Genomic DNA, 144,179 nt, shown 5'->3' on the forward strand with positions numbered 1-144,179 from the left:
CGATACTGGTATCGGCAGAGGTGCCGATACTGCATTAAAACAGTGGTATTGGTATCGGTGACTACCCACAGGTAACATGCCGATACCATTAATTCCAACGCTAATATAGGATTTTGGATGCAGCATCTTGTGTCTTGCTGGTGCACGACATTCACTGGTATGTGACATGTTCACTGCATGCCGATGTAAGATATCCTATTGGCCCTTGAATGCTCTGAATCAATGACAGGATAGCTTTTTCATGTTGAGGAAAAAAAGATTAAGGATCGGTATGGTATCGGTATAGTCCGATACTGCAAAGCTGGGTATCGGTATCGGGAGCCAAAAAAACGGTATCAGAACAACACTATTAAGTATTATTAAGTGCTTTCTCTGTTTTAATTCAGACCAACTTATTAAAATAAGTTATCGATTGATTATCATGTGTTCATGGAACAAACTCATTTTTTTTATGCATAGAAAGCCCTTGATTTTAATCTGTACCGACGAACGGCATGAATCATTTTTTAGTCAATTTTCCTCCAAGTCAAGCACGGCGTGTCCGCCTTGATTTTTATGCAAATGATCAATGCCACTACGATCGGCCAGGAGCTGGCTAGATTCTATCCCATAACGGCACACAATGGCGCATACGTACAAGAAAGGAAACTTCGCCCATGCGCACAGTTAGATTGTACTTTTCGCTAGACTTGCGCTGGGAATGAAAACCACACAACGGTACCAGTGATGTCAAAGGGGATACTGTTAATGTCTTTAAGATTGAGGAAATTGAAATAGATATTACAGCATGGAATTGCATTACACACATCTCTGTACTGTCTGTTGCTCAGCAAAATAATTGCCAAAAAAAAATAAAAAATGGGTGGACACCAAAGCGTAAACTGCATCCAATCTTTTCGTATGTCTATTTTTGAGATATGACCCAAAATTAGCATCTAGGAAAGGTTGCCAATGTTGACGCAGAAAAATATCTGGCTTGGTCTCTAATTCAAATGAATCACATGCTCGATATGTTGGTACATACATCAAAACACGGCAAACTCAACAACAAGTGAACAGTTGTAATAAAAGAAGAATAGAATTTACCATGATAAGTGAACCATGTGTATCTATCCTCCCTCCCTCCACATCACTACATTTGACGCACATCATTAGAGATATGGGTGAGTAAGTACACATATTTTTTTACACTATACTATTGTTTGCATTATTTACCCGACAGACATATATACAAATACATTACATTTATCTTTCTCAAGTTAGAAATGTTACAATGTTACTAAAACATTGCATGTACAGCTACTGGTAATATATTTTTATGACAAAGATATGTATTTGAGTGGTTAGCACGTCCGCCTCCCAGTTCTGAGGACTCCGGTTCGAGTCCAGGCTCCGGCCTTCCTGGGTGGAGTTTGCATGTTCTTCCCGTGCCTGCGTGGGTCTTCTCCGGGTACTCCGGTCTCCTCCCACATTCCAAAGACATGCATGGCAGGTTAATTGGGCGCTCCGAATTGTCCCTAGGTGTGCTTGTGAGTGTGGATGGTTGTTTATCTATGTGCCCTGCAATTAGCTGGCAACCAGTTCAGGGTTTGCCCCGCCTACTGCCCAAAGCTAGCTAAGATAGGGTCCAGCAACTCCGGCGACCCTTGTGAAGAGTAAGCGGTCAAGAAAATGGATGGATGGATGAATGGATGGATGGATGGATGGATGGATGGATGGATGGATGGATGGATGGATGGATGGATAGATATGTATTTGTGTTTTGGATGTCTCGAGCTTGTGAAAATAACATGCTAGGTGTGCGTGCTTAGAAACATAGGCAACGTATGTCGTGTACAGTTTTGGTATGATTGAAAATCAATTAGTGATTCCCAGCCAGCGTCCCCTGGCACAGTAATGTACTGTGAGAGATCATCAATGGTGGCGTGGGAAATTTTCTTCTCTTCCATTTGATGGCAGGGAGTACAATAAACCTGTTGCCTTTCATATAACAGAATAAGTCATGGCTTCCTGTGATTATATTAGCTTTGCGTTTAATAAAACAGCCCCTGATTTTACACTGAGGGAGTCTTTTTTTTTTTTTTTTTTGTAAACTATGACGAGATCATCATTTTTTTTTTCAGTGTTGGACTGGTGTGAGATTTTTCTAATATAAAATGGGTGCCATGGCTCACTTAAGGTGGTGTAAAGGTGTAAAATCAGTAAACAAATATATAGCCTCAGTTTACAATAACGGGTGATTAAACACTGGACTTTCTCAAAAGAACATGAGACAATTTCAGCTCATTCAGAACACTGCAGCTCGAGTTCTGACAAAAAACAAAGAGATCAGAACATATTACTCCAGTACTTAAGGATTTACACTGGCTCCCAGTCAGCTGTAGAATCGATTTTAAAGTTCTGCTACTCGTCTATAAATCACTAAATGGTTTTTATTATGGTTTTATTATGGTTTCCAGCAGGGCTCTGAGATCTACAGACTTGGGCCAACTAGTGGAACCCAGAGTTCGAAGCAAACATGGTGAAGCTGCATTTTAGCTATTATGCTGCACACTGATGGAATAGGCTACCAACAGAAGTGAAGTCAGCACCGAGTGTAAATGCTTTTAAATCCAGGTTAAAAACTTTGCTCATACCTTTAATTAGGGACTTTTAAACAGCTTTAATTAAGTTGTTTTTTTTCCTCCTTTTTAATTTTTATTTTTATTATTATTTTAAACTTCCTTATTCTACATGTTTTAAAGTTTGTTGAATAACGTTTTAAGATTGTTATTGTATGTTCTTTTTAGTAAATTTTGTAACCTATTTTGATTTATTTTTCTTCCTCTGAATGTTAACTACTGTTTGTTGTAAAGCACATTGAGTTGCCTTGTGTATGAAATGTGCTCTACAAATAAACTTGCCTTGCCTTGCCTAAACACATCATATTTTCTGACAAATCCCCAAATCAAATTAACACACATTTAACAAACTAAAACTTACTTCTTTCATCAACCGAGATTTCAAAAGTCATACTACAATACACAATGTCCACAGTAAAAAATGAAAACAATCCCAACTGCTTAAATAATGATTTAAAAAAACAAAAAATTGTAATATAGTGCACCTAATATCGTACCTGATTATGACTTATCCCAAAGACAAGTTTATGTGTTTTTTAATGTGACAGTAAAAACACTTTTTTTGTATGAACTACATAAGTACTCCTAATCTCACGAGGGTTATATCAAATTATATGTCCAAATCATCAGTATTCTAGACTAGGGATGTAACGATATCCAAATATCACGATACGATATTATCACGATGTGACGCTCACGATACGATAATTACCACAATATTGTGGGGAGGTTGGCGATATTTACAAAATATCACAATGTTGTAAAAAAATGAGCTCATACTAAAAAAAAGCACAACATTGTGCTTTTGTACATAACAGCAATACATATAAACTACCTCCGGTTTCTAATAACACTTAATATTGAGGCACTTACTCACCTAATGCAAGCACACATTCAGTTCCACCATTGACTCGCTTCACAAGCATACTGCGATCCCCTTCATGTGACAATTAGTGATTTTAAACATAGAAGGGCTAAAACATCTCTAATGAAAATTAAACTGCACTAAAAAATATAGCCGCCAGATGGTGCTAGAACTGCACAAATGGAAATCAACCTGACTTTTTTTTTTTTTTTAACAGATGTGTGGCTTTCAAATAGTGATAGACCGATATGGTTTTTTCAAGGCCGATACCGATACAGATTATTTGTAGTCAAGTCGGCCGATAACCGATATTTCAAGCCGATATTCATTTGCAGTAAAATGGGGAGGGGGGGGAATTCTTTCAAACTATATATAATTTCTCACTGAGTAACAAATTCGTGTGAATGTAGCTCATTTGGGGTTTTTGTTAGGGTTCGTAAAAACGTTTCAAAAAGATTTTTGCGGTGAAAAATTGTGTGAATATGTTCCAAATGTGTTTACGACAAATAAAAACTGACTGCGAACATCTTACAAATCCTGATGAAAACTCCAAATTCGCTACGTTCGCAAGTATCCCCTGCTCAGTGAGCTTTATCGGCCTTCAGATTCAAAACATGGCCGATGCCGATATTTGTCAAAATGCCAAATATCGGCGCCGATAATCGGCCGGGGCCGATTATCGGTCTATCCCTACTTTCAAATATCGTGAACATGACGGTGACGATATTGTAGCAGTTTTAATATCACAATATCACGATATTGCCATTATTGTTACATTCCTATTCAGTATGATTTGAATGTTTTGAATGTGGTCTTCATTAATTTTGCTGTGTGACTGTCTGATGTCTTGCTATAAAACTGTGTATTCACTGCATGTACACGTTCATGTTGAGAATTACTGTATAATTGGTCCAGCTGATAGCAATGATGCCTGCAGCATCTGCATTCAACTCTCTGACCTTTAACTGACTTCCATTTGCACGACAACTGCCTTAGGGTGTTCAGTCTTCACGCCATTATATGATACAATCCAATAAAACATATTCTCTATACAAGTAAACGATTGGCACATTGTTAACATGGGAGGGAAAACGATGACATATTTTATCATGCACTACATAAATAAATTTGTTAGTTAGTTGCAGTAGGGCTGCTCGATTATAGAAAAAATAATAATCACAATTATTTTGGTAATAATTGAAATCATGATTACTATTTTTGGTACTAAACAAGAAACTGTTTAAACATTTAAAAATATGACAAATAAAAATATTTGAAGCGATATAATTATGTAAGTTCCTTTTGGACCAGAGAAGATTTATTCAATTTGTTATTTTAATTCAGCGATTCCATGTCCATTCTTTGGATACTTTGAATTTTAAAAAAGCATCTGGGAAAGAACAATTGGGAGCTTCAATATCCTCAGGACTGTTAATACATTAAAAAATAAAATAAAATAAAAAATCTGACCATGCTGATTTTTGTGAAATGTAGCAGTTCAAAATGAAATTAAAAAGATTATTAACGTTCACTGAATCCAATGTTTGGCACATAGACTCCCATTATAATTGCTAATTTTTGATGCACTGTAAACGGCATGTGTTATAATGCATTTCCCGTGATTTCCGCTTCAATACGTTCAGTTGTAGGTCAATAGACTGGGGAAATCAAAAATTTGGGTTTGAATGTGTTTTCACCCATTAACCACTGAGTTATTTTAAAATTTAAAAAAAGGTTAAAATATTGCAAATATATAAATTTAAACAACTCAAAATTAGTATTAATAATAATATTTTTGTTTACGATTATGCCGACTTTGTAATTATGGAGTGTAATAATTGAAATTGTAATTGAATTTTGATTAATTGCACAGCCCTAAGTTGTAGTTTGCTCGCAGGTAGATGCCAGCCTGCTTTGTTCCTGGTGAAGGATTATCTTGGCATGACAATAATAACAGACAAGGCTGGAATTTTAGGTCCATTGGGATGTCATCGCCTATTGCCATCTGGCTTGTTGATCCATGTATAAAAGACTTCCCATACATCAAAAATTCAAAATAAAATAGGAATATTAAAAAAAAAAATCCCATCAACAGTACAGTACATATACTCCCTGCATATAATTAAATCAGATCACAAACTAAACTTCTGCGATTGGCTGGCAACCAGTCCAGGGTGTCCCCCGCCTACTGCCCAGAGCCAGCTGAGATAGGCGCCAGCACCCCCGCGACCCTTGTGAGGAATAAGCGGTCAAGAAAATGGATCTTTCATTGTCAGTACAGATGGAATGACATTTTAATTAAAAAATATATTTTAAGCGCATCTGAAAAAAGCTCAGCTGAGAAAACTGCACACATTCATCATGAGCACAGACACATTTTAACTTACATATAGTGTAGTACATTTAGTCTAAAGCCATTGTGCAAATTGTCAACAACAATACTTGAGCAACAGCAGCAAACAGATGAAATAGATTAAAGCTTACCAAAGAATAATCACATTCTTATTGACTCTGCCCTGAAATCCTTTATAATAATTTTACGCACATACGCACACACACACTTGGACATAAGCATTTTCAATTGTACAACTCTAGCCGACGGCCCATGGGAGCAAAGTACATGAAAGCCCTTTGGTCTAGTTCTATTTCCCTTCGACACGAAGAACAAACTATTTGTGTGCTAACGCATAAGAGTTATCGAGGCAGATTCTGTCTCAAAGGCAAAACTCTTTTAACATCCTTAGTGTCCAAATATAATGCTACACTATAATATTAAACAACACTGGGGTGGCAAAAAAAAAAAAAAAAAAAATCACTTTTTTGATTACTTGAAGGATTTACAATACAGTGCAAAATGTGTGAGCCTGTGAGAGATGACTTCAGTTCAGAATAATTTGACTAGATGCTGAGTAAAGCATCTGTCATGATGCCCAAATCAATCTATTATCTCATTTCCTGTTTATATATTCTAACTGTCCAATAAATTGTGTCCAAAAGGAAACACAATGCAGGAGAATGTCACTATAATGCTTGTAATGCTATTTATAAGCATGCTAATGCTTCACAAATATAATAATCTTCAGAGAACATTTAAATGTATTCCACTGGTCCTGCAAGTATAGAAAATTTGGGCTAAAAAAAAATAATCTAATTAACAAGTAAATAAATCATGAAACATATCCACAAACCATAAAATAAAGCATAAAATAATACATTACACATATTAAGTTTTATTTTTAGTATATAAAATTGATTTTATTTGTAAACATTAGCTTTTTTGAAGCAATAAATACATCACGAAATAACTTTTTCTTCACTTACAGCTAATTTATGTTTTTAAGTTATCCATACCCAAAAACTAGTATACCGTAGTTCAATTTAATACAAAATTAATAGTACAAATTACTCATAAAAACATAGAAAGTTACGCCAACTTCAAAAAGTTAAGTTAGTAGTAGTCGTTTTTTTTTTTAATAAAACTTTCAGTATTGTGTACTTAATAATAGGGATGTAACGATATCACGATATGATATTACCACGAAATGAAGATCACGATACGATAATTATCATGATATTGTGGGGAGGTTGACGATATATAAAAAAAAGGTCACGATATTGTAAAAGAAAATGAGCTCATACTAAAAAAAGCACAATATTGGGCTTTTGTACATAACAGCAATGCATATAAACGATCTTCAATCTCTAATAACACAATATTGAGGCACTTACTCTCTAATGCAAGCCCACATTGAGTTCCTCCACGTATTGACTCGTTTCACAAGCATATTACAATCCTCTTCATCTGACAATTAGTCTATTTTCAACAGAGAAGGGCCAAACATCCCTAATGAAAATTAAATTGCACTACAAAACTAGTCACCAGAGGGTTCTAGAACTGCACAAATGGAAATCAACCTGACTTTTTTTCTTATAAGATGTGTAGCTTTTAAATATCGTGAACATGACGACGACGATATTGTGGCAGTTTTAATATCACAATATCACCATATTGCCGGTATCGTTACATCCCTACTTAATATATTTGATTATTTTGAATTTTCGAGTTTACAGTCAGAGCAGAAGATGGCCTCTGAGCAAGAATTGAAGATAACACATTTTGGGAAATTATGAGTAATATCTTAAACCAAAAAAAAAGTATGGTCTATAATGAGCAATAAAGTCTTCAGATTCTTCAGATCTTTATAATCAATGACGTACAGGTTGCGATACCAAATACCAGGTGTGTTTTTGATTAACAGTTATCATAGAAGTAACATGACAAGAATGTAATATATAAATCTAATATAACATTTATTTGCCAAAACGATATCGGTGTTTCATCAGTTAATGAAAATAAAAAGCCTTTCTATTTATTATTATTATTATTATTATTATTATTATTATTATTATTATTATTATCCATCCACCCATCCATTTTCTTGACCGCTTATTCCTCACAAGGGTCGCGGGGGGTGCTGGCGCCTATCTCAGCTGGCTCTGGGCAGTAGGCGAGGGACACCCTGGACTGGTTGCCAGCCAATCGCAGCATTATTATTATTATTATTATTATTATTATTATTATTATTATTATTATTATTATTATTATTATTATTATTATTGCACCACAGTGGATTAGTGGTTAGCACGTACCACGCTTACTGCCCCAAGTCAGCTGGGATAGGCTCCAGCACCCCCCGTGACCCTTTTGAGGAATAAGCGGTTCAGAAAATGAATGGATGGATAGATATTATTATTATTATTATTATTATTATTATTATTATTATTATTATTATTATTATTATTATTATTATTATTCATCCATCCATCCATTTACTCGACCGCTTATTCCGCACAAGGGTCGCGGGGGTGCTGGAGCCTATCTCAGTTGGCTTTGGGCAGTAGGCAACCCTGGAATGGTTGCCAGCCAATCGCTATTATTATTATTATTATTATTATTATTATTATTATTATTATTATTATTATTATTAATAATAATAATAATAATAATAATAATATCATTGTGTAACATCCAAATGCATGCATAATAGATAAATTATTTAAAAAACACGACAATATATTTATTTAAAAAACACTACAGTATATTTGACTGCCAAACGTTATAAAAAAAACAAAAAACAAAAAAACAGTGCCAGCCGATTTAGAGCATTTTAACTTATCTTTCAAGTCAAAAATAATATTGTTTGCCTTTACTACATATACAATGTGGCTACTAAATGAAAGATCACATTCCATTCATCGGAATTTTACTAATCATTATTAATCGTCGTTGGCAGTCAAAGAGTTTTAAGAAGGTTAGTCATCAGTGACTTGTAATGCAAACCTAGAGAGCAGAGCCTTAGGGGGACAGTGCGGTTAAAATGACTGCACCTGATTCATTTCAGGGTCTTATTTAATTAACAGATTAACAAGCATTATGCACTACAGTTCAAATGCATGCGAGCATAATTAGAGATAGATCTATTTTTAAACATACACATTTCACAGTTGTGAAGTGTGCAATGGACATTGCACTCATCTCAGATGTCAGTGAGAATATTGACAAACTGACAGATGGATGCATCTCTGCATTACATGCATGACTGGAGATAATGATGCATATTGTGAAAATATGTGACACTCTATGTCTTGCAGGGATTTGGTGTCAACAAATTGTTCCGTGGGATAAGTATAGGGGTCTGCGAGTAAAAAATGTCATTATTTCTAAGTCAATGGAACGGGAACCTTGTCAAGCAGACTTCTACAATTAAGGACTCAATAAGATTTTACAGTACTTTGAAAGCTGTCTTTGAGAATAAGGCCAAGAGGGCTCTTAAAAAAATCAGATGTAGTGCCTGTCAAAGGAGTCCATTATGAGTGGGCCCACAGTCTTCAACAGCACTATATATCATGGCCATGAAAAATGGTTAAGTGACCATTTTATAGCGAGCCTGGAATACACAACTGGAGCCTGTTGTAAGGAGAGACCATTTAATTTGGAAGTAAAAAAAAAAAAGTGCTTCTCAAAAATTATTGCAAAACTTCAAAATATAGATTAGATGCCATCTTTAACACTGGAGTTAACCTTTAATTTCTTTGGAGGTTGTTCTGTTCTTTTTTGTTCCAATTTACATTATCCATCTCTTCAATTTGTCACCAATTTCCACCTGTTTTTAAATAACACAGGCCTGAGTTTATTTAAAATAAATTATGTTGAACAATAATTTAAAAGCAGTAGCGGCATGGTGGATGAGTGGTTAGCCTGTCCACCTCCCAGTTCTGAGGTCTTCGGTTCAAGTCCAGGCTCCTTCCTTCCTGGGTGGAGTTTGCATGTTTTCCCGTGGGTCTTCTCTGGGTGGGTGTTCTGGTCTCCTCCCACATTCCAAAAACATATATGGCAAGTTAATTGGGTGCTCCAAATTGTCCCTAGGTGTGCTTGTGAGTGTGGATGGTTGTTCGTCTCTGTGTGCCCTGCCATTGGCTGGCAACCAGTCCAGGGTGTCCCCCTCCTACTGCCCAGAGCCAGCTGAGATAGGTGCCAGCACCCCCTGCGACCCTTGTGAGTAATAAGCGGTCAAGAAAATGGATGGATGGATAATTTTGTGTTTGTGTTTTTGTTGGCTTGGTTTTAGTTAGATTGTTGTTGTCATGTTCCAGTCAGCATTGATGGTGTGCCACCACAAGCAACTTGCACTTGGCCCAGATACTCCAATGAAGTGGTCCTTTAGTGGCCCACATCTGGAATCCACATTGTGGGCCACATAAGGCCATAGCTTGCCCGACTGTGGCCCTACGCTGGGCCAGACAACTGGTGCCGGATATCAGCCTTAATTCAACTTTAACTAAGACACTTCATTCATGTGCCATATTTGACCCACATTAAAAAAAAATAAAAATCATTTCAGTATTATTCAAATGGGGACAAATCAGGGTTCAGTGCCTTGCTCAAGGACACTTCAACATGGTCACCAAGGGTGAGGATTGAACCAACAACCTTGCAGATGGTTGACAACCATTCTGCCACTGAGTCATCCCAGTCCAAATAAAATCTGTCACTAGTTTCAACATTCGGATGGACACCACACTGATCAATACTCCCGTTTTTAATTGTTTATTTTATTTATTTTTATTTTTTCTGCAAGCAATGAAAAGGTGAAAGAAATGACAGCAAAATTCAATTTTGAACAATGGGTGTGAGAATATGTGCTCTTAAATACTGTAGTTAGTATATTGCTACTGTATTGCATGAATGTTTGTTACATAACAGTAATCCTTTTGGTTCTTTGATGCTTTGATTCTTTTATGTCTTCTTCCACACTGGCAGACAAGGCTTTGGAGTTATTCCTCCATAAATATAATATATATATTATCTTAATTATCTTATTTGTTGATCCTAAAGATACTGGAAATACTCTGCCAACACAGTGATTCAAAAGGTTTGATGAATGCTGTTCACATATTTTTGAATGAATCGCATTAGCTAGCTACCCTGCGTGGTTAGACGTGGTCTGAGCAGGTGTTAGGTTTAGATCGACTTTCTTCCACCAAAAGTCACTTCGCCAGGCACATCTTCAAGATACTCCTTGTGCTGCGCTGGCCCGTCCAGCTCGAGGAGACCGCAGTCTTCCAAATTAGCAAACGTGCAGCAAGCCTGGTGTTGTTAAAAATGAGTTGAAGTTAAATCCACCAGCATTTGTGCCACCATGCAGGTGCACAGTCTGTGAAAATAGTCCAAGATTTCAAGGAAGCACTTTCAAGTCAAAGCAAAAAAAGATGTATATATAAATAACTACAAAATAATAAAGTACTGAATATTAATAAAATGTATTGTGTTTGTGTAACTTGGCTGCACTGTTTTGCTTGCATTTACATTCCATTTTATTTTGGTCTCTTTGGATAGATAGCAGACACTCTTCTGCGTCAGGGGTTACGCGGGTTGGAAATCTCAGTCAAGATGTTCCAGTCACTCTTTTTTTTTCCACTGGGCTCTGCTCACCCCCGGTGCAACTGCAATGCACAAGGCCACAGTAGTAAAACAAAACAAAAGTCTCCCACTTCGTATCAACTATGAATTCTTGGCAACTTAACTGATGCTTTCGGTAGCTATGGAAACCTACTAGAATGCCTCTCTAGCCCCCACCCCTGTCTCTCGTGCTTGCTCCATCCCCACCTCTCTCTCTCTCTCTCTCTCTCTCTCTCTCTCTCTCTCTCTCTCTCTCTCTCTCTCTCTCTCTCTCTCTCTCTCTTTCTTCCCCAATCCCGCCCACCTTCCCTCCCTCCCTCCCTCTTTCACTCAGTCCCATGCCAAATCTGTTTAGGCTACTTTGCGCATGTACTGCCGGTCAAAGCGATCATAGCATCGACTCCCAAGATGGCGAAAGCACGTCTGGCTTGGCTCCTGACTCTCCTCTCAACTCACTGTAAGTACAAAAATCAATACAGCATACTCACATTTGTTCCTTTTAGTCACCGGAAAGCATGTCACTTAAGAACAGCTACTTCTGACCCTGTTTGGTCGTGATTTGAGTTCAGTGGTAGACATGAAAGGGATCCCGTCTTAGAAGGTTCGTTCAACAATATAAACTCATACCAGACGGACGAACCTCTTTGATCTCTTTTAGAGGCTGTATGACTTTGTGTCTTAACGAAATATGACAAAAATGGTCATTTTGGTACAATTTACTAACAGAATACGAAGTAAGCATGTCGAGTGGTTTTAAGCTGCTTTGACCAGTTCATTAAAACCATCGTTTCCTCGCAGACTACCGTTTCGTCGTATTATGCATTTATGTATGCCCGTGTTTGCATTGCGTGCGCACCCCATCGCGTTTTGCTGACTTTTCCGAAAAGTTTCCGTCTTTTAAGTTCAAAGGACGCTTCAGTACTTGTGAATTAAACATGATTCGTGGACGTGCCGTTAACTATTTAGCGTGGCTGTGGGGCCGCCGCGATGTTCGAAGTAGTGATGCGAGATAACGGTTTTTCCTGCCGGCTGAATAAAGCAGGCAGTCCGCGGGAGGAGTCAGGCCATGCAGCGTCCTCTGCACCCTCCTTTCACCGCACTCGTATGTGAACTCTTTGAAAGTGCAACCCCAACCGAACGGCCGAACAGAATCGGCTCTGTTAATCGCCGTTTTCTCAGCATACAGCTGGAAGTGATGAACACACACCTGTGGAGGGGAGCGCTGAGTTTAAACAGAACGGTTCGCACCATAACAAATGAGGAGTCTCATCGACCTGTTTCGAAAGATTACTGGAAACTAATATTCTCAGTAGCCTCGTGGGTTTTAATGACTCATCGTTAAATGAGCCACTTGTCGTGGTACGTGTTCACTGCTGTGCTTCCTTTTGGCAATCAGGGTTGTTTATGTGACCTTTTTTCTTCGAGCCTGATTTTAGTGGTGGCCAAGCACGCAAATCAGCAACAGGTTCGTGTATTATTATTTTTTTATATATAGGCTATATACAATTACCAAATGAAGTAATTTGTGTAGAGTAGTTAAGTGCCCCCAATAAGGACAATGCCAAAAATTGTATTTTTAAATATTTGATTAAACACTGATTTGCACTTAGTTTTCCTTCCTGGTGGATAGGCCTACATAGCAGTAAAAACTACCATGATTTGGCATGAATTGCGTTTCTCTGCCTTAACCTTTGGACACAAGTTTGGAGGAACAGTGGACCAAAATAGCAATCAAAAGTTCACGTGTATAAATGGTTTAATCTTAATCACAGTGCAGCCTTTTTTAAAAAAAAATATATATTTTGTGGCTGCACACATGAGAGAGATAAAGGGATAAAAGACATGAAATAGATGAAAGACATGAAATGGTTGAAAGAGTAGATTTCTTGTTGCTGTGTAAAGTTTTGTGTGCAGAGGAAAAGAGACTCGCAAAATAAGTTAGTAATTCACAATTGAATTTATAGTATACTGTATAACATGAGGCTATGGGGTGTTAGTCAGTACTTTTGATAGCGTTTCCCCCAAGTAAATCTGTGACAAGGCATGGCAAGAGCACAATTGACATTTTCAGAGGGAGCAGTGAGCTGGTGAAGATTTAAGAATTTCTTTTGTCTTGCTTGGACAGGGGCTTAGCCATGTGGTCAACTGGCTCAGAGCCAGCATTGCCTGTGTCTTTAGAAACAGCATTAATCTGGCTAAATTGAAGCTAGCTAAAGGCTGTGTTGTGAAATACTAATAGCCACTGATAGGCCATGATAATACCACTAATTGAAATGCATTTATTTTTGGAGTCACACTGCTTCAAATGTTGCTTTCACATGGTTGCATTTTTCTTCAGGTCACCCAATCTGTTATATTAGTGTGTTATGAGATGTGCCTTTTATTTGTAAGTTGCATTTGCAATCTATGGACTGCTATCCTCTTAATGGTCACATAGCCACTATATTCCAAGTGAATGCTAAAGCCAATGTGACTGAACATAGCTACAAATATCATTCTCGTCATCTGTCAATGGAGCCGAAGACACAGGCCATTGTTATTTTAAGTGCACATGCTTACAGCAGACTTTCCAATCTGACCTAATGGAATGCATTGACATTTTACATTGTTCGCTTCATCTGAGCAGTTTCATTTTTTTCTTCTCTTATTCCAAAGAAAAGCATCTACTCTCACTATCCTTGCCAAGAGTGGAGCAAAATATGTGAGATCCTGGAAGATGCTCAAAGTGGATTAGTATTGATCAAATACAAACTTTGACTCTTGTCTATAGCATGGGTGTCAAACATAAGGCCCGCGGGCTGGATCAGGCCCACAAATGGGTTTAATCCGGCCCGCGAGATGATTTTGTAAAGAAAAAAAAAAAAAAATTGTAATGTCGGACTAATTAATCAGCCGGCCACAGTCAAACATATAAATTTGTAATTTCACAAGCAGCTCTCAGATGAGCAATGCAAGTTGTACGGGGAATCTTTGTCCTGGATGTCATTATACCACACACAATTAAACTACGGTTTATTTATTTTTTATTTTTTGTAATCATACACCGACATAAATCAATTACTGGTAACATTATATTATACATGATAAGGATTAACATCCTTATAACAACATTAACTGCGCCACGCAATGCATTCTGGGAACAATATATATGCAAAACCGGTCGATTTAACACGTCCGGAACGTATACCGTAAGTAAGTATTGCCGCGTTCCATTTGCATTCGTGTTATTTTTCAGAACAATATATATGATTACAGTTGAGCTCCGTAATTTACGGCAGGTCCACATAATTTTGCATTTAATTGACAACAATTGACAACAAAAGTTTTATAGCGTTATTTTCCCGATGCGGCCCACTTTATAATATATTTTTCTCCATGCGGCCCCTAAACTAACATGAGTTTGACACCCCTGGTCGATAGGAAACACCTAAGTTTTCCTATTATTTTAATAATTTGACTCAAGCGGTTGTGACTAGCATGGTGGAGCATAATTACACTTAGATAAGCATTTAATTATATTCTATCTATGACTATCTGTATTTCCACTCATGGATAACAATTAAGTCCTATTGGAGCCATCTCTTTATCTGAGTGATAAGATAAGTTAGGGAGCTGTCCATTAGATGGTTGTTTGTATGTACTCCACTGATAAGCCATTTCATCACTCGACAGAGATTTAGACCCTCTGAAACCTACACATAACTGTGGTCCTCTTCGGATGCCACTACTCAAGCACACTCTTAAAACGTTTGTCTGAAATAATGCCTTAAAACATTTGTCTAAAATAATATCAAAGGTCGATGCTTCGCTCATTGTTTGGCATGTGTAGTGCAGCCGTTTGGCGAGACAGGAGTCAATATCCCCTAAGCTAACTGCTGATAGTCGCTCCCTTAGGAGCAGTATGTTGTCAGATGTTTCCTGACGCACCCAAAGCTTGTGAGCAAATGTTTGGAGGACACACTGAATGGCACGTAATGCCCGCTATGGGCAAGTCACATACAGTCTGACATTTCACTGTAAAGAGAGTAATGGACAAGCAGTATCAGGCAGCAGACAAACAGAAGTCCCTTGATGCTCTCTGCATTTGTTTGTTACAAGTCAGGAGTTATTCATATCAGAAACCGCTGAGTGAGAGTCGGCTCTGGCATATTGACATTTTGCTCTCGGCTCAGATGTCACAGCGAGAAAGGAATGATTTTTGGGGACTTATCATTTCAGAGTACTGCTCACTCAAATTTTTACAAAGTTGCTGATTGATGATTTGTGACTGGTCATATACCTTACAGGCTGTCATAAATATTGTTCTATAGACTATTGTGGCCCTGACACAGTATAAAGTCAATGCCGCACATGGCTGCTTACTCTGGAATTGCCTGAAACAGCTGAGCAGGAGTGGGTGGAGGTGTTTCAAGCAGTGGCATGGTCAGGCGTCACCAGAAATATCTACAGCGTCCCTCCCAAACCTGAGTGTCCATGCAAGCAAATGTAACATTCCAAATAGATAAAACATGGAGCCTGAAAACCTCCTCTATTATGTGTAACAATCTTAGCCACCTGTTTGCCTGAAAGATAAAAGGCAGCCCTGTTGATGAGTTTGCTTATATATAAAGGAGGGATAGCTGTGAAGAAAGCTCAGGCATGTTGCCAGATGAAGGCATTTGGAAAACATGTTCGGTGTGATCATGAACCATCCTGAGGCACAAATCAATGTTAACTTGACATAGACAAGGATCCGCCGTGTCCTGCTTTTATTACAATACTGAATTCACTGTAACATATAGCAGATGTTTATGTTGAAAAGCACCGCTTGTACAAAGTTATACAAAAAGTATTCATTTTAGTCTTTGTTGAGCTGTACGATGACCTCTTAGGAGACAATTGCCCTCCTGGCAAGCTTGCCTGTCATTTTTCCTTTCACCGTCGGTATTTATCTCTCTATGCTGATTCCATTTGTTTTGGGGTTTTTGTCTTTTTTGTCTTTCATAGAACCAATCAAAGCATTTGCAAATGGAGTTGGCAATGTAGCCACTCACCATACAGTTGTGCTTGAAAGTTTACATAAACTTATGAGCACACTATATCCTCCTGTCTACCAGGAAAAAAATAAAATGTCCAGTCATGTTTATTTTGATATTCCCCAGTCTTTGTGAAGTAATTGGAATACTGCAAAATAAATGTTTGGAGAAAAAAAAGTTTTTAATTTTACTCTATGATGTATCCACTAGAGAGGACATTTTTTAAAACTTAAATGCTAGGCTCAAATACAGTTAAAATAATTCAAACTATACTTTGTGTTCTTAAGAGTCTGATAAAAAAAAAAAAACATGCCAACAACATTAAAAGCCTAAATTTGTTCAATAAAAAGTGTTATGCAGTACATTTACTTTTCCTCTTCCCTAAAAAGTGCTTGCACTGAGGGAAGCCATTTTTCTTTTATGATGCAACCAAAGGTAGCAAAGCCCCACCCCTACACATTTGGTATCATTGGAAAGCTCTGAATGTCCTCTATAGAGCACAAAATTAGTTAATTCAATCGTATGCACTGGGTGGGAGATATTCAGGTTTAAAAAGGTCCACTACAGAGGACAAATTTGAATTGCTGGTAGTCAGGAGGATATGTGCCCCAACAAATTAATGCTAGAATCATCATCTGGATGCTAGAAGAAACTAAATACAGCAAGATATTTCAGTGCATGAGAAAAAGCCTTAATGCCCATAAAATACAAAATACTATTGCTGTGGCATTATAGAAGTTGACATGTGGAGATGTGCATGTGAATTTTGGTGACGATTCATAGCGTTATTGTGTCATTATTAAGCAATGTTTTGCTTTTGTACACAGTTTACACATTTTACAGTTGTGCTCAATAGTTTACCTACCCCAAGGGTAGGTAACCTTTCAAGTACAACTGTAGTGTTAACTCAAAGCAATGGGATTTTATTTCTACAAAACTGTGAAATGTGTTTGTTACATTTCCAGTCTCAGTGTGCTCTCATGTCAGTTGTTTTTATAGTTAAGGAGGGACGTTGCTGTGGATTGTTAATGTAATCTGACATATTTAGATTAGTCATTCATGCTCACATATTCACCTTGGCCTAAACGCGGTCATGTTCCAAAAATGGCACAAGCCGGTACCTGTTTCAAATTTCAAGAAGACCAGCATGTCAAAAAAGCCATAACACAATGACCATGTTTACATGGAGTCATGTAATCTGATTAGAATGAATCCAAATGGCCAAACGGAATGAAAATGCTCCATATAAAGTCCTCAATCAGAATGAAATTGCTGAATCCAAATGGAATTTCAATCGGATTGACAGAGGTTCCTTTTGCCAATCTGAACAAGCATCATGTGAACAGTTTAATCGGGTATGCGCATGCTCTATTTTGATGTAAATGCATACTTGTGATGTCATCCTTTCCGTCCATTGAAATGGCAGCATCTTGTTTTGGGAACTTGTTCTTTTTTTAATCAAGATATTGTTTCAAGTCTTAAAACTATCACAGCTACTGTGCTAAATGACAAATTGCTCATCTTAATAAATCGGGATCGATTTCCGCCGGTCTCATGGCTGCCGTGGGACTGATCAGATTAATGGACCGGAACATGTAACGGAAGATCGGAATGGATCACATCACATGTAAACAGGTGACCACAGTTCTTTAATCGGAATGATTTCAATCAGAACGCCAAAAAAAGTCTCTCTCCATGTAAACGTGGCCATTTTAATGACAAATTTTAAAGATATCAGTGGTTATGACCAAAAAAAAGAACGTTTCCTGTTTAGAATAAGAATTTCGAATGATCGCTCCTGCCCAGTAAGCACACTGGCACTATAGCGATTTTGTTTCAACACAACATATGCTGTAATTGTTCAATATTTCTGCAATTGGATCATCATGGCTGTGTCCTAATCTCCACCCACACTATATTGTAGTACAATATATAGTGCCCGCATTCTGTTTGGCGATTCGGACAGCCAGCTCACTACTTAGTGCTCATCGCATATCACATGACCACCTTACGTGTCATTATGCACCGGCGAATAAATCTCTGACTGTTTATTGTCAATGATGTTTTAAAATTGTAGTTTATTTTCTTTGTTGCGCACATTTTCTGAAACAAATTATGTATGTACGTAGAATGTATCGCTTTGATTCTCATGCTTGCTCTCACACCGTTTTATTTCATCCTCGCAATCCATCTATATTAAAGGGTTGAGTGACCATCGATGGCTCACTACTTTTTCATTGAGTGCATTGTGGGTAATTTTGAGTGAACTACTTTTTTTTTTTTTTTTTTTTTTTTTTTACATTGGGGGACCCCTACAAAATGACATGACCCCTAAATAGTGCCCTATATGGGGAGCAATGCGCAGATTCGGACATAGACCATGACAATAGGCAGGCAACTACAGCACACAAATTACTTTGTTTGATGATATTTATCGGGGGTCACATGTTCCCTTCACGGGAGAAGCACAGTATTCCTGCTTGTGTGTTTGCTGGATACTTGACAGTACATCAATCGGTCAAATGAGACCACCACTGATCAAACATTGGGAAGCTGCCGGTTAGTAAACCAATTAGCACTTTCATTAAGACAAGACTGAGGCAATGAACTATAGGGAGCTTAGCCAGTGTTGCCCTGAAAGACTTTCACACTAGCAGCCATAAACAGATAATGGCACTGGAGTCATCTTTTGTTTACCAGGCTGTAGGGGCAATTATTGCCTAAAAATAGCTGCAAGGTAGACCTCTGACAAGCTCAGGTGTTTGTCACAAGTTTATTCCAAACCAATGGGTGCACCTGGAAATGGGGTCTTTGATAATACTTCTGGAAAATGACTTCTCTCAAACAACATCCATCCATTCATTTTCTATGTTGCTAATTGTCATTACGGTCGTGTGTGTGCGTATGGGGGTGGGTGCGTGTGTGTGTTCTTGTACATATTACATTGTGAGGAGCAAAATACGTCTTTATCCAACAGAGTGGGGACATTTTGTGAAGCGAGGACATTTTGGCCGGTCCTCACTTCTCAAGACCTCTTTTTAACGGTCAAGACTTGGTTTTAGAGTTTAGGTTTGAATTGGGTTATGGTTGGGGTTAGGGTAAGAGTTAGGGTTAGGCAATCAGTTGTGATGGGTAAGGTTAGGGTAAGGGTCTAAGAAATGCATTATTTCAATGGATGTCCTCACAAAGATATATGTACAAGATGCGTGTGTGTGTGTGTGTGTGTGTGTGTGTGTGTGTGTGTGTGTGTGTGTGTGTGTGTGTTCTTGTACATAATACATAGTGAGGACCAAAATACGTCTTTATCCAACAGAATGAGGACATTTTTGTGAAGTGAGGACATTTTGGCCGGTCCTCACTTTGCAAGACCTCTTTTTGAAGGTCAAGACTTGGTTTTAGAGTTTAGGTTTGAATTGGGTTATGGTTGGGGTTAGGGTAAGGGTTAGGTTTAGGCAATCATTTTTGATGGTTGCGGTTAGGGTAAGGCTCTAGGAAATGCATTATGTCAATGGATGTCCTCACAAAGATATATGTACAAGGATGCGTGTGTGTGTGTGTGTGTGTGTGTGTGTGTGTGTGTGTGTGTGTGTGTGTGTGTGTGTGTGTGTGTGTGTGTGTGTGTGTGTTGGAGGCTACCAACTTCGGGATAGAGGAGGGGGTAGATCCTGCCTGGTCTGGTCTAGTATAGACTAGGGGTGGGCAATCTTGCAAAAATTGAATATCACAATTTTTTAATTATAAGATCACAATTTCGATTTTATCATGATTTTTTTTAAATTAATATGAAATAAAAATTAAATTAGAGTATTGAATAAATACTAGGGTATTAAAGGGATAGTTCGGCTTTTTTGACATGAATCTCTATTTCATCCTCACCTCCAGTGTGTTCGATCAGCACTGACTTACCCTTGACAGTGTTCTGTGACACGAGTTCTGGTCCGGTGTTGGACGAGAGGAAAATAGTCCAGCAAGCTGGCTGGGGTCACGGAAATAAAGGGTTTTTCTTCCAAAACAATTTGTGTTCAAAAGAGTGATACATTTGCATCATTAAACTCCTTTTCTGAAAAACAAGTCAGAAGCCATTACCACCAGGCACTACTTTTCTGTTCGTTAGTATCACTGCGCGGCGCCCCGCATGCAGCTGATAGACGCGCACTAATCTACAAGTTGTTTGTCTTTTCGACGGCGGAAGGCACAACTTTCAGCTGTCTGCTGTGCGTCTATCAACTGTCTGATCAGACGATTCCACAGAAATGACAGATCGTGAGCCCCACGTTTCGTTTAACGATCTAATATCGTAATATCGCCCACCCCTAGTATAGACAAACATAAACAACCATTTTCACTTAGATCTTCCTGTAAACAAATTCAAACATGTTAATGACAAATCCAGAATTCAGAAGAAAAACAACACAGATATTAATGACCCTGCAAACTTATTAAAAATGTTGATGACAAAAACTAACACTGATGGCCAGATGTCATTTGTCTTTTATGGCCTTTGATCATAACAATCAGACATCGAGTGCATGCTGTGACAACCGTATTAATTTCGATGGATCATGTAGAATATATCGCTTCTTTGCAACATCATCAAGCTACATTTTTCATAATAGTAATAAGAGAGAGATCCTGAGGGGTCGAAATTATATGTTCAAAGCATCATTGCTGACTTCATTGCACAAATGAATGACTAAGTACATCCACACTTGGCAATGACGGTGTAGTTCAGTGCTTGGGGTAAAGCATGATGCACAAATCTTTGTGCCCATTTAAATGAGTTATTAGCGATGTGTTTGCGTGCATGTGTTGTGTGTGTCCAAGAGTATAATAAGGCCACACTTAGCACTACTTTGTAACACTAACTCAAGTCCACGTTGCGAGCAGAATAGGTCACAAGTATTGAAACCTCAGTGTACAGCTGAGTAATAATTATGCCAATAATTACAATTTGGTTCTTGTGGCAGTACGTAACGAGTTGGACATTATCTCCAACGTGATGAGAAACCAGATGCCAGCTTCTATTTATGGTAAAAGATGCACTGTAGAGCACATGATCGCATATGATCGAAGCGTTGAGCAACGGACGATAGCTTGCTATAAACAAGTGATTCTCATACTGCTTGACACAGGACAGTAACTAGGGAGGTGTGTGACCTGTTTTTTTTGGGGGGGGGTTTTTGTTTTTATGTAGCAGGACAAACTCTAGTTTTGACCCTGACTCATTTTGGTGTGTGAGTCACAATAACAAATCACTCACACCAGGAAATCTGTGCCATGTTTGAGTACGCTTGAATCCTAAAGTCTGGTGCATTTTGCGAGTAGTTCACTCTACAAGGGAATGTTGTTGATTTTCTTTCACATTACATCGTGTTCCCCAATTCAGCGTTTTTGTTACAAATCTCCAATTCATGATTCATGTTTCAAGTGGGATTAAATTAAAGTGAAATATAAAATCAACAGTTACTATAAATTTGCAGATTCAAGAATGACCATCGCCCCCTGCCCTCGCAGAGCGTATTTGGCTTTTGATGATGTATAGGTTGGATGTGTACGGATGAACGTTCATACTGCTGATGCATTGGATGTGTGTATTATCCACATACGAAAGAGGCCCAGGTCAGATTTGACAAAATCTTCACACTGCAAGAAAAACCTGATAATTGTCGCATATTGGAAAAAAAAAAAAAAAAAAGAAAAGCGGAATTGAGCTACAGTGAGAACATATCTTCTGTAATGATAAGTTTGGACAGGGGTTGGACTGAATTTGGTTGTTGATTTCCATGATGTGAATTGCTTAATAGTGAAGCCAACTGCTCTGAGACAGAATTGTATCTTTCCCTTGTACTATTGTTACTTTGGTCAAATGATTAAAATATTCAAGAAAATTAGACCATTTAGCCCCTCAAGCTGTTGTTGTTGTTATCTTTTTTATTTTTTTCTATTTTATTTTTTTTAAACCATTTCAATCTTCTGGAAAGACAAAACACTGTATTCATAGACTTGTTAAATAGAACAGGAATAAATACAGATGAAATAGTTGATAGCTTGCAGCATTAATGGACTTTCTTGATTCTGTTCGAAAACATCACCTGTATATGAATGGCCTGTGCCTTTTAGGCAGTGATGGGGCTCATGCACAAGTAGAAGCTCAGATGTACTTCACACACACACTCACACACAGGGCTGTTGCCACGTGTGTATGTGAGCGCATACTTTGGGGTAAGTAAGTGCCTCAAATAGTTGTGAGGATGCCAGGCATAGGCCATGCGTTAGTAGCATGGTGGCTGGCCTCTGTCTGAGCTCCAATAGAATGTGGGGCTTTGCATGTGGGCCTGCTCTCTTTCTGTGTCAGAAACCAAAAGTGAAATAGAAGCTATTTGGGTGGGTTTCACCAGCCTATGTTTATCAGTTTATCATGTGTCATCACTGTAATTAATAACTCTTGAGTTGTCCAGATTTCAGCTCTATATAGAACTTAACTGGAAGAACAGAAAGAAGGAACTGAGCACTAAATAGTGAACATTCTACATCTGTGTGAAGGGATTTCATGACTTTTATTGCATTTTTTATGTTTGTTGTAAAGGTTGTAATTGTGGTTATTACAAAACAATTCCAAACATTAACCTTCATTTCCTGAAATCTTCAGCAATTGTCCAAATGACCAACGTTATCACGTATGCCATTTCCTCTGTCTTCATCAGACTTCAACATGAATTCCACGGTCATTAGCAAAGCGTAAACATATGACCTTAAAAAGCTGGTCTAGAGCAGGGAGATGCTTCCTCTGAGAGCCATAATTATCACAGCACATTAGTATCATGGACCTCCCAAGACTTAAAATATTCATTACGTGCCATACAGCTTCAAATATAATTAGTCACTGTACACTCGTGATGTTTTGAAAAGTTTTAGTTTACAAGTTTTGCACTTTGTTACTATCAGAAGTTTAAGTCACTACTTATCTAGCCTTATGTTTTGTTAACTTGAACAAATCATAGATAAAATAAATAAAAAAAAGAATTCTTTATCGCTCACTTTCACTCCCTTCACTGCACTGGTAATGTGTGCCAAATCGAGTTTCCATGTAAACTGAAAATTATATGATTGATCAAAAGTGCTGAAAAACTGCTCTTGGATCACTGTTCTTCATGTTTGCCTTTTTTTTATGAGATGTTGTCAGCTTTACAAAGAGTACAGAGATGAGTGATATTTAGTTGAGAAAATTCCTAAATAATAAAGGATCCTACAGCAGAAAAAAAGTAACTTATTGAGTAAATAAACAGGAGAAATCACAAGAATAAGGCAATTTAGCAGAAAGGTTAACTTTTTGAGGCATGTACAACAACTGAGATTGCGTGTGTGCTTTTTGTGGAAAATGAATCACAGAGAAAAACAACCTGCTGCCTACACCTACATTCTCTGCTCCCCACATCAAAGTTAAACCCTGTGTTTCACAGTTACTGTTTTTCTTGCGCATGCTGGTTTGACACGGAAGAATTGGATGGTTTTATTAGCTTTCAACCTGACTTTTATTGAATCTGTATTTGTGCTGCTGATGGATGTGTCGAAAAAGCCTCCATACGGCCATTATAATGAATACCCATCCACCCTCCTTCAGCAACCCAACAGTCCCTCCACAAGGTTTACTCGTACAGAACTGAGCAACTAGTTTTAGCTCTTATTATCAACATAGCGATAGATCATTTGTGTCAACATCTTTGGCCAACTTCTTTCGGTTGAGCGTGTCTGTGGTAATGTTCCGCTGTAAGAGGAGAATCCATGATTTTCTCGGATCTAAACTGAATGTCCAAGTCCCAACTGAGTCAGTGATGCTTCGAAGGAACGTGAGCTCATGTTTGTGCATTTTAGTGTTAGTCATGGCTTATGAGGGCTGGGCGTGTTGAGCACACTCTCAAAGAATTCTATGCAGTCAGAATATTCCTTGCAGGCCCATCCCACTGGCTTGTGACGCATTGCTAACAGATGGGATTCTACACACTGTCATGAAGGTGCTCGACAACTAACCACTTATTTTTCTAAACAGACTTTTTGTTTCTACTGTAATTTAAAGTGGAAGTCTACCTCAAAATATTCTTGACAATAGAATGGCGTATGTGCCCCAACTAGTCTAAACATGGCATTCTGATAAGATTATTGTTTCTGGAATATGAGTTAAGCAGCAAAATTCACCCATTTTTATCCAACTCAGAGGGCGGCCATTTTGCCACTTGCAATCAACTTTTGAAAATGACATCACAGTTGCTCATCGCTAGGGTTGCCAACTTTCTCATCCCGAAATAAGGGACAGGTGCACGGCACGGTGCCATGGTGGTGTGAGCATGATGTATGAAATCAGTGTATATTCTGATTAGATTCGAAATGCACAAAGGTTGTACATTCATTCCCTTTAATCCTTACTGCAGGCCATCATTATGTAACCTCATACAAAACCTCAAAGAAACCACAATTTGCCTCTTTACCTAAAAAAAAAAAATTATAATAATAAAAAACCAGGTGCAAAAAAAAAGAAATGCAAAAGAGGAGCGTCACTCACCAAATTTACTTTTTCCATGGATACTTGTAACAGCAGTATTTTCTTTCTTACAGGTTTATCCATTCTCTCTTCCTAACCGACCGGACAACACTACTTATCATTATTATTATTACTATTATTACTATTATTATTATTATTATTATTATTATTATTATATATATATATATATATATATATATATATATATATATATATATATATATATTTTATTTATTTTTTTTTTAGCAGCTAGCCACTTGCTCAGTAAAAGCCGCTACAACAAATGCACGTGACGATGCCTGATGCCTGTGATTGGCTGCCGTTTTAGCTAATCTAGGACCTGTAGAGTGTGGTTTGCTGTGTTAAGCGCTGATTGCGAAACTTGCCAGCAAGCTAAATTCTCGCAGTGTTTGTTCATAAATAGTATGAGAATACATCTTGTATTGCTCCCGCTGATACGTTCGAAGCTGACGTATTAACGTATTAAGATTGGCGTTTAGAGTGTAGGCGACATGAAGCTGTGATGAAACCAGGAAGTGCCCCTCTCTCTCTCTCGTTGCCTCTCTTTCGTTGTCTCGCTCTCGCTCTCTCTCTCTCTCTCTCTCTCTCTCTCTCTCTCTCTCTCTCTCTCTCTCTCTCTCTCTCTCTCTCTCTCTCTCTCTCTCTCTCGTTGCCTCTCTTACCTTGCAAGATCTACACATAATGTCACACTCAGCGACTCATTTGATTGGCTACGAGCAACTTCCTTGTCACTTGTCAACCTACAGGAGCAGTTGTGGTCCAAAAATGGCAAAGATGCCGTTTGCTGCATTTAATGTAAGAATTGAGAATTATTTTACGGGACTTTTGAGGTTCCGTACGGGACGTAACAATTTAGCCCAAATATGGGGTATCCCGGCTAATACGGACAGTTGGCAACCCTACTCATGGCTGAAGTTATGACCAGTCATAAACTTGCTTCAGAAAACAGGTGAGCTGTGATTGGTCATTACTTGACCCCTCAGCTATTGTGGTGTCATTTTCAGTCAACAGCAACTGGCAAAATGGCCACCTCCAAGCACAATATTAACCAGAATGCCATGTTTAGAGTAGTGTGTCTGCATAGAAAATCCTAATGTAAAGACAAATTTTGGGTTGACTTGCCCTTGAAAGGGACATAATGTTTAATTATTGTGAGACATGCCCAATTTTAAAAGAAACAAAGTAGGATACATGGTCAGTGTTAAGCAACAAACTTCTAAACATTCTAATTCTACATGGAAGCACAGACGGTACACTAATTTGACTCAAATAAAGACAGCAGTTGACTAAGGTTGACTAAGGTTGCCTCTATTCTAGCATGACCATGGCGTTCAAGTGTTCATTGTTTACTAGAGGTGCACCGATCGATGGGCCCCGAATTCCTTGGTTTTAGAAGATCGAGTGATCGGCCGATCACATAAAAATAAACCGATCTTTTCCACCAATCTCATCTCCCTCCTCAGAGGTCTGAAAAAGTCAGCCACTGTCCTCTTCTGCTGAGATGACTAATATGATTTCATTTTTATTTGAGAGAACTACTTCATGTGCAGTTAAAACAACCCGTTTGTATTATTTCGACGATATTGTTCAATGTTTTCCTTTAAAACAAGACTGGAACACTGAAGGCATATGCTGCGTGTAATGGAAAAAAATCGGTATCGGCAAAAATCGGTATCGGCAGGTCAGACTTTTTAAAAGATCGGGGATCGGTGATCGGCCGGAAAATTGTGATCGGTGCACCCCTATTGTTTACCACACCAATTTGTTTGCACAGTGTACCTTTTTCTGTGGAACTGTACGCATGGTAGCATAGTTGACAATACAACTGACTGATTGGCAGGATGTGGCACTTTGGCAGCCCAATACCTACAATACGTCTGTTATTTCCAAGGGAAACCCATTGAGTTCCACTCTGAGCAGGTGATGGAAGCACGGCTCCAGAAGGGGTGCTTCTGGGGGGGTTGGTGTGATGGTTTCCCTCCCCAGCTGTTGTTGAAGTTGCATTCCCTATTCCACAACTCAGCAAGCCTTCACAAACTATTTACTATTTAAGTCTTTGTATGCACATTTGTTGTCTCAGGGGGCCTTGTTTTGAAATGAGTAACATTCCTGATTTAGTCTGAGTTGTGTCTTTCAACACTGAATTTGGCATCGTCTTCCCCAACAGTTGCTGCTTTTATCAGGATGTTTTGCTGAAAAGGCCTTGCATCATTTATATTCATGATTTGTTAAAGTTGAAGCTTTAAATGATCACCAGAGCATGAGTGCATGTCAAAGCTCACATCACCTGTGACCACTCAGCCCACGGAGTCGCTCGTTTTTTTTAGTCTCACATTCTCCACTCGACTGCTTTGCAAGGATAAATGAAACGTTCTGTTTTCCACAGCACTGGGAATGAAGTGGTTTACGGTTTAAAACTTATAAAACATTTCAAATGCGTAATGTTAACATTTTAAAATAATGTTAATGTTCATAATGATTATCACTATATTATATTATATATTTTATAATTCCCACAAAGTCAGCAAGTATAAACTGAACCTCACATACAGTAATGGATATAGATAGCCATAAAGTAATCATTTTGTTAATGGACATAGAGTATAGTCCCCGATAGAAAACCAGCCAGTTGCCCAGGTAGAGGTGGGACGGGAAGGATTCAAGTTCAGGGTTCAGGGTTCAGGACTTACACAGCGGTCTAATATATCTTATAAGTACTTTGTAATAAGCGGTTTGGAAAATGGATGGATTTTTCCTATTACTTTGCATTCAATTGTTAATAACTAGGAGAACAAAAACAGGATTGTGTGTGCATTTTGAATGGAGTCTGCTTAAACAGTATACAAGTAACAAACAGTAGTGATGACTGTTAAATATTTTACATTGATTTTTAAAAGTGTGACAATAAGGCAATTAATGTTAACGTTAATTCACATTGTTGATTTGTGTGCTCGTTGGGATTTGGTGTCACGTGTTACATTATTGTTGAAACGAATGCATTTAGTTTAAACGAGATGACGTGAGATAACTGCACATGCACGCAAATTAAATCAATGAACTACTGAATCTGATGGGAGCCGAATGCACAACTAATGAAAACAGAATTAAAAGTCAGCAGACTTGTGTGAATAGTTGTGTGCTTGACAAAAGCACCCTTTCAGTTCAGTCCTCAACGGGCATTCTTAACCCATGCAGGCAGGAAGTGAGGCAGATTAAGCATTTTGGACCTGCTAAATCAACATGTCTCTGTTGTGTGCTTTTGTGTGGTATTGTTCAGTTGTTAGTTGAGCATTAGCTCATCGTGGCTGTCTACACTCACTGGCCATGCAAGCAGAGTGGCTCTGCTCCCGGCAACGTCGATGTCAACTTGCCATTCAAGTAGGCCATTTTAAGGTTTAAAAAAACAAAACAAAAACACACAAAAAAAAACTACTTGACTAAGCAACCCACATTACTATCCATATTAGCCTGTTAGCTGCATTGTTTTTGGCAGACATTTGTGATGCTGGACTGAAATTCTTGGTTAATTCACAGTGCCAATGCTGATTCTAAGCTTTGGCTCATTGAGCTATTTTCAGCAGTAAAAAGTTAATATTTTGTTGAGAGTTAATTTATTTTTCATGTGCAATTACTACCTTTAAAAGCACATTTTTCCATTTGCTGTCGACTGAAGATTAGGGGTGGGAACCTCTGGCTACCTCATGCTACGATGCAATATGCAATACAAGGCTCATGATCACGATTATCTCACGATATGACGATACCACGATTATCAATATATTGCTCAGGTAATAAATCCACGATAATCTATGATAAAACTAATCATAAAATAATAATAATAAATAGTAATAATAATAATAATAATAATGAATTATAATGAAATAAATAAGTAATCAATAAATAATCAAATACAAATAAGAAATAAAAAGACTAAGCTCATGAGTCTTCTTCACCTGAAGACTTCCGTCCATTTCCCCGCCACTCTTAAGAGGCGCTCCCTCTAGTGGTCCACCAAGTAATTGCTAAATAAGTAATGAACAATGGAGCCCTTATAGTGGCTGTATATTAAGTACAAATATCACGATACTTGCGTAGATGTATCGATAATATATCGGGAGACAAAGTATCACGATTTATTGCGATACCGATATATTGTCACACTCCTACTGAAGATGACATCACCTTTGCTGAGGAAATAGGTAACGACCAATCACGGCTCACCTTTTTTCTGGGTTTGGTCAGCAAAATGAGCCATGATTGGTCATAACCTGTTTCTTCAGCATATGTGATGTCATCTTCAGTCGACAGTAGGGGTGTTCCATATCATATCGTAGATATTTTTTTGGGTGATAAAAATTTGGAATATCGCGAAATTGACGTAATGCGTAACATTATACGTCTTCATGTCAATTTGGACGCTGCTGCATAAAAAACAATGTAGGAGCGTGTGAGGCTGCAAGAGCTGGAGCCAGTTCTGTCACGTCTTCGGCAAAGTGGGAGTGAGCTTCGCTGTGTGGAGACTGTTTTGCTACAAGAGGTAATGCTAAAAAAAAAAAAAAAACGTTTGCAAATTGTGCACTAAAACTGTCGCCGTAAAGTTAAGAGCATGCGGAGGCTAAAGACACTTGAGGAGGACAGAGAAGCAAGCTCGTGTTGTTGGGGGCGAACAAAAGTTCATTAATTACTAGAGCTCTTTCGACGCACGCCTTATGGGAAGAAAAAAAAAACAGACGGTGGTTGGTTAATACTGAAGCGGTCGATAAACAATCCGCGGTGACCGGTAATTTGCCATCTAGCTCATGTGAGTTTGTGATGCTAACCGGCCGTTAAGCTAACGTACTCTCAACGGGACGGTGTGTGCCTTGCTGTCAACATGCAAATTTGTGTTTTTCATACCCGCTAGTAATGTCAACAAGCAATCACGGCATTTTCTTGCTCCTCTGATTAAACAATCAGAGACATTCACAGCAAAATAACGCTTGAGGAGGGTTGCCGACGGTTGCGGCAAAAATAACCACTGCCTAAACAATCGCAGAGGGAAAACATTTTTTTACAATACACTTGCCTGTGATGTACAAAGCATGACGCCACAAACTGGCTTCTACTGTAACATTGGTGAGCCCCCCCCCCCCCCCACCGGGTGGGATGAAGATCAAAACCTCCAAATCTGAGACCATGGTCCTCAGTCGGAAAAGGGTGGCGTGTCCTCTCCTGGTTGGGGATGAGATCCTGCCCCAAGTGGAGGAGTTCAAGTATCTTGGGGTATCATGGAGTGACGGCAGGATGGAGCGGGCGATCGACAGGCGGATCAGTGCAGCGTCTGCAGTGATGCGGACTCTGTAACGGTCCGTCGTGCTGAAGAAAGAGCTGAGCCAAAAGGCGAAGCTCTCGATTTACCGGTCGACCTACGTTCCTGCCCTCACCTATGGTCACGAGCTGTGAGCTGTGATACAAGCAGCCGACATGAGTTTCCTCTGCAGGGTGTCTGGGCTCTCCCTTAGAGATAGGGTGAAAAGCTCGGTCATCCAGGAGGAACTCCGAGTCGAGCCGCTGCTTCTACGCGTTGAGAGGAGCCAGCTGAAGTGGCTCGGGCGTCTGGTTCGAATGCCTCCTGGACGCCTCCCTGGAGAGGTGTTCCGGCGGGAGGGCCCGGGGACGACCCTGGACACGCTGGAGAGACTATGTCTCTTGGCTGGCCTGGGAACGCCTTGGGATCCCGCCGGTGGAGCTGGTTGAAGTGGCTGGGGAGAGGGAAGTCTGGGTTTCCCTCCTAAAGCTGCTGCCCCCACGAACCGACCTCAGATAAGCGGTAGAAGATGGATGGATGAATAATAATAGTTATCACCTTAATTTTATACAAAATATTATCTCCTTGCTGTTGAAAATGCCTCCAATGAGTCAAGTATCCCTTTCACAACATTCTATGACAGAAATGTCATCTATACAAATATCATTGAAATTTTAGAGTGATGCAATGTTACCCATAATCCCATGCTGCAGCCATACAAATTTATTTTCATCATGCTGGAAAAAGGCCTGCGTGGAAATTGCATTCCTAATTAGGATTAAGAAAGGGGTCGGGCAGCCCGGACTAGAATGTGAAGCATTTGTAATGAGCGCGAGTGATGCCATCTGTGCAGTGTGGTGAGGAGCTAATTCTGGCACCAAGTGTGGTGTGATTGAGCACAAATTTTCATGATAGCAGCCCTGAACCAAACATGCTATTTGACATATTTATACTAAAGCAGAAAAACTGTTGCAGTGAGTTGAATTATCCAACAACCAACCCCGCCCACGGGTATAAGATCTTCTTTAAGCTGATGCCACAGAGCTCCCCAATTCATTCGGACATCCAGCATGTGTGGCATGTCAGATTGTTCGCATAACTGAACTGCTGCGCCAGGGGAGGCCTGCTCACATGGTTGGCCTTGTGCCCGAATCTGTTTTGACAAGGCTTTCTCTGTCTCCTTCAAGTGTCAGACCTGGGCTCAAAATGAGCCGCCAATTATTTCATCATTAGATTGTCAGAAACGCTGTGAACGCCTTAAACTTTGTACTTCCTACGGATCCCAATTAGCAGGCTGCGGGGGCTCACTCTGGTGCTGATAGTCTATATATAGACCTGACCTGCTCTCATAAGAGTTCTTTAGTTATCAGCAATAACTGGCCTTGCACAGACTTGGACTGACAGAGAAGAAAATTGTGTCATCAGTTATGGCTTTATGTCACCTTTCACGTTAAATAAATAATAATAAGGACAGTATTAAGTCACAAGGACAATTTTAAGTGAGTGCAATACTTAAGTTGAATACGTTTAAAAATAACATGACACATAATGTTTTCTGAACAGGGTCATGCAGTGCCTTTTTCTCAACATGTATTTTAAATAGTCATAGCCCATTCAGCCACAATAACCAGAAGCCAGTGCTGTTCTGTTTAATTAAGCATGTATTCACTCCTACAGTCTGAAACTGTGTCACAAAACAAAGGTCTACATTGGTTCACTCGGCTGCTGAGACCATGTGAAGCAGTAGTGTGACAACACGACTATTCTTACACACCATCCAGGATCTGATAAGCTCTGCACCAGGACTCTTCACATGACTTGAGGAATGAGTCATTTTGGCATTCAAAAAAAAGTCTGTGAAAATCGATTATTCCAAAATTCTTTACTTACATTGTAAAACAATTTCGCAAAAGTGTTTTATTTGCACCAATGGAAGCTTTGTCTTAGATGGGTGCACACGCTTTCATTTTGTCAGATTTTTATTATTTTTTTTAAAGGGAACACAGCTCAAGATGTCAAAACTCTGTTGTCTTTAAATGTGCTTTCTTCTTTATGATGCTGTTTACTTGATCAGGGAAGTCAAATAAAAAAATATATGTTCTATGCAGCCCTACTAGTCTAAACACAGTATCCTAATTAATATTGCATTTGTGGAATATGAATTAAGCAACAAAATTGTATCCATCTCAGGGGACAGCAATTTTGCCACTTGCTGTCGACCGAAAATGACATCACAGTACCGAAAGGCTCAGCTTGCTAATGTCACATGACCAAACCCAGAAAACAGGGGAGCCAGGATTGGTCGTTTACTGAATCTTGACCACTGTGATGTCATTTTCAGTCATCAACAAATGGCAGAGAGCTGAGATGGATAAAAAAAAAAAAAAAAAAAAGGTGGATTTTGCTGCTTAATTCAAATTCCACAAATGGAATATTAATCAGAATGACTTGTTTAGACTAATGGGGAAGTACGTAACAATATTACATATTTGACTTGACTTTGCCTTTAAACCGAGTAAGCATTCATTAAAAATAATAATAATAATAATAAATAGTGTATAACACTACTAGTACTTGACTATGGGGGCACCATATTTAATTCATTTATGTGTGTGAAGTCACGAGACTGTCAGAACAGCCCATTTTGTTTACTAACAAAACCATCACAGCAGACAAATACAAGTACTCAGCAATGACAAGCTATACATTGGTTAGTTCCACTTATCTAGTCACTTTACGTGTGTGAGTGTTGTTTATACTTTTTTTTTTTTTTTTTTTTTTACAAGCCACAGTAATGATGACATCACTTCACTCATTTCGGTCAAAAATTGATGAAAATTGATTTTCTCCTAAAATAGTAAATCTAAAGGCTGGGAGGCTAACTGACAGCGAGTCCACCTTCTGGACTTTGCAAGTCAGTACAAATCCTAGAGTTTGTCAGTCTTTGTGTAAAATCACGTGTGTGTATGCTTCACTAGTCCGTGTTGTTTGTGAATTGCGTTTGCAACACAGTAAAAATGTGATATTTGCGAGCTATTTACGAGGTTGTTTCATTTTGCATTGGATGTATGGCATGCACTCGAGACCCAACAATTTATATACAATTACCGGGTAAGTGGCATTTTTATCATTGTGCCTTGTCAGCCTTAATTTATATATAGCTTATTGCCCTGACCATATGTACATCTTATCCTTAAGTTACAACAATTTTTGGTTCTCTCGTTAAAATCTCACTTTTCCTCATAACTAGTACCCTTTTAGTAACATTGCAAAAACAAACTAAACCTAAAATCCCCATGAAAGAGCAACACGTCCCCAGAGGTTTTGAGGTTGAATTAAAAAAAAACTGAAATTTCAGGGGTGTTTGACTTTGGATGTTTCTGAGTATAGACCCTTCTAGTGTGACGTCACGCTTAAGTGCGCCCCTTGCGGTGGAGGGCAGGGCGTCAATACGAGTGAATTAGAAAACAATCAGTGTGACCTAGAAAATAGGTCAAACAGTTGATAAATCAGGAACCAACGCAATGGTGAACTTGTGCGCGGCTGACGGATGCTCTAATGGCTCAAAGAGAGATGAGATCATTCTTTCGGCTGCCGGCAGCGATTCTAAACCAGGCGGAAGACAGTGAGGAGTGAAAGACGAGCACGGTGGCTAGCGTGAAACTACGACGTAACTGCTTTGCACCCACAAAAAGTACGAGGATATGCTCAGATCATTTTATATCAGGTAGTTTTTCTCTTTTTCATATACAGTTGGTCATAACATTAGCCTCTGATTGTAAATTCGAGGCAGACGTGATGAATATGCCATGTTAGCTTTAGTGAAACAATCATTCATACTTTTGCATAAGTATTCAAGTCATTTTGAACAAAAAGTTACTGATTTAACATGATTATCACAATTAACACTAACTCGAGCCTGATTTCTGCTGAGGAATGTGTTGTAAACGTGTGTTCTGTTTTTTAGCAGCTAGCTAGCTAAGATAGCTCAAAGACTTCGATATACAGCAAGACGAGTATATCCGGACACAAACGATTTCATGAATGACAATTTACACCATGAAAGTAGTGATCGACATACTGTTTCAACCAAAAACAACATACGTTAGGCTTCCACTTCCACTTTGCCCTCCAACAAACTCCATTTTTTTGTAAGCTAGCAGCTCCAAACTATGGAAGCCCAAAAGTGTCAAAATTCAATAAATAAAAAGGCCTTTTTGAAATAACGATCCTTTTGATAAATAACAGACAATTATGTAATGTGGACATTAAATTTTAAAATGAGGTGTTAGTATTATTATGAAAAGTGTTATGCTATTCTTTAATGTGTAACAAATATTTTATTTTGATTAAATATTTCATGATTATTTTAACAACGTCATACTTTTTAAAAATAATGACATTTAATTTATTTTCAAAGTTTTAGAAGATAAGAAAACGTTGTTTTACAAAGTCAGTTTTTATTTCATAATGTCCTTTTCCACAATTGTCTTCTTTTACATAATGGCGTTTTACAGCCGAATGAGTTGGCCTGTCAATCAAAGTCAGTGGGTGGGACCACCTGTGTGAGCCGAGATCGCCGTGACGCCTACCCCGTAGCCTGACGCAGAAGTTTAACAAGGCCTTTACGTTATGATCCGATTCTAAACGATTTGCTACTTCTTGGAGTACTTCTGAAAGTGACTTATCTTCCGTATCCATGCTTTAGCAAGCCTGTGACCGCCGTGGCTCCTCATCAGGCGCTAAACTCTCCACGCGTGAATCGATACTGCAAGTGCTGCTGCTCATGTCTGTATAAGCGACTCAGCCAATCACGTAACTGGCTCCGCCTCATGTCATTTGATTGACAGGCCAACTCATTCGGCTGTAAAACGTCATCATGTAAAAGAAGACCATTGTGGAAAAGGACATTATGAAATAAAAACTGATTTTGTAAAACAACGTTTTCTTATCTTATAAAACCTTGAAAATAAATTAAATGCCATTATTTTTTAAAAAGTATGATGTTGTTAAAATAATCATTATGAAATATTTAACCAAAATAAAATATTTTTTGCATATTAAAGAATAGCATAACACTTTTCATAATAATACTAGCACCTCATTTTAAAATTTAATGGCCATTTTTACATAATTGCCTGTGATTTATCAAAAGAATAGTTATTTCAAAAAGGCCTTTTTATTTATTGAATTTTGACACTTTTGGGCTTCCATACCAAACGACTGGTTTCAATGAGTTGCAGTAATGTAGTGTCCTACTCTGGATGTTTTTTTGTGACACTTGACGTATTTCCCACCTAACGAAAAGGCTTGGAAATGAAGCTCTCTATATTCATTTGCTATGGGATGTTTGCCCTCCGGGAGGCGCAGCGGGAGCCAAGCAGTGACGTCAGCTGGAAGGGTCTATAGATAGTACACATTTCTTTATGAGCCCAATGTTGATGATATGAGGGGAAAGGCACTTTGTGAAAGGTGGAAGAATAGGCGAAGTTGCCTTCATTTACCACCCCTGTGAACTTGTTGTAGTTGTTGGAAGTCAAAGCTGGAGCAGGCCACATGCAGACTCTAACACTGACTCAATGTGACAGGTTCCAAGGCATTCAGTGACACCATCGCCTCCCCCCAACTCCCCTCATTGGCTTTGGCGGAGTATTTGACCCTGCCGCGATCAGAGGGCTGACCAGCAGTAAGGCAAACGCCCTGGCCTGGCCTAAATCGGCTCCCAGATAAGGGCCTCCAGTAGTATAATGTAAATGTGGCATAAATGAATACACAAAAAGGCCTTGTGGCAGAAAACTGCACCTTGCTAGTCGACACCTGGATAACAGGAAAGAAATTTGAATTACCTGCTGGTACTAGCCTCCATCTGCTACTAAGACTTGTCTGGTTCAGTTGCGAGTCACTTCTGAGTCAGTTAGTATGAATATGTATTTAGACATTGGGAAATAAATTAATGGGTTATGTTGCAACCTCTTTCGAGTATTTAGTCATGTGTCTTTAATGCTAATTGAAACCGATTTTTAAAGGTAGGAATTGATTGATTGATTGATTGATTGATTGATTGATTGATTGATTGATTGAAATTCAATCAAAATTAAATTCAATGGTGGCCGCTTTATGTACAGCGAACTGCGGCTTGAATCATGTTGGGCCTATTGCCCAATGGGATTGTTGCGCATGTAGCTAGCTTCCTGTGTTTGACTCCCCTAATAGAATAGAATAGAATGGAATACCTTTAGATATCCTAAAAGACGTTACCCAAGCAGTAGTGAGCCATACGCATAAAGGTCTGGAAGCTAATGGAGACCATCTTCTTAAGCTCCTCTTGTAATTGTAGAGGTCATCTCATCACAATCACCACAACAATAATGATCAGGTTAGAAGTGCTTGGTTGATTGTCATCGCCTTGTTAAACTTTACATCATCCACCCATGAAGGTCTGTTTGTGAAAATCTACTTTGTGCGCTTTGATCTTTTGCAGGACACCTCTAAAGCTGATTTTAGAGGGAATGAGAGGAGTTGCTTTCATTGGCTCGAAAGCTAATCAACTATGTTCACGCCCACAACAGCGCAAACATTTGTTTCTAATTGCACTGGTGCGAAAATACTAAAAGAAAACTCCACCCATGCTCACAATTAGACTGCACTTAACGAAAATCGAGCCCGTTTTGTTTTCAGGGGAGGAGTACTTCAAAGTATAGTATTTAAAGTATGCCACACAACATTCTATTCATTCTCAGGATTGGTTTATAGTCTGTGGTCACACGTTCTATCATCCAAGAAGGTGTGAGCTGGTTGAAGACATACTTATGTTGGGAAGGGGACCACAGCTGTGACAAAACAACCTCGAGGCAATACTCACTGGGGTCATTCCCTTTACAAACTCAGCCCTTAAACCTTCCAATTGCTCTTGGTGTGTCACAAGGTTACTTTTTGCATGGAAGAAGAGTGTGTTCACACTCACTTTCTCCCACGAATACTTGGAACAGGTGGGATCCTGTCATCTCACAAGTGGGCGGAACGTTTTGTGTGGGAGCCTGTACAGCACGTGTTTTGCATTCTGTTTTAAAAAAAACAACAACAAAAACAGCCATGGTGCTTATCATGGTTGAAATGGAACACATTTTCAACAGAGATATACATGTACGATTTTATATGGAGAAACAAAGCTTGATGGTAAAATAATTGGATTTTGGTGTCTTTTCTGTATTAGGCTCAAGACAACAACATGATCACTCGCACTAACTGTTGAAGTGCTGACAGCGATGTGACTGTCTTGTTTATATGCTGCCTCCAAACAGTTTTGTCCTACCCTCATTTCTGCTTTGGTCATACATTTCGCTTGAGGCCTGCATTCACCTTTTGTGCTCCATAAACTGAGCAGTCATGAACGCAGTGCCGAAAAAGTGTAGCATGATTTTTGGAAAATAGAAACATTCACTTGAAAGGTGGCGCATGTAATTTGAGCAAAATTGTCTAAGTGGATTGATAGTTGGAATGAACGTTACCCCATTAAAGCCCCAACAACCACTTGAAGTTGTGACAGCTTAGTCACAATGTCTCATTAATCTCAGAATCACATAATTAAATTCTGATATTTTCCATAAATCAGTGATTTTGTTTTTATTTTCTTCATAGTGTGTGCCTTCATTAAGAGTTCTACGTGTGTACCTACCACACATTACTGAATTTATAATTAACTTTTTGTGATGGGCAGTTATCCATGTTACCTCTAAAAGAAATATTTATACCTTGTGTATTACGATTGAAGTTTGTGTTGGTGCATCATAATTAAGAGTTATGTCTACTTTTTACTCACTCGGTTGAGGTAAACAAATTCCTAACCATCAAGCCTATGGTATATTTTTGCATTAAAGCCGCATAAAGGAGTTTGACACTTTTTTTTTTACACACAACTGGACTAAAGCTTAAATGCAGCCTCCATGATGCTCGTGCATGAACCGCGCAGGCCTGTACGAGCACGAGCAAACAGAAACTCCTCTAGCAAGAGGCCACTATTTGCACTCTAGCAAAGGTGACTTCGACTGATAGAATGATAGAAAGATAATAAGACAATGCTAGAAAGACCAATTCTGAATAAATTGCTTGCACGGATAATCTAATTTTATACTGTGATATAGTGCAGTTGCTTGCAGGGAATTTATTATTATCTAATAATATTTTAGGCCATGATTCTACGTATAGTTGAAATACACAATAAAGCTCAAATTCATGGTTCTCATAATACTTCAAGCAACTAAAAATGAAGTCTTCACCTTTTCAAATGTATTCTTAAACGCATTGGAAATGTGTGTCTGTTCTATTCATATAAATTGTCGACTGGAAAGACGCTGAAGTTGCGAACAATACTTACTGTAGTCTATGTATCAGCCATACACAGATCATGTCATCAAGATCACATTTAACATGCTCAATAGCAATATTAGCATTTGATGTCCACCTTTATTTGTCATCATTATTGTTTACATCTTTACTTTGTTATCATATCTTACCTTCTCAGTAGAAGTAGAAAGGAAGCCAACTTTGGTAATACCCAGAAATGTTCTCAGTATCTTCCACTGCTCAAAAGTCGCGCCGATGTTTACACAAGTCCTCTGTCTGCGCCTATCAAACGCTATTTTGGCTTCTAATTGAAACTACCTGGAGACGGGGGCGCGCATTGTCATATCCTTTGAAGAAATTAGCAGAAAATTTGAGTTTTCGCCCCAAATACTTCTATTTAGGAGAGACTTGTAGGCTTATTGACGCAGTTGTTGGAGACATGTTAGAGCTTGCTCTACACATCAGGACATTGCTTCTGTATATATGTGTAAAAATCTGTACAAAAATCAATATATTCAACAAAATAATTAGGGTTGGGTATTGATTCTAATTTCCTCATTCGATTCAATTTCGATTCACGAGAGTTCAGCTTGATTCGATTTTGTTTTCCGATTCAATTTGATTTACTTAAATTCAATCAATATTGATTAATTATGGACCATCAATTCTTCTTAAATATCAAGGACATGATAAAAAACTCCACAGACATTAAATTCCAAATAAAATTTTGGGGAGGCAGTAACTGTTTAAATGATTTAGTATATTAATGGAAGTAACACCATGTTATAATCAGGTGTGCCACAAACATTGACATCAGCAAGGACGAGATGAAAATATTTTCATAATTCTAATTCAATAACTGTAAATATGAAATAAAAAGATTCTGAATGAAAGTGCAATAAGTCAGGTCTTTCATAAATTTAAGAGAATACTTTTAAATTCATGTGAACCATACATTTCAAGAAAAAGTTACAAAAACATTTGGCCTTTTAAAATGGTATTTTCTTATAGATATATGGGAAAAGATATATCGATTTATGGTTTAATGTACCATATTTTCATGACTACAAGGCTCACCGCATTATGAGGCGCACCTTCAATGAATTACATATTTTAAATATTCTAAAGACAATAAAAATACTGCAGACTAAACGTAAATTATAACAATGAAGACTCACTAGGAATGTAATGGGTTCAAAAATAAAACGTTCGTCTTTAAAAACCTGTAGAATTAAAATAGTTTCTTTATAATGCATCAAGAATGTAAGATTGTTTTTCAATGATGTATCGTGTTTTTACGAACGCGCACTATAACGCAGGCATATAAAGGTATTTTGTTCTAGTGGGGTTGCCATAGTTAGCGATCCAAGATGGCGGGATCTTCGTGCAGGTCACCGATGGCGTCTTGGCAGTGAGACCTGTTGCGGCTCAATATTGATCCATATATAAGGTGCACTGGATTATAAGGCACATGGTCAGCTTTTGAAAAAAATTGAAGACTTTTTAGGTGCGCCTCATAGTCGTGAAAATACGGTATTGATATAGGGCTCAAAAACGAAAATCGATTCAGTATTGATTATTCGATTTATTTATTTTTTATTTTTTTTAAATCCAGCCCTAACAATAAAACATTATTAAGTAGGTACGGTTGTGAGGGTCAGTTGGAGTTTGGAATTGGTTTGCGATCGTCCAGTTGTGCATCCTCAGCCATGTCGTTTTATTATAGGCTACGCTGCTGGCGCAGGTGGATATAGATATTGTACTGGATGATATTTGTACATGAATAGCTTTCAGCCCAATTATCATTTTCCACAATACACTCAATGATCTCCCACAACACACTAATGTGCTGCAGCATAGTGGTTGCTTGTGTAATTAATCCGGTACTTTTATTCTGGGACTACCACTGTTTTGCTCACTAGTGAACACTAACAAGAAAAAGTGTAGAATGGAAAGAAATTAAAACCATTTTATTATGTTGAATAGACTAGGCCAAAATGTGTCCTTGACCTGAGGTTTGCATCCCTGTTTGCCTGTTTAGCTGCGTTTAAATTGGGAGTGCAGCATTGAATAATTATGGGGTATACAGGACATGCACCTGGCCTGCAACGTGGTGCTGAATGCACATGCTCCTTTTACCTCTCATGCGAAAAGGTGGTAAAACCTCTGCTGGCCTTTAAGTTCAAACAAGGTCAGACATTTTTAGACACATGCAGTATGTCATGTTGTCATTTTTATAAACTGTTACAAAATATATCAGTTGGAGGACACAGCCTCGGAGATGTGAGTGCGTCTTCTGGCAGGGTGATCGGGGAAGAGCAGCAGCATTCATTCCACTGATTTTTGTCAGACTAGTAGAGAAAATTAATCTTCTGTGTACATTTATTGAACTGACTGTACTCAGCTGGATGAATAATATAGTGGATTAAAACATAAAATCCCAAACTGCTCCATATTTGGTCATAACAAGTTCTCATTTCATTGTAGCTGAGCAGTGCTCGCTTAGAAAACAGCAACTGGTTGATATTAGTGGAAGTGTGTGTATACTTTGATGTTGGTGCTTTTGAAAGGGCGTGGGAATAGTCTTTGCATGCACGAGGCAGAGATGCTTCACAGGGAATATCACTAGGTTGCTTAATTGAACCTTTCTATTTATGATACCGACCTCACCTCTCTGGATTCAACACGTAACTCTACAGCGAATGAAAGCATTTTTCCCAAGGGGAACAACAGAACAAGGAGGGATTTATTATACAGTGCATGAATCAAGAAAACCCCAGCTCATTGTACTATTCAGTGCTGTAAAACTTGAAGGAGGGGGAGTTTAGAAAGGAATTAGACAAGATTACAGAGAAAGCCCTGTGCCCATGGTGGGGTCGGCAAGGAGGATTAAAGAATAACTTTGATACACATTTGTTGACTGCCAGATCTCACTCAGCAGAGAAAACAAAGTGATCCCAAATATAGGGCAGTGAAGATCCACGTTGCTACCAGGCTCATGGTAAATGGCACTTCATTTATATCGCTCTTTTCCACCTTACAAGGCCCTCAAAGCGCTTTACATTTTTAACTACCCATTCACCTACTGATGACGCAGCACCAGGAGCAACTGGGGGTTCAGTATCTTGCTCAAGGATACTTCATAATGTACATCATCTGCAAACCGGATGGTACCTGATCACGTTTGGCTCTAGTCAGTTCAAAAAGTAACATTTCAAAACCCAGAAAATGGAAATATGGAGTTAGGATCTTTTAAAATGTGTTACACTGTTGTGGGGAAACGTGTCTCTGGTAATTTTGTGCATTCATCCAGAAGAAGGTAAAACATTGATGTTGGATTAGAGCGCCTGACTCACAAGCCACTTTTCCGGTCTGTCCAAAAAGGTGTTTGATGGGGTTGTAGTCCAGATTGTGTTGTGTACTGAGTGGCGAGGCAAGTTCCTTCACACGTAACATATCCACCCCCATGTATTATTGTGAATTCAACTGCAATTAGGGGCTGAGCAATTAATCGAAATTCAATTACAATTTTAATTATTACACTCCACAATTACAAAATCGGCATAATCATAAACAAAAATAAAAGATTATTAATAATAATTTTGAGTTGTTTCAATTTATATTTTTGCACATTTTTTATTTTAAAATAACTAATTTAATAAATCTTGTTTGGTCCAAAAACAAGTTGGATAAATTGTTTTTCTAAGAAATTTTTCTTATTTTTTTTTATTTTTTTTATTTTTTTTTACACATTTAAACATTTTCTTGTTTTGTACCAAAAAACAAATAATTGTCCTGATCGTGATTTCAATTATTACCAAGTGAATTATGATTTTCTTCATAATCGAGCAGCCCTACCAGAAATTAAATACAAACACTTATTAATCATTTTCCAGTATTGGATTAGGCATTGTGTACAAAGAATAAAGATCAAATATCTTTGGCATCTTATTCCCTGAATTTTAGTTTAAACTAATGAAGTGTCGGAATTCGATCGTACGGTGTGGGACGCCATGTATGTACCTGGTCACGTGATCGTGATGACGTATCCCGTGCATAACCGGAAGCCGTCTTCCGTTTGTAAGAGACTGGAACATTGTACCATTCTTTTTGTGTGTATGGTGCTCATCGCAAATGCAGCAGATGCTTGTTTATGAGCTAGCTTATAAGCAAACTTAGCTTGTAGCAAACGTGTGACGTCATGCATGTTGAGATCGTGTCTCTGATCAACTGCTGAAAGGAGACTGATTCTGTCTCATCTAAAAACTGCTTCAAACATCAAAGCGTATGTAAGGATGGAAGAATGTTGATTTGTTGTGATTTTATTATATTGGTGTTAATGTTTTATGTTATATTATATTCTGTTTGTTTTTTGTGTTTCTGTAAAGCGCTCTGGAACAGCTCAGGTAGTTTGAAAGCGCTATATAAATAAAATTGAGTTGAGTTGAGTTGAGAATTTAAATGGGAATTTGCTGACGTAATGAGCGAGAAAAAGACGTCTTGGATCCCAAATACTGTTGAAGAGTAAAGTCCTCAACACGTCTGGTTTCATTTCATTCCATGTGGGGGTGGGGGTGGCCGCTCCTAATGTCATCTAAAGTGTGCTTAGCACACGACATGTAGCTTAGCCGAGCAGAGTACCCGGATGTTTACCGTCCATTTGGACTCGCAGACGGCCGGATCTGTCAGTTTTATCCGGTTTTCGGTTGGAAACAAATCTTTCGCGTGTCCTCCATGGCTGTTCTGCTTTTGAAGAAGTGCTTCTTTGTTGTAAGGTGAAATTCCACCTTTGATGTCCGCCGTGGGATGTGATAATTCCTCATGACTTCTTTGTTTCATTATTCAATGTGTATTTTACGTATGCGATACGTCACGATGATCATGTGTCCGAAATGCCCGATACAGTACTTAATGCAAAAATATTCATAAAAAGTGCTATAAAATCATAATTGCTCAACATAAATTGCCATTTTTTTCAGGGAAGAATTGAAATGAACCATTTCACAGCTGGTTAGGTGGTTAGTTTTTCACAAGTCTTGTGTTCGTTTAAGAATTGTCTTATGTGTTCAATCACAGGAGCCAGAGTCTAAATGTAGTTCTATCCCTTGATCTGATTGGATACTTAATGTCTGCAGTGATTCAATGAGCAGAACCAGCAAATTGTTTACCATGTTGCCATTTTATGGCATCACTGTTGCTGAATAGCTTATGTCTGCTTGTTACTGCCACCTACTTGACTAGAGGAGTAGCGCTGTTAGTAGTGGCTCAGGCCGATGCGAAAATGTTGAAAACAAAGGATTTTCCACCTCCAGGTTAGAAAGATCCTTTCCCAAACTGCTTCTTCAGTGTTTCAATTGACCTAAATTTCTCTGGTAAGCCAACAACTCAGTAGGATGTAGGCGGGGTACTGTGTTGGGCCTTATTGACCTATCTTTGGCACTGTTAGTATGGAAAAAGCGGGTGTTACATTTCCTTGCAAGGAGACAAGACAGGATGAGTCTGGCATGGTCAGCGGAGTGTGTGTCACACACTCTTAAAAAGATGGAAAATACCTTTCCCATTAAAAAAAAAAGTCAGAACTTCTTCAGCCTTCATCAAGTTTCTTGGGACTCATTGTAATTCAGCAATTGTCTTTCGTGGATCTGTCAACACTCCTTAGTTTTGGAATAAACAACCATAAATATTGACACCGTCTTGGTCTAGAAATCGAAAAGACTCACTAGCTGGGTTTACATTAGTGTTGTTCCGATACCGATACTGCATTAAAACAGTGGTATCGGTATCGGTGACTACTCACAAGTAACATGCCGATACCATTAATTCCAACGCTAATATAGGATTTTGGATGCAGCATCTTGTGTCTTGCTGGTGCGCGACATTCACTGGTATGTGACATGTTCACTGCATGCCGATCTAAAATATCCTATTGGCCCTTGAATGCTCTGAACCAATAGCAGGACAGCTTTTTCATGTTGAGGGAAAAAAAAACTTAAGTATCGGTATGGTATCGGTATCGGCCGATACTACAAAGCTGGGTATCGGTATCGGGGGCCAAAAAATGGTATCGGAACAACACTAGTTTACATGGAGACTTTTTAGTCATTCTGATTGAAATCATTCCGAATGAAGATCTCTGGTCACCTGTTTACAATTGACATGATCCATTCCAATCTGCTGTTTATACGCTCGCCTGTTTAATCGGAGCAAGATGATGTATCAAGATGGAGTTCTTTGTCAATGTAGCACAGTAGTTGTGATAGTGTTAACACTTTTATTGAAGCAACATCTTGATAAAAACAAGTTTCAAGTATTTAAAAACAAGTTCTCTCCTCGCAGACAGGCACTAGGGAGGCGCCTCCATTTTAGTGGGTGAAAACGAAAAACGTCATGACGCATTTATGTCAAGACAGAGCATGCGCATGCCGGACGCAGCCTCGCCATTACGAATGAAGTGTATAGCCTACATGACACTTGTTCGGGTTGACAAAAGGAATATACTAGGGATGTCACGATACCAGAAATTTAGTAGTCGATGCCGATACCACTGAAATTCCACGATTCTCGATGCCATTTCGATACCACGGTAAAAATAGAAAATAAGCAATAAATTCTGTACTTCAACATACACTCCTTTATTAGAAGTGAACAAACAATGATCCTGTGTGCTTAAACAGAACAATTGGCATGTAGCTTTAAAGCATTAAATTAAAATACTGTGCATTAATGTATTAAACAATAGAGTGAACAATAAAATAAAAATACTGTGCATGTACTAGCTAAGTACAGTAATAGCACAAATAATGTATAGAGCTTACAACAATCAACTCTGCCATAGTATTCAGAAGCCATTTGAAATGAGAGAGAGTCCTTATATGACATAAGGGGTACAAGTGTATAGAAAAAAATAAAAAATAAAATAACTAAGTAAATAAAAATAAAAATAAGAAATATTAAGCAAAGGTGTGTTTCTGTAAGAGGTGTTAATTTGTGGACTCATTTTGGTTATGACTTGAAAAGATGCAAGTCAATTGTTGAGTTTAAAAAAATGTTTAAAAGTAAAGTTCAAGAGCATTATTGTAATGAAAGTGTAATGAAAATTGCATATGTGAGTATGAGGATGTATTATTGTGTATACCTAAGAAATTCATGTACATACGCTACTGACTAATGTACGTATGTTCAAGTGTAATTGTCTACACGAGCAGGATTACACATTCTTTTATTGTAATTTATTACTTTACTGTATTTAATAATGAAATAAGTTAAAAATACAAAGAATAAGGAGAAGGACTAGATACATTTTTAACTTCTTCCTACTCCTTTGGACATGTAAACCATCACAAATAATTGCTATGAGTTTCTTCTTTAAATTATTATTTGCTACTTGTTTATGTTTATGTTATGTTTATATGTTCAATAAATAAACAAACAAACAATCAATAAGTACTAAACACTAAAATACTGTAAAATGAAAAATGCATCACAGAGCATGTAGCATTAAAAAAATTAAAATCTCATACTGTGCTTATTTACCAACCAGTTGCAGCACGTAGCCTCACACACACACACAAACAAACAAAATAACGAATAACGTTTGATATATTATTTGAGGGTTGTTTAATTAATGTTACTTTAGGTGATTCAGTAAATTAGCTGCCTGGCAACTTTACCTAACTTTATTATGCGGGACAGACGAGGCTGAACATAACGCTAACGTTACTTCGCAAAGCAGCTCATTGAGTGTGGGGTCATCATACTAACGTTATTAGTTTAGATATGGACAACAATGATAAAACGGGAATTCAAATGCACTTGCCTTGAATTCTTTGTACAAGTCTGGATGTCCATGTTTCGCTAAGTTTGATGTGTTCCCCTTTCGTCTGGAAACGGTTTCGGCATCTCAATCTCTGCGCATTAACCTCAAATCCAAAGTACTTCTATGCGCGACTTTGGTGTTTTTTCTTCTCAACTAATTGAGGGGCCGCTGCAGTTGAAGACGCTGCAGATGTGCGGGCTCCTGTCATGTTGCACGCATGTTACTTTACTTCCTTGTTATTGTAGCAGCGGGAGGGTACTCACGTGACGTCATTAGACGTCACGTGGGTTGCCAGATAAGCGCCCATATCCACCCAGTTTACATGACGTAAGCTTGTGTGAATGAGTGCGTGTGGGATTAAAATAATAATAATAATAATAATAATAAAATAAATAAATAAACACCCCCAAAACAACACAAAAGACGCGGCCAGATATGCCGCGATATCAAACGGTACTTCGGGTATTGTAGAAAAGGCAGTACCGTCACATTTTCAGAATCTTGGCATCGACTTGGCACCGAAGTATCGGTTCTTGTGACAAGCCTAGAATATACCACCCCTGTGATTCCGAATTAAATTCCATTCGGATTCAGCCTTTTCATTCCGATTGAGATGGTTATATGGAGCATTTTCATTCTGTTTGACTGTTCGGATTGATTCTAATACCTACTGATGATTGAATCTCATAATTCTTTGTAAAAATGGAATGCCTTCTGGGAAGAGCAGCACAGAGTGATAACCATAGTTAGAATAGTAGTGGCTGGTAGTATAGTAGAGAAGATACAGTAGTCTGAAACGTGTGTGTCAACATCCTAGAGATGATACAGAAGTCTGAAACGACATCATCATCTGAAGACAGCTCAAACGTTAAGGTTAAGAGTTTATAGACTGCGCTGCAGTAAATCAAGACTGTAAACGTAATGAGGGCTGCAAATCATTAGAGCAGTAGCCCAGTATGAGCTAATTTTACCTTAAAAACCTTTATAGTCATTGGGATGGGATATGGCTTGTAATAAAGGGAGACACAAATCATGGTGCAATTATTATTGCAGCTGTTAATTTTGTTTATGCTTTATTACTGCATGTAGTTTTTTGTCTGCTTCCTATTGTGCTGGAAATCTGATACATTATTTGTAATGAATAGAACAATCATTTTTGAACCAGTTTCCAACAACACTGGTCGAGCACACAAGTGCCAGGAATTATATCGTGATATGTTTTAGTCTGTGAGCTATAATCGTAGTCTTATACCTTGAAACAGACTGAAATAGTTGGCTAAAGTCACATTCATTACTGGTACGTATATTTTTCTCGTCATATATAAGTTCAGTGACCTATCCTTTTGTGCATGGCTTTCATGTGTTTTTTCCTGGACAGCTGTTTCCATGGCAGAGCTCTCAAGCTTTTTATCTCCGCGTCAAGCACACTTAGGCACCTAATCTGTACTAATACCCGCCGAATTAGTGATGAGGACATAGGGTAAACTGCCCACACTTTTTCAGGCAAAAGAGGAAACCAAAATTCTATATTTAATAGAAAGTTTTTAGACTGTCACGTGGAATAATTTAGTGTCATCTTTGGTTTCTATTTCAGCAGGCATATTCTGATATTTTGGACTCTTAAGCATGCCTGGCCTAGTTATTTGGTATAGAGTTACACAGTACATGGAGTTCATTTGATATTCAATCTTAGAGTCATGTTAGAGTCAAAGTTAGAGTCATGCATCGCATGCACAGGCTTTTGTCAAAATCCTAAACAGGCATATTTTGGCAAAAAAATAAAATAAAAGGCATTTTCAAAAATAAAAACCTATTGCAGAGCACGGTATATTTTGTGTCAAGAAATGCAAACAAATTGGGTTTCTGTGATTATTTAACTGCACCAGTCAGAGATATTCAATGGAGTAAATTTAAAAACATAGCCGCCCGACCCCCCCCAGTTGTTTCTAGGGCTTGGTATCGATTCTACTTCCCTCAATCAATTCGATAATCGATTCTCAAGAGTTCAGTTCAATTCAATTTCGATTTTTCCCAATGTGTTTCACTTCAATCCGACTTTGATTAATTAAGAAACATCAATTGTTCTCGCATATCAACGACATGATAAAAACTCTAAAAATTCCAAATAAAATTTTGCTGAGGCTGTAACTGGTATAATGATTTACTTTTTAACAAAGATGAGATGAAAGTATTTTCATAATTCTAACTAAATGAAAATATAAATTAAAAAGATTCAAAGTGCAGTAAGTCTGGTCTTTCCTAAATGTAAAGAAAATACTTTTAAATTCATGTGAACAGTTAAATTTCAAGAAAACTGTAAGATACAAAAAAAAATTGACTTTCAAATTCTTTTTTCTTATGAATATATGGGGGGGAAACAATATCAAAGTACCGTATTTTCTGCACTATAAGGCGCACCTCATTATAAGGCGCACCTTCAATGTATGACATATTTTCAAACCTTTTCCATATATAAGGTGCACCGCATTATAAGGCGCACCTTCAATGAATGACATTTTAAAACTTTTTCCATATATAAGGCGCTACAGTAGAGGCTGGGGTTACGTTATGCATCCATTAGATGGTGCTGCGCTAAAGGGAATGTCAACAAAACAGTCAGATAGGTCAGTCAAACTTTATTAATAGATTACAAACCAGCTTTCTGACAACTCCATTCACTCCCAAAATGAATAAACAGCTGCTTTATTATTTTCTCTGAGGTAAAGTATTAGTATTAGCTAGCGATCCAAGATGGCGGGATCTTCTGCGCATGCGCGTCACTGATCGTGCATGGTCACCGATAGTGTCTTGACAGCGAGACCAGTTGCGGCTCACTATTGATCCATATATAAGGCACACTGGATTATAAGGCGCATGGTCAGCTATTGAAAAAATTGAAGGCTTTTAGGTGCGCCTTATAGTGCGGAAAATACGGTAATCAATTCATGGTTTAATAAATCAATATCAGGCTCGAAAAAGAAAATCAATTCAATGTTGATTATTATTATTATTACCCAGCCCTAATTGTTTCACATTCACACAACTGTTTTGGGTCACCAGTTTTCATTTTTACATTACCTTTTCCAAAGCATTAATTTAATATGGAAACATTACAATAAATAATATAATCAAGGCCTGCTGGTTGTAAACCAGTTGATGCTTCACTCAGGCTTTTCTTATGAGCTTTTTGAAAGTTACTCCAAAATAGTTCCAAATGGAAGTTTGACCTATTTTGTAATGTCGCTATCGTCTTTACTAAACAAGCTGTCGTCTTTTCATGATCTCCAAAAAGACAGTGGGCTAATCAGCTTAGATTGTCTGCTTTAGCTGGTGACCCTAGAGCCCAGACACTTGTGCATATCCATGTGTCCAGGTCACGTTATCCTATCCTCTTTTTGTTTCAGACTACATACATGGCGTCACTGCTGATTTTATGTCTTACCTTAAAAAGACCGTTGAGTGGGCTGAACATAGGCGCATGTAATAGTCTGTATGTTTTAAAAAATAAAAAATAAATGACAGCCCTAAAAAAGGGATTTTTTTTTTGTAACAGCTTTCAGCACATGTTGCGACGCCCACAAATTGGGTGGAGACTGCTCGATTGACACACCAGCCTGATAGATAGCAGCAGCATTGCTAGCGTTTCCTAGCTTACTTCCTGGCTTGCTTTGTCAGCTTCCCAAACAAAATTTTGAGCATTTATGCATGGATCAATGCACGTAGCGTCGTGCCAAAAGAAGTTTGAGAACATTTTGGACCTCTCGAGTGAAATTGACTCTCACAAACTTGGGAAGGACCTAGCAAGATGAGTGTAATTTTAGCGTGCAATTTAATGATTCTGACTTGGAAGACGAAGGGAAGGGATCGGCTCACTTTAAACAGACAGCCCCATCCTCCACACCAATATCTTCTTTCCTGCTTAAACTGCAGCTCTTCCTTAAACATCCAAGCGGGTCATGGGCTCTACTGTCAGACACCTTCTCACTCTTTCCACTGGCATCATTGACTATGTTTATGACTTTATATGCAGTCAATATTCGGGTTAAGGGCAAAATTACAGTTTGTGAAACATTTGGGATAATTCGTTTACAGTCATGAGTGGACAGATTTTACTCCCGATACATGGTCCATTGGTCATTGTGCACATTTGGAAAACCCAACTGAAACTACATTGGGGTTTTTCCGTGTGTTCACATGTGCTTTCAAAACCTGAATATTGCCAATATTCGGGGTTTAAACGGGTTATCGACTGCATCTGCATGTAAATGTACTCATTGTCTCCGTACGATGGTTCCGGACGTCCCCGCCACGCTAGGGTTGATGGGGCTCCAGTGTGGAGGACCAAAACTGCCAAATTTCAAAATAAATAAATGACTAAATAAATAAATAAATGACTAAAAGTGAAAATAAAAATGAATATAAAAAAAATATAATTCGAAGAGTATAGCCAAAAAAAACAAATATAAATGGAAATAAATCTGTTTTTATTTTCACTTTTAGTAATTTATTTATTTATTTAGTCATTTATTTATTTATTTATTTAGGGATTTATCTATTTATTTAGTCATTTATATATCTATTTAGTCATTTATTTATTTATTTATTTAGTTAGTCATTTATTTATTTAGTCATTTATTTAGTTATTTATTTAAATTTGGCAGTTTTGGGCCGTACTGCCAAGTCGAAATGTTATTCAAATGAGGGGGCGGTCCTAAGCGTGTCTTGGTTGGACTCCGCCGTTGCAAACTGCCTGTCATTGGTCGAGTGTGCAGCTCGGCGAACAAGGAAGTCTCGCTGGCTCGCAATGGAGAGCTCCAGCAATGGACGACTATCTTGTCCACTGTCTGCTGTCACTTGTTGTCTAGCAACTCAAGTTGCAAGTTGAGGTGACAGTGGACACGCTTAGGACCGCCCCCTCGTTTGAATAGCATTTCGACTTGGCAGTACGGCCCAAAACTACCAAAATTCAAAATAAATAAATGACTAAATAAATAAATAAATACAGAAATAAATAAATAAATGACTAAATAAATGACTAAATAAGTAAATAAATAAATAAATAGATAAATAAATGAAAATGACTAAATAAATAAATCAATGACTAAATAAATAAATGACTAAAAGTGAAAATAAAAACTGATTTATTTCCATTTAGATTTATTTTTTCGAATAATATTTTTTTATATTCATTTTTATTTTCACTTTTAGTCATTTATTTAGTAATTTATTTATTTTGAATTTTGGCAGTTTTGGTCCTCCATACTCCAGCAGAGAACTGTCAACACTGACTGTGCAGGTGTAAAAATGATTCATGTCACCTAGTGTCTTAAAACCATGACCAATCATCACCAAAATTCATATCCAAATCCTTACTTCTGCCCACTTCAACTTGGGAAAATATTGATAGGGCCAATATTTTGGAATTTATGGACATTAATTGTGAGCTCCTCTGAAGAAAACTATCAAAGTAAGCCATGGAGAAGCTTATTCTTGTGATATTTTCAGAAGTTTAAGTGGGCATAAGTAGACATAAATTTTGGTGCAGACTGATCGCTGTTTTTGGACGTGCACATGCAATGTCATTGAATAGACAAATTGTGTCCGGTTCCTCTACAGACTCTCTCCAAGACATGGAAATAGGGAGGGGGTGTGGCTATGTTGTAGACTAGAAAATTGAATTTTGAAATTGTCTAGTTTATTTACAGATTTCTCCCAAGCAAAATGATAATATTGAAAATGGAAGCTAGTTTCATTATCCTGATCACAAAATACAGTTTTTTGAGTGAAAAATGGGCCATCCTGGCAAGGTCGTCCCTTTCACACAGTTTTTAAGTTCAATCTACAGTCCCATAGATTTGCAGTTTTGACCTTGACCTTGACCTTGACCTTGGGATCTGAGCGCATTCAGACAGTCATCCTTGAAAGCGTGATCATAAGCTTTGAGTGTGTTCCTTGATTCCCATTATGGTGGAAGGGATTTTGCATGAATTTGCATGCGGACTAATGGTTGTCAGAATGATTCAGTTGGCGCTCCCTACTCGGGCCAGTGTTTTTTGAACCATCAGGCCCGCACAGGCAATAGCATCAGGCCTACAGAGAGAGGGGGGGAGAAAAGGGCTCGGCAGCCAGTTGAACTACTGGCATGGTGAGCTTGCCCTGAAAGAGCACATGCCTCCGTGCACAATTATCCACTGTATGGAAACAACTCCCCCACCCTCAACACACACAGACAATAGTTTGACCAACACAACTATAAATGGAAGATGAAAAAACAAAAGTAGGCCAAACAGTGCCAGAATGTAAAATCATGTCACTGATATGGGATTGACATTTATCTCCTCCAACCGAGTTTACGGTATTTCAGAAGCGCATATGCTCAAGTATCCCCAAGGAAAGTCTTAAAATGAACACAGCACATCGGCGCATGTCAGCTGGTATTGTGCAAATTAGCGTGAGATCATCACTATCACGAAGATTAATGCAGCGGAAATTCTTATTTTGCATTCCCTCGTCTCTTTGTTTTGCAGGCTACTTCAGCGTGCTGGCAGTCGTATTGAGGACAGACAACAATTCACCGTGGACGGATGAGTTTGACAGTAAGTACCATGACAAAAATAAATTGTCTTGTATTCACTGCTTGTCGTGACATCACGTCTTCTTGTCTACTCCGTAGGAATTGAATTATCATGTTTGATCGACTCAATTTCCACAAACAATCCTAGAATTGAGTGGAAGAAGATTAAAGACGAGGGACCAATCTATGTGTACTTTAACCAGAAAGTTTCAGGTAAATTAATTATACCCAAACAAAACTAGATGACTGTGTCTCTTAATGAGTTTGTCTCGATGTTCTTTGTGCAGGTGACTTGGAGAATCGAGCAGTGATAAGAGAACCAGCCACGTTGGTGATAACCAACGCGACTCGAATGGACACGGCAAAGTATCGCTGTGAGGTCACAGCTGCAGACGACCAGAGGTCCTTTGACGAGATTGTGATTGACCTTGTTGTTCGAGGTACAGCAATCTAAATCAGTGGTTTACAACATTTTTGGACTTGTGCACCCCCAAGCCTGAGTTACCCCCCTCACTCATGCGTGTTGATGATTCTGCAAAAGATGAACGTAACAAAACAGATTAAGTGAAAATAATTTTATTTTGCGTCTTCAATTTGAAAATTTCAGTATTAGGAATTACGTGTTCTGGTTTTGTTTCGTTTTGTTTTGTTTAACTAAAATGAAACCTAAAAATATGTTGCTGTGAAAATAAATACGTACCCTAAAATCCCGTTTCTAACGACCCGTGCATAATACAGTTTACAAAATGACACGTCAAAAGCACAACTTTGCTGGTGCCCTTTAGAGCACATCAGAGTGACTAATAATAATAATAATAATAATAATAATAATGAATAAAGATACAAAACATACCAATAACACATAAATGCTTAAAACCTATGCTTTTATCCCATACCTGTGATTGTGGTTTTTCAAAGTATTGTTCTATTCTTGCACTGTATGCTCTTTTAGTAATTTTAGGAAGGAATTTTTAAATGTTTTCTTTACTTTGCTTTTAAATCTCTAATGCTGTTTGTAACTGCTTTAAAATATTGGACTTTTAATTACAGTATGTGGCATATTGAGTTATGTTGTGTATGAAATGCGCTGTAAACCAGTGATTGCATTTTATTTATTTATTTATTTATTTATTTTTTACAGCCCCTGGGTAAACATCTAAACAATGCAAAAAATGGCCATTTCTTATTAAGCCCCCTATATAATACCCATGATAATGGGATTTTTATTTTTTGTTATTCACTGGATTTTACAGTAATACAAATAAAAAATAGGAATCAAAGTAAAAGATATATACCGGTAGATGCAATGTATAAGACCTTTTGAGGAAGTCCCCTTTAAATATTTAAACTTTACATATCAGGAACAAAACCCTTTCCAAGAATAATCTGTAAACATACGATAGAAGTTGTACGTTGTTTTCATCAGTCATCTAAATATTAATGAGACACTTGAGCTGACATATTTTGATTTGGCACTGATGTGCCACACGTTATTGAGCTTGGAAATAAATGATTAAATGCTTCCACGTACCCCTGTTTGGGAAACACTGCTCTAAATGACCTGTCCTTTTTTATTGTTCTATTATGTGTAGACTCCGAATTATATAAATGACAGCACAAGATTATTCAGAATTTTGGCTAATAATAACATGATTATTTTGCCCTTAAAAGAGAGACCTTGCCCGTTGAGTTCACACTTTGGATGCGGTAAGATGACACCGTGTTGTAGGTCGCACCAAGCCTTTGGCATACATGTGAGGATGTGTTGTGACCAGACTAGACCTACCCAGCTGCAAAGGCATGTTCCGGGCTATAAGGGGAAACCTCTGAAACTGCATCTGCTCGGAATCGCAGTGCTAAAGAAAGCAAGCGCCACATGTTTTGGTAGCATTTTTTGGCATCGCTCAAAAATCATGTTCCCATACGAACGAACCATGAACGATCAGCATGCGCCTAGGTTGTATCACTTTAAGCATTCTAGTTGGGAATAAGGCAAAGCAGCATCACACTGCGTCAACTTTTCGAAAGAGACTTCTCATTAAGGTGGGAACCTCAGGGTACCTCACGATACGATATGTATTACAAGGCTCACGATAATGATTACCTCACAATATGGTGACACCGCGATTATCGATTTATTGGTCAGGTAATAAATCCACGATAATCTACGATAAAACTGCCGCACCTTCAATGAATGACATATTTTAAAACTTTTTCCATATATAAGGCACACCTTCAATGAATGACATACAGTATTTGAAAACTTTTTCCATATATATAAGGCGCTACAGTAGAGGCTGGGGTTACGTTATGCATCCATTAGATGGTGCTGTGCTAAAGGGAATGTCAACAAAACAGTCAAATAGGTCAGTCAAACTTTATTAATAGATTACAAACCAGTTTAAGGTCTTTAGGTGGATCTTCTACGCATGCGCGTCACCGATCGTGCAGGGTCACCGATAGCGTCTTGACACTCGCAACTATGGTAAAATACCATATATCATGAAGATACCATGGTACCACCTAAAGACAATAAAAATACTGCAGACTAAACGTAAATTATAACAATGAAGACTCACTAGGAATGTAATGGGGTCAAAAGTAAAATGTTCGTCTTTAAAACCTGTAAGATTAAAATAGTTTCTTTATAATGCATCAAGAATGTAAGATTTTTCTTCAGTGATGTATTGTGTTTTTACGAACGCGCATTATCAAAAGGTAAAGGTATTTTGTTCTAGTGGGGTTGCCGTAGTTAGCGATCCAAGATGGCGGGATCTTCTGCGCATGCGCGTCACCGATCGTGCAGGGTCACCGATAGCGTCTTGACAGCGAGACCTGTTGTGACTCAATATTGATCCATATATAAGGCGGACCGGTTTACAAGGCGCATGGTCAGCTTTTGAAAAAAATTGAAGGCTCTTAGGGTGCGCCTTATAGTACAGAAAATACGGTACTCAAGAGAAAATAGTTTCTTTTAGTACCATCACTGAAACACAATATTAAAACTGGTCTTTTTTTTTTCTTTTTTTTTCTTTTTTTTACAGTGAGTACTTTTTGTGTATTTTATTTTTTTTTAAACAACTACAAATGTCTTCTTAAAGGCCGAAATACACCAATACAATGTCGGCCAAATGTGACCGACACCTCCCCCCTGTGGCGTTGGCCCAGACGTCGGCACGTCGCATAAAACAATGACGGAAATGCACACTGCACTGACCCCGACTATTATATACCTTCATTGCATGCGGGAGAACTAATTCCCCTCCATACCATCGGCAGCAGTAGTCATTATTCCTAAAGGCAACCGGAAACCTCTTTATGGGGGCGGGATATGAAAACCGAAACAATGCATACCAGTTACTTCTTCTCTCGTGATGACCTCCCACGTAAATGAAACCCTCCGGCTTTTTGCACAGTATCGTATATAATAGTAAATCCTACCTGCCATATCCAGTCGCACCCCTATGCCATGCCATAGTTTGGCTTTCATACCTTTGTCAGCAAACCTTTTAACGGTAATACCATACGATGCCGGTCTTTCTGGAACTAAAGAGACTAAGTCATCTTCCCGATCTTCTGTCCAGACAGACATTGTACGTTCAAATGTTCGAGCATGGTTGGGAGAAAACGTTGCCACCGCTCCTGGCTGACATTCCGTCCGACCGCTTCCGCGTTCACATGCTTCCACGGTGGAAGCGGTGGCGCCGTGGTAAACACGGTGGCCAGTTGGTGAAGCTAAAACGGGTGCTGAAACAAGCTTCGCCCCCGGTTCGTTCCCGAAGGCATGAATGTACTCCGTTGTGGCATATCCTGAACCCTGTCGATTCTTGGCTGCTACCGATCGTCGTCTTACCAGAAAAGCTTTGGCCATGCTGCTATCCGTGCTTTGGACGCGATACCGACCTCCAGCTTCTGAAGGAGCTTCCTGGAGACCGCCGGACGGAAGAGCCATGCACCCCACAAGGAACCCGCTATTAAATGGGCGGTCATTGACAAACAAAACGTTTATTTTGAGGGCGTTTTTCCATTCCAACAACTTGGATTTCCTCTGCCTCACAGAGATCTGGACTGTCGCCGGTGAGTCCACCGCTATGATTGAATTAGGCTACTACTGCTTGGCTTTACTTACTTGGACGCGCCGAAGGAGGAACGGCGACTATTTTTAAAAACTAATTTAAACGTAAACGATGTCTATTTAGTATTTACTACGTCGATCAACAGCTTTGAAGCCACCTTCTGTCTCTGTGCTGTGCTTTGTCATTTACAGACTTCCAAAATACAATAAGGACTTTTTAAATGACTTTGCAAATCTTCTTGCCAATATATGATCATATTCTCTTCATGGGGGACTTTAATATTCATGTGTTGTCCTGAAAAAACAAAGTTGAGGTTTTTTTTTAATTGAATAAACTCAACTCCACTCAAGTTTATCACATTCCTACTTCTCATGTTATTGGATGCTGCAGTATTGTCACAATATTCCTTTGTTTGTTTGTTTGTTTTTTGACACTACAGTAAAGCCGGTTGTTCCAAAATGCATCGTCCCCAAATCGGTACCTTTTGGCAAGTCAGCTGAGTTGACTTGTGCGGAGGAAGAGGGCTTCCCCAAGTCTCAGTACCAGTGGTTTAAGAACAAGGAGGAAATTCCTGATGACCCCAAGAGCAGCGCAAAGTTCTTCAACTCGTCATATGCGCTCAACTCGGAAACAGGAATTCTGGTTAGTATGTGTGTGCATGTGTTTGGACAAGGACACGCATGAGCGAGGCGGGTGGGGCAGGCACGGCGGCCTGACACCCAGGGGTGGGCCGGATATTTTTGGATAGACAGTTGATGGTGCAGGAGGGCTCGAGCCACAAGGGGAATCTGCTGCCCTCGCTTGCACATTCCTCAATGGACTCGCTTTGGAGGACGCTGCTCAGTCCACAAACTCTCCACCACCCGAGGCCCTCTTGCCAGCCTCCATGCTAGCCTCTTGGATGTAAAATATTACACTGTACTGCACTCTTGTCCTTTGTGTGAAACTCCAGAACAAGTGTTAACATGGGACAGCATTTTAAAGTGCCAGTTGTAAACTAATGAGGTTTGGATGATCTTTCTTCTACACCTGCGCTTATCACCGTCCCTTATCAGCTATTTATATCTTTATTTGTTTAGGTCTTCTCGTGGGAAAGTAATACACACTAACGGATGGATAACGAGGAACTAGTTAATTGTATGGTGGTTTGGATTGCATTATTTGGAAGAAATGACTTGGTGTTTTTATATTGTAATTTCAAAAATTAACAAAATAACACGCATGCACTTCTTTAGGAAAAAACATACTATAAAAACGTTCACACATTGCACATATGCAGCGAAAAAGGATGTATATTGTTACAAAATAATAGAATAACAAATCCATCCATCCATCCATCCATTTTCTTGACCTCTTATTCCTCACAAGGGTCGCGGGGGTGCTGGAGCCTATCTCAGCTGGCTTTGGGCAAGTAGGCGGGGAACACCCTGAAATGGTTGCCAGCCAATCGCAGGGTACACAGAGACCAACAACCATCCACGCTCACAAGGACACCTCGGGACAGTTCGGAGCGCCCAATTAACCTGTCATGCATGTCTTTGGAATGTGGGAGGAGACCGGAGTACCTGGAGAAGACCCACGCGGGCACGGGGAGAACATACAAACTCCACCAAGGAAGGCCGGAGCCTGGACTCTAACCTGAGTCCTCAGTACTGGGAGGCAGACGTCCTAACCACTCCATCCACCCACCGTGCTGCCCCAGAATAACATAAAATAATCATTTAAAACATATAATGTAACATAATTGACATATACGACATACAATCATTTAAAACATACTTTAAAAAACATTCACATGTCGTCGCTATGTGAAAAACATGTCAGTTATTTTTATTTATTTATTTATTTATTTATTTTTTACATTTTTATGTTTTTGGGACGTCTGCATGTCAGTTTTTATTTATTTATTTATTTAATAATTTATTTGTACATTTTTATGTTTCTGGGATAAAACTGAATGCAGACATCCCAAAAACATACAAATCTAAAAAATAAAAAAAATTGACATAAAATGTTTTTCACATGAAGCAACCATATATTACATACTGTCTGTGTAGCTTTTAATGCTGCATCATCAGGTCAAAGGTCAATTCCTTTGTTTTTGTTTTATACTAAAGGCATTTGCGTTTTACGTCAATAGATGAATATGAAACAAAAGTTCAGAATTCAGATTTCATTTCATGTTATTTAGATCTAGCTATTATACAACTCAAGACAGAGTACTTTTTGTTTGAACCCACTCATGTTTTAAGTAGGGATGTCACGATAAGGACAATATCGTGATATTAAAACTGCCACAATATCGTCGTCATGGTCACAATATTTAAAAAGTCAGGTTGATTTCCATTTGTGCAATTCTAGCACCCTCTAGTGGCTAGTTTATTCGTGCAATTTATTTTTCATTAGTGATGTTTTGGCCTTCTATGTTTAAAAAAAATTACGCTAATTGTGAGATGAAGGGGAACCTAATTTGCTTGTGAAGCAATCAGCGTGTGCTTGCATTATCAAGTGACTCAGTATTGTTATTAGAAATTGTAGGTGGTTTATGTGCATTGCTGTTATGTACAAAAGCACAATATTGTGCTTTTTTTTTTTTTTTTTTTTTTTTTTAGTATGAGCTCTCTTATTTACAATATTGTGATCTTTATTAAATATCGCCAACGCCCCCCACAATATCGTGATAATTATCGTGTCGTGACCTTCATATTGTGATATCGTATCATGATGTTTGGATATCATTGCATAGGCCTACCTAGTTTTAAGTGAGCAAAAGTATTGGAACAGATCTTTACTTGCAATAACTGCATCAAGCCTGCGAACCATTGTCCATTTTTTTATTCCTAGTGGTTTCTCCCTTCAGGAGGTAAAATGCAGGCTCTGTCGTGTCAAGGTGATTGACAGTGATTGACTTGGTCCACTTATGCTGGGTCTTAAACTGGCCAAGTAAATCACCAGACCTAAACCCAATAGAGCATGTATTTCAGCTCCTGCAGAGGAGACTGAAGGCAGAAAATGTCCAGGGGAAGAAAACAAGTGACAGAGGCTGCAATAAAGGCCTGGAAAAGCATTTCCAATGAGAAGAATGCAACACAGTCAATGCGTCGCAGGCTTGATGCATTAATTGCAAGTCAGGGTATTGCCACCAAATATTACATTATTATTAAATTAACTTAATAATGTCTGTTGCAATTCTTTTGCTCACATGAGAATTGGGTTGGTTCAGACAAAAAGTTGGCTGCCCTGAATTGTTTAACACATCTAGATGTCCATCCATCCGTCCGTCCATCCATCCATCCATCCATCCATCCATCCATCTTCTGAACCCCTTACTCCTCACAAGGTGTACACTTTCATAGGCTGCACAGACAGTAGTGAGTGTAAATCTTTGACATCATAATCACACCCACTGTTTGGAGTCAAACAGAAAGTCACAGTTGAGTTAAATTTGTTTTCAATAAATATGTTTCTCTCAATGTCTTGGGCTAAAATCCTGGTTATGTGCCGAGTATTGACATCTGAGCGCTACCGAAGATTGGCATCATTCAGTCTGACAAGCGAAATGGCTTTACACTAGACAACACTGACTGACTGGATCTTTTGTTCTTTCCCCAATGCAGAAGTTTATCTCTGTCATAAAGGAGGACGCTGGCGAGTACTACTGCCGAGCAAAAAACGATGCAGGATATGCTGAGTGTGCACCTCAGAAGATGGAAGTCTGTAAGTGCTGCATCAACACAATTTAAATTGAGATCCCAAGAGTTCATCGGGGTTCATAGATCTACTGTATCTGTACAGTATATAATACACTACACTGTCTTCCTGAACCGTATGTCATGGTTGCATTACCATGTTTGATCTCCACAGATGATATTGACGTCGTGGGGATCATACTGGGAGTGGTGGTGGTGGTGCTCGTACTTATTTGTATTTCGGCCGGGATCTGCTGCGCATATAAGCGAGGTTACTTCGCAAGTCAAAAGCAGACAGGGAACAAGTAAGACGTCGGCCCATCCTCCCACACAGATGATCAAAGGCTACACGTTGTACACGTATTGACTTCCGTGTGACCTGTGTGTTGTAGCTACAAAGTTCCAGCGAAAGGAGATGGGGTGGACTATGTCAGGACGGAGGATGAGGTACGTATATTCCACTAAAATTGAAAATAGTCAACTAAATACTGGAAAATATTATCATCAATATAATTACTATACAATAGTTTTTTGTTTTTTTTTGTTTTTTTGGTTTTGGGGGGGGGGGGGGGGGGGGGTTGTGATAAGCTCTTGAGTGTACATTGTAAATGGACAAACATTTGTGAAAAGGCAGCATTTGTAGCTTAGTGCGTCTGCCTCCCAGTTCTTCAATTCATTGGGGGTTGTCTGATATAATTACTTTGGCATCATCTGGTGAGTACTTACGTTGAACTGATGGGAGGAGCTTCATCTAGTGAGGCCACAGCTTTGTTGAAGAGAAAGCGTACTTTACCATGTCTTGTGGCATCTTTGGGTTAGTTTACTTACGGCTTTCCACTATTCGGCCCTTATTCTCAGTAAACAATAGGGGCTCGCTGGACTGATATACGAAAACAATCGTTCCTAAGGAAGCGCATTGAATAATTAATTAAGCGTATAACAGTATAACAGTGATTAAAGTATCTGCTCGGCCCAATTTTCAACCACGTCTTTTGAAGTGAAACAACGCAAATTATTGAGCGATGTTTAACACAAGATGACTACATAAGCTTAGCTCAAAGGTTCTTTTTTGGACATGTTGATCTGATCTTCTTTTGATCAGATCTTCAAAGAACCTCTAAGGATTTATTTCACAAAAAACAAATCCTGTATATCGTCCTCCAAATTCGTGTTATTGACTGTTTGCCAAAGCAATAATTTGATGGATCACTGCTTTTGTCAAACGCCCCTTTTTCAATTCTAATTATCAATTGACCGTTTCAGATCAACATCAAAAGTCAGGCTCTGACTTTAATGCAGTAGAACTTGTGTACAGTATGATCAGGTATTTAACTCATTCACTCGCAGCCATTTTGACTGAAGCAACACCCTTCACGTCCGGCTGTTTTACTGGATTTTGATTGATTTTGTAAGGCGCACAGAATGAACATGGAGCCTACCAAAAGAAAGATTAGTCAGGAAGAAAGTATTTGTAGTATTTGTATCTGTATCTATTTCCATTTTGCAGCAATTAGCATTAGACTATAACTAAGTTTCATCATTATTCATATTCCTGTTGAAAACATAGGCAAAAAGAGCTTGTTGCAACATTGCCCTGGCTGATCTCTTATACCAGCTGGCCGTTTTTTGTTGTTTTTTTTGTAATGAAAATTTAAAGAGTTGAAATGCTGTCTTTGATGCTCTTGTAGGGAGACTTTCGACATAAGTCGTCATTTGTGATCTGAAGGTGACGCCAGGATGACAGTGGGGAAAGTGCCAAGTGAAAAAAGTGACATGTGCGGCTGCAATCCTCGCAGTCTCATCACGGAGCTGCCACAGTTCATGCTCTGAGCTCTCGGCATGACTGAAATCAACGTTTTCAAGTTTGCCAAAGGTGACAAGGACAACAGTTTGCAAAAATCTTCTCATATTCAGTACAAAGGGACTGTTTTCTTGAATTGCTGTACTAAACTGTGGACATGAAAGTTGTTTCCTGGTTCAAAATCAAATCCTCTTGGATGAAATATTTGACAACACATCCCACCAAATTCAGTCCAGCATGACACATTTCTACATGACGCTTCAAACCGTTTGTCATTTGTATTACGTTTATTTTCTACTGTTGAAATTTGTCTGACTATTTTTGATGGGATATATTTAAATGCCTATAGATAAAGGTTTACTTTTTTAAATATTTGTAAAATACTAACTTTGTTTTTTTTATTGTAATTATTATTTGGCTGTGGATTTAAATACGTTACTTTAACCACTTTGCATCAACCTTTAAGCATTTATGCGAAAGAACAATGAATCAAATCTGACGTGTGTCAGCATATCAACATGTGGTTCATGATCAGCGGTCTTGCGTAATGAACTCTCCGCTGGGATCGCCCAGGTTCTGTTTTCAAGAAACAAAAAGCCTCCGTTTTGTTTGTAGTCTTAGAATGAGGTTTTGAAGAGTGCCAGTCAAATGCTGTGAAACACTGTCAACAATCAGTGCTGCGGTTTTTTGGGGTTTTTTTTTTTCAAGTGTCCTTCTCAGCTTGCTGTTTATCTTGTATATATTGAATTTACTGTCCTCTTGCTGTCATACATGATGTGCGTTCAGTATTACATTATCCGAATACGAGTTTGACAGGATGTGTGAGTTAGCCTTCCAGACCCCTCACCCCTTATCAAAAAAAAAAAAAAACATGCTGGAATATTTTACTAAAATGACAAGCTGTACCATGTTTGTCAACTTAATTGTATAAATTCCGATTTCAAGTCACAAATTTGGGTTGATTTAGCATATATTCTTCTCGAAATTCTAAATTGCTCAACTTTAACAACATTTAACATAGCAGGTTGAGTTGTAATTTACTGAAGGTATATCACTATCAAGTAGATTATTCTCATGTCAATTGGCTTTCTATTTTTGCCCAAGTCATATTTATTTGCAAATAACACTGGGGAGGTATCGTAGATGTTGTATTCATTCCTCTCAGGGATCTGGAAGGTTAACATATTTACTGATTGTTTATAGGTACTTTGTGTTGTTTAATTCCTTTCACGATAATGGAAAAAAAGGTCCTATTAGAAGGCAATATGAAACTCTTTCCATTTATATGACTGATAAAAGGTAACATTAAACCATTACATTCATAGCATGTTGGCAGCAAAATGTTCCACCGTGTCTCCACCACACTGCTGAGCCTTGACTGTTCTTTAACAGCTGAGCAATTGACTTTCTTCATTCAGTCATTTTTCTTGTTTTACTTTGAAGCATTAAACTCCTTATTTGCTTTTATGATCACTTTGTCCATGAATGTGTGAGAAATGTTCACCAAATATCAATCATGGTAGAGAAGATCTGCCCAAGTGTTTGCACATGGAATTTGTTCATGCCGCTTCATTTAAATATGAAGACAGTCAACTTGCTAACCAAAATGAGTTTACCGCAAACTCATTTGAGATCACTAATGGATCCAAACTGAGGTAAAGGAGTCACGCAGGCTCCCCCTACATTTATACAAATTTCATTCCTCCCAAGTGCCTTCTGCCATTTAAATAGACCCGTTTCTCTCGCCCACTTGTTATTCTGCCTGAGGTTTCATGTTGCTTCATTCAATTATCCACAAGCATGGCGTTTGAGAGGAATGATGTCATCACAAATTTCTGCTTTACATATCTGCAAATTTGTATATATTTGTTTTCCTTTAGATTACCCTAGACTAGCATAAATATAAATATTACTGTAGTGCCTAAATATAGTGGAAAATATTTTTGGTAAGGACACACTATTAGGCAAAAGGATACTACTGGCTTGTATTGGCTGTGGTTTGTAGAAACTATTGCCGCAATGTTGCAAATGAAGCTTTTTAATTTCACAAACCACAAGTCGTCTTGTATCATGTATGACAATTACATGTCGTTTCACATAGGAGGCAACAGTGTTCAAGGTTCTATCATCACGCTGTTAACTGTTTTTTCTTTTTCTATATTCAAGGGCAATCTAAACTGAGCTGTCAAGCAACACTGCGCTTATTTTTTTTGTTTGTTTTTCACTATGCCATGGGGAAAAAAATGCTGTCATCTCACTCATGTTTTTGAGGGCTTGCTGGGGGGATTTATCTGTTCTAGAACCACTCTATTTGTGATTAATAAAACTCACTTCTAAAATTAGTAGCGATTCCTGTATTTTTTGTTCTGTGCATGTGTCCGTATTACAAACTTTATTTTGTATGGGCATGCACATACTTTGCTAGTGAAAGAAAGTTGATCGATATATTTTGATGCATCCAAAATAAATATTGTGATTGTGACCTACTTGATCTCAACAGGGAGATTTAGAGGTATATATTTGTGTTAATTCTTTAGACGTTGTGTACACGGCTGGCATGCAAGATTTAGGTTCTGAATAGACAGCACTTTTTCTTTTCTTTTTTAGCAGCACATGCAATGATCAGGACAGAATGGCGTGAGTGGGAAAGCAAGTCAAGAGGGAAAACTAAGGAGAAAATCATACTTGACACAAGGATGAAACCTATTTACAAAATATTCCAGCATGGCATGATGAACTGACACATTGACAAGATGTGTCTTACTACAGGCATCTCATCATAAATGATAACATCCTCGGCCAATCGGCCATATCTGAACAGCTAGAGGGCTCTTTCTTACAACTTGGGAATGACTTGTGGAATTTCACCACATGACAAGGACATGCTGCAAGGGCATCTAATAAGATACTTTACCGTAATGATGAAACGACACAAACTGTTTTTTTAACCATTTAATTCTTTTAAAAACAAATGAAGGGGGTAGAAATAATCTAAACTTAAAATATTCTTAATATACGGGGTGAACACACGGAGCTTGTCTATATGTGTGTTGGTGGAGTGGGGGTGTAATTACGTAAACGAAAATCCGTCGACACGGCGGTAACTGACCACCAATTCTGCCGAGACCAAGTTGCATCTCCGTTTTCATTACAATATACTGCGACATCCATATTGTCACACATTGCCTGTTTAAGTTGGACCTCTACAGGCGCTAGTCTGCAATTACACACTCAAACCTTTAGTTCCAGTATTAAATCCATTGAACATCTCACTTTAATATTTAAGCTATGCGGAATTGGCTTAATGTGGCCCTCAATGAAAATTACATTAAAAAAAATAAAAATAAAAATAATTTTTTTTTAAGTGTTCAGACCTTGAACACATAGTAATATCTTATGATCTATTTTATCACGATAAATTAATTAAGATATTAATAAATTGAATATATACAAAATCATCGTTTATATGTAACGTCCTATTAGGAGGTGGCTGTCCCAACCTCTAACTCCCAAATTTCAAATGTTGAAAATAAAAATTAGATTATTTTTAGCAAATTTTCTGAATATTGTATTTTAATAGCTCTTTTTGATTGTTTTAAATGTATGTTGAAATATTTAGATTGATTTTGGAGATTTAAAAAAACAATTAGAAGTTTTTATGTTTAAAAAAAAAAAAAAACTTTCCCAACTTTTCATGTCACTACCTAAACAGAAAGAGTATTTGTCTGTAGGCAGGGCTTGGTTTTAGCCACACCCCTAGAAATTTCATCAAGAAGAGACACTGCTTTCCTGTTCATTCATGGCTACATGCCCACCAAAGTCTGAAAATCAGCATGTGGTTTTAAGTACCATCACTATACCAAACACCTAATTTCAGCAATTAAACGAATATTTCTTATTTGAATGCTTAGTGTTGTGCTTTCTATCTCTGTACATATGTTTAAAACTGTGTTTGGTAGTCAGATTGCATCTAGCATTGTTGAGCAGTGATAACAACTATCATAAAACATCACTACCGAAACAGTCACTACCAAAACATTTGGAAAGGTTTCAGTTGTGACAATATAATGTTCATTTTTTAATAAAGTAAGCCTTTTGTAATACAATATATGTCATGCATAATCTTTATGATTTTAATTACATTCCATTTCATATTTTATATGAATTTAAATGGAGAAACATCCAAACTGAGAGGCTTAAGCAAAGAGTTAAGCATGACCAAGTGAAATACCAGAATCATAAGAATCATATTTAAAATTGAATAAAGAGAAAGAAATAAAAGATGGAAGGAAGTAGGAAAGATTAAATGTATCAATTACATATCCAGTAGAGAGCAAAGGAAAGTCAGAAGAGCATGGAGGAAAAGACTGCATGATCAACGGATGTCTCTGAAAAAATAAAGATGGCGGTGTTTTGCGGGGCTTCCTCGCCAACGAGCACGCTCAAGTGAAGGTGATCAGACACCAGGGCCTCGGTCTTCAGCAATGTCAGAAGTTGAAGACCTGTCCAAAATGTCCTCCAAGAAAGAAGATTCAGAAGTAATTAATGAAGCATAATATCCAACACCCATATTTTTCATCACACAACTTTGCAATAGTTCAGGAAAAATACATGTCCTATAGGTATAAGGCAAAACATGCATACAGAAATGCTATCATGCTCAGAAAATTCTGTCTTGTTACTATGACCCAAAAAAAAAAAAAACATTTAGCATTCCCACAAACAGTTCAACAAGACAACAAACAACCCTGATGCAAAGTTCACCAATTAGAAGAAAGGTAACAAAAAGGCTGTTGTCGCAGTAAAAATGTTCCTAGGCCGAGATGATAACAGTCAGCATCAGCAGGAACAAATGAGACAATGACAATATTTTAAAAAACAACCAAAAGAGGTTTTCTGACACAATGCGAAATGCATTTTTTATATTTTCGCAATGCAAATGCTTCCTTTACAAAGGGAAAACAAATGTTGTCAAAGTCTTTGCCTGCGACTTTGCATACAAAAGAGGCAGATTGTAAAAGTAGATGTTTTAATAGTCAACATTTCATCATATTTTGAAATCAAAATAAACCTCACATATCAAATTACAACGAACCATTTCACCGAGTAACACCGCCATTTTGACTTGTGACGTAGACTCGACGTTGGCGCGGAGCGAGTGGCAACGCAAGATGGCCGCCGGTTACTTCTTGAAAAGGCGAGTAGGCGGTGTCATTGCTGTTGACGCATGCGCAGTTACTCAGTTGAAACTACGGCTGGTCAACTCTGGGAAGCTGCTTGCACCACACAAATAAACGATTATCTTTCTTTCTTTCTTTAAGTCAAGCAGGCTCGTTTTTCCCCCAGTTCCATTTACGGGAGAAAAATAAAACCTGCCCAGCAGCGATGAACTTTTTTGGTTTTGGTCAAAGTGCCGACATCGATATAGTTCTCAATGATGCCGAAACGAGGAAGAAAGCTGAACATAAAAGCGAGGACGGAAGGAAGGACAAATATTTCCTCTTCTACGACGGGGAAACAGTGTCGGGGAAGGTCAACGTCACCCTCAAATATCCTGGCAAGAAGCTGGAACACAACGGAATCAAGATCGAGTTTGTTGGCCAGATAGGTAAGCGACAGGCGGGGGCCTGCACCGTCTGCACGACACTCAGCCCGGTTGAGAAGTAGCAGTATATGTAGAAGTCTCACAGTCGATGGCGAATAGTCGCTTGCTATCACTCACAATGTAAAAGTGCATGAATTTACAGCATAATTTATTAAACCCTGGATTAAAATACCGGCACGTTCTTTCGCACTAGTTTTCAAAATTGTGCACAACACAAGTGTTGGGTCTCGTGACAGATCGCACTAGCTCACGTCAGCTGACAGCAGCCATTGGCTAGCCGTCAACGCGAGAGCATGACGCAGTACTGAGAATATTCTTATTCACACTATAACTATTTATTTTTTTAGGCTTTCATTTACATATACTAGCGGCCGTTAATAACGAGCTATATTTAGCCTGTTACATTCACTTAAGTAACTTCACTCTATCAAGTGTATCAAGTGTGTCAAGAGTAGTTTTAATTCAACATAGATTTAAAAGAGAAAAAAAAAAAAGAAAAGAAAAAAAATTCAACATAGATTTTACTTCTGCTTAATAGTATTTTTTATTATTATTATTATTAAGAAGAACCACTACATTTACTTTGTTACACTGAGCTACACAGCTCTCATTTGTATTTTGATCTGCAGGTATTTATTATTGCAATTTGCATGATCAACTTTGGTGACTTTCACCAATTCAGCGTACACACAGGAACAGCCTTTGTTAATGAGTCATCCACAAGTCGTTGAAGAAATAACTTGAATCTGTCACAAGCAATAACAAGTAAAAATGTATTAAAAATAACCAGTAAAAATCACTTTGATTTTGATTTTTGGGTTGTGGTTCAACAGAATTATTTAAAAGATAAACTCGTGAAACAGGCCTGAAGAAAAGCGATGGTCCCCTTATAATGATTTCTTGCTCGACCTGAGGCAATCACTGTAATCAAACGAGTTTTGTAATTTTCAATGAAACATCTGCACTTCTCAGAAGTTTTGGCCAAATCTTGTTGTTGTTGTTTTTCCCCCCTGTGGGAGACGGTCAAAATGGTATTGCATAAGGTTGCTGAAAAAACTACCATGTGCCCTCATGTAGTACGCCTAATAATGAAGCTTCATGAGGCACTTGTGATATTTTGTTTGTACTCCAGTCTCCTGTAGATGGTGCTCTTGGATTAAAAATACAAGCTACTAGTAGTAGTCATTGTGATGGAAAATGAATAAATTTCCACTGCATCTTTAAACAAAGAGTGCCAACTAGAGGAGTCAAAACAAATCACAAGTGCTTCATGAAGCTTGATTTGTCCATCACTACCTTTTATAGTATTCAGGATTTTTTATTTATTTATTTATTTATTTTGGTTAAAGGCCCAGTCTGCCGTTCACTCAGGAAAAGGCGCTTTTTAAATACAGGATTTAAACAAACAAACTACTTCTCAATTTACACCTATGGGCTTCTCTTAATGTCTGGTGGTGATTTTTTTTTTTCCTAAACCCCCACCCCCCAGCCTGTATTTTGCCATTTTGTGTTTGTTATGTAAACAGCTGGGCCCGGTTGTTCAATTCTTGGTTATTTTAACCACTGTTTAACCACTAACCGCCTGTTAAATTCTTAACCCGCCGTTAACTAACCAGCCGCTAAATATGCGTTGTTCAAAACATGGTTAGTCACGCCGTTTGTTACACCGTCAAAGTTAACCGTGTCGTTTACGTCACTGGTTAGCACCGACATATTCGACAATTCCTCTCTTTGTTTACTTCCAGGTCGGCGAAAGCAATGAATAATGACCCCTGGCACTCGCCAAAAAAATAAAGAAGCCGGAAGTTTTCTGCTGACAAAAAAAAACGTTAGTTTCTTCGTCAGCAAAAAAAACTTCCGTTTAACGGTTAAACAATCAATGTTTGAAGTAATTTAGGAGTTTTTGTGACATTTTTAATTCATCATGATTTATTTTTGTTTTCTCTCTGTCCATTTTTAGAACTTGTCTTAAAAAACACATTTTTATTCTTTCTCTTTTGACTCAGCATGAGACTTGGAATTTTATTACTGCTAAGAGGTAACGTGTGCTTAACCCTTCATCAGAATAATCACCAATGTCAAAGTCAAGCCCTCGATAGACTCTTTTTTTTCTTGTGCTCAGTGGGCATCATGAAGGCAGCATTAGCCACGAAACAGTTAACCACATTGTTAAAAAGTTAGTGGCGGTCCTCAGGTGTGTTAACTTTAACAGAAAGTTAACAGCTGGTTAAAGTTAACAGAGTTTTGAACAACAAGATGACAGTGCCGTTAAAGTTATCGGTCGGTTAAATCTACTTAACCAATGTTTAAAAGCTATCACTGAGTTTTGAACAACCGGGCCCTGGACGTTTATGTGGAAAGACGGTGTTTATACCCCTCCAGCCAATCGCAGAGCGGGGGGTGGCGTGTCGCAAACGGGGCCGGGCAAATTTGTCGGCTGTGTGATGTCACTCCCGCGGCAATTTGTCAGCACGCACGGATTTTTTATTTTTTTTTCACTCACTCACTCACTTACTCACTCACTCACTCACTCACAGCAGCTTACATGTGTGAATGAGTGAGTGGAAAAAAAAAATCTTCCGTGCAACTTGTCTTCTCACATCAGGTTAGACTTCAGCAGGGAGCAGTTGTCAGAAGTGAATGACAAGTATGCACAAACTCTTGTAGAAGGTTTGAAGATGTTCCACTAGTCTGCAGCTGTCTGATGGTATTAATTAATCTCTTCCAGAGCTCTACTACGACAGGGGAAACCACCACGAGTTTGTGTCTCTGGTGAAAGACTTGGCGCGGCCAGGGGACCTCATGCAGTCGCAGACGTTTGACTTTGAGTTCACGCATGTGGAAAAACCATATGAGGCTTACACTGGCCAGAACGTCAAATTACGGTGAGCTCCACTTGAGTTCTTTGGCTGTTGTGTGGCAAATATTTTTCAATACTGGGCCAACCGCAAATACATTCTCACTGTCTTTTTCTACTTTTGCCTTTAATAATTTACACTAGAGAACTACAACATTAGTTGCACCTTCACAGTCTTAATACAGGCGTTCTAGGTTGGTCTTACAATGGGGTCCACATTTTGCCAGTCATTAAGGCTGGATTTCTGCTCTGCTCATTTCCAATTATTGATGAATAACTACAGTATGGTGTACATCTTATTTCAAAAACTGACGGGGTAAATACTGAATTGATAATCACATCACAGTATATAAACAATTTCACTCGCATTGAGCACAAACTGAGGAAAACTCATGACAAAGCTGTGGAACGAGCTGCCTGTGTCTGTTAGGCAAGCCCCCACTGCAGGCTTTTAAATCATGCCTTCATTTGTACTCTTTGGCTTTTAAAACTCAGCAGTGACTGCCACATTTTGAACCATATGCTAAACCTAAGAGGAAGGAAGTAGGGGTGCACCGATCACACTTTTTTGGCCGATCACCGATCTTTAAAACTGTCTGACCTGCCGATCTCGATTTTTGCCGATCCCGATTTTTTTTTTTTTTTTTCCTCAAAACCAAAGCATACACCTTAAATGTTCCTTTTTTTTTATTGGAAAACACTGAGCAATACCTGTCAAACAAGGTAAAACATGTTTAAAACACATTTAGTAGTTCTCTCAAATATAATTGAAATAAAAAATAATAAAATAAAACTTGTGGAATAGGTTATAGCAAAGACCAGTTTTGAGAGCTTTAAAAAAAAAGTGCACGGCAGTATCAGTAAAGCTTCCTTCCTGAGTATTTTTTCCTTGTAGTGCAAAACGGATAAATGTCTAAATGCAGATGTGTCACAATCTAGATGTAAAATATCTTGCACCAACTTATAGGATCAAAACCTCCTAAAGTAAAACATTCTACAAAAAACAAAAAAAAAGTGCAGTATGCACAACATTTTCAAAGTCAACAAGTTGTCACAACAACACAACTCCAGTCACTTCTGCATTAATGGAAAGTTTTTCTTGATGAACAAAAGCATCTCTGCTTTATCACCAGACAAACGACTTCTTTTTTCATCGACGACATGACCAGCTAAGCTAAACAGGCGCTCGCTTTCAATGCTTGTGCATGGGGCAGAAAGATAGGCTCGGGCAAGTGCCGCAAGTTCAGGGAAACGATTTTCATTGAGCTTCCAGAAGGCCAATGGATCCTGGCTTCTGTCAATGGGGACCTCAGAAAGGTAGTTCTGTACCTGCATGGCAGAAGGGCTGGCTAATTGCTGCTCCTTTTCAATGTTCTCCTTCAAGATTTCATTGTGTACTGAGAGCAGTAGACTACACCTCTTAGCTGGAGGCACTTCTATGTCAGGAGGTTCCGGTTGGGTAGATGTTTCAGTAGTGGGTCTCTCATCTTCGGGTCTGCATCTGGTCTCCTCCTCTGCAAGTTTGGCCAAAAGGAGCTCTCTCACTTCATCCTTCACCTCTGCTGAGAAGTAGCGATTCTTGTACCTTATTTTGTATAAAGAAAGATAGATCAATCATTGCGCTTTGTATACATTGTTCCTTTTATGGTGACCATGTAAATAGGCAAATACAGTTCAGAAAAACAATTTTAATTTTAAAATTGTTTTGTAAATAAAATAGTGTAACTAATTATTAAGGCTAAAAAATTCAATATTCAGAAATAGTTACTTGCCTTGGATCAAGAATGGTGGCTAGGCTGTACAGGGGCTCATGCTCAATGTTGCTGAATCTTCTCACAACAGCCTCCAGTAGTGTTGTTTTGGCTGTCGCCACACCACGGTCTGTGTCTGCTCGTCTCTCCAAAAGACGTTTGAGTGCAGTGATAGCTGGGATAACATCTGCTGCTGTAGCTCTTGATGAACTGATCTCCTTTGTAAGTTCTTCAAATGGTGCAAGGATGGTCAGCACATTTTCCATTAGCTCCCACTGGTGTGTAGTGAGTGTAGCTGGTAACTCGTACTCGGCAGCATACACGCTAATTGCACGTCTCTGCTCCATCAGCGACTGCAACATGTAGACCGTGCTATTCCATCTAGTGGTAACGTCTTGTTGTAGACGCTTCCTCGGCTGACCTAACTGCGTCTGTATGTCGTACAGTCGAGAATAGGCAATCGATGAATGTTTAAAATGTCCGACGATTTTCTTCCCGTTGCTACAATATCTGCGATGCTGCGCTGCGCCAGTTGTCCCTCGTTGACAACGAGTTGCAGCGTGTGTGAGAGGCAAGGCAAACTCTTCAAGTTTGAATCATCCAGTGCTTTTGGCCATATTACGAGCATTGTCCCGAAGAATAACATGAACTCTTGCATGCTCGATTCCCCATTGAGCTAACATTGCCTTAAATTCTGCCGCTAAGTTATCAGCAGTGTGAGACCCCGACATTTCTTTGCAGTGTAGAAGCACTTTATGGCGTTCAAATTTTTTGTCTATCCACTGCGTAGTAAGACTCAACATCGACATTAAACTTACATCAGAAGTCCAGATATCTGTTGTAAAGCTGAGTGTCTTTGCATCGGCTCTAAGCAGGCTGTGAGTATGGCTCCAAACTTTTTTAAACAACTCCGGTAATGCAACTTCTGAAAAGTATTTTCGACTTGGAAAATCATATCGCGGGCTCAAGTGCTACATCAGGTTTCTGAAGCCTCGGTCCTCCACGACCGAAAAAGGCTGGTCATCTAATGCCATGAACTCCATTATTTTTCTCGTGGTCGCTTTGCTCCTTTCGCTGCTCATAAGCGCCAACAGCGGTCCATGGTCTGGCTCCTTGCTCGCGCTAGCTTTAGCTAAGTTAGCCTTAGCTTGGTTGCTAACTTCAAACGCCGCATACTCAGCAGTGTGGTGGGTCCTTAAATGACGAATGAGGTTTGTTGTATTGAATGCCTTGCGTGCAGTCCCACCACGACTTATTTCGACGTTGCACGAATTACAAATTGCGATCCTGGGCTCCTTTACTTTTATCGTGAAATACTGCCAAACTGTCGACATACTGCTGCTGCTGTTTGTATTGCAGCGCACACAAGTGCGCATTTGCACACGTGACCTTGTGGGCGGGCTTATGTCTCAGCAGAAGAGGGCAATGGTTGACTTTTTCGTACTTTTATGCGAGAGAGATGTGATCGGTAGACAAGATCGAATTTATTTTGAGGGATCGATCAATCACCGATCGCCCAAAATTACGAAAATTGAGGCCGATCGATCGGTGCACCCTTAGAAGGAAGTCCCCCAGGGCCGCATCACATTTTGAGCTAAAAAAAAAACCCTCCTCTTTAACGAAGCATTCCCGGTTGTGCGTTTCACCTAGAGCTGTGATAATTTAGAGGCATACATAAGAGCCCTCGACGTACAAAAAAAGTTTCTTGGAATCATATGCTCAACCAAACAGGAAGTCCGCCATTTTGATTTACGTTGTAGCCGTTTTTTTGTGGCCTTTTTTAGGGGTCATATTTTAACGAACTCCTCCTACAAAATTTATCCGACCGTCTTCAAACTTGATGTGTTTCATCTTAAGATGTTTAAGATGCAAACTTATCGAAAGTTTTTTATTTTGTCACACGCCGTTGCCATAGCGATGCATTGTTTGCCAAGTAAAATGCTGCTTTTTTTATTTTTGGTCTAAATGTGCGAAAACTCATGAAACTTTGCACATACATCAGACTTGTCATGAACATGAATATTTTAGAGATTAGTTGTGCAATTTGCAATAAATGGCTCAATAGCGCCCTCGAGACATTTTTATGACGCTTTTGCGATTGTATGATTCAGCTAGATTTGTAAAAATTGGGATACCTATCAGCCTAAGACTAACCAAAAAAGTATTCTATAAGCCATGTGCCAAGCCATTTTGATTTTATTTTGTTAATTGTGCATCATTTTTGGCCTTCCATGAAACGTTGCAAACACAAAGCATGGCAAAAACATTTACAATTTAGACAGTTTCCTATTTCACAGTACCCCAACATGCCAGAACCCCGACGTGCAAGTACCCCAACATGGCCCGGGTTGCGAGGGCCCTTTATAGCTGCTCGCAGCTCGAGTTTGCTTTATGTTTTTAATACTTTGGTGACACATATGTTGTCATTTAATTAAACGTTAGTGTTGTTCCGATACCTGTACTGGTATCGGCAGAGGCACCGATACTGCATTAAAACAGTGGTATCGGTATCAATGACTACTATGCCGATACCATTAATTCCAACGCTAAAATAAATCATTCACTTATATGTGACATGCTCACTGCATACCAATCTAAGATATCCTACTGGCCCTTGAATGCTGTGAACCAATGGCAGGACAGCTTTTTCTTGTTGTGAAAAAAAACCTGTCTTTTAAAACCTTAGGTATCGGTATGGTATCGGCATCGGCCGATACTGCAAAGCTTGGTATTGGAATCGGTATTGGGGGCCAAAAAACGGTATCGGAACAACACTATTAAACGTGCTACAGCTATATAAATAAAGTAGTATGGTAGTGTGTGGTTTGACAACTACTGTACTGTAAATGTATAAAAGGTCATTTAAAAAAATAAAATATATATCAATGCTGCACAAACTGATAATATAGAGTAAGTATATTTTATCTATATATATTGATTGTTGATACACTGAAATTGAACAATTATAAATTAAAAAAGTTGTCTAAACGATTTGTCGATTGTCTAATATCACTTTTGATGAATTTGATAATTAGTCGTCGATTAATTGATTAACCGTTGAACCTCAGATATAAAATATTAAAAACTGTCCTGCAATATGGATTTGTACAATTCATTTGTAATTTTAACAAATGAAGGTCAAACTCGTGTTGTCTAAAAATGTCATATTCTTGTGAATTTTTTTTTTCTTAACAATTTCAGCCTTTTATTTTTATTTTTTTTTACTTTATATTACAGCTTAGAATATGGGTTGCCGAGTGTGAGTGTGACCACAGCTATTATTAAGATATTTTTTATGATAGAAAATACGAAGGAAAATGTGTTTTCCTTGCAACTATTTTTATTTGAAGACTAATCTTTTGCTTCCAGCTATTTTCTGAGAGCCACAGTTGGCCGTAGGCTGAGTGACCTCACCAAAGAGTTGGACCTTGTGGTTCACACGCTCAGCACTTACCCTGATATCAACTCCTCCATCAAGATGGAAGTAGGCATCGAGGACTGTCTCCACATAGAGTTTGAGTACAATAAATCCAAGTATGATTAGATTTCACTGATAATGCAAAATGTCTATTTTTTTTTTTTTAACTGATAAAGGTTGATCGTGTACTTTGCAGGTATCACCTAAAAGATGTTATCGTAGGCAAGATTTACTTTTTGCTAGTGCGAATTAAAATCAAGCATATGGAGATTGACATCATCAAGCGGGAAACAACTGGCACCGGGCCCAACGTCTATCATGAGAACGATACCATAGCCAAGTATGAAATTATGGACGGTGCACCAGTACGAGGTAATTTGAAAGATTGTATCGCAGTGATAAATGACTTTTTTTTTTTTTTTTTCTGCTATTCTAACTATGCCTGGCCCTGACCTCTGCAGGAGAGTCCATCCCCATCAGGCTGTTCCTAGCAGGCTATGAGATAACGCCCACCATGAGGGACATCAACAAGAAATTTTCAGTTCGCTACTACCTCAACCTGGTCCTCATCGATGAAGAGGAAAGACGATATTTCAAACAGCAGGTACACTATACTACACTTTTGCATGTCTACTGGTGACATTGAAACAATTCATTATTTCATTATTTTTGTGTCTGTTACATATTGTACCTACTGTGAGGATTTTTGTCCATACGACATGATATCAAGTGAGCTCGACCAGTAAAATCATATATTGTGATATCACGCTATTAAAATTGCTACAATATTGGTGGTGTTATGTTGCAATATTAAAAGCAGCACTCTGTTAAAATGGCCTGGTTGTCCATTTGTGCTGTTCTAGGACCCTCTGTTTGTTAGTTTTTTAGTCGGGATGTAACGATATCCAAATGTCACAGTACGATATTATCACGATATGAAGCTTACGATACGATAATTAGGGGTTGGCGATATTTAAACAAAAGTCACAATATTGTAAAAAAAAAAAATTATATTATAATAATTAACTCATACTAAAAAAAGCACAATATTGTACTTTTGTACATAACATCAATATTATGTTTTATTATTATAACGTTATTATTATGTTGCGTTGTTAATGCACGCACACATTGAGTTCCTCCACATATTGATTTGCTTCACAGGCATATTACGTTCCCCTTCATCTGACAATTAGCACAGATTTTAAACATAGAAAGCCAAAAAATCCCTAATGAAAATTAAATTGCACTAAAAAACTAGCCACCAGAGGGTGCTACAACTGCACAAATGGAAATCAACCTGACTTATTTTAACAGACGTGTTGCACTTAAATATCGTGAACATGATGACGACGATATTGTGGCAGTTTTTAATATCACAATATCGCGCTTAGCATTACATCCCTATTTATTAGCGCAGTTTAAATTTAGTTAGGCATGTTTTGGCCACTAAATTGGCCTCACTAAAGTGAGAACCATTTTAAATGTAGGAATGTTAGAAAGTCATCAACTTTCCTATAAATGTGTAAACTACTATATATTAAACATCCATCATTCCATCCATTGTATACATAAAAATTTACACAGATGTCATTAATACAATGCCATAGATTCCATCAAAACCAACTCATACAATAAAATGTTATTTTATTTTGTTGTTTTTTTGCCGTCATAAAAATATATCTGTATAAAAAGTCATAATGTTGAGTAACGTAACAAGCAGATGCATGCCACATTCTCAAAACTTTCAGTGAGTCAAGTAAACTTGGAAACTTATTATTTGATTACCTTCATGTCAGAAAAAAGCTGACTCGCACGGATGTCAAGTCTTGTTTTTATGGTCCTAAAATAATGATTCCGCTACCATGGCCATAGATCTTTAATGATCCTGCCATCAGTGAAGGATGTTTTGTGCTTTACGGAGGCTCGCACTGTTTCCTGAACTCAATGGGCACTTGGATGAAATGCCGATTCATACGATCACGTTGAAAGATTAGTTTTTTGTGTGTCTTATTGGCGTGAGCGCACTCTGCAATTGTTAACCACGCCAGCTAACATCCCGGAGTGAAGGGAAAATTTATGACCCGTCAGAATTTTGGACATGTTTTTATGTCTGTAGGTTTGCACTAATAAATTACATGTGGAAATTGAAGTCTGCTAAAAACTTTAATGGTCCCAGGGGTGGTTGATAAGACGATATTAGATAGTTAAGAACTTTAATGTGTTGACGATCTCATAAAGCTGACAGATCGGCAAGATCGTCTGTGGCGCATACAGTTCAACTTTATGCGGGCTCAAGTTTGGTTCATGCTTGATGCATCTGTGTGGTCTTTTTTTTTTTTTTTTCTTCTTCTTCTTTTCCCCCTCCCTCACACAAACACGAGGCCGAGGGCACGGGCGGCCGTGGATGAGTCGGACGCTCGCGGGAGCTCCGACCGCCTGGCCGGCTCGATTTGCGTCCCCCCCGGCCGCGGCCCGGCCACTTCGGAACCTTACCCGACAGTGGACGTGTACGCAACTCTCCCACGGCCACATTGCCCACACGCTCACCTACGAGAATTTATAAACTACACGGAGTCACGGACGAGCAAATGCGAGAAACGAGAAAAATTTTCTACTTTACAATTCTGGGTTTTATTTACTTTGCTAACTCATTCCAAACTGTTTTTGTCGATAGTTTATTGAGGAAAAAAACATGTTCAACTTCTATTGTGGTGTTAACTAGTTATTCCACTGAGCAGTTGCATTTTTATTTGGAGAAAAAAAAAATGCTTCCTGATGTTGCAGGAAATCACGCTGTGGAGGAAAAGCGACGTCGCAAGGAAGAGCATGTCTCATCAAGCCATCCTTGCCTCCCAACGCTTCGAAGGCTCCTCCAACCCGGGGAAAAGCCAACCTGATGAAGAGGGCGGCTTAAAAGCCTAGCCAGCAAGTTGTGAATATGAAATTCATTTCTGTGCGACTGGAGTGAATGTGCTGTGCTTATTTAATGTGCAAGTGTGTGTCAACTGTCAAGGGAACAGAACAAGCTCAGATTGTACTTGCAAGTTATTTTGTGTATGTTTGCTTCGAACACCTTGAGGTTTCCGATGGCCGGAGTTTACCAAATGGAGACTTATTTTCCTGTGATGGATAATTTTACCGACGGAACAAAAATAAACACCAAATTAAGTAATGAGTTGGTATTGGCTTAGCTAACATCAGCATCGCCATGCGCTTGTATATAATTTGCAAATACATTTTGACTTAAAGTTTGTATATGTGCGTGTCTCAAACATGGCCTTTAATTTTAGCCTCGCTCTGCTGCAGCTGTGGTGAACCATTTATCAACTAATCATTTACAAAGGAATTGCTGGATTTTTTTTATTATTCATTTTGAGTTCAATAAAAATGAACTGAGTATGCAGAGCGAAACACTACTGAAAAATGATTGTCCATCATTCGATTAGGCATTGTGCATACACAGTAACAGTGCAAATATCAATGGTGTCTGATTCTGAAGAGGCAACAGTTTAACAATGTCTATAAAATCCTAAATACTGCCGCTTTCATTCTGCGCACATAAAAATTGGTTATGATTTGATATATGGTCGTAGTTTGCTTGCATTAAGTGACGTTATTTATTAGGGATGTAACGATAATGGCAATATTGTGATATTAAAACAGCCACAATGTCGTCGTCGTCATGTTCACAGTATTTAAATGAAACACATTTGTTAAAAAAGTCAGGTTGCTTTCCACTTGTGCAGTTCTAGTGCCCTCTGATGGCTAGTTTTTTAGTGCTATTTAATTTTCATTATGGATGTTTTGGCCCTTCAATGTTTAAAATCTATGCTAATTGTCAGATGAAGGGGAACGTAATATACCTGTGAAGCAAGTCAATATGTGGAGGAGCTCAATGTGTGTGTGCATTACCATAACAATAATAATAAAACAATATTGATGTTATGTACAAAAGCAAGCACAATATTGTGCTTTTTTTTTTTTTTTGTTTTTTGTTTTTTTACAACATTTTGACCTTTTTTTAAATATCACCAACCTCCCCAACCTCGTGATAATTATCGTATCGTGACCTTCATATCGTGATATAGTTCCGTGATGTTTGGATATCGTTACATCCCTATTATTTATATTATCCATCCATACATTTTCTTAACCGCTTATACTCACAAAAGTAGCAGCCATATTTGAATGTTTCAGCATGCAATGATCTCGTACCTGCTCAAAACTCGACAAGATGGCGCTTTGCAGGTGATGTCATTATTTTGATACATAATGAGCTCAACCCCCCGAGGAATCAGAGGCCATTGATATTTGCACTAATACTGTTGATACAGCACAATTGAATGATAGACAATGAATTTTAAGTGGTGTGTTTATTGTAATATTTTCTTACATTCCACCAGAAATTTTTATTTTTTTAATAGCATCGTATATGCTGAATGCCTTAACTAGCTTAAGTCACTTTTGTGTTAAAAACGTCACACTTTTGAGTTGAAAAGAAAAAACATTGACATTTTGATGGATCAAGTGTGTTTTTGTGTGGGATAATTTGAAGGTTACACTGTGTTAAAAGTCTTGTCAGAAAAATATATTTCCTAGTTTTGCAAACCAAATGATGACTCCTGTTTTTAAAAGAAATAATCTACGATCAAAAACGACTAAAATGATGTTAATTTTAGGGGTTATCGAAGTGTGGGACGGCGAGTCTACCCTCCAGAAAAACAACTGGGGTGTGTCGGTCAGAATTACAAGGCGTGGGTGACCCTGCACGATCGGTAACGCGCATGCGCAGAAAATCCCGCCATCTTGGATCGCCAACTACGGCATTTTCACTAGAACAAAATATCACTATATGTCTGCGCGTTCGTAAAAACATGACGCAACAATAATAAATTTCTTAGATTCTTGGTGAATTATAAAGAAACTATTTTAATTTTACAGGTTTTAAAGACAGACGTTTTACTTTTGACCCTATTACATTCCCAGTGACATTCCTACGTTTAGTCTGCAGTATTTTTTATTGTCTTTAGAACAATGTGTGGCCAATATCATATGATAGTTAGTTGTTTTTTGTTTTGTTTTTTTTGGGGGGGGGTCATTTAAAACACAGCGCAGACTAACTGTAAAGTACAATGCAGAATCACTAATGTAATGAGGTCAAAAGTAAAATGTACATCTTATAGGATTAAAAATACTTAGTTACTTGAAAATGCATCAGTAATCTGTTTTGTTTTTTTGGGGGAGGGTTTGTGTTTTTTTATTTTTTTATTTTTTTTCCCCCCGTGTTGTATCGCGTTATTACGAACGCGCACTATCGCTCCCTACGCGTATAAAGGTATTTGTTCTAGTGTAGTTGCCGTAGTTGGCGATCCAAGTTGGCGGGATCTTATGCGTGTGCGCGTCACCGATCGTGCAGGGTCACCGATAGCGTCTTGACAAACGTAACTGAAGCATACGAGTTTTATCTCAAGCTACATCTCCGAGGGGGGAGCATGTTTCACACATTGAAAACCAATTTGCTGAATTGTTGGTTGTAGTTCTTCGGTGAGAATTGCTTCATGCGTCTTTTTTTGTCTTTGTTGTGATTACTTTTGAAGTTGTTATCTCTTATTTGCACTCTGATCTCTTGTCCTACTCTCTGTACTTTACTTACAACAAACCTCTTCTGATTGCGACCACCACCTCCAATCGATGATGGACGGTGTTGCACAAGTGACTAAATCGACCCAGACGCTGTTTTTTTTTTTTTTTTTTTTTTTTTTGGTGGGGGGCTGTCAGTCGTACTCTGTTGGCAGCCGTCTTTTGATGGTTAGACTGCTTTTTGCCTCAGGATTGATTGCCAAAAATGTTTTTGGATGCAGTGCCAGGGTACAAGCGCAAATGCACTGTTCCTCTTACCTCCTAAGTCATCTTTTATTTTAGAACACATATCAAGTCAAAAAATAAAAGCACAAAAGTGAGTTGAACTGTAAGCTTCTTTGTGAAATGTATTGAAGTTCTATATATTTTTATATTTCACACTAGTCATTACAGTAAAAAGGCAAATTGTGCCTTTGTCACGATGTTGTGCCAACTACTCTCTGTTGGATATTCTATCACCAGCCTTTTAAAAACAGCTACTTCATTTGTTTTTATTTTTTTTTTTTTTACATAAACTATTGTCATTCCTGAACTTAAACCAGTGCAAGAGTGATTTAAAAAGAAAAAAAATGTGCTTTTGTTGTTGTTTTTTGTTTGTTTTGATTACAAAAGAAAATTACCCACATCTAACGGTGATCTTTGTTTTTGTTTTTTGTCTGTTTTTTTTTTTTTTTAACATATACTATATGTCACCGGTGAGCAGAATGTTGGTGGCCCCCTGTTCTACATTATATCTCTTTAACTTCTGTGTAGTTTAACTTGCTGATTGATTCTAGTCTTCACTGAAATAGATTTTGAAAATACATTCTAGAAATCATGGATCAACTTTGCTGTGTATACAATGTATGTTTATTCTTTGTGTTCTTTATTTTTATATTTTATTTTTCCAGCCCTGGTGACAAAAGCCTGTCCAATGCAGTTTGTAAAAAAAAACAACAACAAAAAACAGTAAAATGAAATCAAATGTTAAAGATGCTCTGTTGTTTATTTTTATGACATTCCTCCCTTTCTCTTAAAGTATTTTGTATTTCAGTTTTCTTTGAATTAAAGGGAGCAATGGCAAACTTTTGAGGGGTCTTGGGTTTGAATCTCTGTGTCGAGTTTTTAGTTTTCTCCAGGTGCTAAGGCTTCCTCTTGGGTTAAAACATGCATGTTATGGAAGTTTCTAAATTGCCCATGGTTGTGTTTACCTATACAGACCAGTTCAGCTGCCTCTCGCCCAAAATGAGCTGGGATAGGCTCCAGCTCACCTACAAGTTGCTACCCAAACATCTGTAAAGCAGATGGACCAATGCATCTTTATAGTTCAAGATGTGAAATTAGTAATTATACTTGTTAGAAAAAAAAAAGAAAAAAAAGATTCAGTACTGTCACTTACTGGAGTAGTTTCCTTTGTGCGTCACTAGAGGGCAACTTTGTATCGGGTACGATGTTGAAAATGAATTGGGGAAATGTGTTATTCATCTATTTGGAGCATAGTACCGATTGATAACGTAAGTAAAAGTACATTTTAAGTAAAATGTTGTAAAAACTTCGACATATAACATTTTATGTGGCCCTTATCACTGTAGTACGCTTACCTACTAACTATAAAGTGTAATACACTATAAAGAGCAATACATACGGTACAACAAGTTTAGTTTAGTTTTTAAAAACACTTTAATCTTTCTACATCCTGCGATGTCCCTTGCCCTGATACAACTAGAATGAATATACCGATATCACGGGACAACATTTTGACAAAAAGTTCAGCATGATGAGAAACGGCATGGTTGTTGGTGGTAGCTGGATGGCTAGTTAACGTTGCTGACTTGACAAAAGGATCAGGATTCAAATTCTGGTCAGAGAAATTGCGTGGGTTGCGTTAAAGGGCATCTGGTGTCAGAACTGCCAAACCATGCAAGTAACTTGCTGTGGTGACACCTGACCGGGAGGTGGGGTTTGTTTCTTCATTGAAAATGTTGGTAATAAAAATCAGTATTGTTTTTTTTTTTTTAGTGCTGTCAAAGTTCAAGCCTTAACTCAGTGATTAATCCCAAAACTTTATCACATTTAGTCACGTATTGGGGAAAGGTGCTGTTGATCTATTTGGAGCATAGTACTGATTGATAACGTAAGTAAAAGTACATTTTAAGTAAAATGTTGAAAAAATTCGATATATAACATTTTATGTGGCCCTTATCACTGTAATACGCTTACCTACTAACTATAAAGTGTGTACACTATAAATATATGCAGGTTATTTGCACTATTAATTTTAACCACAGATTATCATTTAGCTTGACAGTGGACATGTGTTTGAGCAATAAACATAACTACATGCATTAAAGTAAAGCATGTAATGCATGTTTGCGTATGACATTCAGAATATTTGTTCATGTCAAACTACTGGGGTCTTTTTTTCCCATTTTAAATTATTCAAGTAATTAACTGATAAGGAAAAGAGGAGGATGAGAGTGTGCAGTGGATGAAAAATTTTTTTGAAGACAGGCGCTTTTCAAATTTAGCAGGCAAAAAAAATGTAGCTAAAAAGCCATTTTAATTAAGTGATTAATTGTGATTAATCAAAATTTTAAGATGTGATTAATTTGATTTAAAATGTAATAATTTACAAGATAATTACTTGGTAACTTTTTAACTCATCACTACACTGCAAAATCGGTCGGAGACAGAATACAGAAACAAGAACAAAAAAAACAAAAAAAAACAATAATAAAATGGACTTTTTCATGAAGCAACCATGGATGTTTTTGGAGGAAGATAGGGATGCACACAAGCATGGAATGAACATGAAAACTCCATCTAGCAAAGGCTGGAGCGGAGGTTCAAAGGGACCTCTCGAATGTGAGCCAGCAAGGCAAGCTTGCCATATAACATCATGTTGCCCCCCTCAAATGATCATTTGAATATTGTCATCACGAGGTAAAGCTGCGCCTGCAGTGTCACAGAACCTAGTTTGGCTGCAGACTCATCTTCCCTCTACATGATTATTGTCTTTGTGTAAGCTGCTAAACCTTTTTAAAATAGAGATTACACTGCGGGAACAGACTACAAATATTATCTGCCGACTGCAGTTGTCACAGCTGAATTAAATACATTCATAAAATAGAACAATAAGAAATTATTTTAGTCCTGGATGTTTGGATCAGTCTTTAAGAGACAAAAATGGGGAAATGTAGTGAAATAAATAGGCACCAGCACCCCCCGCGACCCTTGTGAGCTGCGATTGGCTGGCAACCAGTCCAGGGTGTCCCCCGCCTACTGCCCAGAGCCAGCTGAGATAGGCGCCAGCACCCCCCGCAACCCTTGTGAGGAATAAGCGGTCAAGAAAATGGATGGATGGATGGATGGATGGAGTGAAATAACTCAAGTCAAGTAAGTTCAGGGTTGTTTAGATCCTTATAAAGTTCATAATGAAGACCACTTTCCGTTGTCTTGGAAATTGTCAAGGAACTAAAAATGTTTGTTTTCATCCAGTCCAATAAAAACATCGGCACATTGTGTTGCTGAGGACAGAATTTACGAAGGCTCTTCACTTCTATCTTTAGTCTGAGGCAGTCTGTCAGCAAGGCCTATAAACGTGTCAAGAGAAGTAAAACTGGCTTGTCCTCATATGCCTGTAACAAGTATCACCACATCATGTAAAGAGATGGGATTGGAGAAACTTCAAGTCATCATCCTTTCCTTCCTCAGGAGCAAAATGTGTATTGTGCACTCTCACTGTCTCACAGGAGATAAAAATTGAAAATCGACTTTTTATTATTTGTTTACTACTATTGGAAGGCTACCAATGTAGAGTAAAAATTTTTGACTGGCGAGTACGTTCAAACGTATTTGCAAGTGCGTTACAAGTTTGTACTTTCAAACATACAAGTACGTTTGTACATGCAAATATTTGAACATACTTGTAGGCAATACATTTACATTATCGAAATTGGAGCACATTTGAGACAGTACTTAGTAGAAATAGCATGATTTATGATGTTTTAAATATGTTAAACATACACAAGAGGACTTCAGACATTTTACAACTTGGCTTAAATACATGTATAAATTATATGCTTATTGATGTTTACAGGAGGACACTTGTATATTTATTATTAAAGAATTATAACTGTAATTCAACAAAAGATGCCTCTGCCTCTCTAATGTTGGGGTCTAACTAACTGACCGATAAATGAAAAAAAGGGGGGGGGTGGGGGGGGGTTTCTTCAAAGCAGCACATACCGTCCACTTGTTAATTTATTTTTTTCTTGTTAAAAAAAAAAAATAGTAACCACCCCACCACAAATGTCCCTCTGGGGCTTATACTAACTGCCTACGAGCTGTATTATGTCTGTATGTCTGTATAATCTGAACGTATACCGTATAGTTTATAGTAGTCTGCTCGCGGAGTTGGGAGGAGCAAGATGGCCTCCCTGTCACTTCAACGGCTTGCACGGGTGTGTATGGGCTATCGGCCATCCTGTCATATATTCAGATTAGTGGTTTGGACGTATTTCTGAGTATGTTCGAACATATTTGGGAGTACATTTGAATATATGTAAATACATTCAAACGTGCTCGTAAATACGTTTGAACATTCTCGCCAGTCAAAAATATTTACTCCACATTGACAGTTCCACGCTTCTGTACCTTAATCCCACCCATTAATTATGGAATTAAATAATCAAGAATTTTTTTTTTTCTTAGCTGCTAATTTCCCCCAAATTTGTCAGTGTTCTGCACTTCAACCTCACTTTACACTGTTTATGTACTAGTGGGGCTAATTTCCATAATAACTACCCCCACCCCTGAGTTTTTCTGTCCATAACTTGGAAGCACGGTGTCATAATCCTGCTCTCAGTCTGTGTGTCTGGTGTTTTTCCAGTGGGCAAGTGAAGGGGGCGTGTCCACCTGCGCCACACCTGATGCGCATTTCCACAATCAAGAGGTCTTTAAAAGGACTCCTGGAGGACTAAGAAGGAATTTACTTTCTTCTCTACGGTGCACCGATCATTCTCAAGAATTGATTTTTTCCTTACAAATAATTCTATTGTTGATAAAACTGCTATAAAAATACATTCTATAATTATAAGTGATCATGCACCAGTCTCCCTCACTCTACAAATTGACTCTACCTTTAAACTACCCCCGATATGGCGTTTTAACATCTCACTACTAAAAGACGTAGAGTTTGATAAAATTATTAGAAGGGAATGGGCAGATTTTTGGGAAATAAATGACTCTCCAAATATATCTCCATCTCTTCTCTGGGAAGCAGGGAAAGCGGTAATTAGAGGGAAAATTATATCATATTCAACTTATAAAAAGAAACAGGATCAAAAATTAGAAAAATACCTGGAAGATAAAATTAAACAACTAACGGATGAATATGCATTAAACCCAAATAATCCAATATGGACGGAACTACAGAATATAAAAATACAGTTAGATAACATGTTATCTAAAAAGACAGAGTGTATAATACAACAGTTGAGATATAATAATTTTGAACATAATAATAAATCAGGTAAATTTCTGGCAAATCAACTTCAACGGAATCGGGAAAAATCTCTTATAACGGCTATTAAAGATATAAATGGTGAATGCACACAATCACCAGAAGAAATTAACCATATTTTTTATAACTATTATCGAAATCTATACTCAGAAATTAATAGACCTGATCCTGAACATATTGAGGTATTCCTAAATAGCTTAAATATACCTCAGTTATCTACTGAACATAAAGATATTCTAGATGCCCCGCTTACTATAGATGAGTTGTATCGTGCTTTAGACAGTATGCCTAATGGCAGAGCACCTGGTCCAGACGGCTATCCGGCTATATTTTTTAAACATTTCTGGTCAATGTTTGCTCCATTATTTCTAAGAGTAGTAACTGAAATTAAAAGTAAGGGTGATATACGTCAAGATATGAATATAGCAGCAATTAAACTTTTATTAAAACCAGAAAAAGACCCCACCCTCCCGTCAAGTTATCGACCGATATCACTAATTAATACCGATATTAAAATTATCGCTAAGGCCTTGGCATCTCGACTAGAGACAGTAATCTCGACAATTATTCATAGCGATCAAACAGGTTTTATTAAAGGTCGTCATTCTACTAATAATATTAGGAGGCTCATTAACTTGATTAGTATGTCACAGCGGTATGATAAAAAGGCAGTTGTCATTTCGCTGGATGCAGAAAAAGCCTTCGATAAAGTTAACTGGTCCTTCCTCTTTGCTGTCTTAAATAAATTCGGCTTCGGGGAGTCATTCATTCAATGGGTCTCAATATTATATGATTCTCCTAGCTACAGTTACTACTAATGGGATTACATCACAGAGTTTTACTCTACAAAGGGGTACAAGACAAGGGTGCCCAATGTCTCCTTTATTATTTGCTATATTTATTGAGCCGCTTGCATTAGCTATACGTCAGGATTGACGGATCCAAGGAATCCACTCCGGGACAATAGAACATAAAATTAATCTATATGCCGATGATATATTACTCTATTTAGAAGAACCTGCTATCTCGCTAGGGGAAGCATTTAACTTAATTACTAAATTCTCTCACTTATCAGATTACTCTATTAACTGGACAAAATCAACATTATTACCTATTACAGAAAATTCATGGAACCTTACAAGTCAGGATCCACACTACTCCTTTCCTACAGGTAATTTAAAATACTTAGGGGTTAAAATTTCACCTAAGTTAACTGAATTAACTTCTTTAAATTTTTTACCATTATTGGATAGCATCCGTAGTGACCTGGAGCACTGGAATAATCTTCCGATCTCTTTAATAGGACGGATAGCTACTATAAAAATGAAAGTTTTACCAAAGATTAATTATTTATTTTCAATCATTCCATTTAAACCTACGTCTAACTGGTTCCAATCGCTGGACTCTGCTATCATAAAATTCTATTGGAATAAAAAAAAGCCAAAATTAGTCTATCTACTCTTCAGGAAAGTAAATCAAAAGGAGGTTTAGAGGCACCAAACTTTATGTACTATTATATAGCTAATCAACTACAATATCTTGTGCTATGGACACAACCCAACAGAGATACTAACTGTTGGTTGGAATTGGAGCAGAAGGATTGTAATAATCTTAGACTGTTAGATTTACTCTTTATTACAAAATCAATAAAACGACATAATTGTTTTAAAAACCCAATGATAGCCGCCACCCTGACTGCCTGGTGGAAGGCATTAGAAATTACAAACTCCCAATTGGCGCCCTGTGGGCTCTCTCCCATTTGGCATAACCCCGACTTTCAACTTAATAATCAGTCGTTCCATTTAAGCTTATGGGAGCAGAAAGGAATTACACACCTTCATCATCTTTTCTCAGATAATAAGTTTATATCGTATACAAACTTGGTCCAAAAATATGAAATAAAAAACGGAAATTTCTTACATTATCTGCAAGTCAAAAATATGGTTAAGAAACAAATCCCAACACTTCAGGATACGCTCCAACTGCCTGTCTTAGCTAAAGCTATTATAAAGCTTTCTCCAACAACAATAAAGAAAATATCAAAAATATATAAGTTATTTTTATACACAAATAAAACGTATTTACCGACTTTAAAATGGGAAAAAGACTTGTCTATAGTTCCGGAACCAGACTTTTGGACCCAAATCTGTGAAAATGTATTTAAAATGACCAAACAGATAAATTTGCAATTTATCCAATATAAGATACTTCATAGAACATATATTACACAATATATGATAAAAAAAAATGGGACTCTCTGACTCCGACATTTGTCTCCAGTGCTCACAAAACACTGCCGATACTTATCTTCATGCTTTATGGTCATGTACTCCAGTGCTGCATTTCTGGACTAAAATCTTGGAAAAGCTCGCTGATATATTAAACTGTAGGCTTCCTTTATCTCCAAGATTGTATTTACTAGGTGACTTAACAATAATTGAGCTACCATGTAAACAATCTCAATCTATACTTATAGCCCTTACTATTGCTAAAAAAATAATCCTTGTCAATTGGAAAAATAAACAATCTCTAAATATCGACCACTGGTTAAACTTACTAATAAATTATATCTCAATGGAAAAAATCTCTGCCTTAAATAAAAATCAAGTATCAAGATTTAAACAAATATGGTCTATGTACATAGAATATTTTAATCTTAATTTGGCAACTTAATCCTGCCTAGATTCTGCCTGTTAACGAGAGCCACCACATCGTTACAACTTTTGTTTTCGCTGCTTCTGTATTTGGTATTTTGTATCTGATTGTTTTTATTTTTATATAGTCAGGAACCTAGTTGCTGCTAGTGGGCTCGAGCACACCACACTATACGACACTATACTCACTAACTCCTTAAGATTTATTTCTAGTGGGCACTAAGCATCAACACTTGGTGTTACTGCATGCTAATTAGTCAATTTTCTTGCTAATTAGTCAATTTTCTTGACGCCGTCCCCCGTGGGCGGGCGGGGGTAGCTCAAACCCCCCCCCCCCGTTGTCTGCTCGGTAGCGGTTGCGTCTTGGTCACTCCCTGGGCCCACTGTGGGGTGCGGTGTTGGGGTGCTTTCCCTGGTGCCCGGGGCGGTGCCGTCCCGGCGCGGTACTCTGCTCCGTGCCCGGCGGCGCGGTTCGGGGCGGGTGGGCCTCTGGTATGCCCCGTGGTTCCCTCTCCCCTCCCCCTTCCTCCCCCCCGTCGCCTCTCCCTCCTCGCCTCCCCCCGCCCATCCTCCTCTGCCTCCCGGTCCCTTTTCCCTTGTCGCCCCCCCCCCTCCTGCCCTGCAGCCGCCCTTTCGCCTTCTTGTCGTCTCCTCCCCGCTTCCCCCTCCCCCCTTCCCTGTCTGCCCCCCGGCCCCTCCCCCTCCCTCTCCCTGGGCCTGGGGCTCCCTCCCCGGCCCGGGCGTCGGGCTCCGGGGGCCGGGCGGGGGTTTGAGGCCTGCCCCACTCAGGTAGAAGTCCTGGCACCCCGGGCGGGCTCCGGTGGCCGGTGGAATGTCCAGTAGCCCTGCTGCGCTGGCCCTGTCCGCCTATCGTGGTGCCAGATGGGTGGGGTGGGGGGCGAGTGTGGGGGGGGGCTGCTGGGGGGTGGGCGTGCCACCTACACCCGCCGGGTTGGGTGAGGCCCCGCTGGTCGCTCCTCTTACTCACTTCACTAGTTTTGCACTATACACTTTGTAAATATACACATAAAAAAAAAAAAAAAAAAAATTAAAAAAAAAAAAAAAAAAAAAAAAGGACTCCTGGAGCGACAGATCACTGTCGGATTATTTCTTGCACGCAGCCCTTGCTCAAGTCATTCTCTAGACCTTTTTTTTCTTGAATCTTAGTCTCGCGTTATAGTATAGTCTTGTTTTTGATTTGATAAGTTAGTATTTTTCACGTGTATCTGCCACGGCGCTTTCTGTTTGTATATAGTTAGATTGTAGTGTGTGTTATTGTGTATTGATATTGCCTGCTTGCGTTTGTAAGTATTTTTTGTTAAATCCAAAACGGCCCGCTGTCTCGGACACCAAAAGGTCGTCTTCTCCTCACTGCTCCTGCTGTCCTTATACTAACTAGGCTTAAAAAAAAAAAATAACTCAATGGTCACTTCCCTGTCCTGCCGACAACACCAAATGTTGTAGTGCCGTATTTCATATAATAAGCTTAGAGTCAGATTAGATAGTCATATTTATTTAACAAGTAACATATATTTATGAGGGAAGTGACCTAAGAATAACAATAAAAATAAGAAACCTTTAATCAATCTAAAAGGACAGCAGGTACAGTGTAGAATAACTGTGCGTCGTAAATGCTACACACACAGTTCTGCTTACAAGCACCCGGATGACAACTCTTGTCTCAGTGAAGTACTTGGCACCAAAGCCTCATATAATCCAACAGGTTCGCTTCGCAACACCTTTATGCGAGCCCAGCAATCACACTGGTGCTCAACTCCGTGTGGCGTTTTTAACCACACCCACGTACACACACACGTGCTCTCATTTAATCCTAATTTGGTTAAAGGACTACAGCGCCCCCTTAAGGTGCTACTTGCTACATCCTGTTTCTCCTTGCCTTTTGCAAGTGTTTTTTGTTATTTAACTTTTCCGAGTATTGTGCTCGCGCTTTATGTTGTTTTTTTCCTCCTGGCATCTGAGCCAGCGTTTTGCGTAGTGTGGGTTTGTGAATAAACCACATCAAAATTGTATTTTCCTGTCTGGGCCTACGTTTTTGGGATCCACTTTTCCACTGACAGTAGTCGGAACGTTACATAATAATCCGACCATATGGATCCCGTAGACCCAGACAAGGTGAGACATGCTTTAGCTTGCCAAGGGAGCCGGGTCGGGAAAAACGAGGCCTCTTTGGCAGAACTTCGTAGTGCAATGGACATACTTACTCGTCAGATGCAGGAGTTGTATGTTCGGCTCGAGCATCGGGACCCGGGGGCGACCGCGGCTGCGGCGGCTCTGCCTCCGGCTCCCGCTCGTGAGCCCGTTTTGCCCCACCCGTCTCGTTATGATGGTCAACCCGGGGACTGTGCCACATTTCTGCACCATTGCTCCCTAGTTTTTGATCAGCAACCCTCTACTTATGCTAGTGACACATCTAGGGTGGCTTTCATTATGAGTCTTTTGTCAGGCAAGGCGGCTACTTGGGCAATGGCTGTGAGCAACGCGCGACCAGACTTCCGGTCTTCCTTACCCGCTTTTGTGTCGGAGTTTAAGCGGGTCTTCGATCATCCTGTGAAGGGAAGGGAGGCCGGAGGCCAGTTGCGAGATTATATGCAGGGTAGTCAGTCCGTGGCAGATTATTCTATCTCCTTCCGTATACTGGCTGTTGAGAGCGGGTTCGACGACCGTGCCTTATGTTGTGTGTTTCGCCGGGGACTGAACCCTTCCGTAAAGGATGAAATTGGGGTTCGCGATGACACGAACAGTCTGGAGAAACTTATCTCGCTGGCGATTCGTCTGGATAATCGGCTGCGGGAACGGCGTCGGGAACGCACGTGGGAACGGACGCGAGCCCCTCGGAGGAGCAACTACGCCCATCGCAATGACGACTCGGACTCCGGGCCCGCACCGGTGTTGTCAACCGGCCTGGATGAGCCGATGCAGCTCGGAGGCGGGCGGCTAACACCGGAGGAGAGACGACGACGGCGGTTCATCGCGGAGGAGTGCCTGTACTGTGGCCAGCTGGGGCACCGGGTATCCAACTGCCCGAGGAAGGCAACGGTTCATCGGCGTTCGACCACCCAGCTGGGAAGTCGCCAGACCGACACCCCGACCGATGGACAGTGTGAGTACGACCCGATTAAACCAGAGTTGCCTCCCGAACTGAACGCGGAAACTGACATTAAGCGTATGGAACTCCAAGAAGTGTCGGGTTACGGGAAGAGAGTCCGCGTAGTATCCCTTGTTGATTCGGGCGCTGATGATTGTTTTGTCGATCCATGTATTATTGATACGGTAAATTGTCCCATGGAAACGTTAAGTAAGACTAAGAGTGTTGGATCTTAACGGGCGCCTCCTCGCAGAGGTGAAGGAAGTCACCGCGCCGCTTGATTTAGGTCTTTCCGGGAATCATGTAGAACGAAGGCGATTTTTCGTTATGCCTTCTCGCTTGGCTCCAGTTGTTCTGGGGCTTCCCTGGTTAAAATTGCATAACCCTGATATCGACTGGGCTAAGCCAGCATTGGAAAATTGGAGCACATTTTGTCACGCGCACTGTCTTCAGTCCGCAGATGGCGGACCAAAACCAACTGTCGATACTGACACTGAGTGCATTTGTTTAGATAATGTACCTAGTGAATATCATGATTTGAAGGTCTTTAGTAAGGACCGCGCTCAGTCTTTACCATCTCACCGGCCGTATGATTGTGCGATTGATCTAGTCCAGAACACCACCTTACCTAGCTCGCGTTTGTATCACGTATCTCACCGGAACAGGAATCCCTTCGGGAATATATTTCAAGATCGTTGGCAGCGGGCATTATTCGACCCTCGAAGTCCCCCGTGGGGGCGGGTTTCTTCTTTATCGAAAAGAAAGATAAGACCTTAAGGCCGTGCGTGGACTATTGAGGATTAAATGAAATTACCGTGAAGAATAAGTATCCGCTCCCGCTGCTGGATGCCGCGTTTGCCCCATTGCAGTCGGCAGCAGTGTTTACTAAATTGGATCTCCGCAGCGCATATCATTTGGTTCGTATACGAGAGGGGGACGAATGGAATACGGCTTTCAAGACCCCTCTGGGACACTTTGAGTATCTGGTTATGCCGTTTGGCTTGACTAATGCCCCTGCAGTTTTTCAGTGTTTCATTAACGACGTTTTGCGGGACATCATTAACGTGTTTTCTTTTGTTTATCTGGATGATATATTGGTTTTCTCACGGGATATGAAAGAGCATCGCCAGCACGTCCGGCTGGTTCTTGAAAGGCTACTGGAGAATCGACTATACGTGAAAGCGGAGAAATGTGAATTTCATGCTAAGTCAGTGCCGTTTGGGGGATTTATTATTGAAGGGGGCCATCTTAGGGCCGATCCAATAAAGACTCGAGCTGTTGTTGAGTGGCCGACACCAACCACTCGGAAGCAATTGCAGCGTTTTTTAGGATTTGGTAATTTTTATCGGCGATTTATTTGTAACTATAGTCAGAAAGCTCTTACCTCTTACTCGGTTGACATCTAATAAAGTCCCTTTTTAAATGGACTACTGAAGCAGAAGCGGCGTTTTCTGCTTTGAAACATATGTTTGTTAACCCACCGGTGCTTGCTCATCCTAATCCCGACTTTCCTTTTGTGGTCGAGGTGGACGCATCGGATTCAGGAGTGGGGGCCATCCTGTCCCAGCGCTCTCCGGTCGACCAGAGGCTCCACCCCTGCGCCTTCTTCTCCAAGCGACTAAGCCCGGCTGAGTCCAACTACGATGTGGCGAACCGGGAACTCTTGGCCATTGTACTGGCCTTGCAGGAATGGCGGCATTGGCTGGAGGGGGCTAAAGAACCTTTCACGGTCTTCACAGACCATAAAAACCTGGCATACCTCCACACCGCCAAAAGACTGAACTCGCGTCAGGCCCGCTGGGCGTTGCTGTTCGCCAGGTTCAACTTCACCCTCACCTATCGTAAGGGATCCCAGAACCGGAAGCCTGACGCTCTCTCGGATCCATGACCCGGTTAGTGACGAGAACTGGGCAGAGACCATTCTACCGGACCGTTGCTTCGTGGGGGCTTTGCAGTGGGACATTGAAAGAAGGGTCATGGAGGCCCTGGAAGGCGTCCAAGTCCCTGCCGAGTGCCCCCCCCCCGGAAGGCTGTTCGTTACGGTGCCCTGCGTTCTGATGTTCTCCGGTGGGGGCACGAGTCTAGGAGCACGGGTATTGTGCTCACGCTTTGTTTTTTCCTCCTGCCATCGGAGCCAGCGTTTTGCATAGTGTGGGTTTGTGAATAAACTACATCAAAATTGTATTTTCCTGTCTGGGCCTACGTTTTTGTGATCCACTTTTCCACCGACAGTAGTCGGAACGTTACACACGGTTGGCCAAAGTTCAAGAGCCAATTTCACTAACTGATGGCCAGAGACTAGTCCTGTATTTGTCATACTTTGTAGTTCGCAGTCACTTTTTGGGATTCAGATACAAACGTGTGTATTGCAATTCTTGACCCTTGGGATATTTTTATGAAATAACATGTTACCGGCACCTGGAAACTGTTATAAATTGTGAAAAAACATGTACAGGTACATTTGTCTTCTTTAATGTCTTTTGGAATGTTGTTCTTTGCAACACTATTTTCAGGTATGCTATTTATTTCTTGCTTTAGGATACTGTGCAATCCAATATGCCCCCACTCATCCATTCCTGTGTGAATACAGTTTCAGAAGAATGTCTTGCCTTTTGAGTGTTATATTCTTTTACCACATTCCTGACTCCGGATTTTGAATTTCTATCATCTTGAAAACAATAGATGGGTGGTTGGCTGCAGACAGTGCTGACAGTGATCTTTCTCGTCTCGTATTATGGAATTGTTTTGTTAGTGTACCTCTGTACATTTACTGAAAGTTTTCTTTGTTTGAATTTATGTCAACTTCTTAAAGTCCAATATCTCAAAAGGGTTTTTAAAGAAGTCAGGATTTCAAAGTAAGGTTTAAGCTGTAAAAATGTGACTTTGCAATTTTAATGGTAGGGTACTTTAAAGGTGCACGATGTAAGATAAGACTCAAATTTGAGTGTTAAAATAACCATATTTTTCACCCGCGCATGTTTTAACAATTGTATAATGGACAGGAGGCACAACTGTGGCACAAATGACTGTTGCCTCTATATTTATGTAAAAGGAAAAAATGTTGGAGGGTTCGGGCCGGAAACTTTAGCTTTGCTCTGAGCATGACGTCATGCGCGTGCACGCTATTGTCCCTGTTAGCTCTCGCGATTGTTCATGCAACTTCGCGGACAGGACAGCTAATTCAAACTGGATTTAATGAGACCTACACCCGATACGTCTCAATCCCTTATGGAGACTCCATGGAAGACAAAGACAAGTAAAAAAAAAAAAAAAAAAAACTTAGACCAGTGTCACGGGAGGACACGGATAAATATAGGAGCAGCGTTCGTCAGGTGGAGAGAGCTAAGAGCTCTTTTTGGGGATGAAACGGGACCCACAGCTTGCGGACTTTTTGCTAAAAAGGGAAGAATTTGTAACAAATACGGTAGGGTCTACTTATGTTTCACAGTGCAGAATAAAACTACCACACGGTCGCTAACTAATGTCTCCGCACTTGGGCATATTAGCAACGCACTGCTATCCTCAATGTCATCGGATTCACGGGATGCACTATTTACGTTTGGAAGGTTGTAATTACGTAAGCTTTTGTCCCTCAAATTGACTTTCACATACAAAGTAACTTGAAGAGGAATATGTTTCTTACCTCTGTAGACATTATTAAGCCTATGAAAAAGGCATTGTGCTCCGTGTTTACACTTGTTCGATTAACTTGGAGGTTTGCTCGTGCCCGAAAAGTCGCGCACGCTCCTGGCCGTGTGCACGTCGCTGGGGTCCATTCCATGTTTCGCCAGAGGGGTCACAAATTTGCAAAAACTCTGAATCTTGCATCCTGCCCCTTTAACCTATTAACAAGACACACTACTTAAAAAAATATTTTGCTCTTCGTGAAAACCTTTTTTAAATTTTTATTTTGGCAACCCAGTTTTTAAACCTTTATACTGTGATTAAGAAAATAATTGAATACCTTGCCTTGGCAGCTGTGTGATGTACAGTATCTCACAAAAGTGAGTACACCCCTCATATTTCTGCAGATATTTAATGATATCTTTTCAATGGGACAGCACTGAAGAAATGACACTTTGACACAATGAAAAGTAGGCAGTGTATAGCTTATGTAACAGTGTAAATGTATTCCCTCAAAATCGCTCAACATAAAGTACAGCCAAAAACAGTTAAACTTCTGGCAACAAAAGTGAGTACACCAACAAGTGAAAATGTCCAAATTGAGTACTGTACAGTCATTTTTCCTCAACCGTGTTGCTATTTGTTAGCGTTGCAAGGTGTCAAGTTTAAATAGGGAGCAGGTGTGTTGAATTTGGACTCTCATACTGGTCAATGAAAGGTCAACATATAGCACGTCAAGGCAAACAACTCTTGCTCTACATAAAGATGGCCTAAGCTCGTGCTCAGAACACATGCCACACCCTGCACCAAACTGGCCTGCATGGCCGTTGTTCCAAAAGGAAGCCCCCTCGAATGATGATACACAAGAAAGCCCGCAAACAGCTTTCCGAAGACAAGCAGTGTAAGAACATGGATTACTGGAACCATGTCCTGTGGTCTCATAACACCAAGATAACCACATTTGGTTCAGATAGTGTCAAGCATGAGTGGCGGTAACAAGGTGAGGAGTACAAAGACAAGTGTTGTGTCTTGCCTACAGTCAAGCATGGTGGGGGGAGTGCCATGGCATTCGAGAGGTACAGTTCATTGAGGGAGCCATGCATGAATGCCAACATGGACAGTGATATACTGAAGTACAACATGATGACCTGGGCAGCAGAGTTGTATTCTAACATGATAATGACCCCAAACGCACCTCCAAGATGACCGCTGCGTTGTTAAAGAGGCTGACAGTGGACAGCTTCTGAGGAAGGCAGCAGTGGATGCCGAAACTAGTAAAGGTGAACAAACCCTTTTTGTCTTAAAAAAAAAAAAAAGTACATGTATGTTACATTATGTATAGGAATACTGTAGTAACTGTACATATGTTTATAATTCATGTATTTTTGTACTTTTTTTTTTTTTTTTAGGCACAGTATGTAATAATTCGCGCCAAAAGACAAAGACATGCATGGTGTGACGACTCAGCAGAGTCGATGAAAAACAGATCCCAAAAATGCAGGCTTAGAGGAGGAAAACAATCTCGATTTATTCTTTTTGATAGACCGATTGCACAAAGCTTGCTCGCAGGCAAGACAGCGAAATTTACAGAGGTGTCCCTGCACACGGGCAAGGGACACGGAGGTAACTGAAAACACTTGCAAAAGGCAAGGACGAATTGGAAAACACAAAACACTTGCAAAAGGCAAGGAACGCGAATGTAACAAAAAACGCTTGCAACTGCAAGGAGAACTGACATAACCAAAAACGCTTGCAAACGGCAAGGAGAACTAACGTAACCAAAACACTTGCAAAAAGGCAAGGACTAGAAAAAACACAAAACACTTGCGACCGGCAAGGACGACACGAAATGCACACGGGATCAATCAACACGGAAATATCAACAAAAGGCAACGCGGAAACACACACGTGAATAAAACTTAACTAAAGACGACGGCAGATTCAAAAAACTTTACCAACAGGAAAACGCGGAGAACACTTGGACACAATGGTGAGCAAATAATAATCCGACAGCTGTCAGTGCTGTTCGGAGTCCTTTTAAAGCCTTGATTACCAACGCGTTGCAGGTGCGGCGCTGGGGAACGCCCCCCTCGTTACAGGCACTGAAAGAGACAAGCACAACAGGGCTGAGAACCGAACCATGACAGTACCCCCCCCTTAACGGACGCCCCTTGGCGGACCACCTGGTTTCTCTGGGTGTGCTGTATGAAAGGTGGTCAATAATGACGGGTCCAGGATCCAGGAGCGGGGGACCCACTGCCGCTCTTCAGGTCCGTAGCCCTCCCAGTCGACCAGGTACTGGAAGCCCCGGCCCCTGCACCTTGAGTCCAAAATTTCTTTCACAGTGTAGACAGGGTCCCCGTCGACCAATCGGGGAGGAGGCGGAGCTGGTGCAGGTGGATTCAACGGACTAGGAGTCTCTGGCTTGAGGAGGGAAACGTGGAACACTGGATGCACCTTGAGTGAGGGTGGAAGACGGAGCTTTACAGTCACTGGATTGATGACGGTAAGAATCTCGAAGGGACCGATGTAGCGCGGACCCAATTTCTTGGAGCACCCCGCCAGGCGCATGTCCCGGGACGAGAGCCAGACCTTGTCCCCGGGCCGGTAAGTGGGTTCCGGACGCCGCCGCCGATCCGCAATCTCTTTGTTACGGGCTGCTGAGCGGGATAGCGCCGCTCGGGTCTCCCGCCATACCTTGTGGGCCCGCCGTAGGTGGTGCTGAACGGTGGGTAGTTCGATGGAACTCTCCTGAGACGGGAACAGGGGTGGCTGATAGCCGTATGCCGCCCTAAAGGGTGAGTGTCCCGTCGCCGATGATGGCAGAGTGTTCGTGGCGTACTCGATCCAGGAGAGGTGCGAAGACCAGGATTCAGGGTTGTGTAGGCAAACACATCGGAGGGCAGCCTCGAGGTCCTGGTTGGCCCTCTCTGTCTGGCCGTTGGTCTGGGGATGATACCCAGACGACAAACTGGCTGTGGCGCCCAACAGCTTGCAGAACTTCTTCCAGACCTGGGAGATGAATTGTGGTCCACGGTCGGACACCAAGTCCACCGGGATGCCGTGGAGCCTAAATACATGACGGACGAGGAGTTGTGCAGTCTCCCAGGATGACGGCAGTTTGGAGAGGGCAACAAAGTGAGACAGCTTGGAGAACCGGTCGACCACGGTCATGATAACCGTGTTTCCTCTTGACTTAGGAAGGCCGGTGATGAAGTCCAGGGAGACGTGCGACCACGGCCGCGACGGAATGGGTAGCGGCCTTAATAAGCCCATCGGCGGCTGGTGGGAGGCTTTCCCACACGCACAAGCTGTACATGCCTTGATGAATTCAGTAGTGTCTTTTTTCATGTCTGGCCACCAGAATCGCTGGCCGATTAAGGCTAGGGTCCTGTTAATCCCTGGATGACAGGCAACTCGATAGGTATGCCCCCACCGTAGGACCTCGGCACGCAATTGATTGGGAACAAAGAGTCTCTCGGTCGGGCATTCCGGAGGAATGGCAATTCCTTCCAGCGCGTCCATGACCCTCTTCTCGACCTCCCAACGTACCGCACCCAAGAAACAACATTCAGGTAAGACCGGTTCCGTCCCGGTCTCAGGAGTGGCAGCATCGTGCATCCGGGACAAGGCATCTGGTTTCTGGTTCCGGGATCCCTGGTGGTAGTCCACGACAAAGTTGAACCTGGTGAACAGCAATGCCCATCGCGCTTGTCGAGAGTTGAGTCTTTTGGCGGACCGAAGGTACGCCAGGTTCTTGTGGTCCGTCAAAACCTTGAACGGCTCCTTGGCGCCCTCCAGCCAGTGTCGCCATTCTTGCAGCGCCAAGACAATCGCCAGCAGTTCCCGATTCCCGACGTCGTAGTTGGCCTCTGCGGGGCTCAGTCGCCGGGAGAAGAAGGCGCAGGGATGGAGCTTCCCGTCTTCTGGCGACCGCTGGGACAGGACCGCCCCCACTCCTGAATCCGACGCGTCAACCTCGACCACAAAAGGCAAATCCGTATTAGGGTGGATGAGTACTGGTGGGTTTACAAACTGCTGTTTTAGTTTCAAAAATGCATTTTCGGCACCAGGTGACCACTTAAAAGGAACCTTGCTCGACGTCAGTTTCGTAAGGGGGGCTGCCCGTGAACTATAATCCTTAATAAAGCGACGATAGAAATTGGCGAATCCCAAAAATCGTTGTAGCTGTTTACGACTTTTGGGACTCGGCCACTCAACCACGGCCTGAGTCTTTACCGGATCTGCTCGTAATTGCCCTCCCTCAATAATAAAACCAAGGAATTGCACCGACTTAGCGTGGAATTCGCACTTCTCCGCCTTAACATAGAGTCGGTTCTCTAAGAGACGCTGGAGAACCAGGCGGACATGTTGCCTGTGCTCGTGCTCATCGCGTGAGAAGATTAGGATGTCGTCTAAATAAACAAAACAAAAGATATTCAGCATATCCCTGAGTACATCATTAATCAGACATTGAAACACTGCAGGGGCGTTAGTCAGACCAAAAGGCATTACACAGTACTCAAAATGTCCGAGTGGTGTCTTAAAGGCAGTCTTCCACTCGTCCCCTTCCCGTATCCTCACCAGATGATAGGCGCTTCGTAGGTCTAACTTAGTAAAAATTCTTGCGGACTGTAACGGGGCGAATGCTGAGTCTAACAGGGGGAGCGGATATTTATTCTTCACGGTAATATCATTCAAGCCGCGATAGTTGACGCATGGACGGAGAGTTTTATCCTTCTTCTCGATGAAGAAAAACCCGGCCCCTACGGGAGATTTTGACGGGCGTATCTGTCCAGTCGCGAGCGAAGTCGAAATATACTCCCGTAAAGCGTCCTGTTCCGGCTGGGACACCTGATAAAGGCGTGAACCCGGCAACGGTGCATTTGGGATCAACTCAATCGCACAATCATAAGGCCTATGGGGCGGCAATGCCTGCGCGCAATCTTTGCTAAAAACCTTACTTAGGTCATGGTATTCCTCGGGGACATGATCAAGACAAACGGGTTCTGGAGCTACGCTAACCGGTACAGTGGTAGCCCCTCCTGCCGACTTCAGACAATGGGCATGGCAGAAGGGACTCCAGTTCTCTAAGGCCGGCTTCTCCCAGTCAATATCGGGATTATGCGTCTTAAGCCACGGCAACCCCAACACTAGGGGAGCAGAACGGGACGGCATAACAAAAAACCTCCGTCTCTCCACGTGATTTCCCGAAAGTCTCAAGATCAGGGGACCGGTGGACTGTCGTACCTCCGCCAGCAGACGTCCGTTGAGGTCGAAAACCTCCTTGACCTCCTCTAACGTTTCCACCGGGCTTCCTAACGCTTCCACGACACACGGGTCTACGAAACAATCATCTGCACCCGAATCAATAAACGCGATTATCTTAAGACTCACCCCGTACCCTGACAGCTCTCCCGACAATTCTAGCCGTTTATTGCTAAGAATCGACCTCGACGATGGGCTTGGTTCGGTTCCCCCCGGTTCGTGCTTACCCTGATGTGCGTCCATTCCAGACCCCTGGGTCTCGTTGGCTCGGCCTCCCAGTCGAGTCAGGCGTGGAGGTCTTGCTGGACACGAAGCAACCCGATGCCCAGGTTGACCGCAGTAGAGACAGGCTCCGGCGAGCCACCGGCGACGACGCTCCTCGGGGTGCAGGCGTCCACCTCCAATTTGCATGGGCTCCCCTCCGTTGGCTGGAGGCCCCGGAAGGGTATGCGTTTCCGCGACGTCGACGAGAGTGAGTCCGGACATGTTGTTGACTGCCGCTCCCTGTCGCTCAACAGCACGCTCCCGGCACCGTTCCCGTAACCGGTTATCCAAACGTATGGTAAGTTCAATAAGTCCCTCAAGAGACCTCGTGTTGTCGCGGACTGCCAGTTCATCCTTAAGTCCAGTGTTCAGTCCCCGACGGAAGATACTACGCAACGCACAGTCATCAAAACCGCTCTCGGCGGCCAAAATACGAAATTCGATGGAGTAATCCGCGACCGATCTTTCTCCCTGTGCTAAATCTAACAACCGACCTCCGGCCTCTTTCCCCTTGACTGGATGATCAAACACGCGTTGAAACTCAACAACAAAATTGGGGAAAGAAGACCGAAGGTCTGGTCGTGCGTTGCTCACCACCATCGCCCACGTAGCGGCTTGACCAGACAGGAGGCTCATAATGAACGCCACTTTGGACTGATCACGAGCGTATGTAAATGGTTGCTGGTCGAAAATGAGAGAACACTGGTGCAAAAACTGACCGCAACCTCCGGGCTGTCCATCGTAGCGTGACGGGTGGGGCAAAACGGGTTCCGGGAGCGCCGACGTGGCAGTGTCTGAACGCGACAGTTCCGGGTTTGGCACTTCGCGAGAACCGAGCTGCACGAGCCTAGCAAACATTTCCTCACACCGGTGAGCTAGCCTGTCCACGACCTCTTGTAGACCGGCTAATACAGTTTCGGTTTGCCCAACCCGTTGCCCCTGGCTGGCCAACGCCCTTCTCACCTTCTCTGAGTCTGCGGGATCCATGGTCGGATTATTCTGTGACGACTCAGCAGAGTCGATGAAAAACAGATCCCAAAAATGCAGGCTTAGAGGAGGAAAACAATCTCGATTTATTCTTTTTGATAGACCGATTGCACAAAGCTTGCTCGCAGGCAAGACAGCGAAATTTACAGAGGTGTCCCTGCACACGGGCAAGGGACACGGAGGTAACTGAAAACATTTGCAAAAGGCAAGGACGAATTGGAAAACACAAAACACTTGCAAAAGGCAAGGAACGCGAATGTAACAAAAAACGCTTGCAACTGCAAGGAGAACTGACATAACCAAAAATGCTTGCAAACGGCAAGGAGAACTAACGTAACCAAAACACTTGCAAAAAGGCAAGGACTAGAAAAAACACAAAACACTTGCGACCGGCAAGGACGACACGAAATGCACACGGGATCAATCAACACGGAAATATCAACAAAAGGCGACGCGGAAACACACACGTGAATAAAACTTAACTAAAGACGACGGCAGATTCAAAAAACTTTACCAACAGGAAACCGCGGAGAACACTTGGACACAATGGTGAGCAAATAATAATCCGACAGCTGTCAGTGCTGTTCGGAGTCCTTTTAAAGCCTTGATTACCAACGCGTTGCAGGTGCGGCGCTGGGGAACGCCCCCCTCGTTACAGGCACTGAAAGAGACAAGCACAACAGGGCTGAGAACCGAACCATGACACATGGCAGGTTAATTGGGTGCTCCGAATTGTCCCTAGGTGTGCGTGTGAGTGTGGGTGGTTGTTTGTCTCTGTGTGCCCTGCGATTGGTTGGCAACCAGTCCAGGGTGTCCCCCGCCAGCTGAGATAGGCACCAGCAGCCCCCGCGACCCTAGCCCCCGCGACTCTTGTGAGGAATAAGCGGTCAAGAAAATGGATGGATGGAGGGATATATATATATATATATATATATATATATATATATATATATATATATATATATATATATATATATATATATATATATATATATATATATATATATATCGTAGGTCTAGTAATCGGTAATTATATTACCTAGAGCCTCAACTTACCTTCGCTTACTTCGCGGAGTCCCGTGATTCAGGCTCCCGCCGCTTGTCGCTTCTTCCACTGCTATATAAATAAAGATAACTTGACTAGCCGCTCTAGTTAGCCGCTCGATCCAGCCTAAATAGCGCGAGCTAACTCCTACGTGGCGCTCTTGGTAGCTGCTCAGGCTAACTCTGGTTTGCTCTGACTTTTGGCATTGCTTGCCGGGGGTTTTCGCCGTCACTCAAGTCAAGATGCTTGCTCTTTCACACCAAATAATAATTGGTAGTGGGCTTGAGAAGTTTGCTCTCTCTGAGTTAAGCTTCAAAATGCTCGTGCTTCGGCTGCATACTATTCTATCTGTCTACTTTAGCAACATCTAGTGGTCAACTTTTACACACTGTCCTTTAAAGCTTATTATTTTTTACTTTATACGTCAACAAAACTGAATTTTATTTTTTTTAAACTTGAAACTGCAAAATTCAGACTTGAAAGGAGTGGGAGATATGAATACACAGTAATTGTTTGAAAAAAAAATCAAATTAATTAAAATGGATCGTTCAGTTCAATTAAACACATTGATGATAATTAACATCTTGTTGCACTTGTGACTAGTACAGTGCTTCTCAATTGTTTATTTTTGTTAACTCCCAAGGAAGAAGAAAATATTTCACATGCCCTTCTCAACTCTCAGCCATGACTAAATTAATCGTATTACTTGTCTTAAAATAAATAAATAAATAAATAAATAAATAAATAAATCTCCGTATACAGCTGCAGAGGAACTAATATTCCTTGCTTACTCTTTAATGAGAGTGTCACTGCCACCTGCTGTAGTGGATATTATTTTAGGAAGGTAAAAATATAAAACATACGAAATACAAAACATGCTTCCTAATTACACGCCTCACCTGGCATGCACCATACCCCCAGTAGCCCCGCCTATCTATTTGACTTGAGTGGCGTGAAAGAAAAGGCAATGGAAAAATAAACTAAATAAATAAATAAATAAATCAGGATTGGTTTGCAATCCACTAAGCATTACAATGCAAACTGTCCAATTCTTTGTATTCTTGTGGTTGTGGCGATTATGTTAAAGCTAATATTTCCGATTCTCACGAATGCAACATGCCGGAGCGCCGCTGTTCTGCTCCACAGCTACTCGTCACTTTCCTACTTGTGCTCGTGTTGCCTTGCACATGGAGGGAGCAACCGGGCACGTTTTGTAAAATATGAAAATAGCCAGCCGCGAAGCAAAAGAAAAGTTATTAAACGCAATGCTTAAACGTTAATATATGTGATTGAACGGTTATTCTCTACACACGGGAATTTGACTGGAAACCGGTGAGCCCCAGGAGAGTCTCGCTTGTTAGTTAGTTATGTTGTTGGCGCGGTTTCTTTCAATTCGGTGGGAAGCACATTAAAATGAGCACGAAAGACGTTCTATCGCCCCTTTTCGGACCAAACTAGATGTGGACAGAATCGGTGATAAGGGAAGGAGCAGACGCAGACGGCGAAAGCTAAACACGTCTCGCCATCCGACGGGTGGTCGTCAAACGCAGCAGGATCGACCTGAACTGAGGTAATTCTGCTTCTGTGCACTCATATTGACCGCTTGTCATGTGTCTTGTGTGCCCCCCATATTATACAGTATTGCTCCAGACTAGTTTCAGCTAATGTACTGTTTGGAAACCAGATATGAAGTCCAGCCTGCTCATGTGAGATGAAATGGCGTGCATGTGTAAAAGAACCTCTCAGCCCACCACTCGTGGTGTGCACTGACTTGGCTAATCCATCAGCAATGGGGACAGGACCTTTTATTTGGGCTTCTGTTCTGTTTAATGTTCCTTCGAAAAAGTACGCACTGCGTTCTGTCATTAACGCTATCTAACATGTCTGGTGGGTCAGCCTAGTAGCCTACGGGGAGTGCATATTTTATATTTGTGTTGACGGTAAGGCTGAGCGTTTTTACCCCCCTTCACTATTGTGATTGCGATTTAATATGCTATACGTACTGTTTTTCAAGATTCCTTTCTCATGTGTTTTAAAAACACAAGCAATAAAAATCTGAATTACAATAAACAATACTGTACACTAATATTTTGGTCTTATAGGTTAGTTAGGCGTACGCTAAAATGAAGGCAAATTAATATCAAAGACTTACTGTACACATTTAACTTGCAGTCTTGTAGGTGTTCACTAATTAAATTATATCAAACAATTGTGGCATGAACATAAGTCAGTAAATTTAAGCAGATTTTTTTTTTTTAAATCTGAAAATTGGATCAGTTACATGTGTTTTTTTTGTTTGTTTTTTTAATGGAATGTGTTTGCGTTGTTAGCACATTGGAGTTTCATGTTAGGGATGTCACGATAAGGGCAATATCGTGATATCGGGCTATTAAAACTGCCACAATATCGTCGTCGTCATGTTCACAATATTTAAAAGGAACACATCTGTTCAAAATGTCAGGTTAATTTACATTTGTGCAGTTCTAGCACCCTCTAGTGGCTAGTTTGTTAGTGCAATTTAATTTTCATTCGGGATGTTTTTGCCTTCTATGTTTAAAATCTATGCTAATTGTCAGATGAAGGGGGCCTAATTTGCTTGTGAAGCGATCAATGTGTGCTTGAATTAGCAGCTAAGTGCCTCAACATTGTTATTAGAGATTGTAGGTGGTTTATATGCATTGCTGTTATTGTGTATGAGCTTTTTTTTTTTTTTTTTTACAATATTGTGATCCTTTTTAAATATCGCCAAATGGCACAAAATACACAAATTTGAATAAACATGAATAAAAATAAATAAATCTCAAGAAAGTGTGTCTCGATGATCAAGAAATTAGCCCATTCCTTGAACAGTCAGCAGTCCAATTAAAAAAAACAAAACAAAACTGACATTACACCTAATTTATTTGGAAAAACCGACAGTGTATATCATATATTTCTATTTGCCAGTCTCTTTTAAAATAATCAGACTTCTAAATAAGGCCTTGGATCCCTGAGCGACTGTGGGAAAGATCCTCTTTTCCCCCCCATGTTATTTGATCCAGAGTTCTTCAGGCATCTGATGCTTCATACCACATATTAGATTAGGGTTTAATCAGATATACATGGAGGTCCTTTAATTCCTCTTTAACTAACCGGTAGTCAGATTAATCAGAACTGTTTAGTGGCATACCGTACTTGGTCACACAAACCTTCTCTGTGGATACAAATAGTGTATACAAACACAAATGGTCTGCATCACTTGATAATTTAATTGGGAAAAGCCTTGCTTAAAGGCAGTTTCAGCAAAGTATTCTCAGGGGAACAAAGTGTTTGCCAATTATTTTCCTTGTGCAACATTTCTCAACCAGCAAGACTAATTACTAATTTGATTCAACCTCCAAATCACATTGCTGAGCTACTTCTGCCATGATTACCAGCAATAGTTGACGAGACATGCTACATTGCGTTATGCTGTCAGGGTCATGTGTCGGTATGTACTCCGTGCAACAGGCAGTGTTTGGGTTTGATGAATGTAAATAAATATGGGCACTGAAAGCCATGTTAGCATTCCAAGCATATTGAGGCTTCATGTGATTGAATTCAGCCGTTTAAGTGTCACTTTGAAATGGAGGTATAAATCTACTTGCATCAGCTCTCTACTTTGCTGCACCATTTACTAGTATTGCTATTAAAAATTATGCAGCCATATGTATGTGTGCATAGCATACATACAAATGTGTTTATGATGACACCATGATTGTTTTGCAACACTGCTTGGATGCTAATTGGCCAAAACGGAGACAATATGTTCCACCAAAATCATATGGAGTGCTTGGCACAGTTTGCAAAGTAACTGCCGTTGGCCTTTTTATTTTTATTTATTTTTATTTTTTATTTTTTTATTTTTAAACATTGACTTTTATAAACTCATGATGCCGTGTCAAAGAGTTTGATGTAACCTGTAAGTTATCTTTTTGTCAATTTTCGGCTTTTAGAGATTCAACAAGTGTAAGTTCACAACACACTGGTGTTTAGCTTTGTAAAATTTGACTGACATTTATTCCAGTAAATGACACTTTAAAGGAACACTTTACTTATTGATCCATTTTTAGCAGCAAAAAGTTGCTACTTTTTCAATAATTAATTTGGTGACGTGATTATTTTTTTATGTACATTTAATAACTTTTAAACCGATGTTAAAATGAATCGAACGCCGGCATGTTTGTTACACGTGACTAAATAACCCGGATGTTTACGTCACTAGTGTGTAAACGCTACACTATGGAAGCACTATGCAACGCAGCCGTGCATCTCGCGTCAAACCCGGAAGGATTAAACCTTATCGCTTCGAGCCAACACGACAAAATAACTCTACCGAAGGAAAGTCTGCCTTGGATGTGAAAGTTGTGGCGCCAGATGGTCTTTTCGGGCACAAAATAAACTTTGACGAACGAGTGAATCAGGCGGGGGGTGAGTGGTGTTCGTGCGGGAGCTGCACATGAATGGACAATCCGCAAATGAATGTGTGCTGTCTGGAAATGAAAAAACTCGAGGATCGGTTCCTTGCGGACAATCTCAACTGCATCCTGGAACATCAGACATTCAACATGGCAATACTAAATAGACATTCTCAGGATAGCTTTGGTTGCGATGAAAGATGTGAAGAAGAAAAGTCTTGGAGGAGCAAATATCCAACAGGTAATGTGACACACAGTACGAGCAATGCAAAACGTGTGGAACTGACGAAATATTTCAGGAAAAAGAAAAAATAGTAAAATTAAATGTATCGTCGTTACAGCACCCAACCTCCCCTAGCTGTTTTTTTTTTCTTTTTTTGCGGAGCGTCCCACTGCGGTCAGGCCAGCCGCCACTCGAAAAGACGAAGTCAAGCCAGCCGCCCCAACGATTGTTAATACTGTGCATTACGGTAACGTGCCGACGTGCCCCTGCGTTGGCCACCTTCAAATGAATTATGAAATAAAACAGTCCGTGCAGTATAATAACGAATGCCCCCCCACCCCCGAAACATGCCTACCTTTCGCTTTACATTTGCTTCGCTTCTCCGAGATCTTTCAGTGGCCGTAGGGAGACCTCGATTTGTGCCGGCTGTTGTGAGAGTGAGCTCCGTGTTGCTAGCAGAAGTAGCCGCCAGAGATCCTCCATCGGCTTGATTATTTCCCACGTCTGGTTCTTTAAAGATACTCGGTACTGCGTTGGGCTTTAGTATTAGGCGTGTGGCGTACCCCATCTCAAATTGTAACATATTTTGTATGTAAGTCCTCATGCCTGAAATGTTCGCTGCGCGCACGCCTGCTTGTCCTTCTACTCATGTCGGTTTTTTTTTTTTTTTTTTTTTTTTTTTTTTTTTTTAGGGGGTCTCGCGGGTTTTTCCTTGCCGACGCCTTGCAAAATTTTGCAATACACAAAGGCATAAGTGACAGTTTGTGTCCTCCCCGTTGTTATGTCTGCGTGAACTACTGTTCGCCAAGCGAGTATACACACTAGTGACGTCACCACTCGGGGGCGTTGCAACACGGAAGTACTTCTATGTTGAAGAAAAGTTAAATAAATCAATATAAGGGTGTATTCTTCAGCTCTTATGCATTTTTCGTAGCTAAACTAACTATTTACTGCCGATCAAGCCATACATGTAAAATTAAAGGAGCCTTCCTTTAATATGTATTATTAGGCTTATTGAGAGTTCCTTTATTGTACAAATAGATTATTTTTCTATTCTCTCTTTCATTTACAAAATGTCCCGATCTACCAAAGCTTTCCTTGTTTGTTTCTGTCTTGGAGGTCATGCACAAATCCAGCCTTGACCTGTGACCTCAAGCTTTAGATACTGCTGCGTTGTGAGGGCAAGGCATGCATTGTGTTTCTTTGCCTCCACTTCTTAATTATGCATAGTACGAACCAGGCTGTCCTCAGAAGTTTTTCTATACATGCAAAGAGCTACAGCCTTTCCAAACCTAGTGTGAAAAAGCATCTCCCTCGTGGCCCCCTGTCCTCCTTGTAGCCTCAGAGGGTGCCGTGACATTCCCAACGATTTGCCAGTCTCCTGTAAACAATCCTGGCATTGACACAGCCGCTGATTAGGAAGTTAAAGTATTCTCACATAGGCAGGCACAGTGGTGAATAATGAGATCAGGATTCAACAAAATGGTTTCCATTCATGACTTGTTCTGGCAATGAGGTATGTTAAAGGAGAACACTTTTTCAGGAAGCTTTATAGCTGGAAATATATCAGTTTGTGTCAAATTCAGCAACATTCCCTTTCTAATCTCTAACATTGTCATATTCCACATGAGTTGACCAGTCACCAAATTCATTTATTAATTTATTAATTACTCTGCTCTCTGTGCAGAAATGCTCTGTGGCTATACCGTACGACTGCACTTGTGCTTATTCTGTCTTTTAAAAACATTCTGATACCACGACACTCGATACCAGCCTTTCTACATACTATGCTATTATGTTCTCCCTGAGCATGCAGCATGCAGTGTGCAGTTTGATAAATTGTCTGTGCGTGCTTGAAGCTATTTAACTAACACAAAATAGAGACTTGTCCATTGTACTGTAAATATGAGCAAACAAATTGCATTTATTTGGCAAATGTCTGCTAGCTTAATGCTAACATATAACGCAAAATGCTATAGAGTGGCTAACAAATAGCATTAAAGTATTTAAAGAATGTCCCTCAAGGGGAATTTCAACTCACATTCCGAGGTATACTTTTCATCACACATAGAATGAGGTCACACACATACAGGTATGAATTTTGGGACATATCGCCCAGCCTGACTTCCCACTCAGTGACTGTGTCACTGTCATTGGTTGTGTGCTGCAGAGGAACTCATTTTCAGCCCTGGAGTTTCAGGGCTCAGACCGGCCCACTTTAGTTCACATGTTAATGAACACACAACATTTTACAGTTTGTTTAAAATAGATGAGCATTCCCTCCAATAATATTTATATTGTGTTTGATTAAAAATGTAATTTACAATTGAATGCTCTTACAAGACCACGGTCTTTTGTTTATTTGAACAAGCATGTGAACATAAAATGTGCATAAAAAGGACACAAAGAAACCAATAAGCAATACATATGTACATTAAATGGGATATAGTGTTAATTTCGTCAACTAAAACTAAACAAAAATAATTTCATCAACGCACATTTTTCACCTGACTAAAGCTAGACAAGATTAAAACCCTCTTTGATAAACAATAACTGTGACTAAATCAATATGTGTTTTCGACTAAGTAAGACGAAATGAAAATGTACTTCATTTAATAAAAACTGGACAAAAATATATGGACATTTTAGTTCATGAACAAAAACGAGACGAAAATTACATATGATTTTGTAAAATCCTGTCTCTGCTAATCTGTCTGTCACTGTGACACACAGTGACACACACCCCTTCAAATCTGCAGCTAGCAAGCGCAACCTGCACAAACATGGGACAGACAGGAAGTGGATTCACTGTGAAATGTTTTTAAAAAAACCAACAAAACAAAACAAAAAACCAAGCAAATTATAGCAATGTAACATTAATCCAACGGCTATTACGTTCCAATAATGTTAATCCGAACGTTAACTAATGTTGGCTAATTTATTAGCTTGTAGCATGGAGCCACTGTCTGTAATTGTGTGTGAATTTGTGTTTCATCAAAAAAGGTGAGAGAAAATTTGATGTGAAATAGTCTTAGATCCAAAATGTTGAACATAATCTACCGACAAGATAAATATACAGCGGTAAAATGATTGTCCTGACTAAAAATAGACTAAATCGTTGACAGTTTTTGTTGACTAAAACTAGACGAATAAAATTACGTTTTCTTGGACTAAAATGTAGACTAAAATGCTATATTTATAGTCGACTAAAAATGTACTAAATAAAAATGGGATGAGGTTGACTAATTATGATAAAAGCTAACAGGTGTGATTGTAACTAGACTAAAACTGAGACTAAATTTAAAAATGGCTGATGAAATTAACACTTACGGGATAAGACATTTTACACTTCACAAGGTACACTTACCAAATTAAGTTAAACCAGCAAGATTAACCCCGGGTTTTCACTGGATGCGGTTGCGGTGCGGTTGCGGTGCGGTGCGTCTTGACTGCGTGCTCCGGACGGGTCAATTTTTTTGTCAATCCACACCGGCTCCGCACAGCTGCGGTCCGGCAGCTCCGTCGCCGCCCACTTCCCAACGTGTCTCGCGGGACCGCGCGCGCGCGATCATGTGGCATTTCACAACGAGAGGTGGACTTCTTTTTATTTAACATTTTCTTCTTCTTCTGCTATGAGATTCCATGCAGCATCCTTTTTTTGGTTGTCCTTGTAAAGTAATATTAATAACGAGAGTCGGGTCAGTGCGGGTCCACTCTTTATTTCTGTCTTCCGCGTCCGGCTGCCGCTCAGTACGGCAAGCGAGACGGGCACAACAAGCAATCGCGAACATCAAACTCACAATACATTACAGTCCTTATAAAAAGGAATGCCGTGTCATATATTATTTTGTGGTTTTCCACCTCCAATATAAACCTCTCCTCGTCCATGTTCGCTGGTGTCTAAACCGTGAATGAGCACATGGCCCGGCGACGCCCACGTCACGTTTTGCTGAAAAACTTGAGAAATAGGAGCTGGCGAGTGTTTTATTCTGAAAGGTAAACGGAAATTTATTTTGAAACTGCCTCGGTCTTCCTGTCCCGCTCGATGTGTTTTGTGCTAGCTTGCCATTTGCCGGAGGCCTACCGCTGCGGCGTCCGGCAAAAATAGAAAATAGGCTATCCTTGCGGAAGGCTTGCGGCACGCCGCAGGCCTTCCGCAGTCGACACGCAACGCACCCGCAAGCGGTGTAAACTGCACCATTCGAATGAATGGAATCTAATTGCTTGCGTCGCCGGACCGCACCGCAACCGCACCGCAACCGCAACCAGTGAAAACCCGGGGTAAGGCTGCTGGCACTGTACTTCCTGATAGTACTCTTATTTTGAAATGTGTTATCAGCACTTCTGGTGCACACTACTGAGCTGACTGACGCTTACTTGAAGAGAGCAACGGTAATCGTAGGTGCCTTTCCTATCATGCTTCGTTGCTGTTACTAGTAACACTTGTGATTGTGTTTTGCCTCTTTTGTTATTTTTGTACAGACAAAATTTAATACAGTTATATTGTATATTGTTTCTATTTGTGGATTCAAGTTTTTTCTAATTTTGATATTAAATTATTGTAACCCTTAGTAACAAAGGCAGGCAATTAGTGCTATATATAATTTAATGGCCTGATTGGTGTTGTAGTTGATTGACAATGAGACAGTCAACATGGATGATGACGTGGATTCTCTTTATTTACGGGCTGATTTAAAATATATGCGTGGGCTGCTACCTGTGTGATTTTTAAACAAATGTGTGGGCTCCTGCCTGCTGATTCGTGGCCCCAAATATAGGATGGCCCACTGGGAACTGTCCCGCCTCTCCAGATGGCCCAGTCCGGCTTGTGACTGACTGGCAACCATCTCAGGGCGTAATCTGCCTTTTTGTCCGATGTCATCTGGGATAGACTCCAGTACCTCCACGACCCTGAATAGGGTAAGCGGTGTTGAAGATGGCTGGACAGAGAGCCCTTACATTACTTTTTAAATTCTCTATGGAGATTAGGAGATATTATGGATAGTTTTTCATTTTAACTTTCCAAGTGTGTCCCTCGTAATTCTTAGTGTAACTTCAAAAGCTTTTCCTAGTGTAATGCTTTTCTGCCCTTTTGGGGTACTTTCAAGATGGAGGGCTCTAAACATCAGAGGACCTGCCAGGCCAAGCCTTGTAAAGTTGTTCACACATGCATTCGATGGACAGCCACTTTCCAATGGCCTCAATACTATTCTGTGAATTAGGTTGATGGGTGTCATGATGGCTGGGTGCATTAGGGTCAATATTTCCTAGCCTGTTGTTGCAGTCTGTGAATCCTGTATTTGTACCCAAAACAAGAATTAGGGCTGTGCAATTATGGAAAAAAAAAATAATCATGATTATTTTGATTCAGATTGAAGACACGATTAATAAAAACAAGTATTCATTGATTTTAAAACTTCATTTTTTTTCAACTACTAAAACTCAATAACTCAACACACTATCATCATTTGGGATGCACCAAATGAAAATTTTTGGCCAAAACCGAAAATGAGAAATGCTTGGCCGAAAACTGAAATGCAGAGGAAAAAAAAAAATGCAATTTTTTTTCTACTATCATTGCATTTGTTGTAATGAATTAAAATTACATTATTTAAAATATTTATTTAGCACTGGCATTAACAAAGCACAATATAAACTGAAATGCGTCCACACCACAGACATGTTGGGTAATGGTAGTATAAATAAATTTCCTCACACGAGCCAATTGGCTTCGGGAATGGACCGCAAAGTCACACAGCGTCCTGTAGTTCTGTAGTTATCCGGAGATAGGTAAGAGTTTATGATTTTACAACTGTTGAGGGCTGTAATGCTAGCATTAGCTAAAGTATTTAGCGCGGCGACCGGAATGCCAGTGAAAAAGTGGAAGCGCTTGAGTATGGGGAGAGATTTGTCTAAAAAGTAGTAACACAAATTTGTGATTTTTCTTGTGTGTTTTCTGAGATCCACAAATACATCCATGATTTTCACATGTTTTTCAGATCCACCAACATTTTCTTGATTTTTCACGTGTTTTCAGATGCATAAATATATCCACGATTTTCACGTCTCTTTTAAATTTTGTGTGTGCATTTTCAATGACTTTTGCTTATGAGTTGTCGAAAGTGCGTTTGTGGATCGTTGCGCACTCGGATTTATTTTTTCGAGATTTCGATATTTTCACACACACAAGGCCTCAGATATTCACGTGTATAAGGCCCGATCCTCCTCCATCTACAAGGAGGCAGTGTTGCTGTCTCCATTGAATGGGAACAAGCCGTTTCTCGTTGAAAATTGGACATTGAAAAACCTTCCATTATACATCTATTTTGCACAAGTCGGGAAACAAAATGCGACCTTAGTTTGTTTCCCTTTAGCTTGTTTTGCCTTCACTCGAGTGACACTCTTCTTCTGCTGTGAAATTTACTTCTTTCGTTGGTCAAAGGACAAAATGCTTTTGTTCGAAAATCTTTGGAAATCTTCAAAAATAACGTCACACGGGGGAGTTGCGAGGGCAGTCAACCATTGTACTGTATTGTTGATTGTCCCCTTGCATTGTTATTCGGTAAGATGACACGGCACTGTGTGGCGGTGTGCTGTTCTCAGTCAAAACAAATGTTGTATGAGTGGCCAAAAGATAATAGGGCACGTAAATGGACCGCTTTCGTCTGTGTGGGAGAATTTCTGCTGACAGAGAGTGCCGACTTCTTGGTTATACACAAGAAATCCGACCCTGGTTGAGGACTTGCAGGCATGAGAACTCGAAAGACTCAACTGAAAGATGATGTGTGTCTATTGGGTTCGCTGGGCTGGGCTGGGTTTCCTGTATATAATAGGACCTCATGGTGTCATTGCTTTGGCTTCATGGAACTGCACTAGAGCAAGTTACGCCACAATTTGTGTATGGATGAGCAAGCTTGGGCTAAACGTGTATGCTTGCACTCATGTTGGAGCTTTCGCACAAAGTGGCATCATTTCTGAGGAGCCTCACGGAACGAGACTGACTCTGACAATACTACAATGACGAGAGAGGGAACCTGGTGTTTGATGGAGAAGTAGCCCAGCTCTATGTTTCAGATACAGAAGCTGAGGACTTTCACTTTTGAGGATTGATCAAAAGTGACATGACATTCTTAAACACTTAAATAAAATACAACTAAACTCAGTTTTGCTCCACTGCCTTGTTCAAAACATACGCAACAGGGCTCTACGCTAACTTTTGCACTGGCAGCACTGGTGCTACCAACTTTCAGTCGGTCGCACCACACAGATTTTGATCGCACCCTTTTTGAGGGAGCTACAGCATGCTAGTATTTGCTGAAGTTAGTCTCAATTTGCATACCGTAGTTTCAGATGATGTAAAGACTGACAGTGACTCAACATTTAGCTGCAAAATATTTTACTGTAACAAGATTTGCCTGCAATAAAACAGGTCAATTATTTTATATTGTCCTACTTTAATAGAAAGTGAAAAACTAAAATGGAGGATAGAAGCCTAGCCTAGTAGATGATTAGGTATTGTAATCATTGTAATAAAGTAAAAAAAAAAAAAAAAGTGATTTCACACCTATCATTCTTAATGTATGGCAGCTTTTATACAGTAATAGAAAGCCCATATTGTTTAGATATTTGCAATTATTAACGGTTAATGCATTCATTGTCTTTTGTCTGTCTGAGTTGGAAATGTCCGAAGTATTTGAATGCAGCGCGCTGCTCGCCGAACGCTGTCAGTTGTTTACGCTCCCGTGGTTAGTTGCTAACGCAGAAGAATTGAACGTATTATGCAATGACATACTAATTAACAGACTAATTAACTTTCTTAGCGTCTTTAATTGGCAATTAAATCTAATTTCGAATTGGCGTTGTGTTGATAATGGACGTCGACAGTAGGGGTGTGACGATATCTTGATACGGCGATACATCGCGATATTTTCTCTCACGATGGGTTATCGATATGCCTATGCCAAGTATCGATACAGCCGCTGTAACGGCTCCATTGTTCCTTATTGCGCAATTACTTGGCGGGCCGCAAGAGGGAGCGCCTCATAAGAGTGGCGGGGAAATGTGCGGCAGTCTTCAGCCGAAGAAGACCCAAGTAAACAAAACGCCGGCTGCATACAAGTCAGATGTGGATATATTGATAATGTGGAATGGATACATTTCGGATTTTATCAAATGGAATAGAGAAGAGACGGACTTGGGTAGATGCAAGAACTGTCTCACAATAGCTACACTGGAAACATGACAAATATGACTTAGAGCGGCATCATCGAGGACTAGACTTGCTAAAGGTAAGAGCTAATTCTCTCTCTGTCTGCTAATTTAATTCTCCAAGGGCAAAGTTGATCACGCACAGCATCTCTGTGTATATTTGCAATCGATTTCCACCCGTAAAGCGTAGTTGTGAATGATGGTTTTCGCTACGTGATTTCGTTAGGCGTCAGGGGCACGAGGGAAATGTCTTGTTCGTTGAGTTTAAGCAGGGGCAATACGACACGAAAAATGCAACGCTGTGATAGTTACAAAATGAAATGGAGCTCAGCTAAAGCTCCCCGAATGTCGGGACACCCTCCCGAACTTCCAAACTACACTAGTGCAACAAGAAATGAGTAATGGCAAACTAACACACGAGAGCGGAGGCTCGCTAACAAAACGAAGGGAGAAAAGAAGACATACAAATAGCCAGACCACGACTGAAGACAACCAGGTAAAATAACCGGTCATTTCACTGAGAAAAAGAATTCCAACCTTGTAAGAGGAGATCGGGGCTAAACTAATGCATTTGAGTCGTCACCCCGGGTTTACACCGGTTGCGGTTGCGGTGCGGCTGCGGTGCGGTGCGTCTTGACTGCGTGCTCCGGACGTGTCAATTTTTTGGCCAATCCACACCGGCTCCGCACAGCTGCGGTCCGGCAGCTCCGTCGCCGACCACTTCCCGCCGTGTCTCGCGTGACCGCGCGCGATCATGTGGCATTAAAAACAACAACAAACACACAGAAAGTCTGTGCTCAACAGAGAAGCAGAAAGAGAGGTGGACTTTTATTATTTTGTGGCTTTCTACCTCCAATATAAACCTCTCCTCGTCCATGTTCGCTGGTGTCTAAACCGTGAATGAGCACCTCGCACGTTAACTCCAAGCCCGTCTACGCCCACATCACATTTTGCTAGCATGCTTGCGAAATAGGAGCTGACGAGTGTTTTATCTTGAAAGGTAACTGGAAATTTATTTTGAAACTGCGTCGGTCTTCCTGTCCCGCTCGTTGTGTTTTGTGCTAGCTTGCCATTTGCCGGAGGCCTACCGCTGCGGCGTCCGGCAAAAATAGAAAATAGGTCTATCCTTGCGGAAGGGCTGCGGCACGCCGCAGCTGAGATGCAGTCGACACGCAACGCACCCGCAAGCGGTGTAAACTGCACCATTCGAATGAATGGAATCTAATTGCTTGCCGGAACGCACCGCAACCGTACCGCAACCTCACCGCAACCGCAACCGGTGTAAACCCGGGGTCACGAGTAGGTCTTACCAGCGAGTCAACAACGGATGGACATCTGTCTTTTTTTTCTTTCTTTTTTTCTTTTTTTTTTTTTTCTTTTGACCATTTCCACGCATTCCATCAGTGATTGGGACCTCAAATCATACGTGCTGCTCTTTTACTTTTTTATTTTAAAGAAAAGCATGAGCTTACTTTTACCTGTGTAAGACCCTCTGCTGCAAGCTACATGGTGCATTCTTGGTACTTTCACAACTTAGGGAACTTGTAAACGCGCCGCGGCATTCTGCATATTAATCGTTCACAATCACTCACAGATCAATAGATTATTAAGTAATTGTTAGTGAGCAGCTCTAAATTTGAAAAATTTGGAGCTAATACATGTTTTCGGTATCGGTAGGCAGCATACCCTGGGCAGAACAGCCCTAAGTAATATAATATATATGAAGGGACAGTGCTATAGCAATGATGTACTCAACATATCTGACATTGTAGTTGCCAGTGGGTGTGAGTGATATGACACTTGATGTCTTTGCTGTATGGCAGATGGTTGCTCAGGAATCTGCTTCATAAAATGTGCATATATTGTACCTCTTGGATTAATAGGCCCAAACGACAGGATTTATGCCACCATTTGTGGAATGTAGTTCTGGTCAATGCACTTATGTGGACAGAGAGCAGCACAGACAAGACATTATTCTGGGCTCATTAATCAGAGGAAGGGGAGTTAAGGTAATGTAGACATGACAAGCATGGAAGGACCCAATCGCTGAACCGTGAGTTTGTGTAAGTCTATCTTTCTGTCACGCTTCAATCAAACATCTCTCTGGTACGAATGATCTCACAATCTTGATGTGGTAATAGGGAGATTTTACATCTTTTTGTGCATACCTTATCTGGTTCTGGATGTTTTCTTTCTTGGTGATATAGAACGTGACAATTATGGAATTTGTGTGTGTGCGTGTGTGTGCACATGTTTCCTTTTTTTTTTTTTTTTTTTTTAAATAGTTTTTAACTGTTGCATAGTGCATACATGTTACTTTTAATTGTTACACCACTATAGGGAGCCACATTTCTTCACATCTTCTAGTTTAATTTCCTACAAAGTTTGACATGCTAGTATCATTACAATGGAACAAAAAAATTGATCGGGGCTAGGTTTCTTAATAATGCATGTTGTGTGAAGTACATTTTCAATGAGAAGAGGATTAGGCCAAAAGTGGAGCAGCCAAATGAAAATCCTCATAGCTTTAGTGATGTCCAGTCTGCCTGTTTCAACAGCTTTCACTTACCATGTGGATGTGGGCATAACAAAAGTATTAAATCAGGGCTGATTTGGCACAATATCAGTGTAGCATCACAATCCTCAATTTCACTTTGGTGGAAATGACCCTTATTGGCGAGATGCACACCCCTGTTATGAACATTGGGGCTTTTGTTATTTATTCATTATTCATTTGTTTATATCATGGTATGAAATGAATCCCATTGCAGTAAAGTTGCCTATTGTGATTTAAACTTATAATGGAATGGAAATATCAAGGGGCGGCACAGTGATTGAGTGGTTAGCACGTCCGCCTCCCAGTTCTGAGGACTCCGGTTCGAGTCCAGGCTCCGGCCTTCCTGGGTGGAGTTTGCATGTTCTCCCCGTGCCCGCGTGGGTCTCCAGGTACTCCGCTCTCCTCCCACATTCCAAAGACATGCATGGCAGGTTAATTGGGCGCTCCGAATTGTCCCTAGGTGTGCATGTGAGTGTGGATGGTTGTTCGTTTCTGTGTGCCTTGCGATTGGCTGGCAACCAGTCCAGAGTGTCCCCCGCCCAGTGCCCAGAGCCAGCTGAGATAGGCACCAGCACCCCCCGCGACCCTTGTGAGGAATAAGCGGTCAAGAAAATGGATGGATGGATGGATGGATGGATGGAAATATCAAGTTATTTTAAATGCGAAAAGTCAATATTTCCTGTTAATAAAGGCACACAGAATCAGATTATTCTTCTCCTTTTTCTTCAAATTTTGCATTTTTATGTAAACAATAAACTTATGGCCACTTTTGCTTCTATGTAATGAAATTTGACATGTAACATAAATATAGCCGCACCACCTTAGCAAAGCTAAATTGATTAAAAAAAAAAAAAAAAAGGTATTATTTTGAGACCTATCATTGCGTAGATCTTAAAACTAAGCGATCTAGGGATTAAAATAGCAAACAAATGCAAAATAGCTGTTATAAATTATTAATTAGGGATGGCCCGACACTTTTTAGGAACCGAGTCTGAGTCATCTTATTTTTGAAAATCTGGCAATTCCGAGTCACAATCCGATACCTCAGCATTGTATTAAGGAGAAAAAAAAATAATAATCTATGTATTATTTGGTTAGCATTATTTTGAAGCTAGCCTTAGCACTGGTGTGTTACATTGAATTTGTTTCCAGCTTTCTTGAGGCAGAAAAAAAATCCTGTATCACTATCATTATGATGAGTCGTTTCACCACTTGTTGCCAAAAAGCTCCCCTACATGCGACTTGTGATCCACAAGGTTTTCAACTTCTCTGGTGCTATTATAGTGACTGTGGACCGATTAAGTGAACTGCACGGTGGCTCAACAATGATTTCCAACTTCATAGTGTCATGCTGCAAGTGAAAGTGTTCAATGGATTACCTACAGGACGTGATCACAGTTAAGTTTAAAGAGAGGCTCGACACGTGGAAGTCCCAAAAGAAGCTGTCCACGTTGTGTTGCGAGACAATGTGAAGAAAAAAAAAAAACCCTGATAAAAAGTATGGAGGAGGCCAAGCGTCCCAATCTTCCGTGTGCATGTACTCTAACTGGCTGTGAGCGAAGGCCTGCTTGCTCAAAGATCTGTATTTGATGCTGTGGCCTTATGATGAAAAATAGGTCCTTTCCAACATTCATCATTGGCCAACGGACATGCACAAACCAGCGAAAAGACTGGCACAGAATGTCCCAATCTGCTGGAACAGCACGCTGTGATGTGCGCTCTCATCGAACAAAAGCAATCCAATGGAGTTTAATTTATGGTACAGAAAACAAGCTCCCCGACAGCCTTAGTGTGAGTCAGTGGAATTTATTCGAGAAGGTAGTTGAGCATTTATTTTATTTTATTTTTTTTTCAAGCTGTTTGAAGAGCTGACCCGGCAGGTGAGCTCCACTGATTCATCAGTGGCAGATGTGATCCCTGCTGTCACCACTCATCTGAGAGTTTTGGAGGAAGACTATAGGAGGATCCTGGAGTCAGATGATGAAAAACTTCCGACTGCATGCTGTGACTGTGAGGAGGATTTTCGCTGACATAGAGACAAATTCACTGTATTGCTTTGCAACAATACTTGAACCAAGGTAGATTTTTGTGTGTGGACGGAATTTGCTCCAGAAATGTCATCTTTTTTTGCCCTACATTTATTTGTATCCCTAAAAGGCAAATGAGGAGAACCCACCTGCCCGAAAAGCCACGGATGGAGTAGGGCAGCATCCATCTCAACAGAATGTTGGCTGAAATAGCAAAGGGCCGTGCAACATCTTCATGGAGTGCTGTGAAAAGTGCTCCAGTGTTCGCTGCTGCAATAATGCAGCTGGAGACATACCTTGCAGAAAATTTACTTGTGTGATGCCAGTTCACGCTGAAGAGAAAGAAACATTTTGCATAAAATACCTCTTAGCATCGTGCAACAACATAGACTGAATAGTTCGCTACTTCAGTAGCCCGGCACATACCATATTTTCAGCACTATAAGGCACACTTAATAGTCCTTAAATTTTCTCAAAAATTAACGGTGAGCCTAATAGTGAGGTGCGCCTTTTGTATGCACAGAGTTCCAAATTCTGTGTGTTTCAACTTTTTTTGGTTGCTGTGTCCATCCACCCATCCATTAGCAGATCCGCTTATCCTCACAATATTTATATAAATCATTTGTGAATTACGTTTGAGGCTAGGAAATTCGGGTTGTTTTTATTAATGTTGCACAAGACGCGGCACTAGCTGGTGCGTTTCCATTATCCTTTTTCGCAAAAATAAAAGCGATATTGTACTATTTCGATAAAGTACAATTTCGAATTGTCGGTGTTTCCATTGAAGAGAGTTTCGCTTCTGAGGCGCAATTCTTGGAATGTTCGTCTCGCGAGACCTCGCTGTTCTGTAGGAGGTGCTCATGATGTTTACGGTAGACGGACGCCCGGTGTAGTTATATTACTTAAAAAAAAAAAAAAAAAAAAAAAACAAACACAAAAAAAAAACCCACTCACCCCTCATCGGGTGGTTTCGGGCATTTAGTGTTGTTGTTGTTGTGTATGTCCCTCGGCAGTCGGCAAGCAGTTCTGACACGAAAGCGAGTGGCCGCGTTACTTCCTACTTCCTGTAATCCTAAAATGTTTTTGTTCCCATGCAGAAGCTGGGGAAAGGGCTGTTTACAAATTGTCAAAAGTTTCTGATGTTTTCTGCTAAATTAACCAGACATGGCAGGACAGGATTTCAAGCTCTCCTCTCCTTCAACTTTTTCGATGGTCTCGCTCGATTACACCTCTCTCTCTTTTATGCTCATGACGTGTAGTAGCCGATACAAATCACTTAAGCATGTAAAACTAAAATACAAACCCGAAATTAATCATTCTCAAAACAAATAGTAATTGCAAGTTTAATAAAAAAATACACATAAACAACGTGTTACAGTCCTTTCCTCCGTGACCGGGCGGGTGTCACATGACTACTAATGCACAAAAAGTGTTTCCATTACACTTTTGCAAAATATTTCTTTTTCGATACGTCTCAAAAACCACCTCATGAGAGCGCAAAAACTTTTTTGCGATATTTGAGTTTTTTTTGCAAATCTGGTGTTTCCATTACCAGCTTACTTTTGCGAAACATGCCTTTTGTGCAAAACTGAGGGTAATGGAAACGCACCTACTAGCAAGCAGCTAGGCTAAAAACATGCCCCCTAGTTACGAGTAGTGTTGTTCCGATACCGATACTGGTATCGGCAGAGGTGCCGATACTGCATTAAAACAGTGGTATCGGTGACTACTCACAAGTAACATGCCGATACTATAAATTGCAGCATCATGCGTCTTGCTCGTGCACGACATTCACTGGTATGTCACATGTTCACTACATGGCGATCTAAGATATCCTATTGGCCCTTGAATGCTCTGAATCAATAGCAGGACAGCTTTTTCATGTGGAGGAAGAAAAAAACGTAAGTATCGGTATGGTATCGATATCGACCGATACTGCAAAACTGGGTATCGGTATCGGGGGCCAAAATATGGTATCGGAACAACACTAGTTACGAGGCATACTGTCTAATAATTGGAGCCTACCCCAGCTGTAGACGGGCTGTAGTATTTACGTCTTTGAAAAGTAATCAGACGTGTGGAGCACTTTACCACTGGGTTCACTTCTCTGCCTTGGAGCACATGTAATTTACATGAAGTAAGCTTGTGAGAGTCCGGGGGGGGGGCACTTTACCGCTGCTAGCTATTGTTGCTAGATTGCTGCTGTTAGCTAGCAGTCACCGCTAAACGCTGGCAACAAGCGCCGTACAATACAACGCCAGCATAATTATGTCTTCCGGTAACAACTTCAAAATCAAAGTGCTACAATGCATTGATCTGCATATACTACTTGGTAAGGTAAGGTTTATTTTGAAATTTGGTTTCTCACAGCCCAGTGTACTATCATGCATACTGCCGTTATCTTGACTACGACTATCTCAGTGGCTATCCGAGGCAGAAATGATGTTTCAGTCCTAGTATTAATAATTGTTTTTGTACGATTATGCCTATTTTGTAATCATGGAGGGTAATAATCGAAATCGTAATTGAATTTCGTTTAATTGCACAGCCCTCATGTCTTGTTGATGAATAAAGGATAAATCAACAAAATAATTGACAAATTAATTAATTATTACAATAATCGTTAGTTGCAGCCCGACTTCAGTCAGTTTGAGCCACTTTGCTCGGTGTGCAGTGGGCTTAAAGAAACAGGTTGTAAATGACATTCAGTTATATAATGTGTCCTGCAGCAGATGCAGCGCCACAATGGGTTCATTCTCTTAATCCGTCTCCTTTTGTTCCACAACTGGCTCCTCTCCACCTCTAACAAGCAAAAAATGTGAGTCCTTCTCAGTCCATCTCGTAAGCCCTCTGCCTCATTTGAAAGCAGACTGTTCTAATACATTGACATGCAAATTAGACAGTGACGTCAGCCAAGCACTTCTGAGTCAGCTCTTGGCGTACAACTGCATTAAAACTCATCTTGCAGTTCATCATACTCAGTATGACTGAGAGGTAAGGCTGAATAATTAAACAATATGATCACAAATTATAGAGTGAGTTTATTGGTGTTTTTAAATCATTATTTTAAAGCAAGTTCCCCGCTGACGTGAACAGTTTCCCCTAACATCCTGGCTGCAAAAAGTGTGGAGATTGTTTGCAAAAGAATATTAAGGATGGTCTGACAGTGGTATGATGGCTCGGGACCAGTATTGCAGTTTGTCGGGCCACCTGACAGACTCTGGTCTAGTTCCATTGACATTAAAGGTCCCCTCATATGAAATTATCACTTTTGGTTTTTTTTTTTTTACATAAGTATGCCTTACCATAGCCTGACTAAGTCCCCAAAGTTGTGAAATAAACGACCCGTTTCCCTTTCCTATGGGTGTTTGTATCACATTAGCTTAAACAGCACTCTCAAATGGGCTGTTTCAGCTGGACGGTTTTACACGTCACTAACCCCACCTTTTTCGGTTTTACACGTCACTACCCTCACAATTTTCAACCCTTCGCCCCCGCCGGAGCAAACAAACAGCAGCAGCAGCAGGAGGACAGCATGGTCCACGATTTTGTGGCCCCATATCTCTGGCCCAGAGGGTCGTGGAGGGCCGGCACCGACGCCGTTGGAAAGCTAAGGTCGAGCCGGTTCCGGGATGTGTTCATTTTCCCCGTAGGACTTATGGTTCGACCGGTACATGGGTGTCAATCCCAGTAGCTGCACCTGGAAAATGTGCATCGTGGGGGATTAGCAGCCCTGACAGTTTGTGGCAAACATTTAACTGACGACTGCTTCAGGAATTTGGGACTATACAAACATGGATTAGCAGAACATCTTTCACTTAACCCGGGATCGGTACCAACTATTGAAACTAATGAGCCAATATTCCTTCAGGTGCAGACGTCAAGACTTTGTTTGTAAACAGGAGCACACGGAAAAGATGAGACTGGCCACGCCCAACTCATTTTGTAGTCAAAAACACGCAGAAGTCTGGTGAGCCTTGGCCACGCCCACCAAAATCTGCTCGTTTGATGCTAGGCTAACAGTAGACCTTCCTTGTGGAGACTGCAACTCTCCAACAAGGTACAATTTCGTGAACATTTGTTTTGATACAGTATTAGGGCATTCAGAAGATGATTGGTGTCATTGCTGCAAAGCTCATAACAGGATCTTTAAAATGTAGAACAATAAGTCAAATATCTTAGGCAAATTTTTAAAAATACACATAAAATTAGAGGTGCAACGATTAACTGACAATAATCTATTATCAAATAAATTCGGAATGAAGAAATCTTTGAGATAACTTTTTTTTTATATTTAAAAATGTTCTAATGATAGGAATTTTAACTTCTGAATGATAATAATGATATGTCCTTCAAATGGGGTCCAAGTGGGCTTATTATCTTTGTGTATAAAACATTTGCTTTTACTTTGGAAAATAATAATCATTTTTGACTAACTTCTGACCTCTTACGGACCAACCAGTAACGAATCACGTGTTTAATTCATTGATTCAACCAAAATAATTATCAATTAATTTGATAGTCGATTAGTTGTTGGTCAATAGAGGTGTGCAAAATTTCCGATTCTTAGATTATTCACGATTCGGCCGTGGAACAATCGAGAACGATTCACAAAAGTCCAAATTCCGATTATATAAATATGCCAAGGGAACCGAAACTAAAAGTGGACCGGAGCGGAAAGTACGCGGAACTGAAACGCAGTAGCGCGCGCGGTCTTCGGGACGCTTAATGGGACGGACCGAGAGTACACATCCACAACTCACGCCTCGACATTCAAAACAACAACAAGCATGGCTGAGCTGACCAACCCACCTCTTCGTCAGATCAGACCTGCTCCGAAAAGGCAAACAACTTCAGGCGGAAGTATCAGCTAGCTGGCTGCAGTGCGTCGGTTAGCGTTCTACAGGGCGCCGCGCAGTGATACGAACGAACGAACAGAAAAGTAGTGGCTGGCGGTAATGGCGTCTGACTTTATTCAGAAAAAGAGTATTGTGGTGGAAATGTATCACGCTTTTGAAAACAAATAGTTTTTAGAAGAAAAAGGCTTCATTTCCGAGACCCCAGCCAGCTTGCTGGACTATTTTCCTCTCGTCCAACGTCGAACATGAACGCGTGTCACCGAACGCTGTCAGGGGTAAGTCAGTGCTGATCGCACACACGGGAGGTGAGGATCAAATTGAGATTCATGTTAAAAAAGCCGAACGATCCCTTTAATGTTTACACGTTCATGTTTACACAAGTTAAAAAGCAGAAAAGCACTTGAGGGTTTTTTTTTTTGTACCTCTGAGAAACTTTAATGTTTACATGTTCATCTTTACACAACTTAAAAAGCAGGAAAGCACTTTTTTTTTTTTTTAGGCATTTGTATTGAAGTAGTAGTTCACATTGTCTTTCATTTATATCTCAGTGCACTTTTGAGTGGATAAAAATAATATATTTTTGCTCAATGCTATGTTTTATTCTGTTGAAGACTGAATATACTTAAAAGCTGTTGTTACAGAATGAGGACTTGAGTATTTTATTTACTGTTTTGAACTGTTAACTTGATACTGAAATAGTAGTTTATTTAGGCCTGAGAGGACTTTTGTACTATTTTTGTAACTAATGTACGAAACATTAAAAGCACCAAAATACATTGTTTTTTTTCTGCTGCCTGGGGGGAAATCAATAATCGTTTTATAATCGAATCGTAGCCTCTGAATCGTAATCGCAATCGAATCGTGAGGTGCCCCAAGATTCCCACCTCTATTGGTCAATCAATTAATAGTTAAAGGGATACTTTACTTATTTAGCCATTTTTGACTTTCAAACATTAATATTTTGCCTATAATAATATAATTGATATTTTCATTATTTTCACGTACCTTTAAAAACACATTTTGCAACTTGCTGTCAACTGAAAATAACATCACAAGGGCTCAGGTAACCAATCACAGCTCACCTGTTTTCTTGGTTTGGTCATGTGACATTCACAAGCTGAGCTGTGATTGGTTGCCTGAGCCCTTGTGATGTCATTTTCAGTTGACAGCAAGTTGCAAAATGTGTTTTTAAAGGTACTAATTGTAGGTGAAAAATCATGAAAGTATCAAATTAATTATAGACAAAATATTAACTTTTTATTGCTATAATGAGCTAAATAAGTGAAGTATCTCTTTAATTACATTTGGTTTTACTGGTCTGGCCCGCTTGACATCAACATAGGCTGTATGTGGCCTTAAAACTCCAATGAATTTGGCACCCAGTGTTTAGTTGACCAAATACTTACCATGTAAAGTAATATAAATAAGTATTTTGTCATTATGAATTTTTCTAATTACAGTATATCAAAAACTATGCATATCCCCATTCTGCTATTTCTTCGAATTCCCAATTATATTTACAATACCTGAAGATTAGGTGAAGCTGTTTAGAAATAGGCTTTTTTTTTTTTTTTTTTTTTTTTTTTTTTTTTTTTTAACTTCATCCGTGAACAAATTTATTTTTCAAGTAGCGTAACAACCACACGTTGGCCTGCACTACACCCACACGATCATTTAGTTTGGTGGGCCTAGCTGACACATTAACAGGCTATTAATGTCGAGCTCTGCGATTGGCCGGCAGCCAGTCCAGCGTGTACCCTGCATCTTGCCTGAAGTCAGCTGGGATAGGCTCCAGCACACCCTAGTAAAGATAAGTGGTATAGAAGATGAATATTTATGCGTCACGGCTGAGCGTGCTTTTTTTTTTTTTTTTATCTTATAGCAGATCATCGTGTTATCCAAACATCGGCGAATAATCCAAATATAATTAATCATCAGTTCCAACATCTCTTTCTTTAACGAGCCTATTTGTACTTGTAACTGAATGCTTATGCACATACTGCAAGCTGTGTGCGAGGAGGCTTATTTACATGAGAGCACGTCCCACCACCGGAGGTAACGAGTTGGGATTTCGTGGAAAAACGGTTTTGAAATGCCTTTTGTGTAATCATGTACGCTAATCATGTAATGTAAATAATGTAATTTTTGATCGCTTGATGTCATCATTCACCCAACATCAACGACTGTATGTCACTGACAAATCAGTCTGCATATGATCATCTAGGGCTGCGCAGTAAATTGAATTAATTTGATTAATCGCCATTTTGAAAATGGAGTAGTTGAAAATTTGCTAAATCGTGAAATCAAATTTTGTCTTCTGGATTAATAAAAGCTGTTGTTTATGTTCTGTTCCATCCAGTTATTGTAAGACATGTTTGCAATAGCTACCAACTATTTAATTGTGGCATTTAAGCACAAACTATGAATGCCAAGTTTACGTTACAATTGATTTTAAAATACATTATTGTATGAACATTGCACACAGAAATTATTTTTGAATAAATGAAACCACAAACATTTGTTGGGTTTATTAGACAAAAATCGCTCAAAATCAAATCGTCCTAAATGCCTGGGGGGATTTTATTTTTTGGTCATATTGCCCAGCCCTACTGCCACCTCAATTTTCCAATTTTTGCTCGTTTAAGTGGGATGAAATGTAAATATTTGCTATGAAATATGAAACCTGAAGATGAAAAGATAATGGTGAATCACAATGATTCTTAAGCCATCCCCGCCCCAGAATGCAAAGCAGTGCATATTTGGACTTGTATACTATACAGTGCTGATGTGTTCATAACTTTGTTTATGTTTTACGTTGAGAGGAAAAAAAAAAACAGCAATCTTTCCATCAAAATGTCATAATTTAATTTTGTGGTCAAATGTATTTGAGATGTAATATCTTGGGACGTAACCATAAGCGCGATATCGTGATATTAAAACTGCCACAATATCGTCGTTGTCATTTTCACACATTTGTGAAAAAAGTCAGTTTGACTACCGCTTGTACAGTTGTAGCACCCTCTGGTGGCTAGTTTTTTGTTTGTTTTTTTGTTTCGTTTTGTTTTTTAGCTCAATTTAGTTTTCATTAGATATGTTTTGACCCTTCTCTGTTTAAAATCTACACTAATTGACCGATGAAGGGGAACGTAATATGCCTGTGAATCAAGAACAATATGTGGAGGACCTCAATATGTGCATGCATTAACAACATAACATGATAATAACTAGGGGTTTGAATTGCCTAGTACCTGGCGATTCGATTCGTATCACGATTCATAGGTCACGATTCAATTCGATACCGATTAATCCGATACGAATTTATAAGTCGATTGTTTTTTTTTTTCCTTTTTTTAAACTCAAATTTAGAAAATACTAACCAGTAAACTTGTACATGTATACTAGGGATGTAACGATATCCAAACATCACAATATGATATTATCACGATATGAAGGTCACAATATGCTAATTATCATGATATTGTGGGGGCATTGCCGATATTTAAAAAAGATCACAATATTGTAAAAAAAAAAAAAAAAAAGAGCTCATACTAAAAAACAAAACAAAACACAATATTGTGCTTTTGTCCATAACAGCAATGCATATAAACCACCTACAATCTCTAATAACAATATTGAGGCACTTAATTGCTAATGCAAGCACACATTGATCGCTTCACAAGCAAATTAGGTTCCCTTACATCTGACAATTAGCATAGATTTTAAACGTATAAGGCCAAAACATCCCCAATGAAAATTAAATTGCACTAATAAACTAGCCACTAGAGGGTGCTAGAACTGAACAAATGGAAATCAACCTGACTTTTTTTAACAGATGTGTTCCTTTTAAATATTGTGAACATGACGACGACGACATTGTGGTAGTTTTAATATCACAATATCACAATATTGCCCTTATCGTGACATCCCTAATGTACACTGTAAGATTTGTATGAAAATGTATTATTTATTTATCTGAAACTTCAGTCATAACTGTGAGCCACTGTATTTAACAAATCTGTTTCATATTTGAACAGCTTTTATATTAAGGCTTAATGTTCCATTAATTAATATTTTTCCATGATTAAGGTGTGAACCCTAACCCTAAGTAAGACGTTTTGTTGAATATTTTTCCATCAAAAATGGACATTTAAAAATCGATTCGCCCGCCTATTGAATCGATTCGAGAATTGTGCGATGTAATATTGCGATATATTGCCGAATCGATTTTTTTAACACCCCTATTAATAACATAATAATAATAAAACATTGTTATGTACAAAAGCACAATATTGGAGTTTTTTTTAGTATGAGCTCATATTTTTACATAGTGAGCTTTTTTAAATATCGACAACCTCCCCACAATATCGTGATAATTATCGTATCGTGACCTTCATATTGTGATAATATCGTATCGTGACGTTTGGCTATCGTTACATCCCTGGTAATATCTATGATGATAAAATATCAGTACACTTTCTTGTCACAGCATGGTAAACACTGTTTTGACACCAAATTTTAAATCAAATTTCCCATTTCAGAATTTAACCTCAATAAAACACACCTACACGTAGCAAAAATTAAACGAGCACACTCTGCTTTGCAGAACCAGCTGCTTTACTGTGTTGTGTGTGGATCCTCTCCTCCCACGCTTCTTGCTCCTTGCCCCCTCCTTTCCTCGGCGTCACTCTCCTGTGTGTGCAATCAGCAATGCATCGTCATTGATGGCCAGGAAGACCGGCATAGACATTTCTCTGTTTCACATTTATTTTTGCACAGCACTTATCTATTGCTTTTAGTGGTTTAGATTCATTCAGTAGGTTAGCAGCTGGCTAGTAGGAATTGGGGCTTAACATGGAAATTGTTGGTCGAAGATAGAGACATCAGGCATCACAGGATACCAAACAGTGCGGCCAATGTGTCTATTTAATTGTTGATTTATGCTGGGTTTTGTTGGCCCGAATCTGCATGTTATGAGACCAGTGCTAAACCGTGCTCTAAAAAGCTCCAATTAGCAGGAATCATTTGACGCACAGGCTGCATATGCATTTAATGTTTTCACTTATTTACCCACTTTATCCCCATGCCAAATGACAGTTTGCCATTTGTATGTCATAATCCGTACACCCCCAACCCTCAGCATCCTTCCTCTTGCAAAACATGGGATTTATTTCATCTCATCTGTCTTTCTCACTCCTTCTCTAAACCTACACCCCCCTTTTTCTCTACCCACCCCCCACCCCCAATTTTTCTGGCAGACTGCACAACTCTTTCGCTCTCTCACGCTCTCTCTCTTTCGACTTCTCTGGCAGGCTACACATTGCGGTGAGTCAGTATCATGGAGGCAGGCAGCGGGGCTGCCGCAGCGGTGGGGAGTGCAGCGCTCGGACTGCTGGGAGCCGCAACCTCGTCCAGCCTTGACATCTTGGACAGGTAGGGCTATTTTCACAAGCCACACGCATAAGACGAAACTCCAAACATTTGAAGCGGCAATGGCGTGGTGGCTGTGTGAGTTGCTGTAGGTGGGGACCACACCTTAGGTTGTGCTTGGGTTCCCCATGCTAGTTTGGTTGGAGTCAAAAGTGTTGATAGTAATTATTGCATATGTGCATCTGTGTCATCCACTGATTAAGAGGATGTCAGTTTTCTGCTTGTATGAGAATGCACAGCAGCGCACACGCATGTGCGGGAGTGTTGATGACAGAAGAGGGTATTACTTGGCTTGTGTCTGCCTCAAGGAGAAATGATACCAGTATATGCATGCGGGGAAGGTGGAGGCGGAGGAGGAGGAGGCATTGCTCAACATGCCCGAGCACTGTAGCTGAGTTAGTCGAATGAATTTGCACAGTCACCATCACACCTCCTATTTTGTCCCCACCCACATCCATCATTCAACCTGTAGTAACTCGGTGACAGGCATCAATCATTAACTGCCACCGTTGGAAAGAAGATACCCTTAATTGAATGACCCCCGCAACTATCAGTTTAACTACCATTGACAGCCCAAGTGTATTAGCTTACAGCTAGTTACGTCATTGTTACACTAACACCTAGATATCCGTGTGCTATGTCATCATGCATTAACATATGCAAATGCTTTATTGTGCACACACTCAAAAAGTAGCTACTCAAGGACATTTTGGGCCAAATACTGTTGACAAAGGGGCTTGGTACATCCTAATACACAAAACACAAATTTGCTCTGTTTGTTAATGGGCATGATTTCCCATGCATTGGAGGCTTTCTCAATCCCGATTGCGCACACGTGGGATAGTACTCATTATAACATGTACGCTTCACTTTGTATTTCAGCCAATTACTGCTCAGGTCTATAAACTATTGCCCTTCATCCAGGTAGGAACTATCCTAAAAGGTGAACATGGGCAGTTTTACAGAGTGGGAATGGGTGGCATCTGCCACGTTCATAAAATGCCTTACCACCCCAGTTGCCACCACAACTGTTGACATCATTAATAAATTCTAAATGTTATTATGAATTAGGGCTGAACGATTAATTGCATTTGCGGTTAAACCGCGGTTTGACAACACGTAATTACGTAATCGCGGAAAGCTGCGATTTAACCGCTCATTGAAATGGAGTGGAAGGAGGGAAAGAGAAAGAAAGAAGAGGGAGTGTGACCGTCACCGCTGTAGCTAAAGCCTAGCGCCGTAAGTATATGTAATTTTGGTGAGTTTTTTTTTCTTTTTTAAATCAAATCGGAGATGTTACATCATATAAGCATGTATAATTTTACTTTGCCTACACTTTAGCATGTGTGAGTTTCGTGACTGAAGTGACTTTTAATATGTATACTGAATTCATTTATTTATAAATGCAGTGTTTACGTGTCATGTTTCATGCAACATGAAAAGTTGGATATGTTGAGTGGTAAATTAAAATATTAAAAGGCTTCATTTGCCTTTATCTTAAGATCCTGTAATATATAATAGCTATAAAATTGTTGATTATAATAAACTTTTTGTTGGATAAAAAATAATAATAATAATAATTGAAAAGGACTTTTAAAAAAATAATCGCACATGATATCGCAATCGCCATTTTTGGGGAAAAAAAAATCTCAATTAGATTATTTTCCATAATCGTTCAGCCCTATTATAAATGTCCCTGATAATGTTTCTATAGTGTGTATGAAGGGATTAATCACCGGTTTGTAATTCACAACCACTCCTTTCACGAATAAAAATGCTGCACCACTAATTAAGGAAAACCGTCAAATGCCTCATCATCCCGGCAGACAGTCGGGCAAGCTATTTATTGATTGTTCTATTGTTAATATGTTCAAATGGTCTGTCACGACTTATGTGAAATGTAGTTTGCAGCAGAGGTGGGCATTCCGTCAATATTGACGTAAGGGCCATCAATAACGGACACCTATTTTGTTTTCCATCAATCGTCAATGACGGACGTCCCATTTTGCTAACGGACTGACAAGTGATGGAGCATTGACAGATGCCCACTTCGAAAGACGGAAACGTTGACGAACAGTTGCTGAGCGATTGGCAAATGACGGATTGGTGACTACAATGTGCTTCGGCTTGAGATATTGACGATGAGGGAAGGGTGTCCAACTGTTGACGATTGCCGAAAGATGGACGCTCAAAATTCATTGACGCACCCAGCTCTGGTTAGTAGTAGGGCTGTAATATTGGAAAAACGTGATATGCAATGTAATTGTTGAATATAGCAATGGCAATATTATTCTGATATTCAACATGTACCTAAAGAAATTACATTTTTATAATCTAATGAAAGAATTAAACAAATTTTCTCATGCTGCAAAATAAGCAAGCTCAATGTATACTTAATTGTAATTAGTAATTACCCTAGGTAATATTCAACTATCGGATGGTGATGCACATTTAAGTTTGTCTGACTGGTCAAATTCAGATAAAAGCATACAATTCCATATGAAACTTACTGCATGTCTTTATGTTATGCATATTGCATGGGCCAATATCACAGTATAAATATCTTTTCCATATATTGTGCAGCTCTAGTTATTAGTATTTTTAGGCATTTGGTGTTTAATGAGGCACTGGGGCATGGTTTAGTTTTATTGAGCTTATATTGAAGCTTTCTGCCTGGTAGAACTGAACTATATTTTGAAAACAGTGCATTGTAACATCTTCCAAATATCAAGGGAGACATTAGTCAGTAAGCTCATGTTTATTTTCAACAAAACATTATTGTTACTGTACGGCCGTAGCTGGTGGCGGAACAAGTACATCAGAAAAAGTACACAGACTTATTTTGCTTGCTAGCTCCTCTCTCTCTTGCTCGCTCTCGACCTCAGCCTTCCTGAGTGTCATTCCATGTCAAAATTAACAGTCTCCAAGGTTATATTAAAACAAGTATAATGAATATAAAAACACACTACTCTGACTAGTGGGTATCACAAGTGCAAAGATAAAACAGAATCATCTTTTTTTTGGTCATGTACACGAAATATGAGCCCTGAAATTGACCCATCTCAGCAAACACACACTGCTAGCGGCACACACTGGAGCAAGGGGGCCGCTTGAGATTCCAAGGAGCAGTGTGACGTGTCGGTGTCGTTCTCATGGGCACTGCTGTGCCGGGGATGGTTTTGGGCCGGGGTGCCCACGGTGGCATGTGAGGATATTAACCACTTGACAAAAGCTGCCCATCGGCACTATCAACCTAGATATTTTTATTAAACGTTATGCTGTCCACCATAATAACAGTCTTAAATTAGCTTAAAGATATTTGTGAATATATCTGATAAATGTGGCCTGTAAAAGACTGTGACTAATATTACCAATAAAAACCTAAATTGTTAATGCTGAGAATTGTTTTTTTGCATAGGAGCAAGTTTGTATTCACGTGACATGCCCAAAACTTGCCAGAGAATGTACAAAATGAAAACTGAGCTTGAAGTGTGTGTGGTAAAACTTCGAAGAGCTGCAACAGTTTGTGGGTATGAATATCAGTCTGTAATTTTACTTTTGCTTTTGTGTCACTCAGACCCCACCTGCTCACAGCACATTGTTCAAATAGACCTGAACTATGTCTAAATCCTGCCCCAGGGTTACCATGGAAGCAGTAGCTTAGCATATTAGACTATAGAGTGCTTCAATATTACTACAAAAAGAGAGTGATTGAAAAGTAGGGAAAATAAAGGCTGAAAAGGGATGAAATGGAGACTGGGTATTTGTCATCTGCCTCTGTCTCATTTGAAGACAATCTATGGTATTTTCTGGGTTTGAAAATATACATTCCCCTTCTGTTAAAGGGGCACGATGCAAGTTTCAGAGTTTTTGCACATTTGGGACCCCTCTGGCGAAACGTGGAATGGACCCCAACGACGTGCACATGGCCAGGAGCGTGCGCGACTTTTCGGGCACGAGCAAATCTCCATGTTAATCGAACGTAAACACGGTGCACAGTGCCTTTTTCATAGGCTTAATAATGTCTACAGCGGTAAGAAACGTATTCATCTTCAGGTTACTTTGTATGTGAAAGTCATTTTGAGTGCCAAAAGCTTATGTAATCACAACCTTCCAAAGGTAAATAGTGCATCCCGTGAATCCGATGACATTGAGGATAGCAGTGCGTAGCTAATATGCCCAAGTGCGTAACCATTAGTTAGCGACCGTGTGGTAGTTTTATTCTGCACTGCGAAACATAAATAGACCCTATCGTATTTTCGTTACAAAGTCTTCCCGTTTCATCCCCAGGGTAGCTCTTACCTCTCTCCACCTGACGAACGCTGCTCCTATATTTATCCGCGTCCTCCCGTGACGCTGGTATGAAAGTTTTTTACTTCTCTTTGTCTTCCGTGGAGTCTCCATAAGGGATTGAGACGTATCGGGTGCAGGTCTCGTTAAATCCAGCTTGAATTAGCTATCCTGTCCGTGAAGTTGCGTGAACAATCGCGAGAGCTAACAGGGACAGTAGCGTGCACGCGCATGACGTCATGCTCAGAGCCACAGTTAAAGATTCCGGCCCAAACACTCCAACATTTTTTCCTTTTACAGAAAAATAGGGGCAACAGTCATTGTTCCATAGTCGTGCCTCCTCTCATAATACAATTCTTAAAAGATGTGCGGGTGAAAAATATGGTTATTTTAAAGGCGCAGTCTGCCGGTTTCACTCAGGAAAATGCACTTTTTAAAGACAGGATTTAAACAAACAAACTACTTCTCAATTTACAGATCTGGGCTTTTTTTTAACATGTGGGGGTGATTTTGTCCTAAACCCCCACACCACCAGCCTGTATTTTGCCATTTTGTGTTTGTTTTGTAAACAGCGGGATGTTTCTGTGCAAAGATAGTGTTTACACCCCTCCAGCCAATCGCAGAGCGGGGGGGGGGCGTGTCGCAAACGGAGCCGGGCGAACGTGTCGGCTGCGTGACGTCACTCTCGCGGTAATTTGAGAAGCACGCACGGATTTTTTTTTCTTCACTCACTCATTCACATATGTAAGCTTCTGTGAGTGAGTGAAAAAATAAATAATAATTAACCGTTCGCCCGGCCCCGTTTGCGACACCCCACAACCCCACCCCGTGCTCTGCGATTGGCTGGAGGGGTGTAAACACTGTCTTTCCACAGAAACGTCCCGCTGTTTACAAAACAAACACAAAATGACAAAATACAGGCTCGGGGGGAGGGGTTAGGACAAAATTACCACCAAAGATTAACATAAACCCAGATGTGTAGACTGAGAGAAAGTTAAAGTGTGTACATCCTGTATTTAAAAAGTGGATTTTCCCGAGTTAAACCGGCAGATTCGGCCTTTTAACACTCAAATTTGAGTCAAATCTTGCATCGTGCACCTTTAAGTTGCCTGTTTATCTCAATTACTTTAAAGGGAACCTTCAGCCAGGATGGCCCATTTCTCACTCATAAACTCTCTCTCACTCATTCATCAGGAAATTTACATTAGCTTGCATTTTCAATTTTATCATTTTGTTTTGGAGAAATTAGTAAATATAACTCATAAAAATACGCCCCTTCGTAATAGAACCAGTATAGCCACGCGCTCCAACCTCTTCCCATGCCTTGTGCTGCATTCCAGGATGGTCGGAAGTCGGAAATATCCGAGTTCAAACCAGGATGTGTTTCCGGGAACGCCCCCTTTAACTCGGAAATTCCACTTGCGAAGTCGGAAAAAACCAAGGACCCCCGACTTCACCAGGGGACTACAATGTGACGTCACTCTGAATGGCAAAACACAATTTACTCGAGTATAAAACTAGATAGCTTTCTTCATTCAGAAATATTCACCATAACTTCATGTAACGCAACGTACGTGACAGTATTGCCGCTATATCCCTGCATGAAATTAAACGGTAAACTACTTAACTGTATAGAATGCTTATGAAATAATATTAAAACAATAAATGAAGCAAAATTGCAAAAAGGTAAGTTTCCTGGAGGTCAAATTCAGTTTTGAGTACCAAAATAAAAACAATTTATCACTATCCGCCATTTTGGTTGTTTACTTTCACCTCGAACGCTTTGAGGTCGGAACTGGGAAGTTTCAACTCGGATATTTCCGACTTCCAACCATCCTCGAATGCAGCATCGGTACATATCACAGCAGGGACCGGACATAATTAGACGTTCAAAATTATTGTACATATATATCACTAATAATGTCCAAAAACAGCGACCAATTGCCACCAAAATTCATATGCACATTTCTACTCTTGTCCATGCTAACCTTTAAAAGTAAAAAAACAAAAAACAAAAAAAAAAACAATCAGCAAAATATTTTTGATTGTGTGGAGGTGATCAAGTTTTTTCCTTATGGGAGCTCACTTTATGTCACTAAAATCCCAAATAATGTGCCGATTGCTTTGCTATTTTCACAGGTTGAGGTGAACAAAAGTAGGAAGGTGCATATGCATGTTTTGGTGACGATTAACCACTGTTTTCAAACACTAGGTGACAATAGAAATAGAGCTGGACGAATAAGGAAACCCACTCAACTGCCTCTTAGGGGCAGTGTGGTGCCTTGCATCCATGTTATTCACTCTTATAAGAGCAGAAGAAGGTAGCTATTGAATTCTAAGATTCTTTTGAACGGTGGCAGAAGTGCGGCGAAGAAAAGGAAAAGATGCCAATTGGATGGCTTGCGGACGAGCGACAACAAGCGAGCGATCAGAAACGTGACCCAGGCTCCGTCCTCCGCAATTGAGCCGAGCCCCGTGGACGTGTCGCCGTCTTCGCTGGCGGCACCACCGTCTCCATCATCCGTCTTGAGCAGTGCACCTCAAAGCATCTTTGGATGCCCGGTTGCCATGGCAACCAAACCCAAGCAGGGGAAAGGATGGAGGAAGTTTTACGGGAATGAAGTTGCTGTGGCGCTCGTCAACAATTGGCTGGCAACCAGTTCAGGGTGTACCCCGCCTGCTGCCCATAGCCAGCTGAGATAGGCTCCAGCACCCCCTTGACCCCCGTGAGGAATAATCGGTTAAGAAGATGGATTGATAGATTGATTGGAAGAGATTCATGCATCATCACTTTTGTAGTTTAATTACCTTGTCTTTAATCGGGCTGCATTTTTCTTTTTCTTGCCTCATGTTGATTAAAATGGATGTTTTGAATCTTGATCATTAACCCTTAAGCAATCAACTAAAGGAAAACCTTTACTGCACTTTTTTTTTCCATTTCAGACAACTTTACCCGTTTGTTTACCATATGTAATTTAACTATCACATTATTTTCTCTGATTTCCAGTCAGCCAGCCCCTCAAAATAATAATGTGGTAATCTTTGAAGGTGCAGGATGCAATGTTTCATGAACATATCTACATTCAAATATGCTATTCTCCATATGAACACTGTACAGTAGTTATATGACTTTAGAGATTGAATCAAAATGTTATTTTATTGGTCAGTGCATTGCTGTAAAACCTCCCACTGAATTTTTATTTAAGTTATACCAGATTAATTTTCCCCTCATCTTTTGCTGGCCTACTGTGGCTGCTGCAGCAGCAGATGGGCTCTATTGAAAATGAATGAGAGGCCTGTGTAGTGTGAGCATGGCCGAAGGCAGTTTTGCTGCATCAACAAAAAACAAAAAGCGCCACATAAACCTCTAATCCTTTTTACTTAAAACTAGTTCATATCACAGAGGAGCTTCCATTTGCATCTAGTGCCAGGTGATGGGTGTTAAATAACAAACTGCATACAGAAAGCACTCACTTCACACCTACTTCAAATTATTTGGGCTGCAATTTAGGTGAGTACCCCTGAATCTGGCACTCTATCCTTTCGTCAGCAGTGCTTGTGTTTGACTTTCAAGATGAACAGCAGTATGAATTACCCTACCTTTTATAGCAGTATATTGCCTGATTTATAATTTGGGGACTATGCCCAATAATATCCGTTTTGGCATTGCTGTGTTGTGCCGTGACTGCCGTCCATATATTATAGTAAACTCATATACTTGACTTAAAAAGTTCTACTTTGGGAACAAACTCAAAAGTAATGAAAAGAGAGAAACAGAGAAATATACTTCAAGAACAATACATACATTTATTTATTTATTCATTTTTGATAACTTGCTGACACTTGATTCAGAATTAAATTGAATTGGGGTTAGTGCTGTAAAACGATTTTTAATCTGATTAATCACACTTTTAAATTTTGATTAATCACGATTAATCAGCTAAATTACTTGCGCATTTGCGTAATATAAAATAAATACAAAATACCATAATATTTTGACATTAACACATTGTTTTTATCTGTATGTCGTTTGCAAACATTAATTAAATTCATGTACGCAATTGCATGCATGCGTGTATTGCTCAAAACGTAGCAGCATTATATCATTTGGGTGCAATTCAGCAATTATTAATTAATTAAACGCAAATTACTTTTGTTTTATCTAAAGTCCCTTCGGGGTGTTTTTTAAAGCAAAATGTACCACCGAGCACACCAACTGGAGTCACCCCGCTCATTTGGAACAACAGGCGTAGGAAATGCCGTGCATTGACCTCATCACTGACCTGCGCAGCCTTCAATGTAACCATCCGTGGTTACATTCAAGGCTCAAGTGCGGTCAAAAAAAATTTAATATGCGTTAATACGTAAATTAATGCGATATTTTTATGTGATTAATTAATCTATTAACGCTTTAACTTTGACGGCCCTAATATATATATATATATATATATATATATATATATAATGTAATCATAGCTAACTAACTAACTCTTTTGTCATAGAAAAATAAATACACAACACACATTAATTATTGCAACATTTTTTCAAGTTATTAAGTAAACCGGATTGATTTGCGATAAAGCAGCTTTTTTTTTATTTTTTATTTAAGGGATAAAGTGATACATATATTAGTTTTAAGAATGGGGGGGAAAAAATACATGTTCAGATAAATTCAATTGTTTGTTTTTTTTGTTTTGTTTTGTTTTTCTTATATGAACCTTGAGCCTTTTCTCCCTGACTATACGGTCATCACTTACTGCATGGTATATGATTATCATACAGGTAGGTTTGGTAGGCATTGATATTTCTAGTGGTGTTATGTGTTATGCATCAATGTCGTTCATTCCAGAACTGAAGGCATAAGGCTTCATAAACATTAATTATACACACGTACATTGCCTCCTTGCTTGTGTTTGGGTGCGCTAATTGATGCTTTATTACTTCTGAAATGGATTTGCTTATCTTGTGTGTGACAAATGACGGAAATCAAAATGAAGTATGTTGCCATTGAGGGGTTGTGGCAAACATGTTAGTTTCAGTGCGCCTATTTCTGAACTCTTCTTTCAGCATCACTACGACCATGCTGTAGCTGTGTTTTGGTTGTTAATAATAAACGCGAGTTTATTGACTAATGTCTCTGAAAGCCATAGTAGATGCCACAATAAATTAGCGAACCCAAACATCACATCATGTGAAAATGTACATCAAACACACATAACCTGTGTGTGCTAGGCTGGCTTCCAGACCCAGCTGTCCCTATGTCAGAAATGGAATAAAGCACCAGCCACAAAAGTGCTGTCCTTTTCTTTCTCCGCTGTTTGCAGGGCAGGTTTGCATCGCACTATTTTTCCAAAATGCGCTCAGCCTCTAACTTTTGGACACAATTGCTAACACCTGTTAGCCGAAGTGCTTGTTTTTATGTCACGGATGAGCCGGATTTACCACTACTGCACATGTGCGTCACCGCCTGACAGGCAGACGGCCAGCAGGAGCAATGGGAGACGAGGCAGTTACGAGAGAAAAACAATGCATAACAAAAATAAATTGATGAAGATCGTTGAAATATTCATGACTTGTTGACTGATCTTGGCATCCCTACTTTGTTTGAAGTCACGTTGTAGTGCTGTCACTAATGACTTTTAAAAAAATCGAGTAGCCTATTAATTATTCCATCGATTAATCGACTAATAGCCCCACACCCTCTCCATTTAAAAAATAAAGGAAAATACTTTTTTCTTTTTCTTTTTTAATTATTATTTCTTCGTTTTTTTTAAGTCCATTTAAGGTTGAACCTGAGTTGAATTTAGTGGATATTAATACTCATTGTTACTTATCATACGTACATATGCACATATTACATAAACAACAACAAAATTACTGTAATTTCCAGACGAAATGCCGCAACTTTTTTCACACCATTTCAACCCTGTGGTTTATACAATGATGTGGCTAATTTATGCATTTTTTTCGGCCACCAGGGGCGCTCGAGCACAAAAAGTAAGAGTGAGACAGGTGGAATATATTTGTCGAGGAAGACGCAAGTTTAATGTAACTTGGCGCTTTGTGCATGAATAAAATTAGGATGAACAGACCCTCATTATGCAAAATACAAGAAGTCTCAGTCTCAGTGACTTTTACCGGTATGTTATTTTTAACCAGCCCCGTTAGTTACTACCGTATTGCTGCGGTGTTACTGCCTCGTCACAGGCACTGTTTGGAAAGAAAAGATAAGGCATATTATTAAACCTTTGAAAACTCTTTCTGTGTACCCCCCCCCTTTTTTTTTTTTCTTTTTTTTTTTTATAAATATCTTGTTTCAATGTGAGCACATGCGGCTTATAGTCAGGTGCGGCTTATGTATGTACAAAGTAGGGGTGGCAATCTCTGACATGAGGCCGATTCGATATGTATCTCGATACACAAGTTGCGATTCGATTGAAAAACGATTATCTTTCAGAACAGAACGGTTCGATACGGTTCGATTAAGTTTGGGAACGATACAATTTTCGATTCGATACGATTAATTTCAATATTCAAAACTTATAGTGACATTTGTTGCTTGTAAACATTAATCTTAAAACACCACAAATTTTTACAGTATCTACAAATGTGTAAAAAAAAGAACAACAATGTCTTCTATATTTTTATATATTGAATCAATTATTTAAATGGAACGGAACAAAGGGCTGGGTGATATGACTGAAAAATGTATCAGTTTAAATATTTATTAGTTGTTATTGACAGTTATAATTTTTATTTTATTTTTTTTAAAATTCAAAATCAGGATCAGGAAAACAAAAGGCTGATAATTCAATTTGAAATATAAATATTTAACCTTTAAAAAGACACCAACACAATTAAACAGAATATGTCCACATTGTGAAGTATTTCAGAAACATAAATTTAAGACATGAAATAAACCTACCGTCCAGCCAAAGAAATATGAAGCCACCTTATGGAACAATAAATCTATCAAACACATTTTAACAACTTAATATATCCAAAAATATTTCCAAAAGTGCATTTCCCTTTTTATTAACAATTTTTGTTTTTAGCAATTTTTGTTTTTCTTTGCCATCACATTCATTTTTGGTTAATGTATGACATCTTTTTTGTTTTTTTAATCTGAGACACGATGATGACCACGGAATCACTACTGTTTGTTTTGTTTTTTGGGCTGTCGTTCATTTTGAGTTTGATGACGTAATTGCGGGCACGTCTCAGTTCCCTGCTGCTCATGCTAGTTGTGTACATTGATAGGGAGCCACAAACTGAGAAATGAGATACTTGCAGTGTACTTTTAGCTTAGCTGGTGTGTTGGCTGTGGGGCATACCTGTGTTGTTTGAATCCATGCATTGGATCGTCACGGGAGTTATTCTTTTTGGCTCGCGCGCAGTACCAACGCTGGCCCGGGACATACAAGTGCACCGAGAGGCTCGATAGCCATGGGAAATACCGAGATGTACGGCACCGGCTTCTGCTAACTGTCTCCATTTGCATGTTGTCACTCGGTGTGTGTGCGCGCGCCGTGTCGCGTGCACGGCGTTGACGGTAGGCGGCCACCCCTCCCCCCAAAAAAAGGTGCGTAACGTCTTTGCATTATGTTTACAACATCCGGGGAATGAAGCGTCTCTGAGCGCTACTTTGCTAGCTCTCTGTAAACACGGAAGTAGCTTGAATAGTGCTGCTACTGAAATGTAAACAAAACAAGTAGAGCACGGTGCAGAACTCTTGCTATTGTTATGAAAACCATAAAGCCTCACTCGCAACCGATTCACAGCAACGCGATATCCGGTCCACAGCTTTACAAGCAATGTATCTA

At 39.8% G+C, this 144,179-nt stretch overlaps 3 protein-coding genes across 7 annotated transcripts in view; all 3 read left to right on the plus strand.

The window, feature by feature from the left end:
* Positions 1-11,775: 11,775 nt before the first annotated feature.
* Positions 11,776-64,946, plus strand: jam3b (junctional adhesion molecule 3b). The gene is made up of 9 exons (XM_077505116.1): positions 11,776-11,903; positions 52,992-53,060; positions 53,138-53,251; positions 53,326-53,478; positions 57,554-57,756; positions 60,732-60,831; positions 60,979-61,108; positions 61,196-61,250; positions 62,492-64,946. The coding sequence occupies exons 1-9, from the start codon at positions 11,855-11,857 to the stop codon at positions 62,525-62,527; spliced, it is 909 nt and encodes a 302-aa protein (XP_077361242.1). The 5' UTR covers positions 11,776-11,854; the 3' UTR covers positions 62,528-64,946.
* Positions 64,947-67,838: 2,892 nt separating this feature from the next.
* vps26bl (vacuolar protein sorting 26 homolog B, like) lies at positions 67,839-80,267 on the plus strand. The gene is made up of 6 exons (XM_077505404.1): positions 67,839-68,212; positions 70,938-71,094; positions 76,187-76,351; positions 76,432-76,607; positions 76,697-76,839; positions 79,023-80,267. The coding sequence occupies exons 1-6, from the start codon at positions 67,990-67,992 to the stop codon at positions 79,158-79,160; spliced, it is 1,002 nt and encodes a 333-aa protein (XP_077361530.1). The 5' UTR covers positions 67,839-67,989; the 3' UTR covers positions 79,161-80,267.
* A 25,199-nt stretch (positions 80,268-105,466) lies between these two features.
* arhgap32b (Rho GTPase activating protein 32b) overlaps positions 105,467-144,179 on the plus strand; it is a 111,020-nt gene continuing 72,307 nt past the window's right edge. For 4 of the 5 annotated variants that reach the window (XM_077504092.1, XM_077504095.1, XM_077504096.1 and 1 more), the window contains exons 1-2: positions 105,468-105,899; positions 131,949-132,069. In XM_077504092.1, coding sequence (XP_077360218.1) covers positions 131,975-132,069 — 95 coding nt within the window. In that variant the 5' untranslated portion in view covers positions 105,468-105,899; positions 131,949-131,974. Of the gene's footprint in view, positions 105,900-131,948; positions 132,070-144,179 lie in introns of all 5 variants that reach the window. The other variant, XM_077504094.1, reaches the window with a different exon arrangement.

This window comes from Festucalex cinctus, chromosome 18 (genome assembly GCF_051991245.1).
Source record: "Festucalex cinctus isolate MCC-2025b chromosome 18, RoL_Fcin_1.0, whole genome shotgun sequence".
NCBI classification, from domain to species: Eukaryota; Metazoa; Chordata; class Actinopteri; order Syngnathiformes; family Syngnathidae; genus Festucalex; species Festucalex cinctus.

Bases quoted from the DNA above. Each gene is read 5' to 3' on its own strand.
- jam3b (XM_077505116.1), top strand. From the start codon at position 11,855: ATGGCGAAAGCACGTCTGGCTTGGCTCCTGACTCTCCTCTCAACTCAC. The intron at 11,904-52,991 runs GTAAGTACAAAA...TTTGTTTTGCAG, and splicing joins GACTCTCCTCTCAACTCACT to GCTACTTCAGCGTGCTGGCA. The intron at 53,061-53,137 runs GTAAGTACCATG...TCTACTCCGTAG, and splicing joins GTGGACGGATGAGTTTGACA to GAATTGAATTATCATGTTTG.
- vps26bl (XM_077505404.1), top strand. From the start codon at position 67,990: ATGAACTTTTTTGGTTTTGGTCAAAGTGCCGACATCGATATAGTTCTC. The intron at 76,608-76,696 runs GTAATTTGAAAG...TGACCTCTGCAG, and splicing joins GGACGGTGCACCAGTACGAG to GAGAGTCCATCCCCATCAGG. The intron at 76,840-79,022 runs GTACACTATACT...CTGATGTTGCAG, and splicing joins GACGATATTTCAAACAGCAG to GAAATCACGCTGTGGAGGAA.